The 107,220-nt window shown below is 39.9% G+C and overlaps 2 protein-coding genes across 8 annotated transcripts; one reads left to right on the top strand and one right to left on the bottom strand.

Annotated features, from left to right (window-relative positions):
• Window positions 1-4,431: 4,431 nt before the first annotated feature.
• Window positions 4,432-44,600, top strand: PSIP1 (PC4 and SRSF1 interacting protein 1). Of its 4 annotated transcripts, XM_080668399.1 has the most exons (16): window positions 4,447-4,641; window positions 5,179-5,400; window positions 8,743-8,819; window positions 19,282-19,420; window positions 22,009-22,113; window positions 23,100-23,162; window positions 28,458-28,554; window positions 30,059-30,134; window positions 35,928-36,156; window positions 36,846-36,964; window positions 39,554-39,609; window positions 40,192-40,262; window positions 40,473-40,574; window positions 40,688-40,901; window positions 42,187-42,292; window positions 43,028-44,600. In XM_080668399.1, the coding sequence occupies exons 2-16, from the start codon at window positions 5,329-5,331 to the stop codon at window positions 43,086-43,088; spliced, it is 1,587 nt and encodes a 528-aa protein (XP_080524525.1). In that variant the 5' UTR covers window positions 4,447-4,641; window positions 5,179-5,328; the 3' UTR covers window positions 43,089-44,600. The 4 variants fall into 4 exon arrangements, with proteins under 4 accessions (XP_080524527.1, XP_080524525.1, XP_080524528.1 ...); XM_080668401.1 differs by lacking the exons at window positions 39,554-39,609; window positions 40,192-40,262; window positions 40,473-40,574; ... (1 more) ...; window positions 42,187-42,292; window positions 43,028-44,600 and adding an exon at window positions 38,285-38,848 and having other exon boundaries at window positions 4,432-4,641; XM_080668402.1 differs by lacking the exons at window positions 39,554-39,609; window positions 40,192-40,262; window positions 40,473-40,574; ... (1 more) ...; window positions 42,187-42,292; window positions 43,028-44,600 and adding an exon at window positions 38,205-38,848.
• SNAPC3 (small nuclear RNA activating complex polypeptide 3) lies at window positions 33,073-73,162 on the bottom strand. Of its 4 annotated transcripts, none has more exons than XM_080668405.1 (12): window positions 72,830-73,162; window positions 72,042-72,119; window positions 67,871-67,955; window positions 63,066-63,170; window positions 60,261-60,410; window positions 55,356-55,438; window positions 53,295-53,459; window positions 50,431-50,538; window positions 47,667-48,232; window positions 46,627-46,818; window positions 45,530-45,645; window positions 33,073-33,445 (listed from the first exon to the last, which is right to left on the bottom strand). In XM_080668405.1, the coding sequence occupies exons 1-9, from the start codon at window positions 73,135-73,137 to the stop codon at window positions 48,085-48,087; spliced, it is 1,230 nt and encodes a 409-aa protein (XP_080524531.1). In that variant the 5' UTR covers window positions 73,138-73,162; the 3' UTR covers window positions 33,073-33,445; window positions 45,530-45,645; window positions 46,627-46,818; window positions 47,667-48,084. The 4 variants fall into 4 exon arrangements, with proteins under 4 accessions (XP_080524531.1, XP_080524529.1, XP_080524530.1 ...); XM_080668406.1 differs by lacking the exon at window positions 33,073-33,445 and adding an exon at window positions 42,285-43,098; XM_080668403.1 differs by having other exon boundaries at window positions 46,627-48,232; window positions 72,830-73,161.
• Window positions 73,163-107,220: the final 34,058 nt, after the last annotated feature.

Below are 107,220 nucleotides of genomic sequence, written 5' to 3' on the forward strand. Positions count from 1 at the left end.
CATCTCTGACTGAACTAGCTCTGATTAATGCGTTTTGTTTTCCCCATATTCTGGTTAACTTCCCCACCACAAGGCTTAATATCACACATGAGAGAACAGTTCAATAATAGCTAATCACACCAATAAGCTGAAAGTGTATTACTAATACTGTGTATTAGGATGGGAAGTGACATATACATAAAAGATGTGGAGAAAGGGATTATCACTGTTAAAGTTTGGGGATGTGTTCAATCTCACTTACAATGATTTCCATTAAAATGGTTACAATTAATGTATTTGTAGTCAATGAAAAATGTCAGTGATTTTAAAGGGAAAGTACATGAAAAATTCACGAAGTCTAAACAAATATAAATACCCTCAAGTGTCTTCATATCTGATTTCTCAGCCTAAAGGATGAGGAAGTCCCTGTCAGGGTTTTTCATCTGCCCCTTCCTCTCATTCATTCTGTTAGGGGCAGAAATAGAGTATTGGGGACTGGCTATACTTATCTATATAGATAAAAGCCTAAGTGACCATTACGACCAGTCAACTGAATGACCGGTCGCTGTGATGCACACTGACCACCAGGGGACAGATGCTCAATGCAGGAGCTGCCCCCTGGTGGTCAGTGCGCTCCCACAGCCAACCTCCTGTGACCAGCCAACCTCCTGCAGTCCCTCCCCACACCCACCACCACCTCCAGCCCGGCCATCCCCCATCAGGCTGATCACTGGCCAGGCTGAGGGACCCCATCCGTGCACGAATTCGTGCACTGGGCCTCTAGTAAGTAATATTAATCATGCTCTGTTAACCGTGATTGTTTTGCTCTGATTAAAGAAAGCATATTCTGATCTGTTTTAGCACATGGCCCATTTTAATTCCTTGTGCATATTCATTCTTATTCCTTTTGCCTACTTCCCCATGTAATCTTTATCCTTCTACCCAATATAAGCAGCTGGCTTATGTGTGTGTGTGGGGGGGGGGGGGGAGCGGGTCGCAGAGCAGATTTTCGTGGATGACCTGCTGCTCTTCCATACTGCCGGCATTATTGGAATAAACCCTTTCTCTGCTTAGTTGGCTTAAGTAGTGACAGACAGGCAATCCGGGCCCATTGGTTGTCCAGTTTCAATTCACCAAAATTCATTGAGAAAAAATTCACCAAGTGCTTACTTCTAAGTAGTTTGAAAGGCTGGTTGGAAAGATTGCCAATAATTATGCCACAGTGAGATGAGGATGGAGACTTTGCCAGAGGTGATTTTTGGATTGAGTCCTTTAGGACTAGAAGGAGTTAAACAGAATGGACTGGTGGTGGGGACAAACTGGGGAATGGGGTGGGGAAGAGGGGGGTTGTGAAGAAATTTGAAGCTGGGAATACTTTCTAGTCGGAAGACAGAAGGTGGAAGAGGGCTGGGCTACTTATACTTCCAACATCTTTTTCTCATTATAAGCTCTTCTGCTTGCAGAGCTGCTGGCTCCCTGCTCCACCTAGAGGTGGTGTGGGATCACACAAAGGCGGGGACTGGAGAACAGACTGGCTGGAAGCTTGCCTAGACTGCCAGACTAGATGTGTGATTCTGGGCAAGCTGCTAAACTTCTTTGAGCCTGTTTCCTCATCTGTGAAATGGGGATAGTAGCACCTGGATTAAATGAAAGAAAGTAAGTCAAGCTCCTGCCTCAATTCATTTAGATCTCCTTTTCCCCCTCCCTCTTGCTTCAATTTGGAAATTGTATTCTTTCTCCTTATAACTTTCTCATTGCTCCTTTCATCTCTCTCTTACTATACTTTTGCTGGCATCCCCACTTAGAAGGGTGGCTATGGGGGGAGGGGTGCGTCAAACAGAGCTAGAGGAGCACAGGCTGTCAATAGTTCAGAAACTGTCTCCTAGTGGCTCTGATGAGCCCAGCCCCCCCTTCTCCTTCACTCCTCCTCCTCCCCTTTCCATTCGGAATTGCTGCTCCCAGGGATCCTGGGCTTTTGTTCTCTGGAGGCTTAAAATACCACCTGTTTTTCCCTGACTTATTGTTTAAAGGGTACCAACCACAGTGTACAGACTATCAAACTGAAATTGCGCAAACTTAAAGAAAGCAAGAGCTAAGTTTGTGCTTTAAAGAATAAAACAAAACCCACAACACTAAAACATCAATGCTTTCCCATTCCCATTGTCCCATTGTCTCCTTTCATTTCTTTTCTGAGGACCTCCCTTTGCAGTTACCACCCTTCTTTACTTGTTGGTACTATCATTTGAAAGTAATAAACAGTTATCTTTTAATACTAATTATAATTTATCTATTGTATGTCTGTCTCCCCTATTTTATAGTCTATAGCAGCCGTGGGCAAACTACAGCCCGCGGGCCGGATCCGGCTGTTCTATCCGGTTCTCTTGCTCTCCCCTCCGCTCCTTTACTTTGAATTTATATTAGTTCACACAAACACTCCATCCATGCTTTTGTTCCGGCCCTCCGGCCCAGTTTAAGAACCCATTGTGGCCCTCGAGTCAAAAAGTTTGCCCACCCCTGGTCTATAGCGTCCTTTGTATCTGTAGGCTGTTTCTCAAAATTGAATATGCGTAAGAATCACCTGGGGAATCTCCTTAAAATGCAGATTCTGATTTAGCAGTTCTGGGGAGGGGCTGAGTTCCTTCTAACAAGCTCCCTGGTGAAGCCATGCTGCTGGGCCCCTGACCACGTTTGGAGTTAAGCCTTACAGGGGTTACAACAAAGGAGGTTCACAAGAAATGATTGCTGGATGAGGCCTTCGTCTCTCCTACACAGTCTTGGAACTTTCTTCAATACATCTTTCTTCACTTTTTTCTCGTGCACGATTTATGATTAACACCTGACAATTATTCCTTTGTGTACTTAGCTGTGCTCTTCCTTGCCTTTTTCATTTATCAGTCTCATCCAGAAATGGATCACTTAGGGCGTACAACAGTAACCTCCAGCTTCTTTCTATTGTCATCTACCTTGTAGCAAGCAAGAATAACTTGTTAAAAAAAATCATCTCTGCCCTTTCTTGCTCAGCAATGTCTAATAGCTACTGAGCTTCAAACTCAAAGTCAGCTTGAGAAGCTTCAAGACATTTCTCCAAACCTACCTACTCCCTTGCCAATCAGTTCTCTTTCACCACTGGGAATCTTCTGCACATTGCTGAGGTATGATTTAGTCTCTTGAAACTTCTTGAAGGACATTTTGCATTGGAAATTTTGCATTGGAAATGTCTTCTTTCATTCCTTTTAATGGCATGTGTATCACTTTCAAAAAATTCTTCTCAATGTTTACCCAACTTAAAGGTTTTCCTGATTTAGTCCTAGTTGTGAGTCCTTCAGTTAAAGGAGTATGAGCTCCATACCATTATTTATTTATATATTTAATATTCTTATGTTTTTTTTCCATTTTCATTGTTTTAAATGGGAATTGTTTGTGCTTGTTGTTCATGATTGTATTATGCACAGCACCTAATAGTGCCTGAAACAGGGTAGGTACTTATTTTGTGATTCAACGAAAGATGAAACAAAAACTTAAGATGAATTTTTATTACTTTTCAAAATGCCTTATTTACTATATTTGTAAGTAAGTATTGGCTAAAGAATAAAAAAAAATTGTAAACTCAGGTTTACAATTTCTTTCTCCTGAAGAGTATTTTAAAGGAATAAGACATTTGAGGTTTAGTAACACTACAACTCACCAGCAACCATTCTACTAGGGATTTAAAATTGAGACGCAGTTAAAATTTACTTAAGAGCCCGAACCCACACCCTATCTAAAAGGCTTATGCTTTCCTGTCATTGTTCTTCAGTCATCACATTTTGCATTCGTTAGGACTGCATTTTCTTAACAGTCCTTGGTGCTTTAAATTTAAAAGAAAAGGAATGGGCGTTCTCATATTACAATTTCTGGAAGAAAAAAAAAAGATTGCCCAGGCCCATTCAGCGAGGTGTAAGAGGCCTACAAGCTGCACACCCTGCAACCGCCTCATGCTCGGATTTCATCTATGGGTTTTTGTACAGTTCTTTTTTGGATGGTGCAAACCGCGCAAGTGCAGCATTCAAGGCTCCCCACCCTGGGAAACGATGCAAGAACATGCAGCTGAGGCTGCCAGGTTCTCCCTCACATACAGTCACGGGCTAGAGGCCCGGATCCCCGCTCCCAAACCCAGTCCCCAACCACCGTCCCCTCCCTCCCGGCCTTTTACATACAGTACACATACAAATACACACACGCAGCGCGGCCAGCAGGGGCGGGCCGGGCCCGACCACTCTGCAAACCGCAGGGGGGAGCCGCCGCGGGCCCATGTACCTTCGCCCACACCTTTCCCTTCGCACCCATCTCTCCCTCCACTTGGCTGTAACTTTTAGGAAAAAGAGAACATGAGGATTTAAGGACTTCTGTCCTTCCATTTCGGAGCTACACACCTTAGACGAGGGCTGCGCTCGGCCCCCTTCCTGGGCGAGCAGTTGGTCCCGCCCCAGCGCTAGCGGGCGCCGAGCGGGAGCCGCGCGGGAGCAGCGCAGCGACGGCGGCGGCAGCAGCGGCGGCGGCGGCGGTTGCGATTCGGAGCCGTTGAGACGCCTCTGCGGCAGCTGGTGGCGCAGGTGGCTTGCGTGGACGCGGGCAGTGGCGGCCGGCCCGCCACCGCAGCCTCGGCGTCCGCAGCCCCGGCAGGTGAGCGGGCGGCGGAGGCTCGCCCCGCCCCCCCCCCCCTCGGTGGCCTCGCTCGGGGCTGTAGCGGGGAAGTAGCCGCGGCCCGCCCGGGCGCGGAGGGGCGGCCCTCGCTGCGACCGTCGGGAGGCAGGTCGGAGGGGGAGAAGTCGTGTGAGGATGGAGAGGGGAGGTTCCCCTTTCTTTTGCCGTTTGCCCCCCTCCGACCCCTCCCTCTTGGGGCTAACACCCGGGCGGGGGGCGGGGGAAGCTAGAGGCGAGCTAGGGTGGAAAAAGGAGAATTGGGGCTGAGAAGCATCTCTGCTTCAGGTGGTGGCGTCTTTTGGTCGCGGAGCGGAGGACCCTCCGGAGCCTGGAGGGGTCGCTCTGGGGCTGCGAGGCCGCGCACTCGCGGGGGAGGAGCGGGAGGCGGCTCTCCCCTCACTCCCACCCCCATCCCTCTTGGTCCTCCCTCCCGGTCCTCCTCCTCCCCCGTCCTCCCCGGAGGCCCCTCCCTTCGGGTTTCTTTGCTTTAACCGCCCTCCGCGCTCCCTCCGGCAGGCGCGTTAGAACTCCCCGAGGCATCCTCCAGCTCCCGCCGCCCCGGAGCCTCGGTTCCCGTCGGTCCCCCCGCAGTCCCCCGCCGTCCCTACCGCCGCTCCTCTTCGCTGGGCTTCGGATCCGGATCCCCCGCATCGCCCCTCACGAAACATGACTCGCGATTTCAAACCTGGAGACCTCATCTTCGCCAAGATGAAAGGTTATCCCCATTGGCCAGCTCGAGTAAGTGATTTATAGTCTTCGCGTTTAGCGGTGCTGCCTTAAAAATTTTTTTTCTCGTGTTCTTTCTCCCTCTGGCTTGCTTGTAGTCTCATTTGTAAGCCTACAGTTTTATTTTTTTCCCGTAGTCTCCCAGGTAATTGTAAAAATCCAAGTGTATACTTAACGTATTTCCCTATTTCCTTAATGTTTTTGGACAGGCTTTGGCAGGTTTTCTTAATTGGAAATATTTAAATGTGATGCCCGTTAATGTTTCATTGTAGGTGAAAATAAGTATGGACTTTATGTTTAAAAATTAATGAAACATTGACATTTTCTTAATTTTGAGTAAAATGCATATCAATGAAATTATGCAAACTTTTGGATGTCAAAGAGATGTGATTAAATTGGAGATGCAGGTATTTTTCATGTTTTGTAGTTTAGTTGATGAGGCCTTCTGTATTTGTTTGTTTAATAAAGGGATTAGGACTAGATAGTCATGGATATTGCACAGTAGGTTAGCACCAAGGAAAGTGTAGGAAATTTAGTTTCGCGTTTTTATTCATGAAGTTAGCCTTATGACCTTAAAGAAGTTGTTTTGCTCTTTGATTGTTTCATAGGGGCAAAAGGAGAAGTTGACCCAGACCACTGGGTGCACATCTAGTGGTACAGAGGTGATTAAGGACCCAGGATGGTGGGTGGGTGGGTGGGTGTGTGTGTGTGTGTGTGTGTGTGTGTGACATTTAGGAATTGAGATTGTCTAAGTAAGTGTCATTTTCAGAAAAAGCGCTATTTTTGTTAGTTTATGGTAGGACTCAGGTTCTAATCTAAGGTAATGATGGAACCTAGAAAATGTTGAGGCCTATTAGATTAGTAAGCTCAAAAATTCTTAAATATAAATGTGATATTGTAAGGTTGAAATTGCTCTAATTTACTCTTCTTTGAGGATTGTTGTTTCTTAAAGATAATTAAAATAATGGCAGCTGGAGGAAACATACCTATTGGTTATAGAGAATCACGGAGTTATTGAGGCCTATGCAAATATAAAATATTGCTTGATTTTACCCATCTAGTTCTTGACAGACTCAGATTTACAATTTCTTTCCCCCATCTGGAAAAATCCACATACCCCCCCCCCCTCAGTCTATCAAGGCTACCTTTTCAGTGGAATCTTACTTGAACAATCCTTAATCATAATTCTTGTCTATCTATTTGACACTATTTCCTTTCTGATTATCTCTTACATGCACACCTTAACTTCCAAATAGATTGAAAGCTTCTTAAGGGCAATAGATGTAAACCGAACTTCTTTATATCCCCACAGTACTTAGTGCATACTAATGCACTTACAAAACACTTTCTTTCATGTTTAAATAGAGCACAGGGAAGCTTGGCAGGATTAAGACCCCTCTGAGATACTTATGGTTTTAGCATCCTTATTTATTTTGAGGTGTTATCTAAGGTAATGGGATACATTTATTTTCAGATTTCTATGCCATAATACAGTTACAAGCGAAATGAATATGTTTTAAAAATTATTTACTCTTCCAAATCGTTCTCCCCACATGCTTCAGTATGTCAGGTGAGTAAGGTTACTGCTGATAAAAGCAAAATAAACTAGCCTTAGCAGAGCCAGAGTATTTTCCTTTATTTAATAAGTTCTATATTTAACAAGTTCATTTGTATTTCCTTTTCTCCTTTTTTTCTTAGAAGTGAATGAATTTTGATTATTTATGTCCAAGAATTACATTCCTTTTTCTTTCTTTCCAGTCTTACAAATTAGAAGTCTTTGCTTTAGAGTTTAGAATATGTATTTAAGGTCTCAGCAGTGACAGTGACAACCATCTGTTCCTATTTTGATTTTAACATTTTCGGTTTACATATCCCAAATTTCATTAATTTTTATGTCTTGCACATTCTTTTAATCCTGTACCAGTATTAGTCATCTTTAAAGTCATCTTTTATTTTTTTTTAAAAAAATTTTTATTGATTTCAGAGAGCGAGAGAGAAACATCAATGATGAGAACCACTGATTGGTTGCCTCTTGCACACCCCACACTGGGGATCGAGCCCACAACCTGGGCATGTGCCTTACTAGAATTGAACCCGGAACCCTTCAGTTTGCAGGCTGATGCTCTATCCATTGAGCCAAACTGGCCAGGGCTACAGTCGACTTTTAAAAATTGCCTAACATTTATTAAACTCTGTAGGTACTAGACATTTTTTACAGACTTTTAAAGTTGTTTGCTAGCTGAAACAAGTATATCAATTGGTTTGACAAAATATCCGTTATCTTAAGGCCTCTAAGGATTTACATAATTCTTGGGGCTTTCTCATAAAGTTGAAATGACAGGTAAAATAGTTATTGATCAGATAGATGAGACAAGCCCCTAAAAGTGTTGGGTGATAATGATTCTATGGATGCCTGAAACCTTCAGACGGCCAGTCAAATCATCCCAATGGTCTTTTCTTCAACATGGTAATAATGCATGCAGAGCATAGTAGGTCCTCTGATGGTCTGCTTTCTTCTTAACAAAGTGAACTGATTTTTAAATTCAAGTGTCTTTGAAATTAAGGGGGAAATGTTATTATGAAGTTTAAATTAATAATGAAACAAAATAAAAAATTTTAAAATTTCTGGCTAGATACTACTGCCTGATGGCTTTAACTCTGAGATCTGCTCTCCTTTATTAATAAGCGATAGTATCTTAGATATGTTAGAGGTTAACAGCACTGGATGCTTTCTTCCTTAGTTAGGATTGAAAGAGAAAAAAGGAACAAGTAACTTCATGTGATTCAGCCATGTAGGTATAAGACCTTTTCAGAATATGTTTCAGACTTTGAGAAACACTACTATAAGCTTTTGTTACAGTCTATTTTACATTACTTCAATATTTGTATAGCCTTCCTGTAGAAATATAATTTAGGATTTTTGAACAGGTTTATACTCCACTATCTAAAATGCTTAGGGTCAGATATGTTTAAAAATTCAGTATTTGGGGATTTTAGAAAGGTAATGATGGTACATATATACCATATATTTTGCTCCTGATAGGGTCTCTGGTGGCACATAATAATCTAGCACAATATTTCTTCAGAGGAGCATCTGTAGAAACACTAGGTGGACAAAAAGAAATGATGGTCTAGCTTCCCTGTCAGATAAGGTTTTGCCACTGAATGAATTTTTAGAGATACCTTGGTTTTTAGAGCTGCTTGGGTTTCAAAACTAGGGATAAGGGATTATGGACTTGTAGAACTGGTTCACATTATATCAGATCCATTTTGGATGTTTTGTTTTCAGTTTATTCTGTTGTATTGAAGTATGTATGATTTAAAATATTTTAATTTTCCTGCTCTTTCTTTTAGGTAGATGAAGTTCCTGATGGAGCTGTGAAACCACCAACAAACAAACTACCCATTTTTTTCTTTGGAACTCATGAGACGTAAGTCCTTTTAGCTCTCAAGGCAAATCAAAGTTAATTTAGCAGGGTCATTGGACATAAAATGAAAAACCAGTAGAGATTAATTTAAAGGGAAAATAGTAAAGGAATAAAAAATTTAAAATCATCTTTGAACTTTGGAAAAAGTCTTCAAATGTCCCTTTTAAATTTTATTTTTAGGGTAGAAAAATTAGACACTATAGGTTTTAACTTCTATTGGAAGAGATGTTTCCTTAATCATAAAAGAAAGCTATATATGGATCTTCTCAGCAACTAGAAGAACAACTGGTGGATGAAAGTATATAAGTGAAGATTTAAGGCATTTAGCATTCATATTTAGTATAAGTCCCTTTTTAAAAAAATATGTTCTTACTGATTTTTAGAGAGAGGAAAGGAGGGAGATAGAAACACTGATGAGAGAAATATCATCAATTAGATGCCCCCTGAACACCCCCTTCTGGGGATCAAGCTTGCAACCCAGGCATGTGCCCTGACTGGTAATCGAACCACTGTTGGTTCCTGGGTCAAGGCACAACCACTGAGCAACACCAGCTGGGCTAGTATTAAGTGCTTTTTATAAGGACAATCTGGCACCTTATTTCAGGCTTTGTTATATTAGTCATACAAATAGTATACAGTGTGAAAGGTGAGAAGAAGAAATCTGGATAGTTCCCTCTTTATTTATATGGTCCGGTCCTGAGAAACACGGTGACTGTTCTGTTGCCTCTGGTGCATTAGTGGGCAGAGAACCCGATTTGGTGAAACATATTAGTTTTTAAAATTACAACTGAATATTGAATTGTTTACTTCTAGGTACATAAGATTACTCTAAGGACTATCTCATTAATTTTGAAAAATAATATCCTGCATACCTTTAATTTAATGGCCTTACTAATATTATATATAACTTCATTGATTTTTGGACCTGAAGTTTAGAATTTGCCATAATTTTGGTAACTATACTTGTTTACTTGGGAGCAGGAGAAACAAAAGTATTGATATTCTAATTAGAATTATGTATTCCTAAGAGTCTACAATGACAGCATTTGCTTTATTGTTGCTTAGCTACTATATGAACTTTCCTATAATTTCTTTTTACAGCTTTATTGAGATGTAATTTGTGTCATAAATTTTACTTGTTTAAAGAGTATAAATCGGTGGATTTTAGTAGATTTACTTCCATAACTATTAGTGTTCATTCTCCATTCTCTCCCCAACCCTAGACAACCACTATTTTACTGTCTGTTTAGATTTGCCAAATCTATACATTTCATATTAATGGTATCATACAATGCCACATAATTATTTTCTTTAAAATATAGTTTTGACACAGACAGTAGTGTGGTGAAGGCCAGGGGCAGGGAATGGCTAGAAGGGGTCCATGGGGAAAAAAAGAGGACATATGTAATACTTCCAACAATAAGGATTTAAAAATATATATATACACACACACACACACATATATATAGTTTTGAATCTAGAATTTGATCGGCCTTCAACATAATTATTTTGAGTTGAGTTTAGGAATATCCTATATATAAATACTTAATTTTGTAAGAAATTATGAATTTCTGATTCCATGGGATAATATACCATTTAAAAACTGTTCCATAAATGTATTAGGGAAAAGTATCTTTTTTTTAAACCCGGGCATGTGTCCTGACTAGGAATTGAGCCATGATCTCCTGGTTCATAGGTCAGTGTTCAACCTTCCGAGCCACACTGGCAGGAAAGGTATCTTTTAATGAAATATTTGCATACTGTTTATTAGAACAAGGGTTTCAAAGTGTGGTACCAGGTCAAGCTGCGCCAGCATCACATGGGAACTTTAGTTGACTTGAAAAAATATGTTTTTATTGGTTTCTGAGAGAGGAAGGGAGAGCGAGAGAGGGATAGAAACAGGATGAGAGTGAATCACTGAACGGCTGCCTCCTGCACACCCCTACTGGGGATCAAGCCCACAACCTGGGCGTGACCTGGAATGGAACCAGGGACCTCCTGGTGCATGGATGGATGCTCAACCATTGGGCAACCAACACTGGCTGGGCCCTTCTAGATGATTTTGATGTATGTGAAGTTTGGAAATACTATTAGAATAATGGGAATAGACATTTCATAGAATTTTTCAGTTTTACAAGTTTAGAATTCTTGAATTTTTTCTGAAATGGAACAGATTTTATACATACATATATAGTTTTATAGAACACATAGTTCATTCTTAGGTTAAATTTAAATGAAAAGTGGTCATACCTTCACCATTTAAAAATGAAAATTTTTATATTGTATCTGTAAACTTGAAATCAAACTACACCAAACAACTACTAAACTTTCATAAGCATAGTTTGGTTAATGTAGACCAGGGGTGGGGAATAGCAGGCAGGACTCAAAATTAGATATACCTGGGAGCATTTTTCATAGCCACATAATTTTTAAGTAGATAATTTTGTATGACCCTTGGCAAAAAAGGTTCCCCACCCTTGATGCAGACAATGAATTACTAGTATTTAAGAAATTTGAATATGTTCAAGGAATTGGAATGTAATTTTAAAATTAAGCTAATAATACATTTCATTTCAAAATTCACTGTTAATGTTTTGTGCCTTAGTGTTCTTATAAGTATACCATTTATCTTTGGAAAGGCCATGCTGCTGTATCTGTCAGTTTGGTGACTTTTTGTACCTCAGGTTAGATTTTAGAAACTAGATCTTTGGTGATTTGCCTATCCCCCCATCCCCAAAAGTTGGGAGGGTGGTTATTTGAACATTTCAATTTTGATTTTGCATAAATAGGAGTTTATTCTAATGGCCTATAGTTAGGGAGATGGGAAAGGAGGAACATAGAAGATAAATAGCAATTTAGAAAACTATGCTTATTCATAACTTTTATATACTCATTGTTTTGTAGAACACAGTTCATTCTTAACGTTAAATTTAGATGACAAATGATCATACCTTCTCTAACATTTAGCAGTGAGGCTTTTTACATTGTATAAATTAAGATATTTTTGTTGTGAATTTAGAGCAGAATCCTTTTATAACTTTTTTATGAAAATGTCTGAATTTTCTTAGTGTTTTATGACATTTACAGTAAATTCATCCACAATCAAGTTTTGAATATTAGACAATAAGTGTATACCAACTCTGACCATATACTAAATATCTTAAAACTAACAACTTTAAAACGAATTCTTAGTAAATGAGACTGACATGGACCAAATGCTTTTCTGGAGCCAAAAGTCTTGGTGTTTTCCTTGATTATATATTATAGTTTTTCCCCTTCCCACGTATAGTCAGCAGGTCTTGTTCTTTTCCTTTAAAGTGCGTCCTGATCTGTCCACTCTTCTCCATATCCTCTGCTACAACTCAAGTCCGTGCCACAATTACTCTTTCAAATAGTTCCCTAAACGTATCTTGGTCTCAGTTTCTACTCTTCATATATAGTCCAGGTGATCTTTACTAGGTACATCCCTGTCAGATCATGTTATTTTCCTGTCTATAAACCTGCAATGGTTCCCTTACGAATGTTACCAACCAACAAAACCTGCAAATTTTGTCTACAAATGCAGTTTATGAAACCCTATATGAATTATTACCTCTCCAACCTTATCACATGTTTTTCACTGTTACATAAATATACTTTATTTTGTCTCAGGTCCTTCTTGCTTGTTTTTTTCTTTGTTGGAAAATGCCTTCAGATTTTTAAAGTCTGGATCTTTTAGCTCAGATCTTCCTTTTCATGCTTATTTTCTTGATTGCAATGATTGAATTTTTTTCTTTTTGCTTCACCCACAAGTGAAGAACATGGAGAGTATGGAACTTATTTTTATTGTTTGTGATCACTTAAGTGCCTGGAACATAGTAGCTAAATAAATATTTGGTGATAGATTGCAAGCTCTATGTCCTAGATAAAATCATTTGTTGATTATGAATTTGCTATCCATTAACCAACATTTATATAGTGTTTAAGCCAATTAGATCAGAAGGCTGTCTTTAAATCCTGACTGCCATTTAACCTGCTATATAATATATGACCTTGGGCAGATTATTTAGTGTCCTTTTATTATTTGTAAAATGGAAACAATTTTGGGGTGCAAATAAGATATTACATGGAAAATGATTGGAACACCCTGGCTGGTTTGGTTCAGTGGTTAGAGTGTCAGCCTGTGGACTGAAGGGTTCAATTCCTGGTCAAGGCCTCATAACTGGGTTGCAGGTTTGATCCCAGCCCTGGTCAGGGGCGGGAGGCAACCAATCCATGATGTCTCTCTCTCACAGTGATGTTTGTCTCTCTCTCTCCCCCACCCTCTTCTTCTTGTTCTTCTCCCCCTTTCTTCCACTCTCTAAAAATCCATGGGAAAAAATATCCTCAGGTGGTGATTAAAAAATAATGATAAATAAAAAATGCTTGGAATAGTGATTGCATGTATTAAACACTAAATGTCAGTTCTTAATTAAAGATAATGTTGCATATTATTTTTCCAAGACTAATACTTGTAGTGTTATTAAATTGTTTGACATGCAGTGTGAGTTTTGCTGACTAATTACCACCATTGCTAATTGAGGGAATACTCTTCACCTAGGTCTAACTATTTCTCTAAAGTCTAGAAAATTTAAATGAGGATGGTGTTTTTGCTTCTTTTATCTTACTGCTCTTTTCTCTCTTTTTTAACACAAACAGGTTGAATGCAGGCTGTTTTAAAACCTGCCTAATCTATAGGTTTAGGAGGGAAATTGAATATGAGGTACTGGTAATGACCCAATTTTTCTTATAACCTGTCCACAAGAAAGGAATAAAGGAATGAATCACAGAATAGGATTTTATTTTCTTCCTCATTTGTGCTTCTGTACTTTAGCCAAAGCTGCATGTGTTGGTGTGGGATTTGTAGTTTCGCGTAAGCCTAATACCAAGTAATGAGGAAAAGAGCTGTTTACTCATCTCTGTAACAGCAGGTTCATGGCACATAATAGATGTATATTCAGTTGTCTGTTGAATCATATCCTATTATAAAAGAATGCATGCTGTTGTAAAATACAAGACAATATGTGTCAGATTTTATGATTTAATTGAAAAAGAAACAGCAAGTTAGAATTAAAAAAATAGAACTTTCTATTTAGTAATATTTAAGTTTTGAGTTTGATATCTTTAGCTCTGATAAGCTTTCCCATGTTTTATATTTGACTAATGGTTTGCCTTAAAGGAAGAGTTCTAGGTGTGGTAACAGCTTTTGTGAGGGATATATGTTTACCTGTGGGCATACACATTGTTTACAAAAAAGTGAATTTAGAGAAATAGCTGCTTTTTCTATGTACTACGATCTGTGAAAACTGGAATATACAGAAAAACATTTATGACCTTTAGGAGTAAGCCATGTAACAAAGCACTTAGAAGGCTTTCAGTTCCTTCAGAATTGTAAAATTAGTACTGTAGTTAGTGATTCGTTATTTTCTTAGGATATTTTACACTAGCCTTGGTTCTTATGGGCTTTGATATTGATATTTGAAGTCTGAGTTTTATGTATAGAGATATGGCGTCAGTTTTAGTAGATGTTTGAAAAACTACAGTGGATAAAGGAAACTCTGAAACCTTTCTAAAGAACATTGTAAAGAGATGAGGCTCTGCTGTTGTGATCCCCTAAGGTTTCTTTCAGTTTGGGAATTTGGTGGGTTACTTGATTGAATTACTGCATATTTTTTTATTGCTAAAATAGTATTTTTAATAACATAAAAGAATTCTCTACAAAAGAAGCATTTTTACTCATATTTTTTAGCGACAACCCCTAACCCTGTAATGTTTTGATATGTTTTCTTTGAGATTTGTCATTTGAGTGTTTTGAGGGATGAATCAGCCACAGGCACATAAGTTTGTACCCTTGGGGACCAGCAATGGCTTTCTAAAAGTTAATCTGGGTCCTATTCACCAAACCTTTGTGATTGCATCCCCTCCCTCCCACCCAGGATTGTATATGTTGTTAATGTTTTTTATTAAAATGTAATTGACATATTGCCTAAATTGGTTGTATGTTAATTGGATATATTTATATATTGTAATATGATTATCACCATAGTGTTAGCTAATACTCCCATCATATCCCATAATTAATTCTTTTTCGTGGTGAGCACATGGGAGGATTCTTTTTTCATTCACCATGGTTTTTTTGTCTTAAGCATATCCTTTGAACCAAGAGTTCATTTTTCCCTGTTCAATACTTTTACTTAGAATTTATTTTGGAGATATGTTCAAAGATTGCGCAATATGTTTTTTAATATAGCTGAATTATTTTATAATAGAAAATTGGATATAGAAAGCCCAATAATAGACAAATTAATTTTGGGATGGCCATTCAGTGAAATAGTATGTAGCTGTCAGGTAATTGTTGATATGAGAAGATGTTTGCTTTAATTTGAGAAACTTTTATGGATGAGTATATATATTTAATGTATATTTCCATATACATTAAAATTACATATTTATGTGTATATATACAACTAAAATATCTGAAAACAGTGCCTATCTAGTTGATAAAATTATGAATCATTTTTATTTTATTTGCTAGGATGTGGCATTCACTGAAAAATATTTTAACAGCTTTATTGAAATATAATTTATATCCCAACCAATTCAAAGTGCACAATTTAATAGATCTTAGTATATCCAGGTAGCAGTGCTGCCATTTGCTCTTCTAGAACATTCTTAGCACCCACAAAGAAACCCTTTACCCATTAGCAGATACTTCCCATTTCTCCTCAGTTTTCCCTCCCATCTTTCCTCTTTTGGACATTTCAAGTCAATGGACCTGTACAACATATGGTCTTTAATGACTGACTTTTTAATTTTTTGAAAAAATATTTTTATTGATTTCAAAGAAGGGGAGGGGGAAGAGAGATAGAAATATCAATGATGAGAGAGAACCATCGATCAGCTGCCTCCTGCACACCCCCAACTGGGGATCAAATGCGCAACCTGGGCATGTGCCCTTGACCGGAATCAAACCTGGGACCCTTCAGTCCACAGGCTGAAGCTTTGCCCACTGAGCCAAACCGGCTAGGGCATGACTGGCTTTTTTATTTAGCATGTTTTCAAGGATCATCCTATCTAATAAAAGGGTAATATGCAAGTTAACTGTCACTCCGTCACAGAGATGACAGCGCTCATAGCCACAAGATGGTGGCGCCCAGTCCTCTCAGCCCCGCTGGGAGTCCCCCAGTCCTGGGGGGGGCGGCCGCTGAGAGTGAGCAGCGTGAGCGGCCTGGGGAATGCTTGTTCATCACTGCGGCGATGAGGCAAGCGTTCCACCCCAGCCGCGGAGGGCCTCTAGGCAGCGGGCACAGAGTGACCCGGGGGGTGTGGGGGAGGAATGCTTGCATCGTCGCTCGCCTGGCTGCAGATGGGCCTCTGGCCAGGCCAGGGCACTAATGGGCCGCTGGGCAGTGGGCGCAGAGCGGCCAGGCCCCGCAGAGAGGTACTGGCACACGGATTCGTGCGTAGGGCTACTAGTCTATATTATAGCATGTGATAGTACTTCATTTCTTTTCATTGCAAATATTTCATTGTATTGATCTACCATATTTACCAATTCATCAGTTGCTAGATGTCTGGATTGTTTCTTTTGGCTATTATAAATAATATTGCTACAAACATCTATATAATAAAGAGTAATATGCAAATTGACCATCACTCCAACACACAAGATGGCTGCCCCCATGTGGACATAAGATGGCCTCCACAAGATGGCCAGCAGGGGAGGGCAGTTGGGAGGGACCAGGCCTGCAAGGGAGGGCAGTTTGGGGTGACCAGGCCTTCAGGGGAGGGCAGTTAGGGGCAAACAGGATGGCAGGGGAGCAGTTAGGTATCAATCAGCTGGCAGGGGAGTGGTTAGGGGGTGATCAGGCTGGCAGGCAGAAGCGGTTAGGGGCAATCAGGAAGGCAGGCAGGCAAGCAGTTGGGAGCCAGCAGTCCTGGATTGTGAGAGGGATCCCAGATGGGAGAGGATGCAAGCTGGGCTGAGGGACACACTTAAAAATAGTCATGAATTTAGTGTACCGGGCCTCTAGTTTGTGTATAAGTTTTTGTGTGGACATGTTTGCATTCCTATAGGAGTTGAATTCCTAGGTCAAAGGGTAATTTTATGTTTAATCTTTTGAGGAATTGTCAGACTTTTAAAAAATCAGCTGACACCTTCCTGCCAGCAGTGTATTAGGGTTCCAATTTTTCTGTATCTTTCCCAAGACTTGTTCTTACCTCTCTGTTTTATTAGAGCTATCCATGTGGGTGTGAAGGTAGTACCTCATTGTGGTTTTGATTTACATTTCTCTGATAGCTAATGATACTGAGCATCTTTCTACGTGTGAATTTTTTTAGCCTTCTGTTTATAACATGAAGGTCTCAGAAGAAGTGTTGCCAACAAAAACATTAAAGATATTTCACATCACTGAAGGTAGTGCAAAGAATAACATGTTGGAGGCTGATCATACTTAGAAAGGAGTATTACAGTTTGCTAAAGCATAGAAAATATGTTCACTCTATATCATAGGTTATGTGATCAGAAGGCAGCAAGCCCTGTTTAAACTATTACAAATTTTACAATGATATGAAACAGTTTAAATATCAATGTTTCTAATATTTTAAATTACAATACACTAAATAAGTATTAGTTTTGCTTTTTTTTTTCATTTCCTTGCACACTGTCAGTAATAGTGTTGAAAGCTTTGACAATATTTAAAGATTATAAGCCCTGCCGGTGTGGCTCAGTGGTTGAGTGTCTTACCTATGAACCAGGAGGTCATGGTTCAATTCCTGGTCAGGGTACATGCCTCATCTGCGGGCTCGATCCCCAGTGTGGGGCGTGCAGGAGGCAGCCGATCCATGATTCTCTCTCATCATGGATGTTTTATCTTTCCCTTCCTTTCTGAAATCAATAAAAATATTTAAAAAAAATAAAGGTTATGGAACAGTCATAATTTTTCCCATTGTTAAGATGGCCTTACACAGTCATTTTTATGGTCTCATATTGTCATGCAAGAAAAGGACTGCCTTTTTGAGAAAAGAAAAATCCATGTAAATTTATCTGGTCAAACCTATAAATACCAGCAAAAACTTAATACATACTTGTGTGCATCAACCTTTATAGAATTGACAGACTTCTACAAAACTGACTTTCATAGTAAAATATAAGGGGTAAATAGATCTGTGTGTATACACACAAAAACAATAGAATCGCTTCATTGGCAGATTCCATATTTCTGAATTCACCTCCTCAGTAAAATTTGTAATTCTAAATCAATACTTGTGGTGCCTTCATGGTCATGTCAGTGTGCAAAATGGCAAAAAAGTCTGAGTAATTTGATGCACACATTCCTAGCTGAGGCTAAACAAGACAGTGCTTTTGCCTTTTTGTTTAAGCTCTCATGCTATAAACAAGTGTACTTTTGCAGTCTACGTAGTGCCATGGTTTTTGCATATTTGTGCTTTTCGTTGGTCATTTGGTATTTATAATGACTCCCAAATGTAGTGTTGAAGGGCTGTTAGTGTTCCTAAGTTTGAGAAGGCTGTGGTGTGCATTATGGAGAAAGTATGTGTTATATAATCTCTTGGCTGTGAGATGAATGTTAATGAATTACAAATATTTATTAAATATATTAAATAAGATGTCCAACCGGTTATGTATTTTGGTTTATTGATGAAAATGTGACCAGAGGCCCATAGGAACTTACCTTGTATTTTTCCTGAAGCATTGGTGCAGTATTTACTAATTCAGTATTTGTGATAACTTTATGGCACAGTTACCACAAACACAAGAAGTTGTGCATGTGTATGAATGAACCAACGAACCAGTTAGAACATTCGATTCCCTTATTGAAAAAGTAAAATTCTTAATACTTTTTTGAAAAAATTTGTTTGTATAAATATAAAACATAAGTGCATATAAGAATATATTCTATTGGTGATGTTTTATGAGTTGTGTAATATACCGAATTACTTTAAAATAAACTTCTATTTGGAGTGCATTTAAATGTATTTATTAATGCAATCATGTCACAGTTTTGTTTTTGTTCATTTTTATATTGTACAATATATAACAATTTCCCATTTTAACAGTTTTCAAAGTGTACAGTTCCATGCCCTTAAGTATTTCTCATTGTTGTGCAACTTGCTTGTTTTTTATTTAATTTTTTCCATCACCATGTATCCCTTTTATGCCATCTTCTATCTTCATTCACTCCCCCCCCTCCCCCCCCCCCCCCGCTCCAACTTGCCTGGTTTTATAAATAGGATTATGGATGTAGGAGCTTGTGACTGAATTTAATAAAAGTATTCAGAATTAAATATAATTATTTGTCTACCCCTTTATGTAAGATTTTTAATGCATTTTAGATTAAGTTTGATAATTGCATCATATAGTAGTGCTATTTAATAACATTTTGAGATTGCTTTGCACTCATATTTTCCCCCCCTCTCCTTTTTTTAGTGCTTTTTTAGGCCCAAAGGATATATTTCCTTACTCAGAAAATAAGGAAAAGTATGGAAAACCAAATAAACGAAAAGGCTTTAATGAAGGTTTATGGGAGATAGATAACAATCCGAAAGTGAAATTTTCAAGTCAACAGGTGCGTCATATTACATGATACTTAGTTTAGTATTATGTATACAGTCTTGGGGAATACTCACTATTGTAGTGGTAGGAAAATATTGATTTAAGAACCATGTCAGTTTCAGATTAAATTGTTCTTATTTGTGAGGTTGAATGTTGACCTTTAATATCTAGATGAACTTGTGAAAGATCTGAGAAAACTGGAATATATTGTAGTTTAACTCCGTCTGATTGAGAGTTTAACATATCATTGAATATAAAGCCATATGTACTGTTCTCTTAAATTTAGGTTTATAATTTGAAGGGTGTGTGTTTTCTTACTCGTTTTAATTTATCCATAAAATTGTATTAGAATATGATCCTCAGATGGGTTAAATTAAATATGTGACAAAAGTACTTATAGCACTATGCAAATTATACTTAATGATTTTGGTGTCTAGAAGATTAGCCTTATTAAACCTCCTTTTTATTCTGTTTTTCATGGGATCAGAGTTTTTGTTCACTTATATTAGACTTGAGATAGTAAACACTAGGAAAAGTACAAGTAAACCTAAAGAAGGAGATAGCCATAAACTGAAAAATTTGCAAATTGTACTTTTAAATCTCTATTTAAAAAAATTTTTTTTTGGTTCTTTGCATGTGCCATGCTTGTTCTTCACTTTGAAAGCTTTTCAGGTGCTGTTCTATCTGGAACATTTAAATCATTCATTGATGCTTCAGGGCTCCATTAGATAATCCTAAGTGCTTTTCATTATCATCCAAAACTTATATTTGTTAAAAACTCATCATACCATACCATAATTGTTTCTGTACTTTATTACCATAGACTATTAACTCCATGAACAAAGAAGTTGTATGCCCATTGTTATATGTTGTGGGCAGAATAGGTTTTCACTAAATATTTGTTGCATGACTAAGAATAGATGAGTGGTTCCCCATCATTATTGCCTTGACTGTGTAAAGAGTCCAAAGAGGTTGAATTGTTTCCTAAAACTAATATTTTATAGCTTCATCTGAATCCTGTGTCCTGTGACTGTACCTTCAAGGTCTTTTTCATCCTTCAGATTGCCCAGCATGGTCACCCTATCCTCTTTTCCTATCTACCTACTTAATCTTTAAATAATTTTCACCATATATACTTGGAATTTCCCATTTCACAGTGAAATTTTTGGTTGGTTGTATGCATGAAACCAAAAATATGAATGATTGTGCTGATGTGATGTACTGTGTTCCCGCCCAAACACATCCCCAGTGGTGCATTCCTAGAGTGTGGTGAAAGCAGTGATGCCCAAACTGAAATAAAACAAACAAGCAAAAAAATTGGCCATCATAATTTATAAAAATTTCTATAGTGCTGTAAGTAATTTGGGGGCATTTTTATATGTTTTGTTGTAACTTTATAATAATTTTGTCGTTTATCAGCATTGCCTTTTCTTATAAAAGAGGAAATGGGTTTACAATTTAAAAGACTTGCCAAAGGGAATACAGCTAGAAAGGGACACAGTTTGGATTATAATGCTATCATCTTGTAGATCTGTGCTTACCCTCATCTCCCAATGTGTACTGTGTTGCCTCTTTTTATCATCTTTTTTGTTGGTATTAATGACAATCTAGGCCCCTAGATCACCTGCTTATCTATTACCTGGGGTCACTTTTACAATTTTTTAAATTATGTTCTATTGGTTTTTTAAAAAATACTTTTTAAAGCATTTTTTTAAATTTTTATTGCGTTTTTTACAGAGTGGAAGAGAGATGGATAGAGAGTTAGAAACATCAGTGAGAGAGAAACATTGATCAGCTGCCTCTTGTACACCCACTACTGGGCATGTGCCCGCAACCAAGGTACAAGCCCTTGACCGGAATCGAACCTGGGACCCTTCAGTCCGCAGGCTGACTATCCACTGAGCCAAACCGGTTAGGGCTAAAAAATATTTTTATTGATTTTAAAGAGAGATGAAGGGAGAGAGAGAGAAAAACATGAATGATGAGAGAGAATTATCAATCAGCTGCCTCCTGCACACCTGCACTGGTGACTGAGCCCCCAACCTGGGCATGTGCCCTGACTGGGAATGGAATCAGTGCATGGGTGGATGCTCAACCACTGAGCCACACCATCTGGGCTATTTTTACAATTAAATGATGATTACTGACTCTCGCTCAGTACCTGTTAAATCCAAGTCACTTAAGTTTGGGTCTCCGAAGTCTACATTTTAAATTGAGTTATATATCAATCTAAGGCTTTATGTCTTATATAGTTAAGCTTCTCTCTCCAGTACATTTCAGTAATTGAATACACTGTGCTATTCTAAATCAACTTATATTGTATCTTCTTGGGTATTTGTTGGTTAGACTATGAGAATGGTATTTGTGATTGTACTTTCAGCGTCACTATTTTGTCTTCTGCCCTTGTATATATTCAGTTGTAGGAATTCAGTAGCATTTAAAACTTTTAAAATTGTATATATTAAAAGTGCTCTGTGGAACAGAAATTGAGGGTACTTTTCTAACTTTCTTACGAACAGGCTTTTGATTTTTCATTGGTAAAAAAATTTAAATTTGGTAAAAATTTTATTTTATGAAATTAATACAATCAATTATTCATAGGCATCAGCTAAACAATCAAATGCATCATCTGATGTTGAAGTTGAAGAAAAAGAAACTAGTGCTTCAAAGGAAGATACTGATCATGAAGAAAAAGCCAGCAATGAGGTATGTTTAATTTCTCTTATATTCTAAATCTATTTTGTTGCAAGGAAGAAATTATAAAATGAGATGATTACTTGATTGCAAAGTAGAAAGTAATCTTTAAAGTAGTTGGATAATGAATGAGAGAATTTAAGACTTATTTCCTTGTTTAAATATTAAATACCGTATTGTAAAATAATTTTTGTGTCCTTAATATGAATGGATGTTTTTATTTGAGGTTATTTTGCTGTTCAAAATATGAGGCCCACCTATAGGAGAGTGGATTACTATTGGTTAGGAATATTTTTAAAGCAAGGTTTTGTGTAATGGATGTACTAGAAAGGGCATTGAACTGGATTTTTAAAAACCTAGGTTTATTTTAAACTCTGTGAATAAGGAGACTCGTTTAACCCTTCTAGGCCTCATGAAATGATTATTAGATGATCTCCAAAATCCCAGCCACCTCTTAAAATTCAGAACTCTACTATAGAAAAAATGATTTCATAAATTTAAATATAAACTTCCTGGTGTGCTAACAAGTATCATTTTAGATTTGATCTGACAGGAAAGAATTTTTACTTTTTGGCAAATATACTGGCTATTACTTTGACCTTACAATGATAATGTTAAGGCTTTTAAGAAAATGATTTAATTGATTTCAGAGAGAGGAAGGGAGAGGGAGAGATAGAAACATCAGTGATGAGAGAAAAATCATTGTTTGGATGCCTTCTGCATGCCCCCTACTGGGAATCGAGCCTACAACCCATCATGTGCCCTGACCCAGAATTGAATTGAACCTCGGCCTCTTGGGTTGTGAGTCAATGCTCAACCACTCATCCACACAGGCTGGGTAATAATGTTAAGACTTAATGTTTATAATTTCAAAGGTTAGAGAAGCAAAAACCAATTTCTCTAGTAGTATTAGTGAAGTGTGCTTTTGACTTTTAGTTTAAGAAATTTTCTTTCAGTCCTGGCAAAATTTATTTTATTTCATCTGTAATTTTTTCTAGGATGTGACTAAAGCAATTGACATAACCACTCCAAAAGCTGCCAGAAGAGGAAGAAAGAGAAAGGTAATTTTACTGCTTAAATAATTTTACTGCTTAAATAATTTTACTGCTTAAATAATTTTTCAGTTGCACTAAGGAAGAGTAGATATAATGAAACCTTACCATTTAGCTTAAATTTTGCCTTTTACTCTTAATTCCTTTAATTTTTTAAAGGGTAGGTTTTGTTTACTTATCAAAACTGTTTGTTTCTTCTTTTTTTTTCTAATCTTCACCTGGGGATATGCTTTCATTGACTTTAGAGAGACAAAGGGAGAGAGAGAGAAACATCGATTTGTTGCCTCCCATATACGCCCCCGCCTGTGTTCACACCTGTAAACTGGTATGTGCTCTGACAGGAATCAAACTCAAGACCCTTTGGTGCATGGGGCGATGCTCCAACCAACTGAGCCAAACCGTCCAGGGCAAAACTTTGCATAATGATACAGCATCCTTAAGATGAGTTGAATGGTAAAGAAAATAAAATGAACCAATTTCTATTCCTTTTATGATGCTGTTGCAAGTTTATCTGTAAAATGGATAATATGTACTAATGAAGTAGTTCAGAAAATTAAATGTTACACATAAAATACTCAAAATAAATTACATATAAAGTGCTAATATAAGTGTGGTCCATTATTATGTTATTCTCAGAAATTTGTTGCATGCAATGACAGTTTAGGAAAGCATGCATTCTATGCCTTTAACTAATGTTTCTTCCCTGTATGAAGTTTTTCTGACCAATTTTTATCTCAGGCTGTTGTATGCCAAAGATACAAAGAAAATTAATAGTTCAGTATCTAATGAGAAAGTAAAATAGGAAAACAATGAATTATAGTGACTTTTTATCTTACGTGGGAGGTGAGTGGAAGAGGCTATGATAACTTTAACAATATCTTAAATGTGATAGGAAGTATTTTGGCAGATAGATGAAGGGACGGGAAGGGCATAGCAGTTAGAATAATATACAGAGGTGTAGAGAAAATTTCATTTCAAGTATTGTATTTCAGATTACCAGACCATAAAGTTAGAGGGAAAAGGGTACACAAAATATGTTATGTGGGACAACCTGAACTTGATGGGAAGCCATTGAATCACTTTAAATTTTAGATGCCTCCTCGTAAAGCAGTGTGAATGATGGGGATTAGATTGGACTGATGAGACGAGTTTACTAGTTAATTCATTCAGATTTTAATATTAACTTCACTGGCCCAGGCAGAGAATTGAGCAGTGAAGTAAAAAGATAAGGCCTCTGTTCTCGTTGAACACATTTTTGTTGAGACAGACAATAAATACATAAAACAAGAGAGTTTAAGTGGGGAGTTATGATAGTGACTTGGTAACTAAGTTATGGACCACCTTACTAAGGAGTTCGCATGAGATTGGAAGGACAGGAGGAACTTATAGCAGGTGTCTTGGTAGTGTAAATGAGAGATGGGATTTAAGAGCACTTTAGGGAGTAAAGATGATAGTTGATGGGAATGGGTGTGAAGGGAGGGGGGTGGAATCTAGTATGACTCTAAGGTCTTTTGGCTTGTATGACTAGATTGGATTCTGAGAATACAGGAGATGTTGATTTGGGAGCAGAGGCATGGGGAGGAAAGAGTGAAACACTAGTGGAAATGAGACTAAAGGTACATATACAGGATACCCCAAAAATGTATACACACTTTAACAGCTGATAGCTCAATTTTGAAAATGAAATGTATTTTAATAAACACTACCTTTATAATTATTCATAGTGTGTGTATACATTTTTTTTTGGGGGGGGGGGGACACCCTGTATATATTATTCTGACACCAAAGAGGGGAAAAGGTAAAAATTAAAGATGCCACCACTGATATAAAGATAGAATATAGCTGAAGTGGTCCAGGTAGAAAGTTTACTGGGAAGAATGCAGAAATGAAAATCCTGAGGGAATATAATGGAGAAGAAAGATTGCTTTTTATAATTCCTGCTGAGAACGAACTGTCAGGAGGAAAGCTAGGAGAAGAAGGATATCAAAAGGGAGAAGAGAATTTTAAGAATGAGGGAGTGGTCAGTAGTGCCATGGTGTAGAGCAGCCTTGGGCAAACTACGGCCCGCGGGCCGGATCCGGCTGTTCTATCCGGTTCTCTTGGTTCTCTTGCTCTCCCCTCCGCTCCTTTACTTTGAATTTATATTAGTTCACACAAACACTCCATCCATGCTTTTGTTCCGGCCCTCCCGGTCCAGTTTAAGAACCCATTGTGGCCCTCGAGTCAAAAAGTTTGCCCACCCCTGGTGTAGAGGGTTTCCAGTAAGATATGTAGCAGGATGCTTTAATGTTAAACAGTAAAATAGATGAAGTGTGCTGGTGAATAATATATTTAATGTTAAAATTACACTGTGTTTCTGAAATCTTTGAAGGAAAGGAGAAAGAATGCAGCAACAGGGATTTGCATGGTTAAGAGAGAGTGTTTAAACTGGAAAAATACAGTAGAGAAGTTAATGCTACTTTGCAAAAGTAGAAAAGATCCAACATGTGGAAAGATGAATTATTGTATGTAAGGACATGCTGGATGAGAGAGAAGGGAGGGCACATTACAAAGCATAGACTTGCCAGCAAGAAGGAGTTGAATGACATTTCATCCCTTTTAACATTGAAGGGAAGGGTGGAGTAGGCTATTAAAAATTTTTACAAGGACTTGGAAATTAAGGAAATTCCTTCCTGCTGGCCTCAGTCTCTCCCTTCTCATGCACTCAATTCAAAGCAAGGCTGCTTGTATGGTATAAGGGGAGAAGAAAGAATTGCAAATTTATGCTAGTGAGGGGAGAAAAGGTACTACAAAAGACAGGGTAAAGGATTAATGGGTGGCTTTGAGATCCCAACTGAGATGTATAAAATGAATGCATATTTGTATAATTATTTTCAGGAGGGCTCAGCAGCAGGGAATAATAGATCAGGGAAAGTAGAGTTTTATAGTAATCCTCTGTTGGAGATACGTGGGACAGGTGCAGCAAAACAACTATGCAGAGGGCTTGAGAATGAATAGAAACACTATAATTTCATAAGGTGTGAGTGTGTGAGAGGGGTGAGATGAAGGTAGAAAGTGGAGTAATAAATGGAGAGAAAATGTGTCAAAGGGTTATAGGTTTCAGTGAGATCAGGTAAAATACAGAAGACATTAATTTAGTCAGAATATTAGCATTTAAAATATAAATATATGTACATGTGGAATAATATAATAGTCTTTTCTCTGGATGAAATATTTTTTGTTTGCTTTTATTTTCATGAAGAATGGATTTTACTTGAATGATTTTGCCATAAGTTAAAAAGCATATCCATGGTAGAGCTGATTTTCCGCTTAGGATTAGGGTTATTTTTATTTCTGGTATTAGTTACTGATGAATTTGTTACCTCTTATTAGAATCTCAAAAGATCCATTCTACCTGTACAGTCTTATATCTTGATTTATTTGCAAAAGAATAGGTTTTATTTTTAAATATATTTTTATTGATTTCAGAGAGGAAGGGAGAAAGGGGGTGGAGAGAGAGAGAGAGAGAGAGAGATCAGTGATGAGAGAGAATCATTGATCGACTGGAAGAGGTTTTATTTTGAACTGAAGACTCAACAGTTTGAACTGAATTTTAGAGAACTTTTACCCTCTTAATGCCTCAATAGAAAAAGAGCCCTCATAGTTCTGAGATCTCAATCTTTGATATCTGAGGAACTTGGTAAAAACACAGCTGCCTGACTCCCTGGGGTAGGGGTAGGTGGTTTCTAAATGCTTAAAATTCTAGAAAACAACCTGAGGTAATGTTTAGGAACAGTTTTCTTGAGAACAATTCAAGAGTTATATTAGATGAGTTTATTGACTTTTAATAATGCTTATTATATGCATCATTATATTCTAATTATAAAGGCAAAAATGTTTAAAAAAACTAACAAAAAGAAAATGGTTAAACTCTTAGAAGTGGGATTGCTGAGTCTGATTCGCATATTCTTTATTGCCACTGTTCATTCATAAAGGTATTATTTCAGAAAGGTGTTAACAGTTTATTGATCATCATTAATTATCTGAACTAGGGGGCCGGGGGGCGGGGGAAGGGCAGTTGGCCAGCCCCACCCCCTGGTCGAACTCCTGGTCAAAGGGACAATTTACATATTAGCCTTTTATTATATAGGATGATTCTCCATATCCTTAACAGTATTGGGCACTACCTCATAAAAGTTTGCAAATCAGATTGTTGATTAAAGATTTTTTTTGTTGTTTTTGTTTTTGGTTTTATTCAAGATTTTTAATTTTTTCATCAACATTGGATTGTGCTTGCTTTTGCATTATTGCCTTTATTTTTGTTGATCTAGTTACTGTTGAATTCTAAATAATTGGAGGTGGGGCAGCAGCTCATAGTGGTCCTCCCATTCTTCTCGGTTCTCTCTACTATTTCTTCCCCTTTCCATTATGATCAAGATTGTACTTCCTTTCTAATTAGTGGTTCCTAACCTTTGTTCTACTTTAATACTTGAATCAAATAAATTGATTCTCATTTGGGGTTATTGTCTCTGAGGGCATTATAATTTGCAAAGTGTCATTGGGATTTATTTTCTACACTATAGTAAATCCCCCTGTATGGAAAATAAGAATAACAGTTTTCAGCCCAGCTGGAGTGGCTAAGTTGGCTGAGCATCATCATGTGCACCTAGGGATTACCGATTCATGGTACATACCTGGGTTGCAGGTCCGATTCCTGGTTGGGCACATAAGGAGGGCTTATGGATGTTTCTCTCCCCCCTCCTTCTCTCTCTCTCTCTCTCTCCCTCTCTCTCCTTGCCCCCCTCTTCTCTCTAAGAATGACCTCAAGAGAAGATTTTAAAAAAAACCAATAACAGAACTTAGTCCATTCAAAAATAAAATGTGTACATGTTAACAGTTTAAAAAACAATCAATTTCTTGCGTTTTCTAATATTAGAATATTAACTTGGGTTTTATGTTATAAGTGTAAAGTGTAAGCATTTTTAGATATTTAAAATACATTTATAAAGAATGTATGGGTTGTGACAGTGTAATTACGTTATACTTCGGTTACTATTTTGCATTGAGAGTATTACCTTTATATTTCCAAATGACTTTTTTAGGTTAATAATATCTAAAATGTGAAGTTTTTGTTTCTTAAAATTGTTCACTAGAATTATAAGCTAAGTTGAAGATCTCACTTGATGAATCAACTGTTGAAAAATAGCATATGAAAATTATGTGTGTACTTGAATTTGTTATCTTGGAGTGACATACTTTGGCCATTGACTAAAACTGGAATGCCTACTAGTTGCTACATAAGTTAATTAAATCTTTGTGATTCAGGCAGAAAAGCAAGTAGAAACCGAGGAGGCAGGAGTAGTGACAACAGCAACAGCATCTACTAATCTAAAAGTGAGTCCTAAAAGAGGACGACCTGCAGGTAGGATTATAATGTTTAAAACTCTGGCTTATGGTTAATGTTACAGATATTTTAAGTGTTGTGCCTCAGATACTTTGGAATAGTTGGATAGGCAACTGGTTATGTATAATGTACAAGTTTTAAAGGAGTTCAACTTAGTTTCTGCTCTGTGTAATGAAATATTTAAATTTGAGATAATTGCTTGGGACTTGTCATTTTCTGTTTTATCCCTATTGTATTTTCCCCTAAAAGTGGCAAATGAGGCAGTGGTGAGGTTTAAATTACATGAATGATGGGTTCATTTTACCTCTTACTTTAGAGAGCATAAGCTTTCCAAATGGAGTCATAATGAAAGCAAGAGAAACGGCATTTGAACAAAGTTATTAATATTTTTAACTAGAGGCCCGGTGCACGAAATTTGTGCACGGGGGCATGGGGTGTTTGTCCCTCAGCCCAGCCTGCACCCTCTCCAATCTGGGATCCCTCTCACAATCCAGGACTGCTGGCTCCCAACCACTTGCCTGCCTGATTGCCCCTAACTGCTTCTGCCTGCCAGCCTGATCGACACCTAACTGCTTCCCTGCCAGCCTGGTCGCCCCTAACTTTCCTCCCCTGCAGGCCTGGTCACCCCCAACTGCCCTCCCCTGTGGGGCTAGTCCTCCCTAACTGCCCTCGCCTGCAGGCCTGGTCACCGCCCCCAACTGCCCTCCTCTGCCAGCCTGGTCACCCCTAACTGCCCTTCCCTGCAGGCCTGATCGCCCCCCAATTGCCCTCCCCCCCCCGCCCCCCCCCCCCCCGCTGGCCATCTTGTGACAGCCATCTTGTGTCCACATGTGGGTGGCCATCTTGTGTGTTTGAGTGATGGTCAATTTGCATGTTACCTCTTCATTATATAGGATTATTGCATTATTTGTTTAGAGCCTTTACAGTATGTTGCTATCATCAGCATTGAAAATTGGATTACAAATTTTCAGTTGTGAATATACATATACACATAATATTATAATATGTATATGAATATTGGATATAAGTGCAACTCATAATTTTGTCATACTTTGTTAAAACAACAGTGAAGGATGTTCTTTTAAGCCCTCAGCCATACTAAGGACAGATTTAAAATTATTCTATCTCTTCAAATTTCCAGCTGTTGCTCCTTTGATTCGTTAGAGGGATATTATCTTTATAACTTAAAATAATAGTATCTCTAATAAACCACTAAGTAATACTCCTCTAACAGTGATGAGCAAAAGTAGGTTTACAGTTGTTTGTATGGTTATGATTATTATAACTTCATGAACTCAATAGAATGTCACAGTACACTTCGATACAATCCATAAGTGCTCATATTGCCAGCCTTCATTATTCTTGAAGTCTACCTGCTATCCTCAAGCACAGAGTTCTTTATTGCCATCAATAAACCTACTTTTGCCCACCCCTGTATATCATTTGTAATCTTTATATGTGAGATTTACATTTCAAGGGAAAGCTGGTAGTTACAGATTTTTTTTTTTCCTGTGAATGTTAGCTACAGAAGTCAAGATCCCAAAACCAAGAGGCAGACCCAAAATGGTAAAACAGACCTGTCCTTCAGAGAGTGACATGTAAGTTCATTTTTAATGTATAAATAGTTATGCAATGTTAGACATTTTACTTTAAATACGCATAAATCTCTTTGCCTTTTTACTAGTTTTATTGTATAGGATATTCATTATTCTATTTTTCTAAAAATTATGAGGAAAACTGCTCTCGTTTTTTATTACATAAAGTTAAAATGGATATAATAGAAAATGCAGGGTAAAATCTGTAATAGGGAATTTGGGCAAGATAATATGTTTAAGGAAATTTTAGGCAAAGTGTTCTTGGAGCAATTTCCACAAATCTTTTTTATCTCTTTCAGAATACCTTACTTAAAAATAATGCTGCTTAGCCCAGCTGGTGTGGCTCAGTGGTTGAGCGTTGACCCAAAAACCAGGAGGTCATGGTCCAATTCCCAGTCAGGGCACATGCCCAGGTTGTGGGCTCTATACCTAGTGTGGGGCATGCAGGAGGCAGCAGATCAATGATTGTCTCATCCTTGATGTTTCTATATCTCTCTCCCTCTCTCTTCCTAAGAATTTAAAAAAAAAAAAAAAGTGGCATAGAATTGCAACATAAGTTTTAACTACTGCAGTGAAATTAAGTTAGGTACATATGCTGGTGAGTTTGTTTTTGTTTTAAAACATACCACATAGCCCTAGCTGGTTTCGCTCAGTGGATAGAGCATCGGCCTTTGGACTGAAGGGTCCCTGGTTCAATTCCAGCCAAGGGCACATGCCTAGGATGTGGGCTCAACCCCAGTAGGGGATGTGCAAGAGGCAGCCAATCAATGATTCTCTCTCATCATTGATGTTTCTATCGCTCTCTCTCTCCTCTCCCTTCCTCTCTGAATCAATAAAAATATTTAAAAAATAATAAAAATCAGCCCTAACCGGTTTGGCTCAGTGGATAGAGCGTCGGCCTGCGGACTGAAGGGTCCCAGGTTCGATTCTGGTCAAGGGCATGTACCTTGGTTGCAGACACATCCCCAATAGGGGGTGTGCAGGAGGCAGCTGATCGATGTTTCTAACTCTATATCCTCCTCCCCTTCCTCTCTGTAAAAAATCAATAAAATATATTTAAAAATAATAATAATAATAATCAAATTTAAAAAAAAACAAAAAACATACCACATAAATCTGATTCATCCTGATCCTTAGATGAGTCATGACACCAGACACAAAATCTAGCTTTTCATGATCAACACAGTTATCTGCTCTCCACTCCCCTTTAGACACCCATGTAGATCTGCGATAGGGAACCAAAATAAATATTCCCATTTGGAAAGGAAAGGTTTAAGAGGTGCACAGCATTGTTCATAGGAAATCTGAAATTATGCTGGGAACATACTGGGAGAGCTCCCTTGATTAGACCCCAGATTCCCCTGAGAGTATCCTAGTCCATTTTTCTCCATGGCTTTTGGCTGATTGCTCTGAGAGTTCTGTGCTTTTCATTATCATCCTGAGTTGTATGTGAAAAGTTCATTGGCGAATGTTATCCTCCTTACCAGTTGAGCAGTTCTTAGTCTGCTTTCAGACTATGATAAGTTAGGGGCCCAAGGTTCCTTTTTAGATCTCAATTACTTTTGATGTAGGCTGCTGTTAGTTTTGGTAATAATACTGTATTGTTAGTATGTTTTGCATTCTAGCTTTGTGTGCAGTGTGGTCTCAACTGTCCAATCTCAGAGGGAAGGTGGGGGTAGGTGGGAAGATATCAACCAAAGAACTTGTATGCATCTATAATAATAAAAGCATAATATGCTAATTAGACCGAACATCCTTCCGTATGAAGCCAGCGGCCAGAGGGAAGCCCGGGTCCCTGCTGGCAGCTGGAGGGAAGCCGGTGCCAGCAGCCGGGAGAAGGAAGGCCCACCCTTGCACGAATTTCGTGCATCAGGACTCTAGTATGTGCACAATATCCATGGACACAGTAGGGTGGTGAAGGCAGGGGGCAGGTGTGCGCTAGAAGGGGTCAATGGGGAAAAAAGGGGACATATATAATACTTTCAACAACAAAGCATATTCCCCAACAGGGAATCAACCAGTAACCTCCTGTTTCATGGTTCGGCACTCAACCACTGAGCCACACTGACCAAGCATGCTTATCTTTTTTATACTTAATTACAGGCACTTTGAGTTGGTTTTCCTGACAACACACCCCTTGGTTTCTTTACCCCATTTGTCCATCTGAAGGAGCAAGGTACCAAATTTGAATTCTTAAGGAAAGGCTGGCAGCTTACCCTTGATTGGATCTTTGACCCAGTCTTTGAATTTGAAAATATTTTACAGGATAGAGGCAACTTTCAATACTGAAATGCATGAAATTTTTGTGTTTTTGTTTTCGTATTTTTTTGAACTCATTTCTTTCTTAAAGTACCCTATTTATCTTGGTAACAGCCAACTCGAGATCCCAGCATTCTATCTTGAAACCTCTTCTTTACTGAAAGTCACAAGTTCACCGAATGTATTTTCTTGTGAGTTCTCACATGTGACAGTTTTATCCATCCTATATAATAAGAGAGGAATATGCTAATTATCCATTACGCCCTGAGGCCAGGGCGTAGGACCAGATCAGGGATCTGTAGGAGGGTGGGGCAGCCAACTACAAGTGGGCAGCTGAGAGCTACAGGAGGGGGCAAGGCAGCAAGCTATGAGGGGATGGGAGGGGGGAGGAGGGTAAGGGGAGCTGCAGGAGGATGGGGCAGTGGGCAGAGAGCTACAGGAGGGTGGCAGTGACCTACTGGCGCATGGAATCGTTCACTGGGCCAGTTGTATAATAATAGAGTTTAGTTTTCCATCCTCAAAGCCAGATAGGTCACATATTTTATGTTAGGGTTGCTGGTATCACTTTCTTTGTACTAACAGCTTTTTGCTGAGGTGATAGACAACTGCAAAAAGCAGTATCTTGCTATACTTATTTTTATTTATTTATTTTTTATTTTTTTAAATATTTTATTGATTTTTTACAGAGAGGAAGGGAGAGGGATAGAGAGTTAGAAACATCAATGAGAGAGAAACATCGATCAGCTGCCTCCTGCACACCCCCTACCAGGGATGTGCCCGCAACCAAGGTACATGCCCTTGACCGGAATCGAACCCGGGACCCTTCAGTCCACAGGCCGATGCCCTATCCACTGAGCCAAACCGGCTAGGGCGCTATACTTATTTTTAATTCACGCTATATGTAGGCTGGGATTGGCAATAGCCACTCTTGGCTGTGGATCTGAAAACATACTCAGTGGAATGCACAGCTAAACTGTATAAGTTCTTTTGAAACTTCCGCTCTCCATCATGGGAACAGCATGTATCTGTCAGTGACAGCTTCTCTGCACTGGGTCCTGAAATGACAAGACAGTGGAATAAGCCCAGAAGAAATGAAACCATCTCATAATGCTCATGTAAATTAAGACATATTTGTTATAAGCCACTGAGATATTTTGGGTGTGTTTGCAGTAGGCTTTGCTAATTTATACATTAAAAGACTAAAGGAATTTACAGATACAAATTTCCTATTGTAACTTGACTATTAAAAAGGAAAGTTGTCACTTTGGGGAAGCCTGTTTTTCATGGAAGGTGGTAAGGAGGACCATTGGGAAAATTATTTTTTAGCAAGCAATGATCATTATATCTTTGTAATTCTCTGCTTTGATACTGTTCATTAAACCTTGTGGTTTTATGATATACTTTCTAATCTTTTTTTTTTTCTATAAAAACAGCTGTATGATATAGATGTTTCTTCCCCTCCCCTTGTGTATTATAATTCTTAAGATCCATCCCATTTATAGATGTTTCTTCCCCTCCCCTCCCTTCCCTTTCCTTTCTTGGTCAATCCTCACCTGAGGATCTTTTCCACTAATTTTGGGGGAAAGGGGTGGAGGGAGAGAAGAGAGAGAGAGAGAGAAACTTCGATGTGAGAGGGACACATCAGTTGCTTGCCTTCCATATGCATTCCGACCAACCAGGGTTTGAACCTGCAACCCAGGTATGTGCTCTTAACCAGGAATTGAACCAACGCTCTAACCATTTAGCACACTGGCCAGGGCTATATGTACATCTTTTTAAATTCACTTATCTTCTATTTCGTACATGTACAAATATATTGGTAAGAATACATTGCTAGAAGCAGATGTGTTGGGTCATAGGTTATTTGTATTTTTAATATCTGCTTCCATCAATAGGGTGGGTAACATTTTTGGGGAGGCAGGTGGTCAGTAGCTAATAAAAGCCATGAAAATGCTTTTTACATTGTACTCTACTCCTATCTCAAATTGATTATGATCAAAATATTCACATTTGTGGAAATATTAAAGTTAATTTTATTTCATGCTTTTTCTTCCATAGGTTAAAAGTAAAGGAAGAAATCCATTTGATATTTGAAAATAAGCATACTTAATGATAGTTATGTGACAAAAGTTTCTAAAGAGATAGAGTAATTTTTTTTCTTTTCCAATTTAATAATCTCAAGGGTTCAAGGAAGCAAGTCTGGTAGGAGGTTATTGGGCAAATTATTGACTTTTTGCACCATCTTTTTCCCATTTGTCAAATAGAATGGGTTGGACTAACTTTCAACCCATTCCATTCCAGCTTTCTTATGAGTTATCACGTGAGAGTTTTACCTATCTATAATAATAAAACTATAATAATAAAAGCGTAATATGCTAATTAGACCCGACATCCGCAGCAGCGGGGGCCAAGGCAGAGGTGGCAGAGGCCCCTGGCTGCCGCTGCAGCCGTGGGGGCCAGAGCCCCTTGCACGAATTTCGTGCATCAGGCCTCTAGTTGTATAATAATATATTAGAGTTCAGTTTACCAGCCTTAAAGCCAGGTCACATAGGTCCCTTCCAGCTTTCAAATTCATTGATATAATAGTGTAATGTGAAAATTTCAGTAGAATTCCTTAAACAGTAAAAAAGGTTTGTCTTAGAACAGCTCATCCAAACTTCAAGTTGTATTTCTTTGTACTTTAGTTGAATACACACACACACACAATAAAGTTCTGTGGTTAGCATCATTTGAGTCTTCCAGAGCCTGTTATAACATAAATACTCAGTTTTATCTGCTGTACTTGTTAGCATAAATACCATCCAATATATGTTAGGATTAGTGAGCAATTTCAGTAGGTTGACTTGTTTTAGTGAAGTCTGTGAAATCCAGTGCTGATGGGAATGCTGAAGTTCTCTAGGGATAGGAAGTAGGGAGTCCATCACTGTTGATACTACACTTAATTGGTCATGTAGTTTATAAGTTGGGAGCCTTTTACCTTGTAAAGACTGTTTCCTTTAATTCTAAAATTACAATATTTGATCATATGCAGTTCCCATGCGATTGTATTTTTCCCAGTGTTTCTACTTTTTAAACATAATTTCTTCTAAATATGTAGAATATAAGTTCAAAAGGTTCAGGGACTCTTCCCATTTTGCACATTGCTATATCCACAGTCAAGAAAATGGCAACTTGTCAAGTAAGATAATACTTGTTTTTTATATATATATATATATTTTTTTTTTTTTTATTTTATTTTTTTTTTTTTTTTGCAGTGAATGAGTCCCATTATACAAAAGATGTAAAAAAAGGGGGGGGAATCACTTTCCTGTTAGCCTAATGCCACTATAGTTTTTGAATCTTGTAATTTATATTAAAAGGATGCTCTTTTCCTTTTGTGACTGGATGATGGACTTTCAATTATATTTTACTTAAAAATATTTTAAATAAAAATAAATTATAGCTTATTGTTTTTAAAAAACTTATTTGGCTAAGAGTTTAGTTGAATGATAATTATACATAAAAGTTCATTTTCCATTGTTGCATTCTCTAAAATAGGGTAACTGAAGAAGACAAAAGTAAGAAAAAGGGGCAAGAGGAAAAACAACCTAAAAAGCAGCTTAAAAAGGATGAAGAGGGCCAGAAGGAAGAAGATAAGCCAAGAAAAGAGCCAGACAAAAAAGAGGGGAAGAAGGAACTTGAATCTAAAAGGAAAAATTTAGCTAAAACAGGGGTTACGTCAACCTCTGATTCTGAAGAGGAAGGAGATGATCAAGAAGGTGAAAAGGTAGAATGTTTTAACTATCAAATAAAGTATTTGTTTTTAGTTTGATAAGTAGTTCTTATTGAACCTCAGTATCTTTGAGAAAGTCTATAAATGTGATTACAAGTTAAACTGAATTTCTTTACCTTTCTGAATAAACTTGAGTTAGCTATGTTTAAAAGCATATTTAAACTTTAATTTACTGTGCATTCTAAATTTATCTTACCTCTTCAAAATTATATATTAAATTAAGTGTTATAAACTTTTTAAATATTAAGTTTAGGGGGTGACATTGGTTAACAGGATCATAGTTTTCAGTGAAATTCTTACTACTCTTTAGGCATATGCTCTACATTTTATCAGTGTTACTTTATTTGGGTGCCTAGTTGATTAAGAATTTTGTTTAAGCTATGTGTCTTTTTCTTTGTATCGACTTGGATATCTGTAGACCCATGTTGTATAGATCTTTTGTTTATTTTTATATGATTACTTAACACTTTAGAAGCCAAAAATTTCAAATTGGATAGATTGAGCAGTGTAGTTGTCACTAAACCAGTAAGGTACTGACATACTTCATTTTAAGCAAAGGTCATCACTCCTGTAGCAGTGCAGAAAATAGATTTTAGTTCCCAGAATCATAAAGGAAGAGTTAAAGATAGCAAAAACATGTATAATTCTGAGATGAGCTAAATCCATCCTAATTCTCAAAACAGAAGAGAAAAGGTGGAAGAAACTTTCAGACTGCTCATAGGAGGAATATGCTGAAAGGCCAACATGAGAAAGAAGCAGCAGATAGAAAACGCAAGCAAGAGGAACAAATGGAAACTGAGCAGTAAGTATTTTCTTATTCTAAATTTTGACTTCTTTCTAAAGCTAGCATGACATTTTTAAACAATGAGATCTCATTTTCCAAACCTTAAGAAGCCTTTTAAAGTAACTTTTCCCATGTGATAGGAAAAAACCTTTAGTATATGATGATAATTCTGTTTTAGGCTCCCTTCTTTTCTAAGTAAGAGGATGAAATTTACTGAGGGTAATCACCCTTTGTATTTTTAATTTAAACTCAAAGTGCAGATAAGATTTTACTGTTAGTGGTTCTGTAGAAAGTATCTTCATCCTCTACTGTTTATTTGTATAATGTTACATACAGAAAGAATGAAATGAAATATCCTTATTGTCATACCACCAGCAGGCCACCCTCAAAAGACCAGCAAAAATAACAAAAGCACAGTTGGAAACCCAGCCAGTAAATCTAAAGGCGGACAGGGTTTGCATTAGATGTGTAGAGTATAAATCAAGTTCAAAGTTGATCTCAAAAGTTCTCATACTTGAAGATACTATATACTTAACATAGGGAATTTTTCCCTTTAATTTTATTCTACAAAATAATTTGATTGGAAGGAAAATGGCAATGGCAATGATAATTAGGCTTCATGTGTTACATTTGTTTTCCTAGTTACCTTTAGACTATCACTTCTGAGTTTTTTCTCTGAAAAAATATTTCGCTGGCATTATTCTGACTAAACTTTTTTAGTGAGGTGATTTTAAAAACATGCTCAAGGTCACTAAGAGACTTAATGATAAGCAGTAATTCTTTAGAGTACTCTTAAATTTGTGCTTTTTCTTCATATATTTGTAAGCCAAAAGTCTTTCTTTACAAGTGTAGCATTTGACCATCTGCTTTCTTAGTTGGGAGGATATATAAGCGGTTTCAGCTGCTTGAGGGAGTAATAAAAACTGATCTAAAGCTCAAAAATGTTACTCCCTTTTATCTGTTACACTAGACTTCGACCATTTCTGTGACTATTAGTTATTTTTTCTTCCTGTCCTTTTCAATCCTTTCACTGAAAAGTTGTTGCATTGTTTGTTTTAACTTTATTGTGCTCTCCAAATTAAGATATAAAATTAGCCATTGCTTAGTAAAAAATCTAGCCCAATCCTTCCTTAATAAAACAACGTTATCTTTGTGTTTCAGTTTCTTTTTTAATGTCCTCCGAATGTAACTTTCTTAAATTCTAATATTTGTGTTTTCTTTCCTTCTCCTGTTATTACAAAACTTTGTACTTGGACAGTTTTGCTCTGTAAAGCATTTCAGATGCAGCTTGTGTGAAATGCATTATGCAAAATAAAGTTTATTGTATTGTATTCCCAGCCAAACAACATGTAATCTACAGTAATAAAACATATATCTCATTTTGGGCTCAAAGCATTAATCCAGTTACTGAAAAGAAAATACAAGTGGAGCAAACAAGAGATGAAGATCTTGAGACAGACTCATTGGACTGAATTTCCCCTTCCCCCCCTTTGATGGAAGAATGTTCCAGATACTAAATTGAGGACTTCATTAATGGCATTAATACTGTGTTACGATTGTTAAATTTTCTGTAAGGTACACACTACATACTAAGGTTGGCAAAAAGTTTTTTCCAAGCTTAAAATGAAGCTTTGTGTGTGAAAATTAGAATAAGCTGAAAAGATGGTGGTTGTACATTATTTCATTTAGAAAATATAAACTTTAATTTTGTTTTGAAGTTAGGTGTTAAACTGGAATAGTTATCATGCCCCAGATAATGGGGCAGTTGTGCCCTTCCCTTGACATTCCTTTGTTGTTTAATTCTTTAGAATCTTAATTGTTTTTTTAATCGAGAGATTAAACATAGCCTTGTTAAGAAAAAAAATGAAACTGTAATCAAAATTTTAAAATAAAGTTTTTTTAAAAAAAAAACACCCTGATTTTTAGATATTTTTTGTTCTTGTCTATTCAAATGTTTATAAGGCTCAAACTCCAAGCCAAGGTACTAGAAATTAATAATTCATTTTAAATGGTTATTTACAATAGCATAGTACCTTTTCATTTGTGAAATGGTATGTAAATGTTAGTGAATATCATCTAAGCTTGACATATTGGCAAAAACATTTTTATAAAACAGTATCTTTTAAACAGCCTATTTAATGTGGAAGTGAACTTCAAACCCTTGAAATTAACCTTCGGAGATATGGGAACAATTAAATCAGTCTTTTATAATATGTTGCTTTTTAAAGTAAGTGTGATGTGAAATTTATGAATCAATTATAAGCATTCTCTTCTCACTATGGGCCTGTCAGTTGGCCCTGATACTGGTCTTGCAACAATACACAATTTACTGTTGGGAAAAAATTTCACCATGGCGACTACTGAAATTTGTGATGCCAATGAAACATTAGATTGTTAGATTATTTTAGCATGTTCTTACAAGTTTTGCTTATATTTTTAGCAATTAATGCTATGGCATTGCAGAGTTCTAAGAATTAGTTACTTGTGATCTAGGTTATTGACTTAATATTTTAAAAGAAAAAGATTTTAACTTTACATAAGGGATTGTGAACATTTGATAGTCACAAAGTTCCAATGTTTTCAAATATTTGTGTTAACATTTGATAGGCAGAATAAAGATGAAGGAAAGAAGCCAGAAGTTAAGAAAGTGGAGAAGAAGCGAGGTTAGTTATTTCACTTTCTAAGATGATTTAAGTTATACATAGAAAGGAAATCAAAATTTTCTTATGTGTAGGTTTTAAAATACGTCATTTCATGTTCTTAAATCCTACAAATAAATTTTAAGTCCCTAATGGATTCTATATACATTGCCTTGTATTATAAGTATATAATCAGGTGAACTTGCTAAGGAGTCATTTATTTTCATGCTCATTATATGATTAAGTCAAATTTTTGTAACATTGCCAAAAGCTAGATATTTTCCCATTTTTTGACAGATCTGGTTTCAGATAGAAATTGTGTTTTTCCTTAAACGTGTAAGATGAAGCAAATGTTTAAAAATTAAGAGTCTATTGGGTACAGACTGCTTATTTTACAAATATAAAACTAGATGGCGAGTTTTCCCTTATATAATGAATGTTGCTTTCCTAAACCAAATACTAAGAACAGCAGATTACTTCTTAGTGATGCAGGAAGATTAAGAACATTTAAAAAATTCACCAAATCTTTCCATTATACTTTGCTTATGTTATACAGAAATACTGGTTTTGGAAAAACTATTTACTGTTTCACATTTTAATTTATAGAAACATCAATGGATTCTCGACTTCAAAGGATACATGCTGAAATAAAAAATTCACTCAAAATTGATAATCTTGTAAGTGTTTACCTCATTTAAAAATACAGTGCTGCTTTTATAGCTTCATATTTTCTCACATAGTTTTATAAATATGGATAAATTTAAGATAAAAGGGACTATCACTGGTTATTTTATACTGCCTTGTTACTTGAAATTTTAAAAGCAATATTTAAAAACAGGTCATAAAGGTTTGGTAATTAACAGTTATAAAATTACTATTTTATAAAGGATGTGGACAGATGTATTGAGGCCTTGGATGAACTAGCTTCACTTCAGGTCACAATGCAACAAGCTCAGAAACACACCGAGATGATTACAACACTAAAGAAAGTAAGTGATCTTAAGTCATGCTGATTTTTAAATTTCCTCAAAACCACTTCTTTAAAAAGTAACATTTAAAAATCAATTGGGAAAATAATTATGAATGTCTTTTGTTTTCTCAGATACGGCGATTCAAAGTGAGTCAGATTATCATGGAAAAATCTACCATGTTGTATAACAAGTTTAAGAACATGTTTTTGGTTGGTGAAGGAGATTCAGTAATCACACAGGTGCTGAATAAATCTCTTGCCGAACAAAGACAGCATGAGGAAGCAAATAAAACCAAAGATCAAGGGAAGAAAGGGCCAAACAAAAAGCTAGAAAAGGAACAAACAGGTATGTATGTGGTAAATTCTTTGTTGGGACTGCTTTTAAGAAAATGGCTTTGATATATATCATTAATACCTTATCTACATTAAATTAGAAAAAGGTCTCTTCTGCATATAGCAGAATTTAGTAATATACTTAACCTTAGCTTCTGTTTTTTCTTTTTAAAGGTTAAATTAAATTAGTAGTAAATACTAGTGTTCACTATTAGAGTTGACTTTTGAACAATGTGGGCGTGAGGGGTGCCAACCCCCTTTGCAGTAAAAAATCCACATAGAACTTTTGACTCTCCCCAAAACTTAACTACTAATAGCCTACTGTTGACTGGAAGCCTTAATGGTAACAGTCAACTAACACATAATTTGTATATGTATTATATACTATATTCTTAAAGTAAGCTTGAGAAAGAAAGTGTTATGAAAACATAAAGAGAAAATATATTTACAGTATTCATTGAAATAGTACAGTTCAAACCCATGTTCAAAGATCAACATTATTAGTAGTAGTTATTCTCTTAATTGAAATTAGGAAAAATTTCTTACCTACACAAAAGTAAAGAGAAATGAACTTTCTATGTCCCTCTATCACTAACTTGAGCAAGTTATACAACAATAAGTGACCATTTCTATCATATAGCCCCATCAAGTTTTTCTGTGACATCCCTGAAGATTATTTCAAAGCATTCTGGATAATGCCATTTGAACCATAAATATTTTAGGATGTTATCTGGGATAGACTCTTAAAACAGAATCAGTACCTGAAATTCCATGTTATTGAAAGTTGTAGCAGCAGCTGCTTAATGTAGAAAACAACATTCAGAAGGAGTTGGATTTTTGTGCTCATTTATTAGGGAATCTATATAGGTGTTCTTAGTTGTTAAGTTTACATGGAAGCCCTTACTGTTAACTTAGTAATAGGGCACAAAATCATGTTAGGAAGTACTATTTTTGACATTTTTTGTTCTAAAATATCAGTAATCATGTATGAGATTTTATTGTGTTTTTTTTCTCTGAAAAATAAACTTTATCATAATGCTCCAAAGAGCTGTACTACCCTCTTGCTGATAACAGTGACAAATGGAATAATCAAACTAATGATATACCTCCTGTTCCTGTGACTATGTGCAGCAACCCTGCTTCTTACTTGTGGCCCTCAGCTCTACCCTAAGGATTACAAATAAAACATATTACTGTAAGAAATTTCAGGGTCATGTTTTATTTTTTACTTTGATCTTTAGAGGATATCTGAAGTATTAGAAGCTCTAACCGTTTTTTTCATTGGACTCCTTCTAAAGGTTCAAAGACTCTAAATGGAGGATCTGATGCTCAAGACAGTAATCAACCACAACACAATGGAGATAGCAATGAAGAAAGCAAAGATGAGACCAGCAGTAAGAAAAAGTGAGGACATGTTTTAATGGGTTGTAATGTGTTTGCTTTTTATATCACATCATTGTTCCAAGGTTGTTTGTAGAAGGGATTATATTTTGATCAGTTCCCGTATTCAGTAAACAAGATGCAAATCAAAAAGGCAAAATCATAAAAAATCTTCATTTCCCACTAATTTGCCACTGTATTCAAGGGAATAGGTAGGCAGGAATCCAGTTTTTAAAAAATAACTATTCTTTCTTGGACTAAGTTAACTAAATAACCTTTAATAACTGACTTAGGTTCATACTTTCTTGAATTGTGACAGGAGAAAACAAGTTAGATCTAGAATCTCAGGATATTTTGTATTATGATACCCACTCTAGGTATGGAGCCATAGTTACCATGTTCTTGGTCTGTTCCACTGTATATTAAGACAAGGAATCAAGCATCCCTTCTAATTCTGAAATTCAGGGAAATCCTGTCTGTGTGTAACATCCCATCTTTTCAATAAAGATGGTGATATGATGGTATCACAGGCATATAGCATTTTCATGTTCTCTAAAGAGAATTCATTTTAAAGTAGGAAATGATGGAAAGAGCCTGATGCTTCCCTGAGATACAGTGCTTGATCTGCATATTATTGGAAAGATAGAACATGGTAAAATAAAATTTTCAACCAAAAATAGTAACTCTAAATCTTTGGTGATTTAAAAAAAAATCCCCTAATCCCAGTTGTCACACCTTTTTCCCCCCACTTTTCTTTAGGCCATCCAGTGAAGAGAGAGAGACTGAAATATCTCTGAAGGATTCTGCGCTAGATAACTAGGTTGACATACCTGGAATATAAAGAACATTTGAGAAGTTTGTAATGGTTTTCATTAGAAATATTTAGACTGCTGAAAGTTTTAAATTTTTATAAACATAGGTTTTGATGTTTAAAACTTGTTTTAAGGAGGAAATCCCTTTATCTTTGTTTAAAATTAATTAAACATTGCTTAATTGTATTTGTGCAGTATTAACAACTCCATTATACAGTAAATGTGAGGGAAAAGTCATTTAGGAAATGTTGAACTGTTTTTCAAGACATTGGTTGTAGCATATTTTCAATTAGTGTATGTATGTTAATGTGTAATGGATAGTAGAAAAAAGTTACATTTTTAAAACTGCTACTTGTATAAAACTTCCTCTTTTCCCCAATACTGTGGATTTTGTGCATAGTTTTACAAACTTGGATTTACCAGACTGTCTTTTCACTGTTTGTGGTTTTTGTAGGTTACACATTTTTATGGTAGATAAAATGTTAGTTCTATATAATTACTCCCTGCTATCTAAAATTAAGCTCAGTCTACATTGTGCTATATTATCTGCTGCTTTGTAACAATGAGTGGTCTGTATGCCTTTTTGTATGAAAACTAGATATCCAACTGACATAGAACTAATAATTCCACAAGGTACAAAACTCATGTTAACTTTAGAAGGTAATTTAATATTGTGGCTGGGAATTTAGCAGTCACATGACTTTCCTGCACAGAGCAGAATGGCTGTATATAGGAATGAATCTGGCTCTAGGGTTCAGCCATCTATCTAATAAGATCCTTTACATGAACTGTACAGCTGAAACTGAAAACTAAGTTTATTTTTGAGACCTTTCTGAATTTTTTTTTAAAGTCACCCATTAAAGTCACTGAGGAGTATTTTTTTAATTGGAAAACAATCCATGATGCTTATACAGTAAATGATATATAAGGAAACTAACCTATTTGAAAATGGCCATATCAAAAGGAATTTTTATTTCTAGATCATGTATGTGACAGGAATGCAAAAATTGGAAATATTCGTTGCTTTGAGGCAGCAAACAAAGGAGTGGTGTTTGGCTTTTATTATAGTCTGAACATTCACTTATATGGAATAAATCAAGGTGAACCAAATAACCCAAAAGACTTAAGGCTAACTTTTAACAGATAGTATTTCTAAGATCATTTGATGAGGTCAGTTGGTGGTTTTTAGTAGCTAAAATATACTTCTGTTTTGAAACCCTGAATATGGAGAAAAGGCTTTTAATGCTTAAGTGTTTGCATGTGGCATACATTGTATGTTTTGACTGCTTAAATAATTTTGTTTTCATCGATTGATGAAAAGTTAAATTATTTCAGTAGTTGGAATTTAAATTTTGAGAGGTCTTAAAATGGAAGCTAGGACTCAGTGTGTTTTGAGGGAACTTTTGCTATTATATTTGTTTGATCCTTAGCACAATTAAAATTTGGACAGATTATTCTAGTAAAGCCATAAGTGTCAACATGTAAACTTCTTTTGATTAAAGAATTTTTTTATCAAACTGTACTAGTAAATTACTTCTTTGCTATGTACAAAAATGTGTTGGAATTCTGGATTTGCTTCCAAGGGAGTAATTTCTTGGTGTCGTCACAGATATCGTATTGTTTGGAGAGACAGGGAAACTAATCAGCTCAAAATGTCAAAAATAAAGGTAATGTTATTTTTGGTTCACCCTCCCTTTTTCTGTGACCCAGCAAGTTTTCGTAGCTTACCAAGAGTATGTTCAACTTACCACACTCTAACCAGTCTTAATACTCATTTAAAGAAATTTTTGTAAACGATTCATGAAATCTCAGAACTCTTAAGAAAAAGTCAGCCGAAACCGGTTTGGCTCAGTGGATAGAGCGTCGGCCTGCGGACTGAAGGGTCCCGGGTTTGATTCCGGTCAAGGGCATGTACCTTGGTTGCAGGCACATCCCCAGTAGGAGGTGTGCAGGAGGCAGCTGATCGATGTTTCTCTCTCATCGATGTTTCTAACTCTATCCCTCTCCCTTCCTCTCTGTAAAAAATCAATAAAAATATATTTAAAAAAAAAAAAAGAAAAAGAAAAAGTCATACAAGTAATTACCAAGAACTTTCAGGAGCACTTGATTAATTTGAGTTGTGCACTTGGTCAAAATTCCACAACTGGACAAGTCACTTAAAGATAATTTAAATGACAGCTAGGACTGCTCCCTTCACCCTCCACCCCACATTTTTGGTGTGTTTTTGTAAAGCATTTTAACAAATTAGGCTTGACTCAGCAGAATCAATTGTTTGTTTTCTCACATGCTTTGGAAAACTTTCAGAAGTACCATCTGAATCAGAGAACCTGAATCAGGTATCTTTGTTAACAGCTTGACTGGAATACCTTCAGCCTTATAACTGCTGTTATATCATGTGGTTTCAAGTAGTAGGATAATAAAATGGATCATAGCGTACTCACACACTTACCTGGTTGAAGATGCCAAGTCAAGATGAGGTGGCCTGTAGAAGAGCAAAAGCTTCTACAGGGCTCTGAAGGCTTCAATAACAACTTTTGTCCCACTGGACTGGCCAGAGAAGGTGATCTATTGGAAATAGCAAATCTATAATTACACCTTAAGAAAAGAACCTACTGTATAGGCAGAAATGTGTTCAGATTTGTGCTGCGTATAACCTTAAGACTGGATAAGACATTGTGATGTGATTGGAATAAATGTCAAATTATCCTTAAAGGGTACTGAAGCCTGAAAAAGATGTTTAAGGAAATAGGCATTGCTTTTATAGACAGTGATTTTGTGCATGACTATATCCATTATTATATCAAAATCTAATTCATTTCTAAATACAGAAGATGTTAATTCAAGTTCACAACATTTTCACATTTTTCTTCATTAGATAAAATAAGTAACTTTAGTCATGTTGTATTTAACACTGAAATTTGCAGCTATAAAATCCCTGACAGAAGGTATGTTTTATGCCTGTGTGAAATTTGGGAGATCTCTTTAACTGACACATAATACATTGACAAATTCTGGGAGTAACCTGGTTGGATTAGCCTTTTAGATTTTACCAGGAAATGAGAGCAGATATTTAAGCCTTTGTAACATTGGCAAAAAAATTAACCTAGAAGCAGGATAATATTCTAAGTAAGTGATAAAACAAGAATTTCAGTAATAGTATTATTTTAACTAATAATCTTCTTTACCCACTAAAATAAACCGATTGGCACCAGAATTTATCAATGCTTCTGTTATGATAATTTCTGGAATTTTGGTTTTGAGAATATTTTGGTTTTGAAGTGATGAAAATGAGTTAAAAAAATACATACTAATATAAAACCTATAAGGAACACAGTTTAACAATAAATTCATTTTTACCTGTGGAACTTTGAGGAATTGGTTAAATCTGGTTTTCTAGCAGAATTTTAAATTTTAAATTTAGCATCACTGGAAACATGAAAAGTAAAAATTTAGGCAATAGCTTATTGGGACCAACTGCTCACTTATTTATATTGATTCTCTGGTGTACTGACTGAAATCAGTGAATAAGAACACTGCTAGACATACCAGAAACAGGTGCTGTGGTCTTGACACGAATAGACTGAACTGGATATGTTGCATTTAAGTCCATAAAACATTTTACTGCCAACCTTTAAAACACATAGGCTTAGAGACTTCATCAGTTTTTTATTTCTATGGTAAATGTCTGTTCTTACCCATCCAGGGAGTGTGGAATTCAGTTGAATTTATAAATATAACCTAGAAGGAAAGTGAAGTTTTAAATAACATTTTAATTTCCCACCAAAATAAAAAACAAAACAGGTTTCCAGAAAACATTTCAAAATAGGAGCTACAATTTTCCCTGATGATCTGGACCTTGGAATTTATCATAGTTGCTCTTTGGCCCAGAATGAGAGAAGAGAATAAATAGAATTATCATAGTCAGGGAGCCAAAAGAATGAAGAGCTGAGCAGAAAAAAACGCTAGTGTTTTCTTTTTATATACAGAATATTGAGTATTATTGCCCAAGAATAAGTGAGCCAGAGCTAGCAATTCATAGGATCTTGATTTTCCATGTCCCAGTAATCATAGTACATGAAATCTTTGAATCATACAAATATTAAATCGACACTTTAAACTCATACCACGTGATTCACAAAATCAAGAAATGAAGCTTCAATTTAAATGGTATTTCTGTAAAGCTATGAGTATATATATTTAATATCTTTTTATGTTCATTATTCATGTAATGAGTCTACTATTAAAAGTTTTTACTGTACTGCACGGCCAGCATGGCTCAGTGGTTGAGTGTCGATCTATGAACCAGGAGGTCATGGTTCGATTCTTGGTCAGGGCATATGCCAAGGTTGCAATGTGGGGTGTGCAGGAGGCAGCTGATCAATGCTTCTCATCATTGGTGTTTCTATCTCCCTCTTCCTCACCGAAATCAATAAATATATTTTAAAATAAAATGTTTATTGTACAGTTTCTACCAAAACAAGAGCCATCTGTGAGATTAAACTACACAATAGCTGTTAATATTGTATTTATTAAATGGTCTACTTTTATTTTTCCTCATTTTTATTAGATATTTGAAAAATCTTTACCTTGGAAGCCTCATGATATATGGTGTAATTCACATTCTTCAAATAATTTTCAAAGTACTTCCAACACTTGATGTAACATTAATTGAATTTTGCTAATGATTAGCAAAAAAGTATTTAGGATACAATGAATAGGCAAGCCATAGACTGGGAGAAAATCAGAATACATATACATGGCAAAGGATTTGTATTCAATATATAAAGTGCTCCTTCTATAAGATAAATACACTTAAGATGGCAAAATGCACTGAACTGAATAGGAACTATAATGTGTAATAGTAAAATATATTTTTAATCATTTAACTCAAGTTACTTTTATAAGAAAATCTGTAATTTCAAATTTTGGGGGTGGAGTAGGGATAACTTTAGCTGATTATTTCAGGTTGGTCATGCTCCTACAGTGTACACTTTTTATTGGTTATTAATTAAAGGTTCCAGGATCAACATAAGGATAAGCGAGGAATTCCCCCAGTTTGTTGCCTTCTGAGTCATAATGAAGCATTCGGAAGCAAGCATCACAAAAGAAACATGGATCATCTGGTGCAAAACTGTCATTGTTGGTCACCCATCTGTAGTTTAAAAAAAAAAAAAAAAAAAGATCATAATCAACTTTCTCTTGCTCTGAATTATGACTTGTAATATATGTAAATGTAACATTCCCACTATTAACTCCTCATCCTGTCTTATTCATAATTATAATACTTTATAGGATTTTCTGTACATATATACAGACATGTCACTAGCAATACTCTACAAGGCAAAAGGGCAAGTAACGGAGAAACATGCAGGTTTCTCTGAAAGGACTACTTGAAGGTAAGCAGAGAAGAGTACAAATCCATAACTGAAAGCATCATACACTTAACCATGGCATACTTATCCAAGAAACTGTCAATATGAACATAACCCTTTCCTTCTAATAGGCCATCTTGAAAAACAAGTTAGATGCTACAGATCTGGTAAACTTTTGCTTAATTTATCTAACTAGTAAATTAGTACTGGTTAATTTGAAAACTTCAGCTGTTTTAGAATTCAGGATAAAATGTTAGTGTATACAAGTGAGAGATATGTGCACCATTATTCAACTGAAATGTCTTGACTGGAGATGTTACTAGTCACAGGAAAATGCTTTTCAATTTATCTGAATTCTGTTCTCTCATGAAATGTTTTAACATCCCTGGATTCCCATTTTGATCTAATAACTGATTTATGCTTTCCTGTTTATCACTTGGAAAAGCACATTGTGGTGAGGAACCCAAAACAAAGATTAAACGTTGCTCAGCAAACAATTTCCAATCGTTTACAAGAAATGGGAAAGATTTTAAAGGAAGGAAAATGGGTGCCACATCAACTAAACAAAAAACAAATGGAAAACTGAAAAGTCATTAGTAAAATGTTGCTTCAACAGCACCAAAGAAAGTCTTTTTAGCATCGAATTGTGACTGGTGATGAAAAGTGGATTTATTTTGAGTATCCCAAAAGCACAAAACCATGGGTTGACCCAGGTCAACCATCAACATCGACTGCAAGGCCAAACTGCTTCAGAAAGAAGACAATGCTCTGCATTTGGTGGGATCAGGAAGGTGTGGTGTATTATGAGCTAAAACCAAGTGAAACTGTTAATACTGATCGCTACCGACAACAAATAATCAATTTGAACCATGCTTTGATCGTGAAACAACCCGAATGTGCCAGAAGACATGGCAAAGTAATTTTTCTTCATGATGGCGCACCATCACACACTTCAAAACCAGTTAAAGACACGTTAAAAGAAATTGCCTGGGAAGTATTAACCCACCCGCCATATTCACCAGACCTTGCTCCTTCAGATTACCACTTGTTTCAATCGATGGCACATGAAATTTCTGAGCAGCACTTCAAAACATAGGAAGAAGTGGAAAATTGGGTCTCTGAATGGTTTGCCTCAAAACAAGAAAAGTTCTATTGGGACGGTATCCACAAATTACCTGAAAGATGGGGGAAATGTGTAGCTAGCGATGGACATTACTTTGAATAAAGCACTTTTGATGTTTCTCTTGAAATTATTAACCAGTACACCTAATATATATATTATTTTTATTGATTTCAAAAAGGAAGGGAGAGGGGGAGAGAGAAACATCAATGATGAGATAAAGTCATTGATCGGCTACATCCTGCACGCTCCCTACTGGGGATTGAGCTGGCAACCTGGGCATGTGCCCTTGACCAGAATCAAACCCAGGACCCTTTAGTCTACAGGTGACGCTGTATCCACCGAGCCAAACCAGCTAGGGCTATAAAACTGTATTTTGACCTCATTACATGTAAGATGCTTTATTATGGTTTCTTTTTTTAAAAAATACATTTTTATTGATTTTTTTCTTTTATAGAGAGGGAGAGGGGGAAATATCAATTGGCTACTTCCTGCATGCCCCCTACTGGGGATCGAGCCCACAACCCGGGCATGTACCCTGACCAGGAATCAAACCACTGACCTCTTGGTACATGGGTTGATGCTCAACCACTGAGCCATACCTGCTGGGCTGTGCTATCTTTTCATTGAGGAGAAACGACAGATGAGGTTGATTTTGTAAACTGCAGAGGAGACGGAACATGGTTTCCTGAGCATTGTCAACTAAACTTTTGACCTACCCCTGAACTTCTGCTATAGATGTCTAAAAATTCGGTTGTAATCTAATCTGTTCTGCAGCACTTCCCTACTAAATAAGAAAACCCTTTATATTATTTACATTTCAATACTTCTGAAAAAGAAAAAAAGATAACCACTTACCTGGCTGTGTACATTTTACAAACAAAACATTTTCTGGTCCATAGCCAATGCTTCTTGATAAGAAGGGGATAAAGTGTTCTATCCAAGCAGTCATCTCGATGCACAAGCCTTTTGTACATGAGAAAAATAAATGAAGCTATTAAATTATACAAATTTCTGTGATTTGTAAAGAATCAAACATATAACATAGTAGGTATATTTTTCAAATTTTTGCTCATAAAAGTTTTTAATATACATTGACTTGCACACCAGGTTTGACCAAATTGTGTTCCACGAAACACTTTCTCCAAAAGAGCATTTTGGATCAAACAACGCTTTCTATGGAACTTCCCAAATCCCTTCATGTAACATGCATGGTGACTTTCTGAGATGCTATATGCAGCATTTCTTGAATGTATTCCATCACAGAATCCTTGCTTTACTTAGAACTTAGTACCTTTTTATAAAACACTAGTGGCCGGGTGCACAAAATTTGTGCATGGCTAGGGTTCCTAGGCCTGGCCGGTGATCACGGCCGATCTGTGGGGCAACCTGCGAGGCAATTGGGGGGGTCCCCCCCCCCCGCTGGCACCCACCTTGGCCAGCCTAGCGCCGCCAGTTGCCTCCCTCTGGGGACAGCTCCTGTATTGAGCATCTGCCCCCTGGTGGTCAGTGTGCATCACAGTGACCGGTTGTTCCACCGTTCAGTTGATTTGCATATTAGGCTTTTGTTATATAGGATATTTTGAGCAACTAATTGATCTTATTTAAGTATTTTATCTAGCTATTTACCTAGATCAGTGGTCGGCAAACTCATTAGTCAACAGAGCCAAATATCAACAGTACAACGATTGAAATTTCTTTTGAGAGCCAAATTTTTTAAACTTAAACTTCTTCTAACGCCACTTCTTCAAAATAGACTTGCCCAGGCCATGGTATTTTGTGGAAGAGCCACACTCAAGGGGCCAAAGAGCCGCATGTGGCTCGCGAGCCGCTGTTTGCTGACCACTGACCTAGATTAACTGGTTATGTGTCACAACAGGGCTCTTGATTACTAGACGCTCTATTAAAATCTAAATCTGATTCCTGGTATAATATGAACTGGTAGGACTTTAAGATATTGTGAGTGAAAATCTCTATGCTACTAATCAGCTGAGTGGGTTTGGGTAAATCCCTTAACTATGCTGGATCAGATTCTTCATCTGAAAAATGAAAGGGCTGCTTAAGAAGTATTCTAATGGTTCCTAGTCTCTGATATTCTAAAATTTTGTTATTACTATTATTTTTTAAGTAAGAAAGTAGCAATATATCAACTTCACCAGAAGTTGACTAATAAACTTTTTTAAAACAGTTTACTAATTAATAAACTATGGAATGGCATGATATGATTAAATCCATTTGCAAGATGAAAATGACAGTCTAAATCACGCTCCAAAATTGCCCTCAATTTAAGGAATAACACTGTGTGCAGCAATATGCCTACACTATAAGAAATGTAAGAAAAGAGCAGCCAGAACAAAATTTAAAGAACACGTTATTCAAGAAGTGTATATAATTTTGAAATTCACACAAATCTATGTGGTTAATGCGCTCTCCTGGCTCTTCAAAAATTCTACCCAAGGGACAATTGTTTCTCTTTAATTTAGGCCCTTAACATGTCTCTACATAACTACTCTAATTTGGGTTAAATAAATGCTTAATGTTTAAATTATGATGCATTAATACTACCATCTAAGCTACATAACAGACTATAGGTTCCTTTTACTGTGTAACACTTTGTTTTGTAGGTACTAATTCTCTCATGTTTGCATGTGCTGAGCTTTCACTGTTCTGTCACTGATCCAGTTCCCTACTTTCTGACAGAGCAGTAAACATATTCTCCATCTGGCATACACCAACAGGGGGTCTATCAGCTCTGGACACACTTTCCAAGCCCTCCATCCTGCTCCAGTCTCTGAAGGGAGCTGTTCTCCTGCTCTGCCAGCCAGCCATCATTCTGGGGTTCCCTTTCCCATCATTCCGAGAGTTCCTTTTATGTCTTATCTATTCTGTTTTGCATTCCATGCTTTTCTTTTCCAAGTCTAAAGTCTTTGTGTGAAGAACTTTCTCAGGTAGCTTCCAGAGAATCAGTGAATGGGAGGTTGAGGTTTGGAGCCTGTTAACAGAGATCCCAAAGAAAAGGAAGCTGGGACTTTCTGATGCATCAGTTCCTATTACTGGTATAATAGATACATGGGTATATCATTGCTCCTCAAGAAAACTTAAAATGGTCTTGCAGAGGGAATCCCACTGGGGATAGAGCAGGGCTTCTTCCTATATATTGTTCTCATAAATTGAGATGTCCTAAATAAGGAAAAGAAAAGCCACCAGGTATATAAAATTTATAACTAATCTTAAAACTGTTTTAGTCCTTCCCACTTAAAATCTTTATGAAAGCATTGAGACTTCATATTGGTCAAATATTAGAATTATTCTTCCCTTTCTCCAGTTCCTCTTTAACTCCTACAAATTTTGGCAAAAAGACAAGAAACCGAGAAATATGGCTGCAAATTTGCAAAGGGCCTCTATGCTATACAATTTGCGTGATTACTACCTGAGTAACAGCTGTCTAGTACACAAATGGAGACACTTGAAAAAGTACTTACAAAAATTTAACCCTCTAATAAACAGTAAAGCATTTCTCATTATATGTATTTCCCCAAAAATGAACAACAGAGGATGCAAAGTTGGTCACTGAATGGAAAGCACTTATTTTTGCTGTTGCCAAGCCAAGCTGCACCGATAATTACTTTTATTCCTCTTATTAAAAATACAACTGTGCTTTTATACTGCAAAACACAGAAAAGGAAAACAAGAAATAAAATGTTCTGAGTAATGCCACTTACCTTATGTCAGTAATGACAACAACATGTTCACAGTCTCCCTGGTGACAGTATAAATAGGGAAAACCCATTTTAATATTTAAGTCATTGAAGGTAAAATCTTCCATTTTAGCAGTCTGAAACTTTCCATAGCCTCTGTCATGGGACTCTGACCACTCAATGATAGTTCTGAGGTGGGGAGAAAAGGCAAGATATGTATCATTGCTCCACAAAAAAACTAGAAATGACTAACAACAGTTTGTGACTGCAGTACTTCACAAAACCTGGCTCACCTATTAACTGGACAGTTACCATCTTGAAATGAAAATCATATTGTTGGTGTATGCTGGAATTAGGAATTCTGAATTTTTCTTCATCTGTTAGAGCAGCAGTTCTCAAAGTGTGGTTCCTGAGACCCCACAGGGGTTCATGAGGTCAAAATTATCTTTACAATAACCCTAAAATGTTATTTGCTGCCCTTTCAACTCTTATTCTCTCCTAAATAACCATTTTTCTGGAGACTACATGACATGGTTTATCACTTCAGACTTAATGAAAAATGTGTAACAATGTCACTCTGCTCACTATTTTATTCTGAAAAAGTTATTTTTCACAAAAATGTTAATGTTTAAATTAGTCAATATTTCTTAGTCTGAATTGCTAATATGGTACATGTTGATAACTTTAACCCACATAAATAAAAGGCTCCTGGGAGTCCTCAATTATTTACAGTATAAAGAAGTGCTAAGCCCTAACCGGTTTGGCTCAGTGGATATAGAGCATCGGCCTGCGGACTGAAGGGTCCCAGGTTCGATTCCGGTCAAGGGCATGTACCTTGGTTGCAGGCACATCCCCAGAAGGAGGTGTGCAGGAGGCAGCTGATCGATGTTTCTCTCTCATTGATGTTTCTAACTCTCTATCCCTCTCCCTTCCTCTCTGTGGAAAGTCAGTAAAATATATTTTTTAAAAAAAGAAGTGCTAAGGCCAACGAGATTGAGAACTGCTACATTAGAATATAAATACAAATGGCTATAATAAAGGAGAATTTATATAAACATTCAGAAAAATATATGTATATACTCTATTTGCCAGGACACTGATAATAAAACTGTAGTCTGCCCAGCCAGTGTGGCTCAGTAGTTGAGTGTTGACCCATGAACCAGGAGGTCATAGTTCAATTCCCGGTCACGGCAAATGCCCAGGTTGCAGGCTCTATTCCAGTGTGAGCCATGCAGGAGGCAGCTGATCATTGATTCTCATCATTGATGTTTCTCTCTCTCTCTCCCTCTCCCTTCCACTCTGAAATCAATAGAAATATATTTTTAAAAAGTGTGATCTAATTCACATGATCATCAGATGCAAATTTTTCATGTTTTGTACTTAAGCAACCATATACATCACGTAGAGCCAACAACTGTGCACACTAAACAAGCAGAAAAAGTGAGAGATTTACTGCTACCATCTAATACGAAGAACAGACAATAAATTGTTTAAGGGAATTTAGTTTCTTTTTTAGATGTATCTCAGGCTCAAATGAGTTAGTGTAATTTCTAAAATAGCAGATAATACATTTAAAAAACAATTAGAGCCAGCAAGATCCTGAAGTGGGTGATGTGTGCTTTTGGTAGCAAAATGTTCTTCCTGGAATAAAAATGTTGATTAATTAGTACCTAAACCAACCTTTTTCACATATTTTAAAAATGGAGAGACGCCCTAGCTGGTTTGGCTCAGTGGAAAGAGCATCAGCCTGCGGACTGAAGGGTCCCGGGTTCGAATCCGGTCAGGGGCATGTGCCTTGGTTGCAGGCACATCCCCAGTGGGGGCTGTGCAGGAGGCAGCTGGTCGATGTTTCTCTCTCAACGATGTTTCTGACTCTCTATCTCTCTCCCTTCCTCTCTGTAAAAAATCAATAAAATATATTTAAAAAAAAAAAAATGGAGAGACAATTTCTTACCCCAAATCAACAAAAACTAATAAAATAATTCCTTGGCAAATATCGTTAACAGACCAGTTAAAGGATTTGTGGAGACTACCATTTTGAGAACTAGAACCTGGAAAGACTGAGAAAAATTTTGGAAATTGTACCTGCTCAGATCTCTGCATTCAGGGTATCTTCTATCGTTATAAAATGTTCCTTCAAAATAAAAGAAGGCTGATTTGTATAGGTCCTATAAGAAAACACATGGTATTGAGAAAAAGGAATTAGAAAATTGCTCTAAGTATTAAATAAAAATTTGTATGACATAAAATTACACTAATATGTTTAACAATAACTATGCAACTTCAGAGAATAGGCTCAGCTCATTCATTAATTTGTTTAATATTTAATGGAAACCTCCTATGTAACCTATGTAAATATTATATTAGTTACCAGGCATAAAGGTATAAAATTTTATCCTATTGCTATTTTAATTACTAGGTTTGATTTAAATTTGTATATTCTGAGATTCATGAAAGAAATCCAAATAGAAATGAAATAAACTTCAGTATTATTTTATTACTAGAGGCCCGGTGCACAAAATTCGTGCATGGGGGGGGGAGTGTCCCTCAGCCCAGCCTTTACCCTCTCCAATGTGGGACCCCTTGAGGGATGTCTGACTGCCCGTATAGGCCCGATCCCACTGGGATTGGGCCTACACGGGCAGTTGGAGATCCCTCTCACAATCCAGGACTGCTGGCTCCCAACTGCTCGCCTGCCTCTGCCTGATTGCCCCTAACCGCTTCTGCCTGCCACCTTGATCACCCCCTAACCACTCCACTGCCAGCCTGATTGACACCTAACTGTTCCCCAGCTGGCCCGATTGCCCCTAACTGCCCTCCCCTGCTGGCCTGGCCACCCCAACAGCCCTCTCCTGCAGGCCTGGGTCACCCCGCAACTGTCCTTCCCTGCAGGCCTGGTCCCCCCACAACTGCCCTCCCCTGCTGGCCTGGTCTTCCCCAATTGCCCTCCTCTGCTGGCCTGGTCACCTCTAACTGCCCTCCCTGCTGGCCTGATCGCCCACAACTGTCCTCCTCTGTAGACCTGGCCTCCCCCAACTGCCCTCCTCTGCCAGCCCGGTCACCCCTAACTGCCCTCCCTGCTGGCCTGATCACCCCTAACTGCCCTCCCCTGCAGGCCTGGTCCCCCCACAACTGCCCTCCTCAGCCGACCTGGTCACCCCTAACTGCCCACAACTGCCCTCCCCTGCCAGCCATCTTGTGTCCACATGAGGGTGGCCATCTTGTGTCTTGGAGTGATGGTCAATTTGCATATTAATCTTTTATTAGATAGGATATGCATACAGCAATGACAGTTATTTTGGATATTAGAACTAAAGACTAAACAGCCATATATTTGGTGTTTCCCAGTGACAATAATAACCATAGTTATGTTTATCTACCATTTAAAAATTTTTTCAATGTGCTTTTATAAAAATTCCCTCTTTATATGTTCAATAACTCTTAGGCAGGCAGAATGTGAATTTCTATTCTTACTCAAGCAATCTTGCCCAAAGTACTATAGTAGTTGCACGACCGGTCTGAACCTTTACGTTTCTTTTCTTTTTTTAAATATATTTTTATTGGCTGGCTGACGCTACCGGGCTTGAGAGGTTGTTTGCACAGTGAGCTAAAGATGAATATCAGAAGACCTGGATCTCAGCTAGAGAACAATATTCTAGTTACTGGGCTATCAGCAAGTGGACCTTTTGAAAGACATGATCTTCTTTGAAAAGGTTTTTCTTGTGTGAAAAATGAACTTTTGCCCAGTCATCCTCTTGAATTACTAGAAAAAAATTTCCAGCTCTACCAAGATAAAATGAATTTTTCCACACTGAGAAACATCCAGGGTCTGTTTGCTCCACTAACATTGCAAATGGAATTCAAGGCAGTGCAACAGGTTCAGCGTCTTCCATTTCTTCTCATCTTAAACATTTCATTGGATAGTTGGAGGGGTAATGATGAGACTATTGGATTTGAAGATATTCTTAATGACCCATCACAAGGTGAACTAATGGGAGAACCACACTTGATGGTGGAATATACACTTGGTTTACTGTAATGTAGTGAGCTGACCATGGAAATGGAGGGGCTACATCTTGTTTATAGTCATTTTTTTTACTATAATTTTACATACACATTAAAAGTACTGACACATGTAAAAAAAAAAGTTTTATTGATTTGAGAGGGGAAGGGAGAGAGAGAAACATGGATCATCTGCCTCCTGCATGCATCCTTCTGGGGACTGAAACTGCAACCCAGGCATGTACCCTATCCTGGAACTGAACCGGCAACCTCTTGGTGCACAAGACGACATTCAACCAACTGAGCCACACCCACAAGGGCTGAACTCTTAGGTTTCTTAACTTTCAGTCTATCAGACTTTCTATCACAGGGTGTCTCTTAATCCCGACTACATAACAGAATCACAAAACCATCAAAGATTAAGTCTCATCTCAGATCCGTTAAATCAGACGCCCTGAGGATGTATCTCAGACACCAGTGTTGTCCCAAGCTCCCCCAGTGATTAAATGTGCAACCTGTGCTGAGAACCACTCGTTAGACTTGTCTTTCACCATATGCTTGGAATTAGACCCCTGGGAGAGGGTAAAAAGATCTATGTTCTCTTCTTTAACCTACACTTCCCTGTGGGACCTGTAAAATCAAAATACCTGGCATGCTATTTTACAGGATTGTGATGAGAATCAAAAGCAGTGTATGAACTACAAAAGACATATAAGCTTCAGGTATTAAAATAATTTTACCTAATTACTTAATTAGATAACCTAATTTCATGCTACTACTTTAAAGTTTTTATTTTTCTTCACTGTCTCATTTACAGGTCTGGCATTGGTGTCAGACAACCAGACACCCTTACAAGACTGGCTTTGCTGTGTCCCCTTGACAGCTCACTGTATCTCTCTGACTCTCTTTTTCTTCGTGAAAATATGAGTAAAACCATTACCTTCCTCCCAGATGGTTGCAGAGATAAAAGGATATGATATACTATAATGCCATGTCTGGCTGCTGTTAACACAAAACCTGACACTTAATATACTTCTAGACTCTCAAAGAGGTCAGCCAGGGTCTAAAATAAAGGTTCTGAAAGAATAAATACTGCCTTACTTAGGAGACAAAAGAGAAAGTTTAGTGTACATAAAATTTTGTTCATCACAAAATGTTTCTACAGAACTTCATTTTAAGAGACTTAGGCAACTTAGTTCTTTGGCATTACTATTAACTAGAGGCTCGGTGCATGGATTCGTGCACTGGTGGGGTCCCTCGGCGTAGCCTGCGGGAATCGGGCCAAAACCGGCAGTCCAACACCACCTACTGCTCCTGCTCATCCCGGCCCTGCTGCGCTTGCTGCCACTGCCACTCAGTAGGCTCACTGACACTCCGCTGAGGTCTCCGGGCTGTGGCGGCCAGCCGTGAGCCCTGCGTCTGGTGCCCGGTGGTCAGCTGAGCAGCGCTCCCACTGTGGGAGCGCACTGACCACCAGGGGGCAGCTCCTGTGTTGAGTGTCTTCCCCCTGGTGGTCAGTGCACATCATAGTGACTGGTCAACCGGTTGTTCGGTCACTTAGGCTTTCATATATATAGATAAATTAGAAGGGAACTCTAAAAGAAAAAAAAATATTTTCCATCTAAATCCTAAGTCATCCACGCCCTGGCCAGGTAGGTCAGTTGATTGGAGTGTCATCCCAACCCACCAGGGTTGGGCACATACAGTAACCAACTAGTGAATGCGTAAGTAAATGGAACAACAAATCGATGTTTCTCTCTCTTCCTCTCTTTTCAAATCAATCAATCAATCAATAAAATTAAAAAACAATACAAAACAAAAAATAAATTGTAAGTCTTCCATTAAACATTGAGCTTGAGGTTTCTGTGGTTTATTCATTTATTCAACAACTATTTGGGCACTTCCTCTGTGCCATACACCATCAAAAGAATAAAGACATAAACATCACTGAACAAAACAAAATGTCCAGTAGGCACTAAAAATTAATGGTTTGGAAATCACGAGAGAATGTGGCTACAGGGAGAGAGATTAACCAAGATTAGAGTACACCTAAAAATAAAACCATGAAAACTGGGGGGGAAGGTCAGGAGAAGAATTAGAATAAGAACAAGTAAGACAAAACCTAAGTTATAACATTTATGTGGCTGATGGCACAGGAACAAATAAAAATGGAGATTATGGTGGCTCTTGTCCACACTTGTCTCCATTCTAGCTGATCCAAACCTCTTTTCACTCTTCTACAGGAGGTGCTGCCCCTCCTAAGTGGGCCAGTAACTCTGAGGTCCTCTGCTGGTCGTACCAGGTAAAAGAGTTAGTTCAAGCTTGCACATCATGAAATTCAGGAGGATCAAAGCCCTACTACTTTACTGGGCAAGGAATCCCTTCTGAAAACGTCCTGGATAGCAGTCTGCCAGTCTTCTCCTTTGCATAATTATCTAGTGAGTGTGTCAGTTTCTCTGTCCTCCTGAGAGCATCACCCAGAAAACCACCAGCAATGACCAACATCAGATGCTATGTCCCTGTTTGGTAGTGGTCATCGAACAGGCAGGTCCTTCTATGGGCAATGAGATTCTCACCTAGACTCCAACCCTTTGCTGGAGTCTCCGTTTACAAGCTCACATAGAGTTTGAAAGAGAAGAGCTTGAACAGCAAATTCAAGTGCTACAGTGAAATCTAGTTGTATCAACATGGAAGAGAGATCAACTGGTTAAACAATTAGGTGGTTACTGTGACCTTTGAAGGAAGAGTGTGCAAAGAATGACTGAAAAGGAATAGGACATGAGGAAATCAAAACTGATTATAGCCTAAGCTTTGAAAAAGTCTTGATGGTAAAGAACAGAGAAGAGACAGGCTTTGAGGGCATGGACAGAGAAGAAAGCATTGACTGGAATATTGATGATCCTGCTAGAGTGACCATTACATCCTTAGCTTATTATTATTATTTCCTCTTGCTATATGGGGGTAATAAAAAAAGAAAAATCACCTTACTTTGCTGATGTGCTCAGGGGCCTGGTCAGGAGTGTTGCTGAATTCCCCACCAATCTGGAGGTCACTGACACAGCAAATTGAATCCCTTAGTTCCGTGAGCTTCTGACTGCCCAGTACCAGCATCGTCTGGTATGGTTTGTGTTCTTTGTGCTAAAAGTCAAACAGTAAATAAATAAGTGTCCACTTAGAGGTAAGAAATTTAACTATAAATCCTGTCAGGATCAAATCTGAATTAAGTTACTGGTTTTCTTGATTTAAGTGATCCTCATAACTTGGTGTTCTGTGTTTCCTTAAATTCCGTATTTGTCTCTTTGGCATTCATTAGGTACAGATACAAACTAATGGCCAAAGCTGTTTACATCTCCTCTGTGACACAGAGCCTGTACCCTGAGCCCACCTCCTTTATCTAACTGCCACACACCAAGCCAACTTTTCACTTATCCTAAGTCAAGGCACAGACAACAAAGCACAAACCCTGTGACCCAAAGCCCAGTAGAATTATTCAAACTAGCCAGCCCTAACTGTTCACTCTGCTGCCTCGCCTATCTCATGGAAACCCTAATAAAGGCTGTGGCCTCTGCCTTTCCCTCCCTCCTTTCCGCCCCCTGACTGACACTGGTGCTTCCCCTGTGGCCCTACATAGCATGGCACACCCCCTCCTCTCAGAAAAGGTAAGTAATAACAATCTTTCCGTGGCATTAGCCTCTCCTGTTGTCACTCAGTCACCTCCATAAATGAAAATCCTTGGGTATAACTGAGACACTTGGTGCGATGGTCTGAAAGTTTGTGTCCGCCCAAAGCATGCATGTAGGAATTCTGACACCCAAAGGGATGGTGTTAGGAGGTGGGGCCTTTGGGAGGTAACTGGCTCAGGAGGGTGTGCTCAGGAATGGGATTAGTGCTCTTATCCCAGGCTCTAGGAGCATGCCCACGCCTTTCCCTTCCCCTTTTCATCCCCCCAGGCGTGTTACCGCCTCCTTTCTAAGCTCCAAGGGCCCTTCTACTATCTCTGTACTTTCTAAATGAACTTCTCCTATTAAAAAAAGGAAGCAAGCCCTGGCCAAGTGTGGCTTAGTTGGTTGGGCGTCATCTCGTGCACCAAAAGGATACTGGTTCTATTCCCAGTCAGGGCACATGCCTGGGTTTTGGATTCAATCCCTGGGGGTGGGGGTGGGGGTATGCAGGAGGCAGGTGGCCAGTGTTTTGCTCTCACATATTGATGTTTCTGTCTTTCCCTCTCCCTTTCTCTCTCTCTAAAAGTCAATGACATTCTTTTTGTTTGTTAATCCTCACCTGAGGATGTTTTTTCCATTGATTTTCTAGAGAATGGAGAGAGAGGGAGAGACAGAGAGAATCATCAATGTGAGAGAGACACATCTGGTTGTCTCCCGCATGTGCCTCCACACCGGGGATCGAGCCTGCAACTGAAATACTTGCCCTTGACCGTAATCGAACCTGGGACCCTTCAGTTCACAGGCTAACACTCTAAACACTGACCAAACCAGCTAGGGCTCAATAAAATTCTTTTAATGAGTAAATAAATAAAAGAGATCCCACAGAGCTCCCTAGCCCCTTCTGCCATGTGAGAGAGAAGTCTTCAGCCTAGAAGAAGGCCCCAACCTGACCATGTTGGCAGCCTGATCTTGGACTTCCAGTATTCAGAACTGTCAGAAATAAATTTCTGTTGTTTATAAGCTACCCAGTCAGTGACATTTTGTTATAGAAGCCTGAATGGACTAAGACAGTTGGTAACAGAACTTTTATTTTAATTTACGCTAAAGTTTATAATCAAGATGCTACTAAATGACATTAGCATGAAAAGCCTGTGGACTCTTAACTTCATCTAGCAGCACTCTCTTTTAAAATTTCCTGGAAGTTACCACACTGAAGTCAAGTAATCTATTCACTACCGTAATGTTATAAACCCAGAGGTTCCATTGTATTGGTTTGGTTTTGATTGGTAATTTAAGATCTTCATCAAAAGAGATAATTACTACTAACTGCTAGTATATTCCAGATGCTTCAGAAAAGCCTATTTATTCACAAGTGCAGTGTATGTACAGTAATATTGCATTTAACCTTATCAACGTTTATAACATCTATTTGAGGAATCAAGAATACATACACCTACCCGGCCAGCTGGCGTGGCTCAGTGGTTGATTCCCAATCAGGGCACATGCCTGGGTTTCAAGCTCAGTTCCCAGTGTGGGGCGTGCAGGAGGCAGCCGATCGGTGATTCTCTCTCATCATTGATGTTTCTCTCTCTCTCCCTCTCCTACTCCCTTCTTCTATGAAATCAATAAAAATATATTTAAAATAATAATAATACATACACCCTGATACGAGATAGTTTTTCTTATTAGAGACTCCTAAGGAATTCCTAGATACCCCTGATCTGTTACCTTTGTGCATTTTCATCAAAGAAGAGCTGTCTTTAGTTATATAACTTCCCAACTATTCTAAACTGGTGAACAAAAGTCAACCCCACTCCTGCGGGGGGAAAACAACCCTCACAAGAACATATAATTAGGATCATGTGGATTTCTATATATTTACAGTTGCTTCCAGTGCAGAAACCAGGGTATTTATTCCAACACTGAAATTGCAATCATATTAATCAAGAGATGATTTGCAACTTGATCTTATTTACAATATTTCTTACTAAAATAAAGAACCCAAGAGCATAAGCACAATGCCAGATAAAATAGTACTTGCTATTTTATCTAAGATATATGACTCTTCAAATAAACCATTTGCCAAAATCACTCCTATTATCTGTGGAATCCAAAAGGTTTTACTACCGACCTTATGAAATATAACAGGGTAGAAGACATTCACAGATAGGATAAGTTCCCCTTCTTCAATCATGTCTGCTGGATTTTCAGGCTTTTTTCCTATGGCATGTGACTCCTGAAGGAGGAAAACAAATTAATAAGACACATTAAAATCACTACGACTCAGAGAAGAGGCAGTGTGGGACAATAGCTATGAGCAATAACTGAGTCAAACAGCCCTGATTTTGACTCCTAATTCTACTTCAAGAAAATTAATAAAACCTCTCTAAGCTTTAGTTTCATCTCCTGTAAGACAGAGGAAATACTTACTTTATAGCCCTGTTGCTGGGAATGTGTACATAAAGCGTCTCATAAGATGTCTGGCACTAAGTGCTTACCAACTGATAATAAAACAGGAATAACAGGAATATCAATTACAGTAATGTTGGTATAACGTGGGCATTTACAACTACAAATCTTTTCATACCTCCTCTCATACTATTATGAGAGCCATTTGATGATGAAGCCAAATGTTCAGATTTACTTTAGGTAAACCAGCAAGATAGGATGCAAATACAGATCTGTCTGGCTTTAAAACTCTTGCTCTTTACAGCAATGTCACATCTTAAACCAAACCACACTTTCTTTTATATCTGCTTAATAACTATAAAAAGGGGGCCGCCAGAGTACAAAATACATTTTAAAAGTAAGTGAAAGTGATGTCACACGAAATGGTGAAGGAGGATCAGTCCCTCCACCAAAGCAACCAATAAGATGGGAAGAGAGAAAAGAATGCACTATTTAGAACTGTGGAACCTGATCAGATGCTTGTATCAACCAGGGGAGTGCTTAATGAAGGGACAAGCTGCTGATTTCTCATAAATGAGCAGAGGGTACAAACCAACTACCACTCAATCCCCCATTCTTCAGCCCTGCTGCAGATGTGGAAATAGCAGCCCCTGGGCCTAGAAACGGTGGCTGATGCCAGGACAGGCAGTGGGGACCCTGTTCTCCAAATATTAGGGCTTATGTGTTTGGGTTGGTTTAGTGATGCCCTGAAGTACTGGGGCAGAAACTTGCCTCGGTTTTGGCTTCCCCCAACAGCAGTTATTGGAAACTTAAAGTTCTCATTTGTAGAGGCAGACATTTAAGAAAATCTTAGGTCACTGGCTGACCACAGAGATAATGAAACAGAAAAATCAGTGATAATACACAACACATAATACTCAGATTGGAAAAATAGTTTGGAAAAGTCCCAAATAGCTCCAGCCCTCAACATGTAATAAACATACTCACAGAATGTCCAGTTCTCATTAAAAAACTTATAAAACACACAAAGAAACAGGAAAATATGGCCCACTTACAAGAAAAAAAGAATTTGACAGAAACCACCCTTGAGGGAGCCCAGATGTTGAAATTACTAGTCAGTGATGTTAAATCAACTGCCTTAAATGTACTCAATGAACTAAAGAAAACTATATACAGAGAGCTAAAGAAAATGAGGTTCTTTAATAAGATGAACAGCCAATTTCTCAACAGAAACTATGTAGACAAGAAGGCAGTGGGACTACACATTTAAAGCCATGGGGGGATGCCTTGGCCGGTTTGGCTCAGTGGATAGAGCGTCGGCCTGCGGACTGAAGGGTCCCGGGTTCGATTCCAGTCGAGGGCATGTACCCTGGTTGCAGGCACATCCTCAGTAGGGGGTGTGCAGGAGGCAGCTGGTCTATGTTTCTCTCTCATCAATGTTTCTGGCTCTCTATCCCTCTCCCTTCTTCTCTGTAAAAAATCAATAAAATATATTACCAAAAAAAAAAAAAAAAAAAGTCCTGGGGGAAGAGAGGGAAGAGAAAACCCTGTCAGCCAAGAATTCTATACCTGGAAAACTATCCTTCAAGATGAGGGAGAAATTAGGACATTTTTTCAGATAAACTATGTAAGTAAATATGAAAGCCAGGTATTACTGTACTTTTGGTTTATAACTTCTTTTATTCAAACACACAGAACAATATTTATACATTTATGTTAATAGACACAAAGATAATACATGAAGATGTAACCTGTGACAATAACAATCTTAAGGGGAGGAATGGAGATGTATAGGAGCAGTGTATTGATTCTTCTGGATATTACTAAAACAAAGTTGGTATTATCAACACTAGGTTGTTATAATTTAAGATGTTAATTGTAATCCTCAAGGTAACCAGTAATAAAATAAGAACATATATAGAAGGAAAAGAAGGGAAGCAAAATGATACACCACAAAAAAGTCAACTAAATACAAAAAACGCTGGAATAGAAGAATTGAGGAACAAAAATATATATGCATACAAATAGATAAACAGAAGTAAGTCCTTATCAGTAATTAGTTTAAATATAAATGGACTAAACTCTCCCATTAAAAAAGCAAAAAGACTGGCAGATTGGATAAAAAACTTCACACACACACACACACACACACACACACACACACACACACACAGTCGCTCTCTCTCTCTCTCTCTCTTTCCCTCTCTCTCTCTCTCAGAGAGACTCTAGATAAGAAGACACAAAGAGGGTGAAAATAAAAGAACAGAAAATGATATTCTATGTAAACAGTAACCAAAAAAAGGCTGGAGCTGGGGTGGCTGTATTGTTATCAGACAAAATAGACTTTAAGTTAAAAGAGGTTACAAAAGACAAAGAAGGACTTTTGATAGGGTGTTCCCCCAAAAATGTATACACCCTTTAACAGCTGATAGCTCATTTTTAAAAAATGAAATGTATTTTAATAAACACTGCCTTTACAATTATTCAAAGTGTATATACATTTTTGGGACACCTTATATATTGATAAAAGGTGCAATCCATCAAGAAGAAACAGAATATATAAACATACATGCAGTTAAAAACAGAACCCCAAAATACACAAATTGACAGAACTGAAGCAAGAAATAGATGGTTTTAAAATAGTTGGAAGCTTCAATACCAGAATTTCAATGAGTAGAAAAACCAGACAGAAAATTAATAAGGAAATAGAAGACATGAACAACACTAAAAACCAACAAGACCTAACGGATATACAAAACACTCTATCTAGCAACAGCAGAATGCATACTGTTCTCAAGTGCATAAAGACCATTCTCCAGATAGACCACCAAGTCTTCATAAATTTAAAAATACTAAAATCATAAAAAGTATCTTTTCGCACCATAATTGATGAAACTAGAAATCAATAACAGGAAGAAAACTGAAAAATTCAGATATGTGGAAATTAAGCAACACACTCACAAATAACCAATGGGTCAAAAGGAAATCAGAAAATACCTTGAGACAAATGAAAATAAAAACTCAAGATAAGAAATGTATGAAATGCAGCAAAAACAGTACAAAAACGAAAACCTTAGAACTATAAACACATACCTTAAAAAGAACAATCTGAAATCAATAACTAACTGTATACAATTAGGAACTAGAAAAGAGCAAGCTAAACCTAAAGCTAGCAGAAGGAAGAAAACAATCAAAACTGACTCAAGAAGAAATAGAGAATCAAAGTAGATCTATATACGGAGACTGACTTAGCAATTAAAATCCTCCTAACAAAGAAAAGCCGAGGAGTAGAATACTTCACTGGTGAATTCTCCCAAATAGCAAAGGAAGTTAATAACACTAACCCTTCTCCAAGTCCTCAAAAAAAATCTTCAAAAATCCCTAACACATTCTGGATCAGTAGACTCTGAAACCAAAGTAAAACAAAGACACTACAAGTAAACTAAAGGCCAATATCCTTTATGAATATAAATGCCAAACTCCTCAACGAAATATTAGCAACCTGAATTCAACAGTGTATTAAAAAGATTATATGCCACAAGCAAGTGGGACTTATACTCAGGATACAAGGATAAGTTCAACACATACAAATCAATCAATGAAATATACCACACTAATAGAATGATGGCAGAAAAACCCACATCATCATCTCAACTGATGAAGAAAATACATTTGACAAATCCAATTCTTTTTCATGATAAAACACTAAATAAACTAGGAATAGAAGGGAATTTACTCAACATGATAAAGGCTGTATGTGAAAAATTCACAGCGAAGATCACACTCAACAGTGACGACTGATAAGGATGTGCACTTTTGTCACTTCTTTCAACACAGTACTAGAAATTCTAGCCAGAGCAATTAGGCAAGGGGGAAAAAGGGAAGAAGGAAGAAAGACAGAGTGAGTGAACCAAACTGGAAAGAGATAAAGTTATCTGTTTACAGAGAAATGACCTTCCTTTTAATTAAAAAAAAAAATCATTTTATTTATTGATTTAGAGTGAGTTCTTAGTTTAAGAACTCATGCAATATCTGCACAATCACCACATAAAGTCTCTGGGAGAAAGACACTGATTTGCTGTCCCACTTATCTACACATTCAATTGGTTGCTTCCTGTATGCACCCTGACAGGAGATTGATCCTACAACCTTGGCATATTGGGAGGACACTCTAGCAAACTGAATTACCCAGCCAGGGCCCATGCATTATCTTCAGTGTACAAAAGTGTAAAGGATTCACACAAAAACACCCTGTTACAGCTAATAAAAAAAATTAAGCAAAATTGCAGGATATAAAACCTATTAAAAAAACAATTTTATTTAAAATAGCATCAAAAAGAATAAAATATGTAGTAATAGATTTAACAAAGGAGATGAAAGACTACTTCCCAGTCCCAATAAAGTTTCTCTAGTTTGCTTTCAACTAAGCATACCCAATATAAAGTCACCACACAGTCATCATTAGCCCTCACCCAATGACGAAGTTCATGGTTTCATGGGAAAAGGTGAACAAGATAAGACTCTTACCATCTCATAAGCAAGTACTTCTTGTCTGCAGGCCCGATCTATCGTTAATGTTTCTTCCCGACGTTCCAAAAGCTTCTTTCTAACCCTGTTACAGATACAAGAACAATCAAATGTCAACATTCTTTACGGGGCTTCAAGCACATCTTCAATACTCATTTATTTTGAATTAATTTTAGACCAAAGGAAAGCTGTAAAAATAGTACAAAGAGTTCCCTTATATCTCTCACCTGGCTTCCTCTATGTTAATATCTTACATGATCATAGTATAATGATCAAGACTAGGAAATTAACCTTAATACAGTATTATTAACTGTTGACCTTTTTGGAAGTTCACAAATATTTAAATTTAATGCTTAAAAAAAAATGTTAATGCCTCTTTTCTGTCCCGGCATTCTGAGCAGGACACCACATTGCATTTCTTCTCCTTTTTCCTCCAGTCTTTTACAGTTCTGCAGTCTCTCCTTGTCTTTCATGATCTTGACACTTCTGAGGAGCTCTGATCAGTTATTTTGTAGTGTTCTTCAATTTGGGTTTGAGTGCTGCTCGCTCATGATTGGAGTTAGCCTATACATTTTTGGCAAAAATACCACAAGAATAATGATGTCCTTCACTGTATCATCAAGAGGTTAATGATGTTAATACAGGGTGGGCAAAAGTAGGTTTACAACTCTTCATATGGAAATACAACAATTAATACATAATAATACAAGTATATACTACTCTGTTTTACATACTCACAACTGTAAACCTACTTTTGCCCACCCTGTATGTCTTATCACTGGTGATGCTTACCTTGTCTCCCAAGTTCCTATACTTGAAAGATATTTTCCTTTGTACTTGATAAGTATTTGGGGGAGATATTTTAAAACTATGCATCTCGTTTCTCCTTAAACTTTCACCCAGAAATTTGAGCATTCATAGTAGATTTTGCCTGCAATATTTATTACTGTAGTTTATGACTAATGGTGATTCTCTATTTCCCTCATTTTACATTTATTCATTGATATTATGAGGAAGACCTGTCTCTTTCCTCCCATTTATTTATTTGGTCATTTATATTAGCATAAACCCATGTTTATTTTTTCTATTCTACAGGTTAAAATCTAATACTATCAGTATTTTGTTGCTCAAATTGTTCTAGCTTTGTCCGTTAGGAGCTTCTTCAAGTTGGCTCCTGTTCTTTCAATAAGCCATCATTTTTTCCCCTTTTTGTAGCATGTCCTTACTTTCTGGTACCATAAGAGGCTCAAGGCTCGTCCTCTCTTTCCATGTCTCAGCCCTGGAATCAACCACTTCTCCTAGGAGTCCTAATACCTTTATTGGAGAGAGGCGTTTTGAAACCAGTATCTGGGTGCTAGGCATCCTCATTGTTACTGCAGTCACTGCTTCTAGGCTTGGCAGCAGAGAGAAGTGGGAAACACATATGTATACTAACCCACACATGTACAGATATCTGCATTTTTCTGTTACATATTTAAAACCATGAGTTAATAATGATATTTTCAATCCCAAACTAAAATCACAGGATTCATTTTAGCCTTCAACCTTCCCTTGTTTATAACTTCTTTCTCCACAAGTGAGAAACCCAACTCCTATCATTTATAATTCAGTAACTTAATTCTAGAAAATACACACTCTCTACATTCGATTCCCAACCCCTTTGGAAATTATTCTTATGTAGTATCATACCAAATTTCCATTCCTATTTAAATATAACTGAACTTTTCCTTCTATTCCACTGGTCTTTTTGGAAATTCCTGAGCTAGGACCCACTGTTTTAATTATGAGGACTTTGTAGTATATTTTAATATCTGGTAAAATTACTATGCCCTCGCCCTGACCGGTTTGGCTCAGTGCATAGAGCGTCGGTGACCGGGAGATGTGCACTGAAGGGTCCCGGGTTTGATTCCGGTCAAGGGCATGTACCTTGGTTGCGGGCACATCCTCAGTGGGGGGTATGCAGGAGGCAGCTGACCAATGTTTCTCTCTCATTGATGTTTCTAACTCTCTATCCTTCTCCCTTCCTCTCTGTAAAAAAATCAATAAAATATATTTTAAAAAAATTACTATGCCCTCATAATTTTCCTCCCAGAATTTTTTCTAGTTATTATTGCATATATTTCATATGAATTTTATTATCAGTTTGTCTAACTCCATAAAGTAATCAATACTTCTGATATTTTTATTGGGATTGCACTTCATTTATTATAAATTAACTTAGAAATAACTGACATCATTACAATGTTTAATATTCCTCAAGAATAAAGGATATCTTTCAATTTTTTCAAGTCTTTTATTTTTTTGAGTCTTTCAGAAGTGTTTTGAAATTTTACACATTTCTTATTAAATTTATTCCTAAATATTTAACCTTTTTTACTACTGTAAATGGGATTTTTTCTACCATTATGTCCTCTAATTGTTTGTGTACATGAAGGGTATTGTTTTTCATATATCAATTTTGTATCCTGGTATTACAATAAATTCTTTTTAAAATTTAATTAAAAATTTTTTTTAAATATATTTTATTGATATTTCACAGAGAGGAAGGGAGAGGGATAGAGAGCTAGAAACATCGATGAGAGAGAAACATCGATCAGCTGCCTCCTGCACACCTCCCACTGAGGATGTGCCCGCAACCAAGGTACATGCCCTTGACCGGAATCGAACCCGGGACCTTTCAGTCCGCAGGCCGATGCTCTATCCACTGAGCCAAACCGGTTTTGGCTAAAATTTTTTTATTGATTGATTTTTGGAGAGTGGGAGAGGGGGAAAGTAGAGGGACAGAGGAATATATATAGAGAGAGAGAAAAAAAAACATCAATTCGTTGTTTCAATTATTTTTGCATTCATTGGTTGATTTATATGTGCCCTAACTGGGGACTGAACCCGCAACCTTGGCACATCAAAGAACACTAAGTGTTGTAGGCAAAGGCCAGCAGTGAGAGCACATTGCAGGAACTGAAAAAGAGCTGTCGTGTGGCTGGAGCACTGCAGAGACAGCTGAAAAGATCAGCAAGACCCATTCTATAGAGGCCCTTGTGAGCCACTTAAGAACCCAGGACTTCTGCCTAAGAGCCACTGAAAGGCTTGCAGGGAAAGTGACACACCAGATGTGAAGTTTAGGAAAAATCTAACTAATCAATCAACAATAGTTAAAGAGCGCCAATGGGAGCAAAGCAGCATAATATGCTTAAGGGCAATACACAGATGAAAGATTCTGGATTCCGAAATGTGTCTTCAAAGACTTTAGAAATGTTAGAAGTGTTTCTAGACATTCCAGAAGGGACAGAAATGGGTTTTAGCAATGTGGAAAGTAATCTTAGGGCCTCAAAGATGGGGTAGTTTCAGATGGGAGAGGGGCCATGTGCATCCTGACATCTGAGAAAGTGATTGAAAATGAATCTAGAAGGCAAATTTGAGCTATATATGTGGAAGGTTTCAAAGGTCTAAGGAAGGAGTCTGAAATCTGTCCATAAAAGAGGGTAGAGCCATTGACAATTTCTTAGTAAATGAGCTTGTTCAGATGACAGCACAATGAATAAATCAGACAGGAGCCTTCCATAGCACTCCAAAGGTTGTTAATGTAAATATTAGCAGTAGGGAAAGGAAACAGATTTGTTTCTGTTTCAAAACAACAACAGAAAACACACACAACAAAAAACAAGGCAGAGTTACAATGCCTGCCTGAACTTTTGGACTTCTATTGCATTTATCTTTTAGTACCATTTTCCTAGTAATTCATTTTTATCCTATTTTACAAAAGTATGGATGTCAAAAATTTAAAAAACAAAACTGGTCCTTTACCAGATAGCTTGAGAGGCACTACCAAAATATTTAGCTTGCATCTGATATCTAAGTAGATTATTATACCTTTAAAAATAAACACAAAATTGGATATGGACTAGATATATTATATGTTATATATTTACTGTTCATTTTCTCAGTTGCTATAATCCCACTCTAAGTAGGAGAATGATACTTTTCGGAGCTATAGGCTATCTGCAACTTAATGGGTTCAGCAATAGATAAGAACACACAGTTAAGCAAATACGACACAATGTGAGTGATGGTTGAATTGAGGGGGTGGGATGACAGCAATCAATATTTGAATAATATAATGTTGGAAAATATTTAAATAAGTAGCACATAATAAAAGCAAGGTCCTCCATACCCCAAAGTCACTAGGTCAGTATCCTCTGGAATGATTTCTGGGTCCTCGTCCTCCTCACGGCACTGCAGTTTATCGAGGCTAAAATAAACAAAAAAAGGCAAAGCAATCATGCATCTTGTTTCTAGTGCCCCAAATACATCACCAGCTAATTAAGGGAGATAAAAATCCAGCAGGCGGCTCAGAGGAGGCCAGAATTCAAGGCAACATCGGTGCGGATATTCTATAAATACAAGCATACATGGCCAATTAAAGGAGGCCAACACTGTTAAATGGAGGAAGAAAAATATTTTTTAAAAGTCATTTTTGTATTTTCACTCCAAATAAGGCAGCTGGGGAGAAAATGTCAGTAATAGCATACCAGGATGGTCTCCAAAGAGACCACAGTTAATTAAGGTTTTAACACTCCTCTGGTTAAATCTTCCAGCCTTCCCGTTACTAAGGTTCCTCCGTTGTCAAAGCATCTGTCAATGGTAGGTACGCGTCGCTGTTACTCTAATTGCTTTTCTACATTAACAAGCACTTTAATAAAAAGCGAATAGAAAAATTAATCTTTTAGGCAGCTCTCTCATCCCTTCACTCCAACGCGGAGGAATTATGCATTCGGATCACAGGCCCCCTCCCGGTGTTCCGGGAAAGCTCCCGCAGGTTTAAAGCTTTGAAAGGGCGGTGCTCCTCCTACCCCCGGAGTCAACCTCTGGCACCCCCAAGCAAGGGTCCCAGGGAGCGCAGGAGCAAAGCAGCACCCGGGTTGGCACCAAACAACAAGAGCCCCTCAGCCCCGCACTCACCCGCAAACTGCCCTCAGCTCGGTCGCTGCCTCCAGATCGCAGCCCAGATCCCGTGCTACCGCGGCATCGTCCCAGCCGGGGTCGGGGACCCCTCCTTGCCCAGGCAGCTCGGATGCCGGCGGCTCCTTCAGCGACAAATCCCCTTGCCCGCGCAGCCGGTCACGCCACAGCTCCCCGAAGGCGCCCACGTGGAAAGCGCGTGTGTTTAGCTCTGGCATCTCGTACTCTGGAAAGTTGCTGCTGGCGACCGGGTCCTGCTCGCTGCAAGCCCCGCTGCTCCTTGGGACGCCCTGGCTGCTTTCAGCCATGTTCTCCCCACTCCCTTTCCTGCAACAGCCAGGGGATCAAGGTCTCGCGCAGCGTGATGGGACTTGTAGTTGCAAGTGGCCTGGCCGGCGGACAGCGGGACTGCGCAGACGGAGCTTCAGACACTACATTTCCCGGCAGGCCCCTGGTCAGGGGCACCGCGAGCCTCCGCGTGTGGGGCTGAGCTCATTGTTCTCTACTGGGGCGGGGCGGGGAGCGATTGTGGATATCTGTCACCCACCTCTGGTCGGCTTTGGTTTCCGGCCCCCAAAGTTATGTAGCATCTCTCATGGGTCTCCCTCTTTACCTTTCCTCCGCCCACGGGTGCCGACTTGTCTTTCTCTCCAGTTGGTGGGCTGCGCTGCTGCCTCGCTGCTCCGGGGCCTGAGAGACATGGGGCTGGGGGCCCAGATCAGGTCCCTCCAGAACCACTCCTAATGCCCCATGTTCGCGTGTGTATATATACATATGCACTGTTTGCACACACAAACAATAGAGTTTATATTTTATTTTATATTTTTTATTGATTTCAGAGGGAGAGAGAGAGATAAAAAACATCAATAATGAGAGAGAATCATTGATCGGCTGCCTCCTGCACGCCCCCCACTGGGGATGAACCAGCAACCCTGGCATGTGCCCTGACGGGAATTGAACAGGTGACCTGTTGGTTCCTGGGTGAACACTCAACCGCTGAGCCACACCTGGCTGGGCAACAATAGAATTTATTGAGAGTCTGTGTATCAGACACTATACATCATTAACCCTAATGTATATTGTTACACGTTACAGTGTTTCCAGGATCCCTATGTTGCTCCTGAGGATGGAGATAGCTGCTAGGATACAGAAGCAGGATTGGAATTTAATCTGTCTTGCTTCAGATTGAGCTTTCTCCATCTCTCAGAGACCTCCAAGGAAGGAGCAGGACACACAGAGCAAGCCCTGATTATTTATTTACTAGAGGCCCGGTGCACAAAATTCGTGCACGGGGGTGTGTCCCTCAGCCCAGCCTGCACCCTCTCCAATCTGGGACCCCTCAAGGAATGTCTGACTGCCTGTTTAGGCCTGATCCTACGGGGCATCCCTCTCACAATCCAGGACTGCTGGTTCCCAACTGCTCGCCTGCCTGCCTTCCTGATTTCCCCTAACCCAGTGGTCGGAATCACGGCTCGCAAGCCACATGCGGCTCTTTGGCCCCTTGAGTATGGCTCTTCCACAAAATACCACGTGCAGGCGCGCACATACAGTGCGATTGAAACTTCATGGCCCATGCGCAGAAGTCGCAGTTTGCTGACCACTGCCCTAACTGCTTCTGCCTGCCAGCCTGATCACCCCCTAACCACTCCCCTGCAGCCTGATTGATACCTAATTGCTCCCCTGCCAGCCTGTTTGCCCCTAACTGCCCTCCCCTGTAGGCCTGGTCACCCCTAACTGCCCTCCCCTGAAGGCCTGGTTCCCCCCCAACTGCTCTCCCCTGCAGGCCTGGGTCCCCCCCAAATGCCCTTCCCTTCAGGCCCGGTCGCCCCCAACTTCCCTCCTCTGCCAACCTGGTCACCCCTAACTGCCCTCCCTGCAGGCTTGATTGCCCCCAACTGCCCTCCCTTGCAGGCCTGGTCCCTCCCAACTGCCCTCCCCTGCTGGCCATCTTGTGTCCACATGGGGGCAGCCATCTTGTGTGTTGGAGTGATGGTCAATTTGCATTTTACTCTTTTATTAGATTACTAGAGGCCTGGTGCACGAATTCGTGCACGGGTGGGGTCCCTCGGCCTGGCAGGTGATCAAGACCTATCATTGGGGCCAGCCCGGAGGAGAGACCCTGGGAGGTTGGCCGGCTGGGGGGAGGGGCCGCGGTCAGTTGGCTGGCCCTGCCCTCAATTGGGGGGGGGGGGCAATCGGGACTAGATCAGGCCAGTTGGCCGCCGCAATGCGTGTCATAGCGACTGGTTGTTCCACTGTTTGGTCACTGGGCTTTTATATATATAGACAAGAGGCCCGGTGCATGAAATTCATGCACGGGAGGGGTGTGTCCCTCAGCCCAGCCTGCACCCTCTCCAATCTGGGACCCCTCAAGGGATGTCTGACTGCCTGTTTAGGCCCGATCCTACTGGGTATCCCTCTCACAATCCAGGACTGCTGGCTCACAACTGCTCGCCTGCCTGCCTTCCTGATTGCCCCTAACCGCTTCTGCCTGCCAGCCTGATCACCCCCTAACCACTCCCCTGCCAGCCTGATCGATGCCTAACTGCTCCCCTGCCAGCCTGATTGCCCCTAACTGCCCTCCCCTGCAGGCCTCGTCACCCCTAACTGCCCTCCCCTGCAGGCCTGGTACCCCCCAACTGCCCTTCCCTGCAGCCCGGTAGCTCCCAACTTCCCTCCTCTGCCAGCTTGGTCATTCCTAACTGCCCTCCCCTGCAGGCTTGATCGCCCCCAACTGCCCTCCCTGGCAGGCCTGGTCCCTCCCAACTGCCCTCCCTTGCTGGCCATCTTGTGGCGGCCATCTTGTGTCCACATGGGGGCAGTCATCTTTGACCACATGGGGGCAGCCATCTTGTGTGTTGGAGTGATGGTCAATTTGCATATTACTCTTTTATTAGATAGGATAGAGGCCTGGTGCACGGGTGGGGGCCGGCTGGTTTGCCCTGAAGGGTGTCCCGGATCAGGGTAGGGGTTCCCTTGGGGCATGGGATGGCCTGGGCAAGGGGCCTGTGGTGATTTGCAGGCTGGCCATGCCCCCCGGCCACCCAAGCAGAGGCCCTGGTATCTGGGGTTTATTTATCTTCTATAATTGAAACTTTGTATCCTTGAGTGCAGGCCTGGGCCCACCAGGGTGTGCGGTAAGCTTGGCTTCCTCCATTGCCAGAGAAACCCAAGCCTCCTCCTCTCTCCGTGGCTGCAGCCATCTTGGTTGAGTTAATTTTCACACTCGCTTCTGATTGGCTGGTGGGCGTGGCTTGTGGGCGTAGCAGAGGTATGGTCAATTTGCATATTACTCTTTTATTAGACAGGATTAGATAGGATAGAGGCCTGGTGCATGGGTGGGGGCCAGCTGGTTTGGCCTGAAGGGTGTCCCAGATCAGGGTGAGGGTCCCTTGAGGCATGGGGCGGCCTGGGCAAGGGGCCTGTGGTGATTTGCAGGCTGGCCACGCACCCCAGCAACCCAAGCAGAGGCCCTGGGATCTTTGATTTATTTATCTTCTATAATTGAAACTTCGTAGCCTTGAGCAGAGCCAAGCCTCCTGCTTGCTCTGTGGCTGCAGCCATTTTTGTTGGGATTTATTTATCTCCTATAAATGAAACTTTGTAGTGTAGGCCAAGGCAGGCCAGGGCTGCGGGAGCTTGTCTTCCTCCATCGCCGGTAGCAACCCAAACCTCCTGCTCTCTCCAGTTCTGTGGCTGCTGCCATTTTTGTAGGGATTTATTTATCTTCTATACCCACCAGGGTGTGTGGAAAGCTTGGCTTCCTCCCTTGCCAGGGAAACCCAAGCCTCCTGCTCGTTCTGCGGCTGCAGCCATCTTGGTTGGGTTAATTTGCATACTCTCTCCTGATTGGCTGGTGGGCATGGCTTATGGGTGTAGTGGAGTGGTGGTTAATTTGCATATTACTCTTTTATTAGATAGGATTGGGGTATAATTCACATATACATCACCCATTCAAAGTGTTCATTCCATGGTTTTTAGTATATTTGCAGAAGTGTGCAACAATTATGTATTATGGGCATTCTATCTAATAAAGAGGGAATATACTAATTGACCATCAGGCCCTCACAAAGATGGTAGTGCCCAGTCCCCTCAGCCCTCCAGCCACCCACTGCCAGCCCGAGGCTCAGGTAACCAGAGCTGGCCTAGGTTTGCGCTGCTGGCCGTGGCAGCAGCAGAAGTGTGATGGGGGTGTCGCCTTCCCCTGATTGCTGGGTCTCCTCCCGCCACTGAGGGCTCCTGGACTGTGAGAGGGGGCAGGCCAGGCTGAGGGACACCCCCCTCCAGTGCATGAATTTTCATGCACCGGGCCTCTAGTTTAATATAAATGCAATCCTATGCATGATGTTCTGTGACAAGCTTCTTTCACTTAGCATAATATTTTCAATGTTTATCCATATTGCAGCATGTATTAGTTCTTTTTTTTTTTAATGGTCCAATAGCATTGCATTATAAGGATATTGTATTTTGGTTTTCCATTCATCAAGAGGTTGTTTCCAACTTTTGGCTATCATGAATGATGCTGCTACTTCTCTTGCATATATCTATATCTGTATCTGTATCTATCTATCTAGGAGTGAAATTGCTGGGTCACATGGTAACTATATGTTAAATAATGTGAATCACTGCTGCTTTCTACAGTGGCTGCCTCATTTTACACTCCTACCAGCATTATATGAGGATTCTGATTTCTCCACATCCTCGCCAACACTTTTATTATCCTGAGGAGGAAACTGGTCTTGCAAGGCGTGTCAGGCCATAAAAACTGTGAACAATGCACTGCCCTGGGTGGGGGGAGGGTAAGGGTCCTTATTGCTGGCCCCAGGACAGATCATTGGATATGGCCTGGGGACCCCCAACACCTGGGGGCCTTCCTGTAAGCCCACAAAAGGGGGCAGAACCATATCTGCAAGACAAAAAACCCAGAAGGTTATAAAAAGTGAAGCCCTCTTCTTGTTTCTTCACTCTGATTTGGAAATTATTCCCGGAGTCCACTAGTGTTAATAAACGGGGTCCCTCCCTTTCTCTAGGAAGCGTGCTTGGTATTTTCTTTGGTCTTCTGCAACAATCTGACATTTTCATTATAGCCATCCTAGTGGTTGTGAAATGGTAATTGTGGTTTTGACTTGCATTTCCATGATGATTAATGATTTAAGCATATCTTGCTTATTGACCATTTGTATATCTTCTTTGTAGAACTGTCTATTCAAGTCCATTCCCCATTTCACAATAAGGTTGTATGTCCTTTTATAGGATCCCTGAGCTTTATAGATATCAGCTGTTTTTGTCTGCCCAACATTCTGATTCTTAGAACTTACCTTGTTACTCCTTTTGATCCTTCTGGGGTGGCTGCCAATCATAGAAACCTTCCTTCTCTGGCCACAGTAATTGGCTCAAGGATGAGCAAGTGACTTGACTAGAGCCAATCAGAATCCTCCTCTGGAATTTTATTTATACCTAGAAACTCTCCCTCCCTTCTGAAGATCGAAGGATGCACCCTGGACACAGCCTGTGTTGACCAGTGGAAGAGTTAGAAGGGAGAAAGCCAAGAGTATAGAGAAACCAAGATGGCGGCATAGGTAAGCACCTAAACTGCTGCCTCGCTCAACAATTTCAAAACTACAACTAAAAGACAGAACGGACACCATCCAGAACCACAGGAAAGCTGGCTGAGTGAAAATTCTACAACTAGAAGGAAAGAGAAAAGCTCACAGAGAATTGGAGGTACGGCAAAGGGTGTTTGTGCGCGCAGAGAGGAAGGGCGGCTGAGAGCCTGGCTGACATTCTCTGGCAGAAGGAGGAAGGAAGCCCCAGACCACACTGAACCCCAGTTCTGACTGCACTGAACCCCAGTTCCAGGCGAGCCCCTGGGGACCCACGCTCTTACTGGAGGAGTCTGGACTCTCGGCCGGAGACTCGGGAGCCGGGGAAGGCAGAAGTCTGAAGGTGCGCGTGTGCCAGTGCGCACAAAGGCTGCGGAGGTTGCCACAGGCTTTCCCTAGTGGAAGGGAGTCGGAGGCTCCTGACTGCACTGGGCCCCAGTTCTGACTGCACTGAACCCCGGTTCCAGGCGAGCCCCTGGGGACCCACGCTCTTGTGGGGGGAGTCTGGACTCTCGGGCGGAGACTCGGGAGCCGGGGAAGGCAGAGGTCTGAAGGCGCGCATGTGAGCGCAAGGGCAAGGCTGACGGGAAGCCAAGACTGAGACTCCACCCCATCCAAGCTGAGCACAGAGGCTATTGCAATTTGGCAAATCTAATCCTATAAGGCTGTCTCCAGCACCGAACTTCTCCCAGCATAGACACAGCTGATCCTTACAGCCAACTGGCATGGAGGTCAATTCTTCCCAGTGATACCAACAACAATCAAGACTTAATTACAACAAGGCTGTACACACAGTCCACAAAGGGGTGCACCAAGAGTGTCCACCTCAGGTTAACTGGGGAGGCAGACCCACTGGGCCATATTGGAAACCTAGCACACAAATCTACCGTACCAACTCAGGGAAGCAGTGAAAATGCGGCGTCAAAGAATCAGATCACAAACGAAAGAAATGGAGGAAAACAGACGACTGGATATAGAATTCAAAACCACGGTTATAAGGCTTTTCAAGAATATCCTAGAAAAGGCCGATAAATATAATGAGACCCTCGAAGATATGAAAAAGGACCAACTAGAAATTAAACATACACTGACTGAAATAAAAAATATTATACAGAGACCCAAAAACAGACTAGAGGAACACAAAAATCAAGTCAAAGAATTGAAATACAAAGAAGCAAAAAACACTCAACCGAAAAAGCAAAAAGCAAAAAAAAAAATCCAAAAAGTTGAAGATGGTGTAAGAAGACTCTGGGACAACTTCAAGCGTACCAACATCAGAATTATGGGGGTGCCAGAAGAAGAGAGAGAGCAAGATACTGAAAACCTATTTGAAGAAATAATGACAGAAAACTTCCCCCACCTGGTGAAAGAAATAGACTTACAAGTCCAGGAAGCGCACAGAACCCCAAACAAAAGGAATCCAAAGAGGACCACACCAAGACACATCATAATTAAAATGCCAAGAGCAAAAGACAAAGAGAGAATATTAAAAGCAGCAAGAGAAAAACAGTTAGTTACCTACAAGGGAGCACCCATACGACTGTCAGCTGATTTCTCAACAGAAACTATGCAGGCCAGATGGGAGTGGCAAGAAATTTTCAAAGTGATGAATAGCAAGAACCTACAACCAAGATTACTCTACCCAGCAAAGCTATCATTCAGAATTGAAGGGCAGATAAAGAGCTTCACAGATAAGAAAAAGCTAAAGGAGTTCATCACCACCAAACCAGTATTATATGAAATGCTGAAAGGTATTCTTAAAGAAGAGGAAGAAGAAAAAAGTAAAGAGAAAAATTATGAACAACAAATACATATCTATCAACAAGTGAACCTAAAAATCAAGTGAATTAAAAACCTGAGGAACAGAATAATCTGGTGAATATAATAGAATCAGGGGCATAGAAAGGGAGTGGTCTGATAATTCTCAGGGGGAAAGGGGTATGGGGGGGTTCAGGAAGAGACTGGACAAAAATCATACACCCATGGATGAGGACAGTGAGGGGGAGGTAAGGGCAGAAGGTGGGGTAGGAACTGGGTGGAGCTATGGGTGGAAAAAGGAGAAACAATTGTAATAATCTGAATAAAGATTTATTAAAATAAAAAAAAAGGTTAAAAAAAAAAGTAAGAAAGTCAAGAGTTTAAATAAGCAAAAGCAGAAGATGGGAAAAAAAGAGAAGTTACATGACTTGGAACAATTGTGGCTGATGTCATCTTCCTCCCTAGGTTTGCTAATTCGTAAGTCAATATAATCTTAAATTAGTTAGAGTTAGAATCTCAACCTAAAGACTAATATTCTCTTGGTGCAGCCACTGTGGGAAACAGTATGGCGTTTCCGCAAAAAATTAGAAGTGGAACTTCTATTTGACCCAGTAATCCCACTTCTAGGAATATATCCCAAGAAACTAGAAATACCAATCAGAAAGGGTATATGCACCCCTATGTTCATAGCAGCACAATTTACAATAGCTAAGATTTGGAAACAGCCTAAGTGCCCATCAGCAGATGAGTGGATTAAAAAACTGTGGTACATCTACACAATGGAATACTATACTGCTATAAAAAAGAAGGAACTTTTACCATTTGCAACAGCATGGATGGAACTGGAGAGCATTATGCTAAGCGAAATAAGCCAGTCGGAGAAAGATAAATATCACATGATCTCACTCATATATGGGATATAATGATCAGCATAATTTGATGAACAAAAATAGATCCAGAGACAAACGGCAGGGGAAGGGGGGTTAGAGAGTAACCAAAAGACTTGTATGCGCCCTGACCGGTTTGGCTCAGTGGATGGAGCCTCGGTCTGCGGACTGAAAGGCCCCAGGTTCGTTTCCGGTCAAGGGCATGTACCTTGGTTGCGGGTACATCCCCATTGGGGGGTGTGCGGGAGACAGCTGATCAATGTTTCTCTCTCATCGATGTTTCTAACTCTCTATCCCTCTCCCTTCCTCTCTGTAAAAAATCAATAAAATATTAAAATATATTTAAAAAAAAAGACTTGTATGCATGCATATTAGCATAACCAATGGACAGACACTGGGGCGATGGGGGCTTCCCCTTGGGGGTAGGAGTGGCGGGGAGGGGGGTCAATCGGGAAATAAGGAGACATATGTAATACTTTAAACAATGAAAAAAAAAAAAAAAAGACTACTAGTCTACCTCTGGGCCTGTAGGACTTAGTCCAAATCTCTCCACAGGGGGAGCTCCCACTCCAGAGAATGAAGCCACACTTCAGGTGGAAAGAACTCAACGTATATCTGGAGATGAAATAATATTGGTTTCAGGAGTAGAGACCACAATGGTTCCTGAGCAGCAGGGGCTAGGGGCAGGACCAGAAGAGTTCCCAGGAGAAGGTGGTTAGTTATTGCTGTGAGGTGCAGCACGGGGTAGCAGTGGCTTGAGGCATTATTAGATAGGAAGGATTTGTAGTGACTAGCAGCAGCAATCACAACACCGCCCTCCGTTCAATCTTATCATCAACAACCAATCCTTGGAATAAGGCTGAAGGGGTCCAGAATAGCCACTGCAGCATACAAATTGTTTTGAACTGAAGGCATTTGGGACTAGGCCCCCCTCCCTCCCTTAAACTTCCTTATGTACCTAAATGATGAGCCTGCCAAAAGCACTGAATTGTCATAAAGCCCTTCCCTGAAACCAGGGAAGATTGACTGGAAGGAGGCACCACACCCAAAGAGATATTGTTGCAAACTCCCATCTGTTCTCCTAAGGGCCCATTTATCTTTCCCAGAAGTAATTTGCTTTCTCTTAAGTGTCCTTTCTCCCTCTCCTCCCACCCCCAATTAGGAAGTAATTTATTTTCCTGTAACTGCCCTTCTCCCCTTCCACACCTTCTATTAAGATGGTAAATAAGCTCAAAATTCTAAGGGTTTTCTGAAGTCACATTTTTCTGTGAAGTCTTCCATATGTCATATGCATATGAGTAAAAATCTGTCTTTTCTGTTGCTAAGCTAGCTTTTTTTTTTTAGTTTAATTTACAGGCCCCCAGTGACCATAAGAGGGTAGAGGAAAGGGTTTTTCTCCCCGTGAAGACCATGGCAAAGGCAGCTCCTGGCCCTGTGGCAATTTTGACAGGTGAGAGTATTGCTAGACCTGGCACTAGAACCAAACAGTAGAAAGGAGGTAAAATGATTCCAAGGTCCCAGTACAGGTATAGTCCCTCTGATTCTGGGTGAGCTTTGTACGATTCTTGAGGAAGAAAAAACCCTAACGTTTCCCAATTGGGTGAAATGGATTAGTAAGTCAGGACAAATGGAAAAGGGAAACTGAGGCAGATAGGTAAATGACCGAGCCATTTATAGCCATCTAGTAAATTGCCAAATTCTATCTTCTCTGACCAAGGACACTTTAGAGTAAATGGTTTTCACTTCTCCCCAACCAGAGGGTAAATAGCTTAAATCACCCTAGTCAGGGAGATAGACAACAGAAATACAATTAGTGCCATTTGTGCCAACTACACCCAAGGACGGATGAAATCAGGGGAATAAGTGTCATTTGGGCACATCAGCATAAAGCTGATGAATAGTCTTCTGAGATCTTCCCCTAAGACCTCTCATAAAATTCTCTTCCTTTAAAAAACAGGTAAGAACCCTCAAGACAAAGACCCAGTTTGGGCTCTCTCTGGAGCATGCCCATGCCTTTCTTCTGTCTCAGCAGTGCATCTTTATTTTTTTTCTCCTAAACTCTAAAGGGCCCCAGGAACTTGCAACCAGGGGAGCATCAGGCAGTGGCAGCTCATCCTGGGCTAACCCCCTGAACCTGTCTCCAAGGCCCCCTTTTCTCTGACTTTTCATCTAGCTAACAACAGCCCCTCCGTGGCGAACTTCTTCCACTGTGACTTTTACTTCTCAGTGAGTCCACACAGCCCAGCGTGGCTCACTTTTTTCCTATAATATTTCTAGATGTTATCGAAAAGGGGCCAGCCTGGAGCAGGTCTATCTTGAGCTAGCTTGTTGTGTATGGGTTTTTGTCTTTTTATTAAAGCTGGGGACAGTGAAACAAAGAAAGACCTAGGATAGAAGAAGCAAGCTTTAATAATCCTACTCTCAAAATCACCTGGACTCCCATTGTGAAATCTTTCCTGCATGAAGTAAAAACCCACACACTACAGGCCAGACCAAGGCAGACCCACTCCAGCCCCTTTCTGGAGATTGAGGTGGTGATGTAGGTTTAAAGTAGAAATTCTGAGTAGTGACAAAAACCAAGATTATGAATTGCTATCTGGCTGTTGGTTTCCCAACCCTTCTTATGCTCTGTGGGGCAGAGATTCCCACCAGCTTCAAAGTTGGCCACAGCCAACTCTGGCATTTCTAGTGAGAAGAGGGTAAGGCAAATGCCTAATCCTCACCCACCCCTTAGACATTGCAAGGCTTTAGAAAAATAAGTACTAGCCACCTCTTCTCAGCAAAATGGTTGGGGACTCCTCCTTGAAGATACAAGAAGGAGAAGATTTTTTGCGTATGTATTGTTCATGGATTCTCTGCTTCAATTGATTGCTTGTTCAGGTGGAGAATTGCTTTCCAGAAGCCAGGGGACCACGTGGGCTTCCTCTCTGCCAAAGAAAGGAGTAGAGAAGGACGGAAAGGGAACGGTGTGAACAGGAAAGACAGCTGGGGTACTCTTAGTCATAAAAGCAGTTGGCAGAATAATAATCATTTAGTGAGGAGTAAGATTTATATCCACTCAAAGGGCTTACATTACTTAAAAAGAATCTTAGCAACTGAGGTGGAAAACCTGAATCAAGTGCCCTCTACTATTCTGAGCAATGATTGTTTTCACGGCTGAATAACTGCTAATAGGCCTATATTTGCATAATGACTTTTTATTCTCTAAATTGCCTCCAATGAATTGCTTTAGGAAACCTCTACTGTTCCTTGTTCTCCCATCACCATCATCTCAGTTCCATTGATATGTAAAAATGAAGTAATTCGTTTTTTCCAAGGACAATGCCAAATGTATTGAAAGGTGTTGTAATTTTTAAAAATATATTTGTATTGATTTTCTAGATGTAATTTACTTACAGGATATTTTTCCTTACATGATATTCTTCTACTATCCCCCCTTTTTTGATTTAAATATTAGGAGGCTTTTGGAAATTTTATAATGTAGTCTTGATAGCTTTTAAATTTTAATTTTTTGCACTAAAATATGACTGCTTTAGGTTCATTACATGTTATGCAATTTTACCATGAGATGAACTACCAATAAAAATTTTAGTTAACACTTTAGGAACAGCTTTTTGTCCAGTACCATTAATTTTTCTAGAATATTCGCTAATATCCTGTAAGTAAATTACATCTAGAAAATTTTTACTTTAGAAAATTAACTTTCATTTGTAATGCTAACAGCAAGACACCCATGAAAAACACACATGGTGTCAAAACAAGCCAAAGGAAAATCATTTGGGCAAAAAATGAAAAAGGACCCCAAGTCAAATTTATAGAAAAGATTCTTTATTAACTTTCAGTCGAGAATATGTTTGTATATTTTCAGAAAACAACTCCAAGACCATGTGGATTTCTGCAACAGAGAGGAATTGACAGGACTGCTCCAGCCATGAAGACAGAAGAGAAACAGTCCAGAGATGGAAGATGCTGACGATGCCTTGCCATACTAGCAGTCAGCAGCTGTGCGTCGCAGCAGGTTGCCCAAGACCAAACCAGAAGGGGTCGGACCTGCATTACCACCATTTGTCCACCATCCAGAACTGAAATATCATTGCTGACATGTACACATAAAGAACTGTTTGACATTGAAATTGGGACTCAAAAGAACTGTTGGCCCAGAAAGAAACTCACTACAGACTGATTCATTTGTCTCCCAGCATAACCATTATTGCTTGTCTCATTTTCGGTTCTTATAAGTGTATTTCTAGTATCACATGATCTCACTCATCTAGGGGAAATAATGAACAACATAAACTGATGAACAAAAACAGACCCGGAGGTTTGATCAGACTGTCAAACCTCAGAGGGAAGGTAGGGGCGGGTGGGGGTAAGAGGGAGAGATCAACCAAAGGACTTGTATGCATGCATATAAGCCTAACCAGTGGTCACGGACAACAGGGAGTGGGGGCATTCGTGGGGAGGGGTTTGGGATGGGAATGGGGGGAGGAGGACAAATATGTGATACCTTAATCAATAAAGAAATTAATAAAAAAAAAATAAAATAAAATATCACACAATAAAAAAAAATATTTGTATTGATTTCAGAGAGGAAGGGGGAGGGAGAGAGAGAGATAGAAACATCAATGATGAGAGAGAATTATCCATTGGCTGCCTCCTACACTCCTCCTACCGGGGATTGAGTCTGAAACCTGGGCATGTGCCCTGACCAGAATAGAACAGTGACCTCCTCCTGGTTCATAGGTTGACCCACACACTACAGGCCAGCCCAAGTGAGCCACACCAGCCAGGCCTATCGTAAGGTGTTTTAAATATTGGATTAGCAAATAGAGTGAGAAAGTCTACTGGCAAGAGATACAGAATCAGAGAAAAAATATCAGCAAGTTTTCTAGCCCCTTTTGGTTACAGGAACTGTGAACTTGGAGAAAGGTGGGAGAAGCTATCATTTTTTTTTTTTTTTTTTTTGGTGGGGGGGGAGGCTTGGAGCAGCACAGCTTAGGATGATGCCGACATCATCCAAACATTCTTTTATCTACTTAAGTTATCTTAATGGATTAAAGGCTAGAAGCTGTGGGATCAGATAACAGAATACTGTGGACGAAAGGAGCCACATGCTGACCTGACAAGCTCAGGCGAGGCTTGCATGACAGTCTTGCAAACTCAGAGACCAACTCAGTACACAAAGTGAAGTATGGTAGCAATCATCTCAGGTAGAAACTGCTGTTTGGGTTCTGTACTTATTTGTTTGCTAAAACAATAGAAAGTTATTTTGATTTTCTGAACTTATGTATGCTATCCCAATACTCCATTGATGATGGTTTGAATATCCCATTGATTGTGATCTCACTGGTCATCGAAGCACATTCTTCTGGGACCCATGACAGTTCAATTATCCTAAATTGTCTCAGTAACTACAAATAACTGAGTTTCGGTTGACTCAGTGGTCCCGGAATCAGAAGAGCACAAATTATCCTAAATTGCCTCAGTAGCTACAGATAGTGCATTCCTGTTGACTCAGTGATCCCAGAATCTGGACAGCACAATTATTCTAAATTGCCCAGGTGGTCCCAGATAATGTGTTTCTGTTGATTCAGTGATTCGTAGATAACTAAGTTGCTCAAATTCTGCTTCTGTAAAAATGCTTTTTCTTGAAACAGGTTCCTCATTCCAGACCCAAAGATGTAATCAATACTTTTGTGATAATCCGCCAATATAAGCCTGATATGATGAGCTGTTCGGGGCTGCGAGGTCTGGAGCGCTTTTGCTCCCTCGTATGCCGCCGGCTTTTAATAAATGACTCCATAATTCGACTTTTTGAGGCATCCTTTGTAAGATGGGGGTTACACTACAACAAAAGGATGGTATGAAATTAAACTTTAACTAAATCAGTTATGGTGGGCAGTTACATCCTAGGCCAGTAACTTCACTGACAAGGTCAACTGAGCCTATATGTCTTTTTTGCATCTATGATAACATACCCTTGAAATGTCTGGGTAACTTGTAACTTCCCTTTTTCTGGAGCCCCTGGGGCACAACCAAATGTGGTGGGCGCCAGGACAGATACCACAAGTTCCTTCATTATCATATTAATTGTTCCTGCACCCACCTAAGTATGTGTCCATCATTTTACTTTTTATCCAATCCCAGGGGTTCTCCCCCCCTCCGTCCCCCGCTTTGCTTTATCCCACCTCCTTAATCTATCACCAATAAATTTCATGTAACCCACCTATGTCTTTCCTTTGATTGCAATGTATAAATACAAATGTAACCCGCCATTCTCCGGAGCATTATTTCAATTCGTTGAGGTTCTGCTTCCCGGCATATGTTGACAGTTTGGCTCAAATAAACTCACAAAAATTCTGTACAGGTTTCAATGTGTTTTTTTTTACGTTAACATTACTCTCTGAAAAGATTCTACCCCCATCTCAGAAGAAAAGCATCTTTCCAATGTAAAGTTACTTCTCCCTTCTTTCCATATTGTACTCTTTGAAAGTAAGTCTCTGAGTGCAGTTCATACTCGAGTGGGAAGACTCCATCTCCTGGAATTGTTGGCAGCGGCGAGAAAGGCACCAGTGTTAGACTGGTGGGGTCAGACCGGACCTGCGGTTCGCCCTGGTGACCTTCTGTACCTGAACCATCGTCCTTGCTGTGCTCCTGTCTAACTGTCTACTGCGGAATGGGGAGTGGTTGCTTAATTATTTGGAATTCTATAAGGGAGATTTGTCTCTTCCCCATTTATTTAAATATTCAATCTTTTATTTATACAGTATGGACTCATGGCTATTTATTTTATGCTTTGGGTTATCGTCCAATACTACTGTATCAAATGTGCGTTTCTGATTCTTGGGATCTGGCTCTTGCTGACTCCGGGAGACTGTCCCTCCCCGGGCATGCAATTCCTAGACATAGTAAAGGACTCTCCATTGAGTGGGCCTTTCAGATGTCAGGCAACCAATCCAGGGCCTGCATCCCTACCACCTTCTCTAAGGGGTTCTCATACTCAGGACTACTAATCCCCAGCCCTAATTAGCCATGTCCAGAAAGGTACCAGACAACTAGGGTCAGCATAGCTGCTGAAATTAATCATAATAGCCAATCCTAAACCTGCTAATGTCTTGCTTGATCCTTCCTATAGAACCACAATAAAGGCTCTTGCTCACATTCCCCCATTGCTCCTTCTGCCTCCTAATCAACCCCAGTGCTTCTTCATGTGGCCCCCTGTGGCCTGGGGTGTCCCTCCTCTTGGGAACTGTAATACACTATATTTTCAATGGCAGTCAACTCCTGATTTGCCCCTTCACCGTACTTGCATAGCCTCCACTTTATTTGTTTATTTTTCAAGGTTTTATGAGTTTATGACATATGCCAGATTTCTAATGCTTCCCTAGCCTACACTTTAACACAATTACTACGTATTTTTTGCTCAAATTGTTCCAGCTTTGGCTTTTGGGAGCTTTTTCTGGTTGGCGCCTCTGTCCCTTTCACTTGCTCTCTGTCCTCTTGTTTTTGAGCGCTTCCTTACTTTCCGGCACTACAAGATGCTCCTGACTCACATAATCCTTGCCCAATGTATAGAATCAGCCATTCCTCCAAAGAGTCCTGGTTCCTTTGTATTGGACAATGATATTACCATTGGTTTTTTATAAATAAAGTTTTATTGGAGCACAGTCATGCTCATTCATTTTCATATTATATATGGCTGCTTTTGCATTGCAGTAGCAGAGTTGAGTAGTTGCAAGAGACTGTATGGCCTGCAAAGCCTGAAACATTTACTCTCTGGCCCTTTTGCTGACCCCTTTTCTAAACAAAGGTGGTGGTTGTACTTATTTCTACAAGGATACAGAGAGGTAGATCTTATGAAACCCCAAAACACGAACCGAAGGGTTCATAGGATGTGGTACCGGAAATCAGCGCTACATTTTCTTGCATGGCTTTTTGCATTTTATTCCTTTCCTTTCCTTCTTCCTTATGTACACTGCTTATTGTGGGGAAATCTCCCCTTCTAGCCATGTTGAGAAGGGAGAAGATTTCTTCTTCTTCCTTTTTTTAAATAACCCTTTTATTTTGGAATACTATTAGATTTACAGAAAAGCTGTGAAGATAATGCAGAGGCTTCCTAGATGCCTCTCACCTCCACCTTTTAAAATTGGTGAAGGTAGAACAAAAATAGATGAGTCAGTGTGCCCTTGGACAAGTCACAACATCTTAGCAGGCCTCAGTTTTGTTGTTGACACATTACACATGTCCGCCCCTCCCCCACATTTGCCCACCTCCACCCAGCCCCCTACACCCCTCCTCTGGCCTTCACCACCCTGTTGTCCGTATACATGGGCTGTGTATATATGGTCTTTGGCTGCTCTCTTCACCTTCTTTTAACCACCTTCTTTTTACCCCAACCCCCTCCCCTCTAACCTCTGTCAGACTCTCCCATATATCCATGCCTCTGGTTCTATTTTGTTCATCCGTTTATTTTGTTCATTCGATTCTACATATAAGTGAGATCATATGGTACTTGTCTTTCTCTGACGGACTTATTTCACTGGATTTTTAATAAAGGAGAATCTGATTAGAGCTGAAACCACCCTGTAGGATGGTAAATAGAGACAAGTATACCTCTGGTCATGTAAGCTAGGTGCAGAAAAAAAGAAAAGCAATTCCTTCTCCTTTGCAACTTGTCAAATTAAGCCATTTTCAGGAAGCATATTCTTTCCTTGCATGTGATTAGACATTGTGGCTGAGAAAATACTACTCACCTTGGAGGGTGTGCCTTGCTTTTTGGGTACATATCTAAGAATGTCAAGTGCATTTAACACTAGGGATTACATCACTCTCCCAGAGTCAGGTGTGAATAAGCAAAGTGCAGCCTCTTAGGGGCTCTATTTTGCAAGTCCCTGCCAAGACAGAAGGGACGAATGTCCTCTTCCTACAGGGAGAGCAAGGTGTTCCTGAGGGAGTGGATGATATGGTGGCACTTAACCGGGGCTTCAAAGAGAGGTTACATTAGTCAGAGAAGGGTTGAAGAAGGAGGGAGAGAGGAGGCATTGACACTAGATTCCCTCCTTCTGAAGATCTAGTCTGGAAGGTTTTCCCGGGTGTGTAATAGAATAAAGAATAAAGTCTAACACAGTTACAGTCTGACCTCTAATGATGAGCCTCTGTGTGTCTGGTCAGGGAAGACTGAGCAACCAAGATTCCCCAGATGGAACAGTACGGCTGTCCAATAGCTTAGTGGGGCTCCAGCAAAGGGAGGACGGGAGATACACCTGCAGCCTCAGGGCACAGTCTCCCAGCATCAGGGACGGTGGCCTGCCTTCCTCTTCAGGGCGGAAAAGGAGAGACCCACACTGCTTCACCCCACATCATTTTCACATGCTGCAAAAGGGCTCTTGATAAGGTTGCCAGATTTGGCAAATGAAAAATTCAGGGCAACCAGTTACATTTGAATCCCAGAGATGATAATGAACAAATAACTTCTCAGTGTAAGTATATCCCATTCACTGCCTGGACATATTTATACTAAAAAAATGTTATTGTCATTTACCTGAAATTCAAATTGAACTGTCCTGCATTTTATTTGGCAACCCTGACCAGCAGTCTACCTTACAACTTTTATATCAGCTCATGGGGTTACAAGAAACTTCCCTCTGGATCTCCTGAGAGAGGGCAAAGGCCAGAGGCAGAAAAAGAGAGGAGAGGACTGGCCCAATATTCCTTGTTTAGGAAAGGCCCTATGATCCAGGCCATGCTAAGCCATTGGTCAACATTCAGATGGCCCTGTCCTATCTCCACCTCAGGGCTAACCAGGTGCTGGGCACTGAAGGGGGTGTAGGGCACATACAGAGTTTGTTTACATAGACAGAAGCCAGTGCGGCATGTAAATATGTCTGGTGCACATATGTCTGCTACAAGGCTCCCTCACTCCAGTCCTCCTCCCCACTGTCTACCTCAGGGCAGGGGCTCCCTTTCTAGTACCCTTGACCTCAGTTCCATGCTGGGCCCTCTCCTCCCTTAGTCTCAAGACTCTCAGAGATGGCCCTGGCCAGTTTGGCTCAGTGGATAGAGCGTAGGCCTGCAGACTGAAGGGTCCCAGGTTCAATTCTGGCATGCAGAAGGCAGCCAATCAATGATTCTCTCTCATCATTGATGTTTCTGTCCTTCTCTCCCTCTCCCTTCCTCTCTGAGGTCAATAAAAATATGTTTTTTAAAAAAAAGACTCTCAAGAGATGAATCTTATGTTTTTGGCCCACTTATTTGTCTGCCGACACTTTTTGCTCCTGTCAAGTTGACCTTCTTGCCGGCTTCCTTTTCTGCACAAAATGTGGTCACTGTATTTCTCTGTTCATCTAAATTATTTAAGGTTAAACTAATATCCCTTGGTTCTGTGCCCCGGCCCGCGGGGCAGCAACGAGGGCACGCAGGAACCACCTAAGAGAATGAAACAAACAAGGAACGCGAAGAACGGAGGCAAGACAAGGTTCTGATCAAGCCTCGTTTTTTTATTCGAGTGTTGCGGTATATAAGCACTCAGGAGGGGAGGGGTAGGATAAGGAGTTGCCATGGGATGATTGGTTGGGGACTGGGTATCTGTCCTAGCTGATTGGTTATTCTGATGTGGGGGGTTCTTCTGGCCCTTGGGCGCTCGGGCTTTCTTTGTCCTTGCTCTTTGTCCTTGCTCAATCAGGAAGTAGGGCTGACCAGGAAGTAAGACCGAACTGCTTTCATGGATCCCGGCAGTTCTGTGACATTTTTCCCACTTCAGTCTGTACTGTTCTGTGCAAACTTTATATAAGTTGTCCTATATACTTAATTGCCTCAAAAATTTAATTGGCCTGTTTGTTTGTTTTTTTTAATTAAAAATAAAAATTATAGCATTAAATTATAGGGATTTTTTAAAAAGCCACTCAAAATGCCAACACAATAAAATAATTTAAAAAATATTTTGAGTAACCTTCCAAGTTTTGTAATATGCACATGTACTTTATATGGCTGCTGGCTGATTCATTTTCATGTCTCCCCAGCGTTTGTGATCTGAGAGGCAAGCCCCTTCTCATCTAGCTCCAAATAGCAACAACCCAAGAGAATGTTTAATTTATCTTGGAACACATGCCCATCACATAGTGTCTTGTTCCTTTGAACCAATGAATGGGCCTGGATGAATGAGCTACTATGTTTGGCCAGATCAAGATCATCTTGTCGCCACGTGATTAGGTACTGTGATTGACAGCTCCATCAGACTCAAAAACAAAGTTGGCGAGTGGGTGGGAGAAGAACAGTTCTGCAAGGAAGAGACACAGTTATGGACAGACAGAAACAACAGCTGTCTACAAAAAGCAAGATTCTTCCGAGTTTTGGTAGAATGAACTATTCCCCCCAAATCTGGTCATCCTTTGTTGAATTGAAAACAAAAGTTTTGAAACTATTAAATTGAGGACTGAATTCTCAGGTAATGATAAATATCAGAGGATACATTTGAATGAAACTGATTTTACCTAATTATGATTATCTTCTTTCATTTGAGTGTCAGAATGGATTTTATACTAACCAGATGGCATTGTATGTCTAAGAGGGGACTATTGTTCTACTTTTAAAGGGGAGTACACTGAAGCGTGGAAAGATGGAAAACAAACATAAAATCCTGTCACTGGCCCATTGCCTGGGGAAGTCAAGACATTTCAGCCTTATCTTGTATTTTCCACAGAGGAGGCTTCTAAAATTAAAATTTACAGTGGATTTTTAAAAATTGTAAGATGGCTTAAGGTTATGCTGTTTTATTTGTTTTCTTTTCCTAGTGTTTTAAATTAAAAGCTTTTTTTCTTTTTAAAAAAATATGTTTTATTGATTTTTTACAGAGAGAAAGGGACAGGGATAGAGAGTTAGAAACAGCGATGAGAGAGAAACATTGATCAACTGCCTCCTGCACACTCCCTACTGGGGATGTACCCGCAACCAAGGTACATGCCTTTGACCCGAATCGAACCTGGGAACGTTCAGTCCACAGACTGATGCTCTATCCACTGAGCCAAACTGGTTAGGGCTTAAATTAAAAGCTTTTACATCCTTTAAAAAAATAAGGTGGAAGGAATGTTGTTTAAATTGAATGAATACACCCACATAAGAAGGAATAAAAATTCTGCTTCCAAATATGTGTGTTAGGTTTCCCTGACAACAATGTTTTGCTTTTGCACCAGCCATAAATCTCCACTCATATCTGTGTTTTCAAAGGTGCTTGTTCTCATATTTTGAAATTGTTTGAGCAGGTTAGCTATTGCAATATTGCTACCCACATAAGAGGGAGGCAAAGCAAAACATTCTCTCATTTTCTTTTGCCAGCAAATTTCTGACTCATAGAGCAGCTAAAAAAAAAAGCATTGTCTTTTGAGCCCTGTATCTAACTTTGTTGTTTCCTTGCTATGTATTATTTGAAAACTTATTTACATTTTAAAAATATATAACTTTTGCCGAAACCGGTTTGGCTCGGTGGATGGAGCGTCGGCCTGCGGACTGAAGGGTCCCGGGTTCGATTCCGGTCAGGGGCATGTACCTTGGTTGCGGGCACATCCCCAGTGGGAGGTGTGCGGGAGGCAGCTGATCGATGTTTCTCTCTCATCGATGTTTCTAACTCTCTATCCCTCTCCCTTCCTCTCTGTAAAATATCAATAAAATATATTTAAAAAAATATATATATATAACTTTTGTTTTGTTAATCCTCTTTACTGGATAAAGTTCCTATAGGTGCAAGCACCAGAAACAGATCTGTCACTTAGCAAAAATTAGATTTATTGTGGAGGCTCACATAGAAGACAGAGCTGAACAGCCGAGTCTCAGGAAGGGTGGTAACAGGACCAGTCCTTCAGAAACAGGAAGAGCTGTGGGCTTCTCAGCTGAGCATCGTCAGAGGTGACTTGGCTCTTACCACTTTTCGGTCTCTGTTTCAATTCTCAAAGTTCCCGGGAAAGAACCTGATAGATCAGCATAGCTAAGGACAGGATGAGTAATGTAGGTCTGGCTTTTAGAGAAAACATTATTGCAGTAAGCCATTGTAACAGGGCCAAGCTGACAAGGCCGTGGGCTTCCTTCCTACCAGATGTGTGTGGCAGAATGACAAGGAAGCCAGGGAAGAGCAGAAAGCAGGTCAGTGGGGCAGGGAATCAGGGAGGAGAGCAAGCAGAAGCCCAGCCATGAAGACTTGGGCAATAGGTCAGGATTAGACCGGCAGCCAAATGTGGAGTTGGAGTCATCTGAGCACATCTGGCCCCAGGTCAAGGTTGGCTCTGGGAACTAGAAGAGGACTGAGCCTGCCCTTGGGAATGAGTGGGGAGCCAGTAGAAAGGGTGTGCAGGCTGGCAACCAGGCTGGGCCTGGCATGCACCATTCCTTGATACAGAACTTGGAACACATTTCTCCTCACTCATCCGCTGACACAATGAGAGACAGGACCAGCTGCCTTAATCCCAGCAAAGTGTACCAACAAAAATGCTCACATATTTCATTGTCTCCCAACTATTGGTGCTCATTATGTTTACTAGTTGATGGTATTTGGCCTTGAATCCAACTTGCATGCTGATGTGACTGAGAGAAGGGCGGATGCTCTCTTTCATTTTGTGCCTGCTGTGTTTCAGACATAGTGACAGAGTCCCATGTGCTTTAGTGCATTTTAAAACATCTTCAAAATAGCCCTTTGAGGGAAGGATTAGCCCCTCCTTTTTTAAATCTTTACCCGAGGATATGTTTATTGACTTTAGAGAGAGGAAGAGACAGAGAGAGAGAGAGAGAAAGAAAGAGAGATACATCGATGTGAGAGAGAAACAATGATTGGTTGCTTCCTGTACGCATTGAACCTGCAACCCAGGTATGTGCCCTATCTGGGAATCGAACCCATGACCTTTTGGTGTATGGGATACTGCCCCAATCAACTGAGCCACCAGTCTTTGTATGGAAGAATTAACTTGGGCCAGTGGTCAGCAAACTGCGGCTCGCGAGCCACATGCGGCTCTTTGGCCCCTTGAGTGTGGCTCCTCCACAAAATACCACGTGCGGGTGCGCACGTACAGTGCGATTGAAACTTCGTGGCCCATGTGCAGAAGTCGGTTTTTGGCCTGGGCGAGTCTATTTTGAAGAAGTGGCGTTAGAAGAAGTGGGGGTGTCGGTGTAATGTGGCTCGCAAGCCGCAGTTTGCCAACTACTGACTTGGGCCAATGAAGGTATCTTAGTCCATTTGGGCTCCTATGGCAAAATACCACAGACTGGTGGCTTATAAACCGCAAACACATTTCTCCCAGTTCTAGAAGCTGGGAAGTCCGAGATCATGGAGCTGGCAGATGCAGTGTCTGGTAAGGGCCCACTTTCTAGACAGCTGTCCTTTCACAGTAACCTCAAAAGGCAGAAGGGGCGAGGCAGCTTTCTCTGTGAGGCCTCTCTTATAAGGGCACTAGGCTCATTCATAAGAGCTCTGCTCTCATGATCTAATCACCTCCTGAAGGTCCCACCTCTTAATACCATCATCACCTTGAGAGTTAGGTTCCAACATATGAATTTTAGGGGGCACAAACATGTAGCAGAAGGTACAATAGCTTGAACAAAATTCTCTCTGGCCCCGGTGCTCATGTTTCCTTTTCACAGCACTGTCTAGATTCTCTTGGGTCTCATCCCATCTTTCGGGGCCTGCCTTGATGGTGACTATATGATAGCCATGATGTCATGGGCAATGGAATACACTGGAGTCAGGAAACCTCAACTTGGGGCTCAGCTGTGTTATTAATTAGGTGGTAGCTTAGTTTCCTCATCTGTGAAAGAGGGGGCTGAATTAGCTGACAGTAATGCTCTTATATTGCTCAAAAAAAAAAACCAAAAAAAAAAAACACCCAAGTTTCTGGTTTCCTCACCTTTGAGGCAATGAGAGGTCACTTCTGTTTTAGAGAACTTGATTTTGATCTGTAGATATCTGCCCCATGGATACCTGATTATGTTAGGCTCTGCAAAAAATAAAAAATATTAAAAAATGCTGTATTATTGGCATTTAAAAAATTTCTTAGCTAATTTTTTCACATGAGATGTAATTCAACAACACAGCATTGAGTGCCTCATCTGCATGGTTGGTATTCTCAAGGAAACGTTGTGCAATGTCTCAGGTGTAACATACATTGCCTTCTCTACTTGTAGCATTGGTCCATAAAAGTTATTTTTAAACTTCCTCCCCCAATTTTAGTAGTGAAAATCATTTTTTAATCTCAGGAAAAATGTGTAGGATAGGTGGGTGGGGATGAAAAATAAGGAAAAGGCTTGGTTCCTACAGACGTAAATTAATTCACCGAATGAAGAAACTACCACTTATCAAGTGCTTCTAGGTCCCAGGCAATATACTTGGTACATTTAAATCTTCCAAACAACCCTAGGAACTATATGAGTAGCCATTTTAGAGATATGAAACTAAATTCTAGAAAAAATTAATAACTTGTACAAAGTAACCCAAGGAGCATGTGGTGAGAATAAGACTTGAATTCAAATTTGCCTGATTCCAAAACCCATTTCTTACCTAGTCACTAGCCTATGTGGCTGCTCATGTTAGACAGGGGTCTAGGCACTGGGACTACAAAAACTTGAAACTGGTAGCGAGCTATGCTTTCTGCTCTTCTTTATCTTCTTCCTCCTGAGTTTGTCTTACCAAATATAAACATCGCATGGGCTTATGTTAGTAATAACACATAGCATTTTTTGTGGTATCAAATAACTCACAATCTGTTTGGCATTATGCTTTATAAATTAGATTGATAGTCACATCAAAGAAGGCAATAGGACATAGTGTTTAAGAGTGTAGGTTTAAAGCCAGGCTGGCGTGGTTCAGTGGTTGAGCGTCAACCAACGAACCAGGAGGTCACGGTTCGATTCCTGGTCTGGGCACATGCCTGGGTTGCAGGCTCAATCGCCAGTATGGGGTGTGCAGGAGACAGCAGATGGGTGATTCTCTCTCATCATTGATGTTTCTATCTCTCCCTCTCCCTTCCTCTCTGAAATCAATAAAAATATATTTTAAAAAAGAGTGCAGGTCTGAAATCTTGAGCTCAGACACTTTCTGACTATATGAAACCTACTTTATAGGCTAGTGTTATTATATTGCACTTTCATTTTCGACCTAAACTGAATCATCTAGCTTGGTCCTTGATTTTTTAATTTTTCTGCAGAAGTTGCTGATGTGTCCCATAGCAAATTTGAAATTGTTTTGGTATTTTAAAATCAAGCTTCAACTGAGTGAGAAGATGTCCCATGAGAAATTACACCCATTTGGGGCTGGAGCCACTATTTTCATTCATTCATGCAGCATTTCCCCCCGATTTTATTGATAAATCATTGACATACAGCACTGTATAAGTTTAAGGTGCACAGCATGCTGGTTTGATTTACATATATTATGAAATGATTACCACAATAGGTTTAGTTAACATCTATCATCTATATAGAAACAATAGAGAAAAAGAAAACAGAAATAATTTTTGCTTTGTGATGAGAACTCTTAGAACCTACTCTCTTAACAACTTTCCTATGTATCATTCAGCAGTGTTAACTATAGTCATCAGATGCGCATTATATCCCCAGTATTTATCTTTTTTTACAATTGAATGTATTGGGTTGACATTAGCTAATAAAATGAAATAGGTTTCAGGTATACAATTTTCATCTTATAACTTAAAGTTTATTCCTTTTGACCACTTTCCTCCAATTCCCCCTCCCCTCCCCTCAGCCCTGGTAACCATACATCTGATCTCTTTTTCTATGACTTTGGTGGGTTTTCTTTTGTTTTTGTTTTTAGAAACACATCTTTTGAGCTCCTCTTATTTGCAAAGCATTCTGAGCATATAAACAGGAGTGATCCTGAGAAGCCCGGGGCTGTGTGAGGAACATTAAATGTATATTCCATAAGTATAATACAATGTAGGAAGTGACAACTGCCGTAAGACATGAAGAGATAAAGTACAAAGAGAGTTCAGAAGGAGAGGAGGAAGAGGTTGACTTTTATTTATTTATTTTTATTTCTTTCTTTCTTTTAAAATATATTTTTATTGATTTCCGAGAGGAAGGCAGAGGGAGAGATAGAAACATCGATGATGAAAAAGAACAATTGATCAGCTGCCTCCTGCATGCCCCCTACTGGGGATCAAGCCCAAAATCTGGGCATGTGCCCTGACCAGCATCAAACCTGGGATCCTTCAGTCCCCAGGGTGACACTCTATCTACTAAGCCAAACCAGCCAGGGCTGAGGTTGCCTTTTAACCTTGAAAGTTTAGAAAAAAAATGTGTTGGGGTAATGGCATGTGATATGGCCTTGAGAAACATATTTCAGGCAAGGAAAAATCTAAGCCAAGATACCTAGATAGCCAGCCTGGCTGGAGTGGCTCTGTTGGTTAAGTTCTTCCTGTGTGCTGAAGGGTTACCGATTCAATTCCTGGTCAGGGCACATACCTGGGTTTCAAGTTTAATCCCTGGTTGGGGCACATACAGAGGGCAACCAGTCAATCAATATCTCTCTCTCTCTTTCTTTCTCGGAGCATGTCCTAGGCTGAGGATTAAAAAAAAAAAAAAAAAAAAAAGATACCTAGGTAGGAAAGCATACTACATGTGTAATGATACTTTCTGCTTTACCACCTTGGATTAGAAGACAAAATTCTGAATCTACATCTTATCTATTGTGTAAATGCTTTTTTCTCTCTTTGGGTTTCTTACTCCCTCCTGTGGTAACTCCAAAATTACATCTAATTTTTGTTTACAAAGGAGAAGGACTCATGACCATTACAGTTGACCCCTGTCGACTGACTTTTCATTAATAGTTACTCAAGTTTTGGAATTCTTTCCCTAGTGCTATGTTTATTATGATAGCTCTATTGCAGACATGGGTCTCAGTGCTAGAGCTCTGTTTATCCAGCTACCCCCAAAACACACAACTTCAAGAGAGCTTCAGGGTGGTTGAGTCAGGGAGGGTTTCTAGTCTTATTTGGGGTGCCGAGAACTGGCTCTCTCTCCAGCCCTCCATATACTAATGTGGGGCATGGAGGAGGAAGACTCAAAAAAATGTTACTCATTTCCTGGATCAAGATGAGTGCTACTTCTTTTAGAGGGAGATCTCTTCTTGTTTAAAATGAATGACCAGAGAACTTCTTTCTTACTAAGCATAACATAAGCTCAACGTCTTTATATTTTCTTCCAATAGGATTTATATTTAATAATTAGAGATTAAGCAAGAAACAGTAAAAAGAGCTCCTTCTTTTAAAAAATCTGAGTGCTCTGAATTTCCACATTTGGTCGTGAAGGAGTAACTGGTTCTATATTTTCCTTTCTACTATAAACAGTGTGTGTGTGTGTGTGTGTGTGTGTGTGTGTGTGTTTCTACTACAAACATTTTTTTTTGTTTATTTTTTTTGTTTATTTTTTTTAATAAATCTTTATTCAGATTATTACAATTGTTTCTCCTTTTTCCCCCCATAGCTCCCCTCCACCCAGTTCCCACCCTACCTTCTGCCCTTACCTCCCCCCCACTGTCCTCATCCATAGGTGTATGATTTTTGTCCAGTCTATTCATGAACCCCCCATAACCCTTTCCCTCTGAGAATTATCAGACCTCTCCCTTTCTATGCCCCTGATTCTATTATATTCACCAGATTATTCTGTTTCTCAGGTTTTTAATTCACTTGATTTTTAGGTTCACTTGTTGATAGATATGTATTTGTTGTTCATAATTTTTATCTTTACTTTTTTCTTCTTCCTCTTCTTTAAGAATACCTTTCAGCATTTCATATAATGCTGGTTTGGTGGTGATGAACTCCTTTAGCTTTTTCTTATCTGTGAAGCTCTTTATCTGCCCTTCAATTCTGAATGATAGCTTTGCTGGGTAGAGTAATCTTGGTTGTAGTTTCTTGCTATTCATCACATTGAAAATTTCTTGCCACTCCCATCTGGCCTGCATAGTTTCTGTTGAGAAATCAGCTGACAGTCGTATGGGTGCTCCCTTGTAGGTAACTAACTGTTTTTCTCTTGCTGCTTTTAATATTCTCTCTTTGTCTTTTGCTCTTGGCATTTTAATTATGATGTGTCTTGGTGTGGTCCTCTTTGGATTCCTTTTGTTTGGGGTTCTGTGCGCTTCCTGGACTTGTAAGTCTATTTCTTTCACCAGGTGGGGGAAGTTTTCTGTCATTATTTCTTCAAATAGGTTTTCAGTATCTTGCTCTCTCTCTTCTTCTGGCACCCCCATAATTCTGATGTTGGTACGCTTGAAGTTGTCCCAGAGTCTTCTTACACCATCTTCAACTTTTTGGATTTTTTTTTTGCTTTTTGCTTTTTCGGTTGAGTGTTTTTTGCTTCTTGGTATTTCAATTCTTTGACTTGATTTTTGTGTTCCTCTAGTCTGTTTTTGGGTCTCTGTATAATATTTTTTATTTCAGTCAGTGTATGTTTAATTTCTAGTTGGTCCTTTTTCATATCTTCGAGGGTCTCGTTATATTTATCGGCCTTTTCTAGGATATTCTTGAAAAGCCTTATAACCGTGGTTTTGAATTCTATATCCAGTCGTCTGTTTTCCTCCATTTCTTTTGTTTGTGATCTGATTCTTTGACGCCGCATTTTCACTGCTTCCCTAAGTTGGTAAGGTAGATTTGTGTGCTAGGTTTCCAATATGGCCCAGTGGGTCTGCCTCCCCAGTTAACCTGAGGTGGACACTCTTGGTGCACCCCTTTGTGGACTGTGTGTACAGCCTTGTTGTAATTAAGTCTTGATTGTTGTTGGTATCACTGGGAAGAATTGACCTCCAGGCCAGTTGGCTGTAAGGATCAGCTGTGTCTATGCTGGGAGAAGTTCGGTGCTGGAGACAGCCTTATAGGATTAGATTTGCCAAATTGCAATAGCCTCTGTGCTCAGCTTGGATGGGGTGGAGTCTCAGTCTTGGCTTCCCGTCAGCCTTGCCCTTGTGCGCACATGCGCGCCTTCAGACCTCTGCCTTCCCCGGCACCCGAGTTCCGCCCCAGAGTCCAGACTCCCCCCACAAGAGCGTGGGTCCCCAGGGGCTCGCCTGGAACCGGGGTTCAGTGCAGTCAGAACTGGGGCTCAGTGAGTCAGGAGCCTCCGACTCCCTTCCACTAGGGAAAGCCTGTGGCAACCTCCGCAGCCTTTGTGCGCACTGGCACACGCGCACCTTCAGACTTCTGCCTTCCCTGGCTCCCGAGTCTCCGGCCGAGAGTCCAGACTCCCCCAGTAAGAGCGTGGGTCCCCAGGGGCTCGCCCGGAACTGGGGTTCAGTGCAGTCAGAACTGGGGTTCAGTGCGGTCGGGGGCTTCCTTCCTCCTTCCGCCAGAGAAAGTCAGCCAGGCTCTCAGCCGCTCTTCCTCTCTGCGCGCACAAACACCCTTTGCCGTACCTCCAATTCTCTGTGAGCTTTTCTCTTTCCTTCTAGTTGTAGAATTTTCACTCAGCCAGCTTTCCTGTGGTTCTGGATGGTGTCCGTTCTGTCTTTTAGTTGTAGTTTTGAAATTGTTGTGCGAGGCAGCAGTTTAGGTGCTTACCTATGCCGCCATCTTGGTTTCTCTCCCTCTACTACAAACATTTCTAAAGCTGAATAAAATATATGAAACAACTGCGTTCAGGCATTGGACAACAGGTAGCATGGGCTATAATTATATGTCAACTACAATTGAAAAATAAAAATTTTAAAAATATTTTTATTGATTTCAGAGAGGAAGAGAGAGAAACATAAATGATGAGAGAGAATCACTGATCGGCTACCTCCCCCACACCCCCCACTGGGGATCGAGCCCGCAACCCAGGGAATGTGCCCTTGACTGGAATGGAACCGGAGACCCTTCAGTCCCTTCAGTCCGCAGGCCAATGGTCTATTCCCTGAGCCAAACCGGCCAGGGCAAAAAATAAAATTTTAAAAAGTTACATTAACACTTAAAAAAAAAAAAAAAAAAAAAGGCCTGTTACTTATTCAGTCAAGGGAAGCTCGCCTTGCTCCTGCAGAGCATGTCTTGGTTAAGACATCAGAAGAGTGTTGCCAGGTATCTTCACTCCCCACTTGGAATAACCCCAAGGGACCAAACTTGTAAGTGGAAACACAGGCTGTGTGCAGTGCTGGGCTGGCCCTGGAGGGTCCCCATGGGGCTGAACACATAGGCCCAGATTTAGCTCCTCTAAAGATTTGATCAGGAAAGAAGACAGCTTGTGATGAAAACCAATCTCTGGGCAAGAGCTGAACATTGCCATTTCAGAATTTACCAGAAGGAAATAACTATACCATACGTTGTCCACACCCCTTGGGAGCCCTTTACATTCTGTCTTCACACACGAAAGAGCTCTCCCTCGGGGGAGAAGGAGAAGGGCAGTTGTTCCTTAGGACTCCCAATAAAACATCCAATGAGATAAAAGCAAGAACCAGCAATTAAGGAGGTCACATGGGATTTGGTTTCTTTAACCAGCCTGACGCAAAGCAGCTCCCATTGGAAATCTCAGATATCAGAACCAAGCTCAGTTGTTTGCAAAACCAAGCTAAATTACTGATGATCCCAACTTCCAGGAGGAGGCAGAGTGGAAAACAAACAAATAAATGATAAACCAAGCCACATTTTTGCTGTTCCTGGAGGCAGCTTAGAAGAGAAAGACAGTCTTAAGGCTTAGGTCACTTGACCACTCTGGATCAGCCTCTGTCTTCCCCATTCTCTCTCATCATGCCCTCCTCTCCTTCTGAACTCTCTTCTGAACTCTCTTTGTACTTTATCTCTTCATTTCTTACAGCAGTTATTTAACTAAACCTCAGTGAGCTATTGTGAGGGTTAAAGAAAACATACGCTGCCGAAACCGGTTTGGCTCAGTGGATAGAGCGTCGGCCTGCGGACTGAAAGGTCCCGGGTTCGATTCCGGTCAAGGGCATGTACCTTGGTTGCGGGCACATCCTCAGTGGGAGGTGTGCAGGAGGCAGCTGATCGATGTTTCTCTCTCATCGATGTTTCTAGCTCTCTATCCCTCTCCCTTCCTCTCTGTGAAATATCAATAAAATATATTTAAAAAAAAAAAAAAGAAAACACACGCTGGGAATCTTAGCACAATGCCTCGCTCTAAGCAGCTCAGTGATGTAGTAAGTATTATATGTAACAGGACATTAAATATCCTATGTTGTATATGAAATAGTAAATATTATATGTCAAGGATGTGTATTTTCTGTGGTCCTCTATATAGGATGTGTGTTTTCCAATGCAGGAAAGTGATAACATTGCAGGATTAATTCCCAGAGGGTTAGGAAAGAGTAAGCAACTCGTCATAACAGAGATGCATTTGCCTTCATCAAGGGAACTGGAGGTGAGAGATCCCCAGCGATACGGGTGTACTGGTTCTTCTGTTAGTCACCCTAGACTAGTTATTCTCCCCAGGAGGCTGTCTCCTGAGATCGCTATTATTTGAGCTCCCTTGCTGGCTAGCCACCAGTTGGGTTCGGCCAATGAGAGGCACTGGCAGGAAATCTCTGAGTAGGAAGAGAATGTTCTAGGTGTATTTCTTCCTGCTCCCTCCCTGCTTTGGAATTATGTCTTTGGCAGCATTTCCATCCTTCTAGGACTACACTATGGCCTGGCGGCTCCTCTTTCACAGTCTCAGCCCTCACTGCACTCTGGTGCTACTGTTCCCTTCCCTTGTCCCCTCACACCTGGATGCTCATGGCTTTCCACGGTTCCAAATCGGTGTGTGACCCCATTCCTTCTGTATCCCATTAACCCTGTCACACCTCTATAAGCAGGCGCTTCAGCACAGTCTCTCTGAACTATCTGGGCAAAGGCTATTTTTTGCTAGGACCTTGTCCAATCAGGGGTCTCCAAGGATTTCACGAGTATACTCACTAGAGAAAGATAAAACTGCAATTAATCTGGCAGTTCCAAAGAGTGCCAACCAGTTCATCATAACAGTGCAAGTAGTAATTTCCCTGGCAATATTAGTGAGATAGAGGTGGAATAGTAAAAGCCCAAAGTTGGAGAAAGAGAGAAGCTGACATGAGCTGGCAGTTAAGTCAGAGCTGGGGCAACGGGAGGAGAGACTCCAGCTCAAATATGAATTTCAAAGTGTGAACTATTACATGAGATGGATGTATTAAATATTGACCTGAGAATAACTAGACAAGCCATAGGAACTGCTTTGGTTTTTATCCAGGGGAGGAGGTAAAACAAGTCCCAAGAAGTGTATTTAAAAGAAGGGTAGGAGGTAAATTTGCTTTATCCTTATATACCGGGCCTGCGGCTGTTCACTACAGCACTCACGTACACTGAGTGGCCAGATTATTATGATCTCTGAACCCATAATCTGGCCACTCAGTGTGTGTGTGTATGCATATGCATATATATATATATATATGTATATATATATATATATGTATATATATATATATATATACACACACATATATGTATATATGTATATACATATATGTATATATATATATCTCCTATCTAATAAAAGAATAATATGCAAATTAACCATCACGCCGCTACACCCACAAGCCACCCCCACCAGCCAATCAGGAGTGAATATGCAAATAAACCAAACCAAGATGGCTACCACTACAGAGAGCAGGAGGGAGGCTTGGGTTTCCCCGGCAATAGAAGAAGCCAAGCTTTCTGCCTGCCCTTGCTGGCCTAGGCCTCCACTCAAGGCTACAAAGTTTCAATGATAGAAGATACATAAACCCAAACAGAAATGGCAGCAGCCACGGAGCTGGAAAGAGCAGGAGGCTAGGGTTGCCCCCGGCGATGGAGGAAGCCAAGCTTTCCGCACACCCTGGCCGGCCCAGGCCTCGCTTAAGGCTACAAAGTTTCAATGATAGAAGATACATAAATCCCAACAGAAATGGCTGCCGCCACGGAGCAAGCAGAAGGCTTGGCTCTGCTCCAGGCTTCAAAGTTTCAATTGTAGAAGATAAATAAACCCCAGATACCAGGGCCACCACTTGGGTTTCCAGGGGGCATGGCCGGCCTGCAAACCACCACAGGCCCCTCGCCCAGGCCGCCTCATGCCCCAAGGGAACCCCCACCCTGATCCAGGACACCCTTCAGGGCAAATCAGCTGGCACCCACCCGTGTACCAGGCCTCTATCCTATCTAATAAACGAGTAATATGCAGATTGACCATCACTCCAACACACAATTTGGCTGCCCCCATGTGGTCAAAGATCCTGCCCCCATGTGGACACAAGATGGCCGCCACAGATGGCCAGCAAGGAAGGGCAGTTGGGAGGGACCAGGCCTGCAAGGGAGGGCAGTTGGGGGTGACCAAGCCTGCAGTGAAAGGCAGTTGGGAGGGACCCAGGCCTGGAGGGGAGAGCAGTTGGGGGGGACCAGACCTTCAGGAGAGGGCAGTTAGGGGTGACCAGGCCTTCAGGGGAGGGCAGTTAGGGGTGACCAGGCCTGCAAGGTAGGGCAGATAGGGGAAAATAGGCTGGCAGGGGAGCAGTTAGGCATCAATCAAGCTGTCAGGGGAGTGGTTAGGGGGTGATCAGGCTGGCAGGCAGAAGCGGTTAGGGGCAATCAGGAAGGCAGGCAGGTGAGCAGTTGTGAGCCAGCAGTCCTGGATTGTGAGAGGGATGTCCGACTGCCCGTTTAGGCCCGATCGCAGTAGGATCGGGCCTAAACGGGCAGTCGGACATCCCTTGAGGGGTCCCAGATTGGAGAGAGTGCAGGCTGGGCTGAGGGACACCCCCCTCCCCTGTGCATGAATTTCGTGCACCGGGCCTCTAGTATGTGTGTGTGTGTGTGTGTGTGTGTGTGTGTGTGTATATACATACATACACACACACACACACACACACACACACACACACTAGAGGCCAGGTGCATGATTTCGTGCGTGGGTGCGGTCTGGCCAGCCTGGCCAGGGGAGCAGGGGGAGGGGACATGGGCTGTTGGCCGGCCTGCTTGCTGGTTGAACTCCTGGTCGAGGGGACAATTTGCATATTAGCCTTTTATTATATAGGATATATGCTGAGTGGCCAGATTATTATGCGTTCAGAGATCATAATAATCTGGCCACTCAGTGTAGTTTCAGTGGCCTGAGTAGTAGCCACAGCTCTAGCAAGATTGGCTTGAACAGCATAGGTCATACAGACGGGCCCAGCTGGGATTCAGCTGCCTGCATTCCCAGCTCTGGCCTTGTTACCAAATCCTCAACCTTTCCCTAACCGGTTTGGCTCAGTGGATAGAGCATCGGCCTGCAGACTAAAGGGTTCCAGGTTTGATTCCGGTCAAGGGCATGTACCTTGGTTGCGGGCACATCCCCAGTAGGGGGTGTGCAGGAGGCAGCTGATTGATGTTTCTCTCTCATCGATATTTCTAACTCTCTATCCCTCTCCCTTCCTCTCCGTAAAAATAATAAAATATATATATAAAAAAATCCTCAACCTTGTCACACTGGCTGGCAATGAACCTGTTCATTTCCTTATAATTTCAAGACCAGAGGATGTTTTCCTTCTATTTCTTTGCCCTAGTATGATCTTTACAAATGCCATACTGACTCGCAGGTGTATGTTTATGTTCTTATGTGGCACCACATGACAAATCACCCCAGCTTCGTTAGTGTAACTGTTGGTTTGTACTCTCTGGTCAGTAGAAAGAGAAGATGAGTGCTGTTCCTGCTTGGATCGGTCACAGAAATCAGCGGTGGATTTATAGAAGGGCAGGGGGTCAGAGAAGAACGATGTAGGGAAGGACTGTTGTCACCCTAACCCAACTCTGTAGAGCAGCACTATTTTGTGCTATTGTTTCAGGGCATGATACTAAGATTTTTAGGCTCTAACATTCAGGTGTTCGGACCTTAGAGGCTACATCATCTACGTATGACAAATAGCAGGAATCTGGCTGTCAGACTAACTTAGCCCATGGCCCAGGGTGCTCACTGCCCTGGCCCCTGCTAGGGGCACCAAGTCTTGTCGGTGCCTCTGACTCTCATTCATACTTCACTTACCACTCCAGCCACAACCTGAGAGACATGCTCTCTTTTTGGATGTGTAACAAAAACACTTCAAGTAGCATTACATTTGACTGGCCTGGGAGTCCTGCCATCTGCCTCTTTACCACCACGTTCACTCCCTCTGATATAATGATTTCTTTGCTTATATAATCCAGCTACCAGAGGA

This window comes from Plecotus auritus (genome assembly GCF_963455305.1).
Source record: "Plecotus auritus genome assembly, chromosome: 5".
Lineage (NCBI taxonomy): Eukaryota > Metazoa > Chordata > Mammalia > Chiroptera > Vespertilionidae > Plecotus > Plecotus auritus.

Excerpts from the sequence above, each read along its gene's own strand:
- PSIP1 (XM_080668399.1), top strand. The coding sequence starts at position 5,329 with ATGACTCGCGATTTCAAACCTGGAGACCTCATCTTCGCCAAGATGAAA. Across the intron at positions 22,114-23,099 it reads AAGAAAAAGCCAGCAATGAG|GATGTGACTAAAGCAATTGA; the intron begins GTATGTTTAATT and ends AATTTTTTCTAG. Across the intron at positions 28,555-30,058 it reads TAAAAGAGGACGACCTGCAG|CTACAGAAGTCAAGATCCCA; the intron begins GTAGGATTATAA and ends TGTGAATGTTAG.
- SNAPC3 (XM_080668405.1), bottom strand. The coding sequence starts at position 73,137 with ATGGCTGAAAGCAGCCAGGGCGTCCCAAGGAGCAGCGGGGCTTGCAGC. Across the intron at positions 60,411-63,065 it reads ACCCTGTTATATTTCATAAG|CACAAAGAACACAAACCATA; the intron begins GTCGGTAGTAAA and ends TTTGACTTTTAG. Across the intron at positions 55,439-60,260 it reads CCCCTGAGCACATCAGCAAA|GACCTATACAAATCAGCCTT; the intron begins GTAAGGTGATTT and ends GTTTTCTTATAG.